This window comes from Rattus norvegicus, chromosome 15 (genome assembly GCF_036323735.1).
Source record: "Rattus norvegicus strain BN/NHsdMcwi chromosome 15, GRCr8, whole genome shotgun sequence".
NCBI lineage: Eukaryota > Metazoa > Chordata > Mammalia > Rodentia > Muridae > Rattus > Rattus norvegicus.
In genome coordinates, this window is record NC_086033.1 from 44,995,117 (window position 1) to 45,139,295 (window position 144,179).

General features: G+C 43.5%; 1 protein-coding gene across 7 annotated transcripts; it reads left to right on the forward strand.

Annotated features, from left to right (window-relative positions):
- The first annotated feature begins 10,531 nt into the window (after positions 1–10,531).
- On the forward strand, positions 10,532–116,300 carry Adra1a (adrenoceptor alpha 1A). Of its 7 annotated transcripts, XM_039093213.2 has the most exons (5): positions 10,533–11,014; positions 12,354–13,843; positions 102,183–102,421; positions 102,515–102,568; positions 106,403–116,300. In XM_039093213.2, the coding sequence occupies exons 2-5, from the start codon at positions 12,961–12,963 to the stop codon at positions 106,415–106,417; spliced, it is 1,191 nt and encodes a 396-aa protein (XP_038949141.1). In that variant the 5' UTR covers positions 10,533–11,014; positions 12,354–12,960; the 3' UTR covers positions 106,418–116,300. The 7 variants fall into 7 exon arrangements, with proteins under 7 accessions (XP_006252171.1, XP_063130252.1, XP_038949141.1 ...); XM_006252109.5 differs by having other exon boundaries at positions 10,532–11,014; positions 102,183–102,568; XM_063274182.1 differs by having other exon boundaries at positions 10,532–11,014; positions 102,515–116,300.
- The last annotated feature ends 27,879 nt before the right edge of the window (positions 116,301–144,179 follow it).

Below are 144,179 nucleotides of genomic sequence, written 5' to 3' on the forward strand. Positions count from 1 at the left end.
TGCACAATAAAACTTAAGACATAATTACATTGAAATGCTTTTCAAAATATATGTCGTCTCTTCTATAAAGACAGGTTCTACAGATAGACTACACCTGTCATCCTAAGGATTTTGGGGAAGATCTAGTATGGTCTCAGTCTTACAGATAGCACAGAGGTCACCTGGGCTAGGAACCATTTCCAGTTCTGTTTCTAAGAGTCTTAGGGATCCAGATATGGCCTCTGTCATACAGATTGGAGAGTTCACCAGACTATTAATCACATCCATTCCTAGCCTTCTGGGTACAAAATAGATCATTTCCTCCTTTGAAAAGGCAGCCTTCTGTATTTAACATTCCTGCTTTTCCCAGTGCTTCTCTGTGAACACAAGGATCTTATGTCCTCTGCAACATCAGTTAATATCTGATGGTACCTGTCTGAGGTGCTTTTAGCTAGTTATGAGGTCTCTAATTCAACACTCTGTTGGAGACTGAAGGGTTGAGTGTCATTTTAGGTCGACCAGTTGGAGCTTGCTTAGTGACAGCAGGTACTAGATAAGTGATTGTAGAATTTAGTGCCCTTTCATGGACCAGACTTTGATAGCAGGGAAACTCTTTAATCAGAAAGACACAAGAGCAGTAGGCGTCACAATCCAGCTATATTTGAGGCCTGAAATATGATCACATCAGTGTTAAACTTCCCTTCCATGTTACTATAACATATTAGTGTCATTACACATGTGTCTCTGAAGTCCTCAGGCATCTTTCTCATCATCACATTCTTAACATTTGGCACAGAGCTTTTCAAAACAGGTATTAAATAAAAGTCTGCTGACTTTTTAAGGGTAAAAAGACACCCTTAACACACTTTATCGCACATTAAATAGATAATAGAAACAATAAACTATCGGATGGAAGGAAATCTGTTCACATCCTGTCTCTCTTAAATCGTCTCTCACCACAGAGAATGGAGTTCCCTTTGTGCTCACTATTGAGAACTCTTCTTTGTTTCCTGATACAGAGTATTGTACCGGGTACTCGAGAACTCTGCTAGGGAAGTGTAACATGCGATATCTCCATGACTATTCTCTCTCACACGCAGAACCAAAGGACTCATGGGGATAAACACGCAGCCAGCCTGAGCCTCCCAAAGAAGCCCGGGGGGAGCTAGACCCCCAACAAATGATACTTGCCTACTGGGGTTCAGAAATCTCAATCCATAACTGCATGACATGTTGGTTTCTAGAGATTTTCAATGATCTATATCTCCCTGTGTATACCGCCTTCAGCGCTGCATTGGAAACACGCCAGGCAGTCCTCCCCTGATGATGTCAACCTGGAAGAACATTTGCAGGCAAACAGGTGTCCCACCCCTGCTGTGCCTGGTGCCTACAGCACCCCACAGAAAAGGATTCTGTGAAATTAAGCTATAAAAGAACTAAAACATAATTATTTCAGGCTTCATGGCTTTCAAACATTGCAGTTGAAAATGTTTGTTGGGAGACTGTTGCCTGCTGTTTTTTAAAATACATTTTAAAATACATAAAATATTCCTAGTTGGAGAACCATAAAACATCAGACTATACAGGACTCCAGGATAACATTTCACAGCCTTCTAGTGATCACTGTTGTACTAATAACAGTAGCCAGGGAGGGAACCAGCCTAGACAGCCACCAGAGAACACATGGTAGTGATCTACGATCAATGGATTTTAAATTGCTGGGAAGAAGTATGAAACCGTGGTATTTGCAGGGAAATAGATGGAAGTAGACTCATTATATTAAGTGAAATAAGGCAGACAAAATGACAAATAGCATGTTCTTTCTCATTGTGGGACATAGAGTTTAAATTATATATGTATGATGCATGTGTGTGTGTATCTGCGTGTGTGTATGTGTGTGTGTATATGTGTGTATGTGTGTGTATGTGTGTGTATATGTGTATATGTATGATGCATATGTGTGTGTATGTGTGTGTGTGTGTGTGCGCGCGAGCGCTCCCGTGGGCACACACACACGTGTTTGTTTATATTCATGGGTAGAGGTCATGGCACAAGAAAGGGGATCCTGAGACGGATTAAGATCTTTGAACTAGAGGCAGAGGGGCTAATAGAATAATACAGCATAAGTGAATGCAAAGGGAAGGTTAAAGGGGGAGACCAAAGCTGGGCGCCATGCAGAGAGCATGGGTGAGTGCAGTGGGGGATGGGAACACATTCCAATAGAGTATTATGTCACACATCTATGAAAATACTAAGATGAAACTTGTCATTTTACATATAGAAAATCTACTGGGCTGGCAAGAAGGCTCAGTGGATAAAGGTGCTTGGCAACAAACCTGACTACCAGAGCCTGATCCCTGGATCACATGGTAGAAGGAAAGAACTACCCTCAAACAAATTGTCTCCTGACTCTACACATGTACAGTGCATGCTCACATGTACAGTGTATACACACACACACACACACACACACACACACACACCATTAACAAACAAATACATGTAAACATTTTTTAAAAAATTAATAAAATAAGTTAGAGGGTCGTATTTCACCCATGATAGCTTCCTAGCTCTTGGGAAATGTCAAACCTGCTGCTGGAAGATGGTATTATTCTTTTCTGTTGAAGGTGCATGAAACACAGCATGCAGTTCATTGTGCTTGGGCTCTTCTGTCCTGAGAAGAACTGTCTGTCCCTGAATCTCTGTGTGACTCAGTCCTCCGCTCCTTTGCCTTTTCGGAGCACTAGTTAACTTGTCTTAATCATTTGAAGATGTGTTTTATCTCACTTGTTTGAGTGTTTTGCCTGCAGGCATGCGTGTGTACCACCTGCACACAGTGCCTGAGGGGTGAGGAGAAGGCACCGCATCCTTCGAAACTGGGTTTACAAGTGGTCGGAAGTTGCTATGTGGGTGCTCAGAACAGAAGTCTGGCCCCTGCACAAGCATCCAGTGCTCCTAACCACTGAGCTATCTGTCCAGTTCCCAATTACCCTGCTTTTTTAAAAACAAAATTTAGAAACTTCAATATTTTTAAAAATACAAATATAATATCACACACCAAATTTAACCAGTCCCCATGTCTATATACTCAGTGAACTTCTACACAGTTAGGATTGTCTTAAAACTCTGATCCATTGCCTTAGAAAAGGAATGTGAAAATTCTTTACAAACTCTAAACTGTACTTAAACACTTGTTGTGGGGACTGTGAATGTCATTGAACTCCACAAAGATATTAATTCTCACAGGGCATCGTGGATTACTTTGTGTGGATAAGGTTCCAGTGATAGAGTGTGGGAAAACCCTAAAGAAATATTACTTTGGAACATAAATTTTTAGCAAGCTATGAGCTTTTCTTAGAAACTCTTGTTTTGTTTACATGGGAAACTACTTTTGGGGGAGAAAGTTGTGGTTTCTTGACTTTCCACATTCAATGGATTAAAAACCACAGAAAAAGAAATCATTTTTGTAAAATATATTTTGAGAAGTCAATAATAAATGCCAAAGATTTTGTCCTTCAGACATTAAAATGACTGGAATCATTTCTTAGACAAAAAAAAGATTTTATCTGATAATTAGCAAATATACCTCCGTAGAGAAACAGTACATGCAGATGAATAATTGTTGTAACCACAATGCTTGCCTGTCTAATACATTTAGGGATTAAACAGCATTGAGTGCCACTGAACTGTAGCCACTCCCTACAACCTTCCGAGGGTGTACTGATGACAAAGTAAGACCATTTATAAAATATGTATTAGAAGTCATATCTAATTCTACACTTTGTCTTTTTATCTGTAATGTGCTTTATCATTATTTATACGTACCATTCAACATTTATAGCTTTAGGGGGAACAAAATTTGACATTTCGAAACCTGACACTTCCAGGTCCTTCCCTCCCTGGATCCTCTGTATATCACAAAGACGAAACAACTCTCCAGGCTCTTCTATGGTCCCCAGACATCTCCTCATTAACCGTGGAAAACCACATGTGCATCGCATGCTTGCGTGAGTGCTCACACACACCGCAGTCTGACAACCAGAGCTGCAGTACCAACCCGCCAGGAAGGACGTGCCCGCTGGTTCAGTAGTGAGCCTTAAGGGAAGGGGAATAGAGTGGAATAGGTGAAGGAGGAAGGGACCGTCAGGGCACATCACACACATTCACATGGGACGCTGAAGGAGTGAATGACAAAGGCCAGTGAAATTAATGAAGGGAAACTAAACACGGATCCGTAAAGCTCAAAAAGGACCACTGCACAACCACACGTGCACCCCAGCCGAGCAGAGAAAGTTCCATGAGAAATTCAGGAAGACTGTGATGGACGTTCAACAGGCTTTCTCAAGACAACAGTGTCCAGTAAGCAGGGAATACACATATCCTCAAAATAATCCTGTTTGTTAACTATTTCAAATATTTCCCTCTCTCAATTAAAATTGTAATTCAACACTGCCTGTTTCTTCCTTCTACTAAAACAAACCATTGGATATTAGTATGGCTCGAGTCACTGATTTTTTTAAAACAAGTTTTTTTTCCCTTTTTTATGTTTATTTATTGTGTGTGTGCAGTGTGTGCCACAACCTCCGAAGTGTGTGGAGGTGAGAGGGCGATCTGCAGTAGTTGGTTTTCTTCTGCTGCTTTGTGTTCTGGGGGTCAAACTCTAGTCATTGTTTCCTTTGCTGCTGAACCATTTCACAAGTTCTGGTTTTGATGCCATGGTTAAAAAAAAAGTAGAGTTTCCTAATCCTGATTTTCCAAAATCTCAAGTGTGGCCACTAGTTCTTTCACAGGTCACCCTTCCCCTGTGAAACCTCTTCTGCTCCCTGCTGGCATCTAGACCCACACTGGAGTACTAGGCTGCCTTAACTCACTGTCACATAGAATCAAGGTCCACAGTCCCTCTGGACATTCTAGAATCTCATATACAGACCTGATTATCCACCCATCTTGCCGTACTCACTGCTAGCTGCAGAGATTTTGGAGACAGAACTGAGAAACAAATTTTATGGGAGAAAAGATTGTACTCGAACCTTGAAGTTGGCTTTAAAAGATGAACACATTATTTTAATTTAAACTTTGTGTGTTTTGTGTGGTGGTTTCTAGAAAACTGACAAATGTCACCGCCAAACACGTTAGTCTAAAATACTGTTTCTTACTTCATTAGAAATTGATGATTTTTTCATAGTTTAGAAACAGATTGGTCACTGAACATAGCAAGTAGACACTGAGGGTTATGTGTTTTCAAGAGTTCATTTTATTTGTTTTTCTCAGCTGATTATGTAGCCCTCCACCTTAGTTACTTTTCTATCACTGTGGTAAGATAGGATCCAGGTAACTACAGAAGCAAGAGTACATTTGAGGCATACAGTTCCAGGAGGCTTCCTAGTTATTGTAGGTTTAAAAAAATGGACTTTTAAGTGTATCTTTTCCCTTTTTCTTCCCTCTTAAGCATATTAAAGTCCTCTCCGTTAGGGTCATTGATTGCTCCCATGGGATGCAGCAATGATAATGTGCTTTAGAACTTTTCCCCCCACAGTAGAATTTGCTGTCTTGACTTTTGCTGATATGGAAGAACAAGACTGCCTTATCAATTTATGTCTCGTGACCTCTAGAAGGTAAATGTGATGCATCATTGGCCATTAATATAGCAAGACTGGATAGAAGTCTGGTTATTGATCCAGAGTACAAGCTTAGCCTTCAATAAAAAGAGTAAAATCCTCCCCTGTTTCAAGTCTTCAAGTGATATCATACTTTTTACTGAACTGAAGCTAGAAGAAATAAAGGAGCCTCTCTGTCCTGATGCTGTACAGAGTCTTCATATCAGAAAGACTTCCAAAAACATTTTAGGAATTATGTGTGTTCTTATGTAAATGTGAATGCATGTTTTGTGTGAATATGTGTTTGTGGAAGTCAGAGGTCAATGAACATCACATGCCCCTCAGTCTACCTTGTTTGTTGAGGAGTCTTTCACTGGCCTGGAGCTCACTGATTTCTACCAGGAAGGCTGGCCATCTATCTATAGGGAACCTCCTCTCTCTACCTCTCCAATATTGGGATTACTAGTGTGTTGCCACCATGCCTTGTTTCTTCATGTAGGTTCTGGGATTTGAACTCAGATCTTCATGCTTGCATGGCAAGCACTTTACAGACTAAACTATCTCTCCTGTCCCTCAGAGAGTCTTTAAAACGAGTTTTAATTCTCATCTGGTTCACATGACATAATTTCAGTCCTAAAATAAATCCTAAACATGGAAGGGAAATTCAATGAGTCAAGAGGGTGAGGGTAAATTCTTCCATGAGGTCACCCTTCCTCATCACAGAGGGAAAGTCTTATAAACTCCTGGAATGTTGCACGAAACACAGGCAGATGCAGTTCTTTGGTAAACTAGGCATACATTTGACAGGAAAAGGAAGCAAGGGTGGTTGGTGGAGTGTCAGACATGCTGTCTTAGCAGGCTTGAGATACTATTTGATCAAGTGACCAAGAACACTTGGTTGATATGGTTCAAGTCAGATTAGGTCATGGGACAGCAAATAAGGAAAATCTCTCCCTACAAACAAGTTTATAATGTGTTTCTTTAAATGTCTGTGAGTAGAAGAAATAAGAAATCTCAAAAGTGCTCATTTTAGGTTTTAATTTTGCTCTTCCAAAAAGCAGACAAGAGGGCATGATTAGGCATAGAAGTAACTTGTTGAGGAAATATTTGTGACAGGAAAAGGGAGGTGGGGAAGTCACAGAGATCCTAATCCAAACCATGAAATAAAGGGGGAAGGAAGCAAGAGTGGTTGGTAGAGTGTCAGACACGCTGTGTTAGCAGGCTTGACATACTATTTGATCAAGGGACCAAGAACACTTGGTTGATGTGGCTCAAGTCATATATGCTGTACGAGAGCAAAGCTGCCAGAGTAGCTAAGGGGTAAGATGAGTAGCATGTCCCTACTGTGCTACACGGTAAGCTGAGGGGGGCAGGTGAGCTCACACTGTTTACAGGAGGCTGTTTTCCCAGGGTGCTGAGGTTTGGGGGCAGTTGACCTCAGGAAGCCTCCTCCCACAGTATCTTACACTGTGCGGTTTTCACAGGTTGTCAGAGGATTGGAACTCAATGCTCGTTTGGAGAATTGTGATTTATTACTTCATCCACAGCCTTCTGAGCAATGTTTTTCATTTTCCTCCTGTTTTAACTTCCTAAGCCGTAAGAGAATTAATGGACAACACAGGTTGCAGTGGTGGTTGTTAACGTCAAGCCGTCTACTCTTCCACTTCAAATCGTAAATCCCAGAAAACAGTCCTAATTTCATTGTGCATTGTTCTAAGAAGCTGATTGACAGATTACCTGCTCCAAATCTTGCACTGTTTCTTTCTCACTAATCTTTAACTCAACCCTACCAGCCAAAGAGACCAGGTATGTATGTGCTGATTGACTGATCCTTCTCCAATCAGACTGCTTCTTCCTGTGTTACACACACACACACACACACACACACACACACACACACACCTTGTGACTGTTCTGTTCAGTTGCTTTTCCCCTTCCAATCTATCAACCTGAATCTGGCTTAGCCTGCAATCCTTCAGTCAAGTGTGTTACCAACAAGCTTTGCAGACTCTCCCCATCTCCTGCATGTCTTGACCCCCACCACAGCCGGTGACACAGTACTTCAGAATGAAGCAAGAGGAACCTCTCTTTGAGTTTCTGAGTTTTAGGGAATTCAGCTCTGATTCTTTAGCCACAGACTTCTCCTTGATATAAGGGTCCACGGGACTAAACCTCATGCCTGATTGGAGCCTGCACCCTGAATTTCACCTGTCTCCATCCTCTCTGGACAGACTCATAGGTTTGTACTTGTCACGGCCAACATGTGGCTCTCAGGAGGCCTGGCTTAATGGGCTCAAATCCATTTGCCTGGCCCCTGTAGACTCAGGGAGAGGAGGAGAAGAACAGCAGGTGTCGGTCCTTGGTCAGCTTCTCCAGCTGTGCAACGTTGGAGCCTTCTGATGTCATCATTTTCCCAAGTAAAATTTCAAATTCAGCATCTATGGCTTATGCTAGATTATAGGTATATTTCTACTAAAAGTAAACCAAAAAATGTGCAGGGGATAAAAGGAACTCCCAAGTAATTGATCCATAAGATGAATGGTAAACAATTAACCAGAACCATGAACAACACTCTTCAGAGAGTTGATTTCATGCAACCTCACTAAAACAGCCTTGGTGGGTTTCACTATTCCCTTTAAAACTTAGAAAGTCAAGACCCAAAGCCTCACAGGAGGTGGGACTTTCTCCTCAGGTCTCCATGGCCAAAGTCTCTTTGATGCACCTTCCAGGAGTCTGAGTCATTGTTGTCACCATGCTTTAAAGGGTGACTAGAGTGACTAAAGAAAGTGTGTACTATGTGCACAATTCAGCCATGAGGAACAAAATGACATCATTTGCAAGAAATATATGGAACTGCCAATTATGGTGCTAAATAAAATAGGCTGGACTCAGGAAGTCAGACATTGCATGTGGGCAACTCGATCTGTACATATATGTGCATAACATTCCTAAATATTACACATGACGTGAATGTAGAATGTAAAACTACTTGAGGAAAATATAGGGAACTAGGGGGAGAGGGTGATGGGGGTGAATATGGACAAAGCACATGACATATTTGAGCTAACATGTCATTTTTATAAGCTATCATTTTGAATAATAACTATAAGCTGATAAGATAATTAAGAGTACATAGAAGGTGGCTAGCTTCCCACTCATCAACCAGTTAGCAACCGGAAGCTTTGTGCTGAGTCAAGCTGCAAAGATTGAAATTCTAAAGCTGAGGAGGTTTGGAAGCCGACGTGGTTAAAGTGAGTGGTTTGCGCAATAACTAGTTAGTGGGTGGTTTAGGTATCATCCCATGTGTTGGGCTTACAGATTTAGGGATTCCAGAAACTTTAGTTCATTTTTCCCTCCACAGCCTGTTTTCACGCAGACAAAACCACTTACCTCATCTACTGTGGAACAGATATTAAGAAGGAATGTTCATGAGGTAGGGTAATCTAAAACTGAACATCGGCTCTCCCTCTAGGGGGCGAGATTCCCAAAGAACAAACAACTCCTCCACATTCATTTGACCAGGGACAGAAGTCCTTCCGGTTCTAGAGCAGCCTCCTCCAAACGGGGAGGGATCTCAGAGAGCACGTGATTTAGTCTCTGGGGTTAAAAGAGCTAAATTTCTTGTCTGTGTGTCCACTGGGCTTCCTCTATACTCCAAGTTTGTCAAGAAGCAAACCATTTGTGTATATTCTCCTTAAATGTTACTAAAGTCCAAACAAATCCAATGTGGCAGGTATGGGTAGCACATCTCTAGACTCAGGGGTACTGAGATTTTATACATAAAGGAGAAATAAATCTAAGTACTAGGTCTTCAGTATCATAAGATCCCTGGTCATACTGTGTGTCATACTGCTGTTGAAAAGTTATCTCTAAACATCATTTTTTGGAGAATGACTAATGTTAACACATGTTTGTTCAGAAGAAGTAGCAGAAATATAGGGTTCCAGTGATCCAAGCCCTTATTTCATACATGCACGCAAGAGAAGACGGTACCTACTACACGCAGCTGTAGCCCCACGCTCCTAAGGTTACCTCTGTCTTACCAGATTTACGGGATCCTAGCAAGCATTTGTAAAAACCATGCTCTGTCTGAGTCAACAACAATGAATGACATAGGCAATGGGAACCATACCGGGAAAATTCTTGTTTATTCCTAGTTCTCTGAAATTCTTTTGACTTCACGTAGTCCTAAGTTAAGCAGAGCATGGAATTTGTCCAGAAGAGATAAATAATAAAATCGGTTGTGTGAGCGCTCCACTAAAAAAAAAAAAAAAAAAAAAAAAAAAAGAAGAAGAAGAAGAAGAAGAGAAAAGAAAAGAAAACGGAAGAGGGGAAACTCTCCTCCAAGGTTATATTTGGTTATATTTTCTTTTGAGAACCTGAAACAAATGCACTTAGAGACACTAGTTGTGCGAGAGACTGCCTTGAGAGAATATAATTTTTAAAACTATGTAACCAAGTGAAAGAAGGCGGGTCATATTTGAAAAGACTTTATTTTCCTTGAACTATTGCGATCAAATCTAAGGAATAGTCTCTGGGTTTATGAACTTTTTAGACACCTGCAAATACTGTCAAGCACCACCACATTTGCCACCGCCAGCCTCACACTTACTGTCTAAAACGAACCCGGGCCGGGACTTGGACTAAACTTTTCAAAGTAACCTTAGGAGAATTTCGGTGAGCACATTATCTATTCAGTAAAAAACTTGGAAAGGGAGTCTGGTTTTGGTTTTTGTTTATTTGTTTGTTTGTTTGTTTCTTTCTTTCTTTTCTTTTGTTTTTTTTTTTTATGTAAAAATCAGCCTATTGATAGGTGGAGACCCAGAAAAGGGAAGGAGAGGGAGGGGGATAAGGATCTAGAGTGGAAGGGGGGGATAGAAGAGAGGAAGTGGTAAATGGGAAGAGAAGACACGGAGGAGAGGGGGAGGTGGAAAGGGGACAGAGAAACGGAGAGGAAGAGAGAAGAATCCACTTTCTAAGTAAGAAAGAGAAGGACAATAACCCCGAGTTTTACGAGATTTGTGCGGGTTGCTGCAGAGGAATACGGTAACAGCTGGAGATTACGGTACTCGCTAGGCTACCGCCTGCCTTGTACTACGTCAACCCGAGCCGCAAAGTTCCAAGCCGCTCTTTTCTGGTGTCCAGAAACTGAATATCAAACTGGTGATCGTGGAGTTATTGGCTCGCTGTATTTGTCATTTCTTTTCTCTATTTTCAGTCTTTATTTTTAAAAGATCCGGGAGAAACAGAAGCGAGCCCGGAGTTTGAGGTGCTCGGTAGTGGTGTGTGGGGTGAGTCAGCGGGTGCTAAGGACTGGGTCTTGGTCTTTGGAGACTGCCCCCCCCCCACGCCCCATTCTCCTGCAGAGAAGCAGCCGGCGCTGCAAGGACTGAAGGTCCGCTTCTCCTGGCGCCAGGGCCTCCGCAGCCGCGCAGCAGGTGAGTAGCGCAGCGGTGCGGGGTGCGGAGCGCCGGCATCCCGCAGGGCCGGGTTGTGGGGTAGACTGGTGTGCCCCAGGACCTCCACTTAGCCCTGCATCTCCGCTTTGGGACCGGGTTTGATACCAGCACCCCAAACCACCAGATTTCCCTGATTTGCCATGGGGAGTTTCCTTCTAGTTAACAAGTGTCATTTTAACCCATATAAGACCCCAGATGGGAGGAAGCGGTCTCCGCAGTGGTGGCATAATTCGGTTATCACCTGTGAGGGCTTGAACTTGTGATTTTCACAGCAGCCTGCTCCTGAGATCCCTGCCTTAGGGCCCAACCCCAAAAGACAAAGTATGCAGGTCCCCAACCCCCAACCCTCCTCTCATGTCTTCTGGTCTGGTCCTTTTGCAGAAATCGGGTTATTTAGGTAGATCATGACCCTAGCCCAGAAAATCCCAGGCATCCCCGACTGCTGGCACGCGGGCTTGATTTTTTAAGTCCCTTAGGAAATCTGCAGTGACTGCTACTTGCAGAGCCTGGTCCGAGGAGTAATGTACTCCCACCCAGGTCCCCAGAAAGCCCGGGTGTGGCTTGATACTGGAATCCCTAGAGCGGGCGCCCCTTGGAAATCCTGCCTGAATCCACCCGGGGCCCTGTTTAGCCCTGGAGATTGGCTTTGCTGGGAACCTGCTCTTTCTCGAGCGTGGCTTGGCTGGTTGGCAGACCCGCGCGCTCTGCTCCCACCAGCGCAAATTCCGCGGGAGTGAGCGTGCGCGTGGCCCTGCGGTTCAGTACCCTCTGAGGTTCGCACTCCCAGGCCGCCCTCTCCAGGTGACTATGGTGCAACCTGTTCAAAGGGCGACACGGAGGATCCTCCAGATTCCACCGGCTTGCCTCTGTGAAACAACCTCAGCTGCACTCCAGCATGTGGAACTGTGAAGGTGGTGCAGGAAGGGGGCGTTTCAGGGTTTTATTTTCTTCAACCTATTTCTCGAATTTCAGTTTCCAGCTACTGCAGCTTGGGGTTTTGTTGTCATTATTTGAGGTGGGGAGATTGTTTTGATTTTTTTTTTATTGCTTTTGATTTGGATTTTGAACTTGGTCAGCCAAGACAAGGTGAAACATTTGAAGGCAGCTTCCCAGAGGGGAGGACTGCAGAGGGGGACAGAGCACGCAGTCCTCTCCTTTGTCCCGTTTTGCCTACGTCAGGGCAGCCCAAAGCCACTCAGGGACTGCAGAGCGGCGGGCTCCCAGCAGGAGTCTGGTTACTGGGCGAGCTCCCCAGGGCCTGGCTGTCCAGGGAGCCTGGCTCATGGTTTGCCGTTTTCTTTGTGCTTTTTATTTTCAGCTGGATTCAGATAAACGAAGCTCCAGGGCCACTACGGTCTCCTCAAATATTTCAGACCCATGTCACTTAGCCAGAACTCCTAGACGCTGGAGCTAGCGACATCCCATAGATGGGCGGACAAGTGGCGAGTAACTGCGGGTCGTCTGCAGCACCCATATGCCCAGCGTCCCTGCCTTGAGCTTCGAAGGCCGAGCCACACTTAGCTACCATTTCAGCAAAGACTGGTCATAGACTTGTGAATTTCTAATTGTGTGGATGCACAGAATGGATCAGACTGCACAGAAAAGCAGATTTTTGTAATTTCAGGTTGCTTCCGCAGCCTGTCCTTTTAAACCTTGGGAAGGTGTCCCCAGAAACCCAGAGCGCCCCTGGCCATGTCACCTTTAATGCACTGTACCTTAACGTGGCCCTCTGAGGGTTTCCAAGGCTGCCCAGGGTGGTTTGCAACAGGTGTGTTCTCTCCCTACCGGAGCCCAACCCAGCTGTCAGGAGTCCCCCGAGCTGAGATTTTTTGACTTGGCTTCCTCACACCCGGTTTCGCACAGGCCCCACCCCCACTCCTGGAGGGTGGCCATCCAAAGCCTGACCTTGCCCCCTCCCTGAGACCATGGTGCTTCTCTCTGAAAATGCTTCGGAAGGCTCCAACTGCACCCACCCACCAGCTCCGGTGAACATTTCTAAGGCCATTCTGCTTGGGGTGATCTTGGGGGGCCTCATCATTTTCGGAGTCCTGGGGAACATTTTAGTGATCCTCTCAGTGGCCTGTCATCGGCATCTGCACTCCGTGACTCACTACTACATTGTCAACCTGGCTGTGGCAGACCTCCTCCTCACCTCCACTGTGCTGCCCTTCTCTGCCATCTTTGAGATCCTGGGCTACTGGGCCTTTGGCAGGGTGTTCTGCAATATCTGGGCGGCCGTGGACGTCTTATGCTGCACAGCGTCCATCATGGGCCTCTGCATCATCTCCATCGACCGATACATTGGTGTGAGCTACCCGCTGCGCTATCCCACCATTGTCACCCAGAGGAGGGGCGTCAGGGCTCTGCTCTGCGTCTGGGTGCTTTCTTTGGTCATCTCCATCGGACCCCTGTTCGGCTGGAGGCAGCCGGCTCCAGAGGATGAGACCATCTGCCAGATCAATGAGGAGCCGGGCTACGTGCTGTTCTCAGCGCTGGGCTCTTTCTACGTGCCACTGGCCATCATTCTGGTTATGTACTGTCGAGTCTACGTAGTAGCCAAGAGAGAAAGCCGGGGCCTCAAGTCCGGCCTCAAGACGGACAAGTCAGACTCAGAGCAAGTGACGCTCCGCATCCACCGTAAAAATGTCCCTGCAGAAGGCGGCGGAGTCAGCAGTGCCAAGAATAAGACTCACTTCTCAGTGAGGCTGCTCAAGTTTTCTCGAGAGAAGAAAGCTGCCAAGACGCTGGGCATCGTGGTGGGTTGCTTCGTCCTCTGCTGGCTGCCGTTCTTCCTAGTGATGCCCATTGGTGAGTGTTCTCAGCCCCTTGTTTACAGATACTGGGTGGGGAGTCTCAGTGGGAGACCCACCCGCTATGGAGGAAGAGGGATCTGCATTTCAAAGGCACAGGAAGGACTTCCTGCTGGGAACTCGAGTTTCTTCTCCTCTTTTATCCCCCTAGTCTTCTTTGCATTGGGTCCTAGGGCACTTTGTCAGATTCAGTAAAGAAGGTGACTGACTGGCTGCTAGAGATTTGTTGGCTTTTAAGGAGAATGTCAACTTTTCTTAATGTTAACTTAAATCAATTCAGTCTCTTTAGAGTCCCCCAAGCAGACTACTGGATACTGCTCCTGTTCTGTTATGGGTGGGGACAAAAGTCCTCTTGGCTTGAAACTACACACTATGCTTGTTCTGGGCAAACCGGACTGTATGGCTGGGTCAGATGTGTTAGTCTCTGCGTAGGCTCTGGCTGTGCTCATTTTGTTCTCAAATTCAGTATGGAAGAGAATATGGCAAGCCACTCACAACAGAAACATTTTTTTCATGTCCAAACTAATTAAAACTCCATAAAGAATTCCCCATTAAAAACCCCATCGAGCGAATACTCTTTTATTTGAGCAATGAGTTTGAAAACAGACACCACTCTTATCCAAAACCATCCTGGAAGTTGCAGGTGACAGCTTGAAAACAGTACAACAATGTGGCGAATCCAACCTTTGCAGATGCAAAATTAGCCATTGTCAAAATTAATTAGCTCATTGTAAGTGTCAACAAGTCAATCCGCTGGGACAGTCTGCTCTCTCCAAAAGGCCTTCCTGCAATTCCAAAGCACTTCTTCGCTATTTTTAGTTTGTAAACGAAAATACAGACTCACATGCTGGTTACCACCAAACACAAAACAAACTCAAAATCATAGCAAATGTGCCCTCTAAAGGGCCCTTGAACCCTGTATCAATTACGGTACCATACTCTGCAACTCCGTGTCAGAATAACAGGACTAGTTTTTGAGTACCAATGGTGCCCCAGATGTTAACCAGTCTTTTCAATACCTGTTATCTTGCCACCACACATGCAATAAAGACACTTCTCAACACTATATCCTCCACACACATGTAGCTGTTTAAAAGTGCATTAAAATTAAATTATACCCAATTTCCATCTCTCAATTCCACTAGCTACTTTGCAAGTACTCAATGACCAGCTGTGGCCAGTACCTACATTTTGAGACAGTAGAGGCACAGACATTTTCTACAGTTGCAGGATTTCTGTGGAACAGGACTACTGAAGAGGCTGACCCTACAATGGCCTTCCTGTGCCTGCCTGTCCCTGTTCCTAACTCTTCCTGGCAGGATGTTGGAGCTTTGAGGTTACTGGACCAACACTCTTTGCTCTAGCCATTCTGCCTACTTTTCTTCCCACGCTCCTTCTCTTTCTGCTTCTAGGAGTGTACACTATTCTAGTTGCCCCTACTCACTCCACAAATGCTAGGTGAACCCTTGTTTCAGCCACTAAAGGTGGCTTTGTTCATGAAAATAGACACGTGCACATATGCCCTAAAAATGTGAAAGACCAATAAGCACTGAGAAGTACTGTGGAGTGCAGGGGATATTTGAGCAGAGCCCTGACTGAACTAACCTTGCAAAATCCCGAGGGAAGAACAGGTTGGCAGAGGGAACAGTGGCTGCAAATATGGGAGAGCCTCACATGCTTTTAAGCAAGGGTAAGAAGCAAGGACAAAAAAAAAAAAAAAGGGTAGATAAGGTAACATCATTGGTGTCTTTAGTTGTTGTTGAAGTAAACTTTGGATACTTGTGATTGGAAGCTGTTGGAGGGGTTTTAGCAGCTGAGTGACTCACCTTGTATTTTGTAATGATTATTGTGATAGCCAGATAGAGAGTGGCCTATTGCAAGCAAACAAGGAGACCAGTTAGGAGGCTGAAGGTCTGGAGCTCTGGTATACTGTGCAAGTGACCACACTCTGCACTTCCCTCAAAGGCAGAGCTGGGCACAGGGTTAAGAAATCAAGTGTAATTTTAAGTCCAGAACTGAGTCAATGGTGATGTATTTGACCGGGACTGAAAAGAATGGAGAATGAGAAGGGAGGGGAGGGGCTGGGGAAGGAGGGACATCGGAGCATTGCTCCCACTATGCTGAGAATGCCCCTTGGACATCTGAGTGTCTGCCAGGTGGGCAGAAGATATGTGAACTGGGAGCTTCGAGGGGACACGGGCTAAGGGTAAAACCTTGGACACACCAATGTATACAGCAAGAGAGAAGCAGGCAACACAGGGAAGGCAGAGTGTATGTAACCCAAGAGGTGGGAGGAAAATTAAGAAAAATAAAGAGACAATTGTGTCACACACAGCTCTGGAAGACAACTTGGTGTCCTTAATGGTGGACAGCAGTCAGGTGAGGCTGATGGCTTCTGTAGAGTAGTGGGAACAGAAGCCCTGCTGTGCATCCTCCAGGGAGAATAGAAGATCAAGTGGGATGAGGGAAGACAGACAACTCTTAGGAAGTGTTTGCTAGAGGCACTAGGAAATGGTATTGCTTGAGAAAGCCAGGGGCAATTCTCAGAAGGGAAGACGGACCTTGATGTTTATATTCTGATGGGAAAGATCAGATAGAGAGGGACGCAAATGGCATAGGCAAGATTAGAGAGAAGTGCCCAAAAGTGAGAAATGGCAAAGCAGTCAAGGGATGTGAGCACCACAGGAAGAAGGAGAAGGAGAACATTAGAGAGCTCTCAGAGCACTTCAATATCCCCAGTGAACTAAGCAGAGAGAAGGAACAAGGAGCCTGTCATTGAATAGCAAGGAAAAAGACACGAGCTCTCTTAGGAATGAGAGTCTGTATATTATGAAAATTTAGTCAAGACACACCAGTGGCCCAAAGGCCTGTTTGGAATCTATGGTCATGAATCTGAAACCAAGCAGGAAAGAAGTCTACACCATGCTCTCCCAGAGCTAGTGACTGAGGGATATAGGGTGTGACTGAGGGTGGATAGGCATATTTGAGAGGGATGAACGCCAATGAAGTCAGATTGGGACCCACACAGAGCAGATGCTGGAAAAAGTCAGAGATGATGGATACCTGGACTTTAGGGTTGTGCTGGTGACTGGGGCTCTAAAGGAGATGGAGTGTGGTTACCTAGATCCTGGTGTCCCGGAGAGTAGGTGGATGTTTGAAACTTGAGTCTTCTCCTAAGCACTGCACTCTCGAGGAGTTGATAATACTGAAGTAAAGATGTTATGACAGAGGGACTTCTGGCTTTAAAAATAAATTGAAAGTAAGTAAGAAGGTAGGTAGATAGATAGATAGATAGATAGATAGATAGATAGATAGATAGATAGACAGACAGACAGACACAGAAGAAAATTGAAAACCTATACTTCACAGTGTGTCAAGAAGCTGCTTACTGGACCAGAAGACCCCTAAACTCACCAATGTGTGATTGGCAATTTCCTCTTCACACCAAATGAATATGGTGGTGTTTCTCCCAGGAGTTATGGATAGGTGATAAGTCCCAGCCACCAAAGCAGAAAGAATGGAAAGACGCATTCAGCACACACTAGCTTTCCAGGCCTGGAAAGTTAATTAAAAAGACATGGGCCTGAAAGACAGATGCAGCATCAGTCCCCCGTGCTGAGGAATATAGCAGTTTCATTCATCTGGAAGTCACTGTAGAAGCTTCTAGAAGTAGCACTGCTGATGGAGCAGGTTAAGAGAGCAGGACCTTGACTGGGCCATCAGGGAGATGTAACTTGTTTTCATTGGCAGCCTTAAGTGCCTTTTACACACAAGATGTGAACAGAAAAGTAAGTAGGCCATTATGTTATCAATCCCCAAGAGAAGAGGTATCAATCCACACTTGGTGGCCCAAGATTGTAAAGATTAGAAATAAAGCAGAGTCCAGAAGGAGGCAGATATGCCGAGCTGGGATGTGAAACACCCACATGCAGGCTATCTAAGGGAAGTCAAATGAGTAAGTTCTATCTCATCACCAAAAGTTCCTGAACACCGAGGTTCAATGGCTCATACCTGTAGTCTCAGCACTTGACTGGTGGTGTGAGGGAGATCAAGAGTTCAAGATCACCTTCTGCTATATGACACTCAAACTACAATGAGCTCGAGAGTGGCCTGGGCTTTAAGAGACACTTGCCTTTCAAAAATCCCCAACTGGAGACCAGGAGCAGGTTAGTGACTGATTTATTGATGATTGATTGATTGATTGATTGTATTCTGCCTTTGTTATAACACATTCCTTCCCTCCAAGCTCCTTTCCACTGAGCCTGGGGTATATGCTGGATTGACCAGTGTGTCTGTGGGTGAGAATCTAACAGGACTGCTTTCTAACCTAAGCCTTGCTTGTCCTGTTTCCTTTTTGCAAGCCAAATGTTTGGTTGAAGCTCAGAAGCCATTCAGCTAAGGGAGGTGACTCTGGTGGCTGCTATCAGACATTCTGACTTGGCAGTAACAGCTTGTAAAAAGTGAGTGTTGATGCCAGAGAGACTAGGAAAGTGTTAGTCCTCTGCTGAGCAAAGGAAGGGTGGAGACTGACCCCCAGGGAAGGCCAGCAACTGCATGATGTCATCATCTTTGGAATTTGACTCCTTGTCTGTCTCCTACTACTTCCTGGGGCCTAAGATTTAGACCTCAGCTCGACTTTTTCATAAAACAAGGGACACCATACAGACTGGGTTTCCCTGTAGTGCCTAGCTCAGAGCAAATGACAAAGATTACTGATCTTATTAAAATTCATACAACTCATTGTGGATGTGTGGACATATGGCTGTTGCCATGGGTGTGTGGCTGTTGCCATGGATGGGGGATGTCCCTGGAGGTGTAAGGGGGAGAGAGCATTAGAAAACAGGAAGTGAAGGGGACATTTATCAAACATATGATTACATGTCTGAAATCTGCATATAGTACGCTGTTTCAATACAATGCCTGGCATTGCTGTTGGACCTCCACCACTGCTTCAGCATCAAAGGATCCAATGAATTGGGTTGGAGTTTGACTTATAAAGGCAGAGAACATTTGAGAATTAGCTTCCTGGAAGACAGGAGACATGGCAAGGAGGGAGAGTGTGTTCTAAACTGGGATGCCCGTGTGAAGGAAGAGCTGGTGAGATGCTTACTACATGGAAGCAGAAGGAAAGCATTTGTTTACTCCATAAAGTTTCACAGGCTGCCTATTATGTTTTAGGTAGCTAGAGACCCACCGACAATCACAAGGAATCCCTGAAAGTTAGAACAATTAGAGACACGCGGAACTTCAGACAGTGATAAGTGAGAACACAGCCAATTGAAAGCACCAACTCGTAGAATAGCTTTTAAATGTCACATAATGGCTGGTTCCTCAGTGGGTGCCCAGATAACAGGTGTCAATCATTGCTTTCCTGTAGGTAACATGGGACCAGGCCCATGGGTACTATAGAAAAGAATGAGGTCTTGCCAGCCAAAAGCACTGGCAAAAGACTGCATCCATCTTTTTTTTAAAAAAAATTTATTGGATATTTTATGTATTTACGTTTCAAATGTTATCCCCTTTCTCCTCTCCCCCCTCCTCCTGCTTCTATGAAGATGCTTTCACTCCCACCCATTCCCACCTCAACACCTTGGCATTCCCCTACACTGGGCCATTAAGCCTTCACAGGACCAAGGGCTTTTCCTCCCATTGAAGCCAGACAAGGCCATCCTCTGCTACATATGTGGCTGGAGACGTGGGTCTCTCCATGTGTACTCTTTGGTTGGTGGTTTAGCCCCTGGGAACTCTGAGGGATCTGGTTGGTTGGTATTGTTGTTCTTCCAATGGAGTTGCAAACCCCTTTAGCTCTTTCAGTCCTTCCCCTGACTCCTTCTTTGGGGTTCCCGTTCTCCGTCTGATGATTAGCTGCAAACATCCTCATCTGTATCAGTAAGGGTCTGGCAGAGCCTCTCTGGAGACATCCATATCAGGCTGCAATCCATCTGAACTGTGTCTGTAGACATAAGTCAGAGCTCAGCCTGACTGGTGGTCAGGACTGGCTGGCCTTCATGGTAGCCTCCAGTGCTATAAATCAATTTTCTTATAGTGAGACCATATGTCTCCCATCAAAGAGCATTAGCTACCAGACATCTGTGCAACAAACTGCATCCACCTCTGGCCCAACATCAGTGCTCTCTCTTTCAGGATCACAGCAAGTCAGGAGACTGGCCTAAGCCCAAAGGAAGAGAAGCAGACCAGTCTCTTGATACAGGAGTAAGGAATACATATAGGGATGGGGATGGAGGGTTATAATGATAGTGCCAAGTACTGGCTCCAAGTGTGTGAAGCAGCCTCTCCCTTCTATCTGTCAGCTACATTGAGAATTTGCCATGAGCTGGGCTTAGCACAACACCTAAAGTCCTTTATTTTCCTTCCTGCTAGTTTCCAATGTCCAGAGTGAGACCCACACAAACAACTCTGAATTGTATATGATGCTAGAAAGTGGCTCTGGGTGGTACCTTAAAATCCATACAGTGGACTAGGGTAGTCCTAGCCACCAAGGGCTGCAATTCTCTCCCAGAATGACCTAACCTTTGAGCCAAGATCTATATAACTGGCTGATCACTAGTGGTTCAAAGTGAGTGGAAGAGCTGGGTATATGGCAACATTGGTGGAATGTTTAGCTGGCATTCCTGAGCCCTAGGTTGCATCCCCAGCACTGAATAAACCAGACATGGAGGCACACACCTAGAGTCCCAACACTCTGAGGTAGAGGCAAGAGGTTCAGCAGGTTCAAGATCATTGCCCACTATAAAGTTAGTTCAAGGGCCAGTCTTGTCTAAAAGGGGGACAGGAGGAAACAGAATGTGCAAAGAACCTGGCAGGGCCAACCAGATGTCCACAGGGTCTTTTCAGATGGTCACTGTGGTCAGAGTTAATCCATGTATGAAGCTGCAAAGAGTAGTGCCAGATCAGGCAAGGTTTGAGAGTCATTTCTACAAGTTGTTTTTAAACCGATGACAGCCAGGGCACAGAAATGACAAGTTCATATGTCAACATCTCAAAGATGAACGTAAGATTGTGGCTAGACCAGTTGGGAGAGCTTTGCCTTGGACGGGCTAAGCTATCTGTCTCCTGCCAGATACGGTCTGTATCACATGTTCCTTCCGGGGCTCTGCATGCCTCTGGGGTTCCTCCTTGGTCAGCACCTCCTGAGCTCTGATTTACAAGAAAATGTGCCTCATCGTCACAAACAGTATAGCCACGGTTGGCTTTAAATGAACTTCACCTCCCTCCAGAAGACAAATTTGTTTTGAAGATATACTTGTCATATTCAAAGGAATACACAGTGGGCTGGGAAGCTATTGGCCGTGACCCCTGCAGTGCTGTGAACAATAGCTGAGTCTTTCAAAGCCTGTGTAGTCTGGCAAGTTCCAGGCTGGCTGTGTAGGCACCACCTACGGAACACACTGCTGTGGCCTTACCTCAGCACTTTGAGGTGAGGAAGAGAATATCTTCTGAAACATTTTCTTCGTCTAATGAGTTTCTTCTCTTCCCACCCTACTATTTAGCTTGCCAGTCTGACACATACATAGTGGCCTTTCACTTTTAATAGCAGATTTCTCTGCTATTCGAACATTTCTTTCCACATTTGTAGTAGTCATTAATATTTTTCCCTCTGACAAAATTGCTTGTCTGTGCTTTGAGGGCACTTTTCTCCTTCATTGTCCTCAGTAATCACTCATAAATACTGGCTTGTCTGCCTTCTGCAGAACTCAGATGGGTTGAGAAAACGCAGCTGCTTTATATTCCAAAGAAACATTTGATCTTTCAGATTTCCACAGCAACACACACACACACACACACACACACACACACACACACACAGCCACTCCCACACTTAATAGTATCCCAAATTAGCTCCCTCAGATCCGATCATTTCGTATCATCCTACCTACCCTGTATCCTTCATATGACTTGGTGCCTTGGTTTACTTTGATGCCCTTCCACACCAGGTTATTTCTGAACAACAGAAACTTACACCCCGTGGTTCTGAAGCTGGTAGGTGTAAGAAAAAGGCCCCAGCAGGCTCAGGGGTGAGACTCTGTGTTCTGGTTCTTACATTGTTCTAGTTGTCAAGGTGGAAGAATGGAGTTTCGGGAATCTTTTCTTCATCCCAACCAAAACCCTTACCTTCTAATACCATTCTGTTGAGGGCTAAGATGTCAACATACACACTTTGGAGGACATGAGTCCTCAGAGCGGAGGACATGAGTCCTCAGAGCAGAGGACTTGACCTTCTAGAACTTTGTTCAAACATACTGACTATGCCAGCTCTTGTAGAACTCCAGGGTTATCCAGGGCAGGAAATAAGAGAGTGAGTTGGTCAGCTTTCCATACTATAATAGAATGTCTGAGGCAATGAATTTATAAAGAAAAAAGGTTGATTCTCATGCATGGCTCAGCAGATTGTGGTCTAAAGTCTGGTAACCTCATTGCTTTGGACCTCAGATAAAGACAGTGTGCCATGATGGGGAGTGTGGCAGAACAAGTACTTAACTCCAGGAGCCGGAAAATCAGCCAAGAGATGAGAGAACAAAAATTCCCTAACCCCTTTGGAGCTCACCCTCCATGACTTCAGGACCTTCTGTAAATCCCCACTTCCTGAAGGTCCCCAGCATGCCAGTCTAGGCAGCAAGGTTTTATGGAACCTGCTACAGGATGTTTCTGTAGATACACTATGGTCTTAAATTTGTCTTATTAGTTTGTGTATTTTTAGTGTTCAACAAGGTGAGGTGGGTTAGCCCAGTGGTTGGCCCTCAGATATCTAGTCTCTAACTCTCACACCTGATGAACCTGGGACTGCTCTTCCACAGACCGCTGCTCCCCCAATGACCCTGCCACACCCTATCCTCATTATGACTATAGACCCTAAAGGTCTGACTGTGATCCCACTGGCCCATAGCTAGGGTCCACTTGCCCTATTGCCACTGGGCAGGGGGTCACTCAGTATCAAGAGTCCCCTTGCCCACCTTTGGTAAATTCCTGAGCCAATTTTGCTGCACAGTTTTTATTCTGGGCTCAGTGCAAAGAGAGCTGTGGGCTTCTTGCACACTTGTGCTGCCCAAGACGTGCTCTCTATCCCTGATTGGCTCCCCAGTTCTCTCGTCTTCAGATAATTTTAATGGTTCCCCAATCTGTGCTGAGGAGAAGCTCAGAACAAGTGACTACCTGCCATTTTCTACCATATCTTCACAGTCCTTTAGAGTAGAAAGAGACAAGGCCTCTTCCTCTGGCAAATAAATGGGACCCTCGGTGAATGTTGTCACCACTTCCCAGGGTGGCCCCCAGATTCTGTAAAATAACCATAGCTAGTAGGCTGCTGAGAGACAAAAATGGGCTTTAAAAGAAGAATGGAAATGTTTCTATAATCCTTATACTTGGGGATCATTTTCATTTGCATTTTTCTGGGACTTGTTTGTTTTCAGTCATGTAAACATAGAAAATAGTTATGCCATCAAATGTTTTAATCCATTTCTTCATGGAATGTGTCCTCTGGGGATACTCGAAGGAGCTTACCCAGCAGGACTCGGGTAGCTTATTTTCTTTCAAAGCATCATGCATTGTCTATCTGGAAGGTTTTGTTCGCATTTTGGTAAATGACACATAAGTGTATTAATTTTAAAATGGTTTTAGATCTGTCTCCACAGATTTATTGAGTAATCCATCAGACGCTATCGTACTTTGAAAATGTCATTTGTCATAGTAAAAGGGATCTTGAATCTGTTTTATTTCCATCCCATTCATGCTTTAGTGCTGATGCTGCATTAATCGAATAACTGTGCCCTTCTAATACTGTGGTTTCCTTTAATCCTTCGGTTTCCCTACAAACTATAAAGGACGTTGATCAGTTTAAGACCTTCTGGCTTATGACTCCTGAGTGAATACTCTTTCAAAATTATACCGTGCACTTTTAGATACCCAGTCTTCCTGGGAAGCTTGTGTGCTTCTGGACCCATCTCGGAACTGTTGCTGCTGCTCTAATTCAATTACAGGTCTCCCAAAAAGGGACCATTCAGGCCCCAGTTTAAAATGCATTTCAATTCATTTCTGTTTTGGAATGAAGTTCCATCAAAACTGGATCTATCAAACATGGGTTTTTTAAAAATCTTTTATACCATGTCCTAGCTGACATCCTTGGCTTAGGTTCTGTGTGAGTAGGAAGCTGCCCCTCTAAATATTTACTTCTGCTTTGTATTTCTGCATCCACATGGAGTTGAGCTGTCATCTTGACCCCTTTTGGGTACCAGCAAATTGTAACATATTGAATTTTTTTTGGACCATCAGTAACAGTTGAACTAGTGTAAGAATTATGTGTGCCCTGAAGCTTTGAAAAATTTGCCCCATAAAACACTTGGGCTCCGTTCCTTTTATGGATGTAAGCCTCTGAGACTCGTTTCTATTCCTTCCATGGATACTCATCTATTCTGATTGTCAGGTTTGATAATTTGTATTTTATTTTCCCCTCTCCCCTCTCCTTGCAGGTGAGTATTTGGGATTTGTGCATCGCATTGTATAGTTTCTCCTCTCCTGGGTGTCTTCCTCATCTTCCTCTTTAGATATCGCAAACCTCCTTCCCACGTCACTGCGACAACTGGAAGAGTTCTTTATTTTCTGACCTCATTTGCTTGGGGGCTTTTGCTGTTGTTTTGGTTTTCTGTTTTTCCTTTCAACAAACTCTGGTTCTGAGTTTATTATTTTCATTTGTTCTCCAATTAATTAATTTAGTCTCTAGGATCTTCTCTCTTTCATTTTCTGCTTACAGTTTTGTTTTTCAATATCAGCTTGACCACAGTGTTTGTGTATTTTGGTTCTCTCTTGTTGAAGATTGGAAACAATCAAAGCTATTCATCTTCCTCTAAGCAAATTCTCACTTCTTCTCCTAATGCTTTACTCTCTAGTTTTTTCATCTGCTTGGTCTGTATTTCTAATTTTGACTTTTCTTTCTCTCTTTCTCTCTTTCTTTCTTTCTTTCTTTCTCTCTCTCTCTCTCTCTCTCTCTCCCTTCCTTCCTTCCTTCCTTCCTTTCTTTCTTTCTTTCTTTCTTTCTTTCTTTCTTTCTTTCTTTCTTCTGTTCTGTGTAGACATCAAAGGAGTCCTTGTGGTTCTGGTTAATTTGAAAATAACTGGTATTTTATTGCCCAGTTCTTTAAAATTAATTCCAATTTACTCCATTCTAGTCAAAACAATGTAAACTCAGTAATTTTTAGCTATGGAAATCATCGAAGCTTTTAGAATTAATCAATGATACACAGGCTGGATATATTTCACGGTTAATAGATTTCTCTCATTTTTACCCTCATCCATTATCTAGTTTGTCAAGTGTTCTGAGGTCTGGTGAACTCCCACTGCTCCCGTGTTGCTTGTGAGTACTTTTATGCAGCAGGTGGAGAGCTGTCCTTGTGAGCCTGGGGCTATCATAGAGCAGCACAGATGTGGCCTACATGGCATCATTTCCTCCTCACAGCTCTGAGGCTGATGACTCCGGGCTCAGGGGAAGGTGTGATCAGTTTCCAGACTCACAGTCACCTTCCCTGGGTCCTCACATGGCAAAAGGAAACTTAGACCTCCTTCTCCTCATAAGGACACCAGTACTCCTCACGAGTCTCCACCCTCATGACCTCTCTGAAATCTAACTACTTCCCACCTGCCCGAATTCCTCCACACTGAAGACTGGAGCTTCAACATACCAGTAGGGAATATGTGTCATTCTGTGCCACTGTATGTGGACGCCACTTACAGAATTAATTCAATTCTTGGACTTCAGGATAGAAGCTACAACACTGAAGGAAACTGAGGCCCACCTGGGAATCAGTGAGTTCTTGCTGGCCCTGTGTGGCTGCCTTCCAAGAGACGACAGTATGAAGGGCCTCATTCCCCAGCCCAAGTTCTCACCCACAGGGTACCACCCATCTTCTGGACTCTGCCTGTTTGTCCAAGGGAAGAGGGGGTTGCATTCTACTTTCCAAACCAAGTTTCAGAATTTTGTGCAAACTAGATCCAAGATACACACTGGATGTAAGTAGTGCCTTGCTGGTGACAGCCAACTAGAAACCCTGAGTCCCGAGCACTAAGCAACACCCACACCCACTCCCTTTCTGCTGGCAGCTCTGCAAGGAGATCAGAACACAGGTCGCTCTTCACCAGGAGTGTCAATTCCAGACGCTTGGTAGAAGGCCCTGAGAGGACTGTGGCAAGGAGTGCAGCCTGCCTTTTCCAGAGGGAAGGAGGCGAAGCTGACCTGGGCTCATGGGTTGTTGTTATTCTGGAATGCCCGCAGTGCAGTAGCCTTTGCCCAAAAAGGGTTTGAGAAGGGAACAGTTTGCACGATCACTTTTTTTTAAATGTGCTGTTCACATTTAGTTTATTGCCAGACATCTAGTTGCAAGTTAGAAACCTGCTGTTCACAAACTGACCATGTGCATCCATCCCTTATTGTGAGAAATGTTTTAGCAGTAGCCCCGCAGTCTACATTGGTGATAGGGGACCTTAGAAACAACTGAGCCATATTCCAGGCATCCCAGGCTGGCTTCAACCTCCTTGTGTAGTAAAGGATAACCTTGAGCTTTTGATCCTCCTATTTCCATCTACGAAATGCTAGGATGATGGGCGTGTGCCACCAGACCTACTGGGCTTCCCACATCTTAAATAATGATTGTTTTAGTCCTCAGACTCCTGAAGGTTCTCAAGAAGTCTCTCCATCATGTGTGTGTATGTGTGTGTGTGTGTTTAATTGTGACCATTTGACCATTCACATGACATATGATTTGCTGTTTTAACAACTTGAAAGTGTCAGTTCAGCAGCTCCTGGCAGTGCACTGATAGTGCTATGCAGCCACCACACTAATTAGCTCTTCTCCATCTCCTCCATATGAAACTGTATCCATTAGCAGTGATTCCTCTCTTGCCCCTGGCAGACATCCATCCTCCTTCATCTGTATGATTGCCCTACCTTAGTCCTGTGTCCATACGGAACCACGCAACATGTGGCCTTCCACATGTCCTCCCATAGCCTGCTCTTGCGAACGTCACTCGAGTTGTGACCTTGTCGTTCATGACAGGCTAATATTCCATCGTGTGGATATACACTATTTGACTGAGCTACCCATCCACTGCTGGGCGGTTACCTTTGAGCTAGTTTTGAATATTTGCCAAGATGAATATTCATGGACCAGTCTTTGAATGTCTGCCGCAGTCCATTTGGATCCATAATCAGAAGTGGAACTGCTGAATCATCTGAGACTTCTATGTTTAGTTTGCAGAGGGTCTGCCAAGCTGTTTCCCACAGCAGCTGCCCCAGTTTCTGCAGCCACCCGATGTTCGATGCACAAGGCCCCACTCTTTCCAAGGCAGCCACCACTTCTTTTCTTGCCTGTGAGGGTTACAGCCGTGGAACGTGTAGCAGTACTCAGATGTTTGGCATTTCCTCATGACTCATGATGGCCTGAGGCTTCCTCTGTGCTTGTGGTCACCTTTGTTTATCTGCTCTGGAGTAATGTCTACCTGCTTGAATCACTTGCCCACTGTGACCTGAGTTGTTTGACACTCATGGCTGAGTTTTCAGAGTTATTTGTCCCAATACCAGCTCTTTATCAGTTTCGTGAATTCACAGATGTTTTTACTTTTTAAGTTGCCCCTTTCTTCTTCATCCCTTGGCCTTCTTGTTATGATTCCTCCTCCTTCTTCTTCTTCTTCTTATTGTAGTTTCTATGTATAACCTCTCTCAGCCTCAAATTCGCCATTGTTCCTCCTCAACAGACCTACAGCTAAAATTTCAGGCACATTATCACAAGGCGCCATTTTCTTCATAAAGTCCTTTGATGCACATCTCTCTTTAATTTTTTTTTTTTTTTGAGACAGGGTTTCTCTGTGTAGCCCTGACTGTCCTGGCATTTACTCTATAGACCAGGCTGGCCTCAAACTCAGGGACTTGCCTGCCTTTGCCTCCTGAGTGCTGGGATTAAAGGCGTGCACTACCACCCTGTCTTTACTTTTATACAGTGCAACTTATCTGTCTTTTCTTTTGTTGTCTATGTTGGCTTGCCATATTTCCGAACCATGGCCTGATCCAAGATTAGGAAGATCTATCCTATCTTCACATCTAAGGATTTCATGGCCTCAGTTCTTACAGTTAGTCTGTTGATAGGTTGTAAATTAATTTTTGTATTTGGGTTGAAATAAGGTTCCACATCATTCTTCAGTATGGAGAAATCAGTTGTTTCAGCACCGACCATTATTGAAGCGACTGCTCTCTCACCCACTGAATGGCTGTGGCACAATGAACACAATGTTAATATGCACAGACAGAGGCCTAAAGGTGACTTCAGCTGTATTCTCCATTGCTCTCCACAGTATGGGCATATTCTCATAACTCACAGCTCAACGCTCTGCTTAGGCTGGCTGCCCACCAGCCTCAGGGCTGCATCTGCCTCTGCCTGGCGAGTGCTGTTTACTGACTTGAGACACTACTCTCAGCTTTCTTCCTGTAGCTGTTAACGTCAGTGCCCGAGATCGGAACTAAGGTCTTCCCACTTGTTTGTCAGGCACTGAACTGTCTCAGCTGTCTCCTGGGCTCCTACCCTATTATGCATATTCCATAAGTGTGCTATCTCCACACTAAAAACGCACTGTATTGACTATTGTAGCTCTGTAATACATTTTAAAAATTGCTATCCACCATTTTTTTCCACCTCTGGATGCTAAAAAGACAATTTCAAGATAATTACTTCTCATAGTAAATTGTGTAATGTAGTATGGAAACATATTTTCATCGGAATGTCCAATTTCAAAACCTACCAAGACAGAAGGTTCAACATTAATAAGTTGTAGTGCTGATAAATTATTTTTAAATGTTCCAAGAGATGAAAATGCTAACTTTCCTGGTATGTTTAGTCAGTGTCTATACATGTAAGTTATTGAGAGGCATCTCATATATAAATATAATTAAAATAATAATGGGGGCTATAGCTTGACCTGATGAGAAATCTCTTGGCCCAGAATCCAGTCTGAACTCACAAGCCTATTTGTATATTTTAAACTCATACAATATGTTTCACAGTGTGTTCATATTTTATTCAAGCACATATACACTAGAAATATTACACAATATACAGCATAGAACTCCTTACTGTTATAAAAATCTATTTTCCAAAATACATTTAACTCCCAAGATTTGGGGAAAGGAATTATAGGTAGCTACTTTACAGTGCTCTGATTTCCAGTCTCCAATTAGAAAAACAGCAAGATAATTAATAGATTTGTTTCATGCAACTAACACTGATGGCGCCACCGCGCTGTGCTGGCATCTTGCTCCTCCTGGATCCACTGGGATTCCAGACAATTCTCCTCCGTCTGCGTCTCTTATAGTTCCCAAATGTGGGCCAGGGGTAGTAGCACAGAACTTTAATCCCAGCACTCAGGAGGCAGAGGCAGATGGACCTCTGTAGATCTGAGGCCAGCCTGGTCTACAGAGTTAGTTCTAGCACAGCCAAAGCTACACAGACAAACCCTCACTTGACCAAACAAAATAAAACAAAACAACAAATTTGTACTTGAATCAGTTTCTTTGATTGCGCTTTACCCTTCTGAATTATCCCTTCAGAACAAAATGTCCAGGCCATCCCTGGGTTGTGCCACGATCTGCTTCAGGCATGACCAGTCCAATATTGTAGCTCATTTTACTCACTCTATAATTTACCAGTAAGACTTTAAGACAGTATTTTCACCATGATTTCTGCTCCTATAAAAGAGCCTCATAGAGGATAAATAACTCACTAGATATTACCAAGCTATTCCATGACACAAGCTTTCTCGGTGTTTCTCTATCCTGTTCACTTTCTTTGACAAATGAAGCGTTAACTGTGACTTGGGGAGAAAACCGATAATCCTACATTTTCTGCTCCACCTTTGTCATGAATAGCTTGTATCTCTCCCTGTGTGAGGGGAAGAAGAGAAATGAGTTGAAGCTGGAGAAAGCCATGAGGAGCAGAGAAGTGGGGGAGCAGAGAGCAAATAATTAACTCTGGGGTCTAATGTCCACTGAGTTTTCCAAGGTTTTCATGTTCAGTGCTAACCCTGCACTGACTGATTAATCACAAAGCATTTATGAAGGACTGGGCATTTACTGTGCCCTTAGTCCTGAGCTGAGCCTCATGAGGCACTTGGAACAAGATCCACTGCCCACTTTGAGAGACAGGGTTATGCAAACCAAGCAGCAGTCATCAGGACGAAGTCATGTTTGTTAGGAATGGGCTAGAAGTTCAGAGATAAGATGTAGCTGGGAGGGAGAGCTTAGGTAGTCACAGACTACTTCATGGAAACAAGCAGTTTTCAATGGGGTCATGAACAACAGGATTGGAAAAGTCCGAAATAGCAAGGCAGGAGCAAGAAATGCATGATCATGGCCTGGTGAGCTAATACTGTGCTGGCCAATACTGACTGTGCCATCTTGACACTGTAGAAGAACATCCGTGTGCATTTGTGAGGGAGTTTCTAGAGTTGGATAACCTAGTCCAGAAGACCCACACTAAGTGTGTGTGTGTGTGTGTGTGTGTGTGTGTGTGTGTGTGTGTGTGTACATGTGTATGTAGGAGAGGTTTGATGATATCCCACCTGATACTGTGGTGTAGAAATGAGGAAACCATGAGTATAAGACACTGGGTATTTCTCAAGAAGGCTGAGAGATGAACTTTAGGACATGGAGGAAACTGGAAGGAATAAACAGAAGAACAAATGTAAATTCTCTGAGGTTGGAGGCAACTGGAACATTTAAGATAGCATAAAACTCTGACAAGACAAAAAGAGACAAGAGTCAAACGCAGCAGCAGAGCTGGAAGGAGAGAAAACCACAGAAGTGTTGTCAGTAAGCCGAGGTCATTTGTATCTCCATTTACAGTGGGAAAAGTCCTCATGGGCAGGAAGACCCCAGTTCTCAGGCTGTGTAGCATTCAGAACCTGAAAAGAGTTTCTCAATTGGGAAAAATGTCTCCGTAAGATTGGCCTATAGGCAATTGGGCATTGTCTCGATTAATGATTGACGTAGGAGGGCCTAGCTCACTGCGGGCAGCATCACCCCTGGAAGGGTCCTCAATTGTACAGAACAGCAAGTAGAATAAGCAATGAGGAACAAGCTGGTAGAGAAGTCCCCCATGGCCTCTGCCTCTGTCCCTGCCTCCGTGCTCCTGACCTCACTCACCTCAATGTCGGACTGGGACAAGATGAAACAAACCCTTTCTTTCCTTCAGGTTGCTTTTGGTCATGGTGTTTTTCTCACAACAATAGAAACCAACTGAGGCAGCAAGTTAAGGGATTTACTTTGGCTCACAGTTTGAAGCCACAATTCATCATAGTAGGGAAGCCATGGTGGCCAGAAGCCACAGTGGCAGGAACACGAGGCAGCTGGTGACATTGTAACTGTTGTCAGGAAGCAGAAAGAGGTGAATGTTTATATTTGCTTTCTCTTTTTCATTCAATCCAGGACCCCATCCCTTGGGATAGTGTCAAAACACACACACACACACACACACACACACACACACACACACACACTTAATGTGGGTCTTCTGGCCTAGATTATCCAACTCTAGAAACTTCCTCACAAATGCACACGGATGTTCTTCTCCTACAGTGTCAAGATGACACTATCAGTATTGGCCAGCACAGTAGCCACAGAAATGATGGCCTTCACATTTGGATGGGTGAGAAAGGGCAGGAGGAGAGGGTAGAGTCTGAGACCTCAGGTGAAAGGAGCCACAGGTTGACCGGAACACAAAAACATCTCAGCACATCTGATCACCTTTGGTCCCTTGTCTTCCCCTGGATTCTTCCTTTTGATTGGCTTGCTCTTAAACCTTAATTAGTTACAGCCTGATTCAAGACGCTTTATGTATAGTCACTAATGTACTCCACGAAGACATTTAGAGCAATAGGCATTTTGATTCCTATTTCAAAATAGAAAGTGTGGTCGAGTGTGATAAGAGTGTGATGAAGTAACTCACTCAGGGTCAGGCAACAGGCATGTGGCAGAGCAAGAACTGGTCTGGATCTCCCTGGTGCCAAATCTCATGCCCTAAATGTCCTCTATGCCCTCCAGACCAGCGTGCTAGAAAGGCCAGTCTACTTCTGCTGTGGTGGGTGAGTGGCTGGTTCACAGCTGTGCCCATGCCCACATAAGGATTCATTTGCTCTCTTCAGCCATAATTCTCCCTTGTTACTAAGAGGTGGAAAATGGGCATGGGAAATCACACAAATAACACCTCCCGGTGTCAACCCAGCTTCCATGGGGACAAAAGTGCTTTAGCAACTCTTTCAAAGTAACCAAGGAAAAGCTTGACCTTCGAGCAGTTTCTCCATTTAGAGTTAAATTTGTCTTCGAACAAATATAGTTTGAGCAAATCAAGACCTCCTGTTTCAGCTATGTAACTGAGAAGGTGATATTTCTAATCTGATTTAAGATTTTTCTTTTGCCAAACTCCTCGGGGCAAGAGAGAGAGAGAGAGGGAGAGGGAGAGGGAGAGGGAGAGGGAGAGAGAGAGAGAGAGAGAGAGAGAGAGAGAATGCCAACCATCAGAATAAAAAAGAAATAACCCAAAAAGTGCATTGTTATAAACCATAACCGTGCTCGTTGTAAATAGCACTTAAACTTTTCAAACCTTTCTGGGGTTTTCATGGTAACTGCCTTTATTCCAGCTGATTTGAATCACGATGTTGTGTAGAAGCCATTGGCAAGAACTGGATGTGTGTTGAAGGTCAGGTGTCAAATGGATCTTCTGGGGCAAATACCAGAAAGAAAAATCCTGTGCACAATACCATCCCAGTCACCACCTACCCACACTCTGCAACTGTGTGGGGAGCAGTGCTTCTCAGTGATACCCAGAATCACTGTCCTCTCAAAGTCAGCCCAATGCCTGCATCCCACTGTGAGCATCTCTACACTCCAACTGTGCCCCTAGGAAGGGAATTATAGCCACGAGCTCTTAGTTTACTAATGTTGACTCTTCTCTCTGAGTGTTCTTGGGTAAGAGTGTTTCGTAAGGGTCAGGAAGGAGATTTGACAGCACGAGTCAAACACAAACTTGAGAAGCTACATATTGCCCTTCTGTGATTCACCCCGGCTTGCAGATGTAAGTGAGGTCCAAGGTCTGTGGGCAGCTCCATACAAAGGTGTCTCATGCAGAGAACAAATGGTATGGGGTAGAACCAAGGGCCTGTTCTCTCTCTTGACCTTGATTAACTTAGCTTGCCTGACTCTCCAGTCCCAGTGGAGTCATGACCAGTTTGTGTGTTTTCTCCCCAACCCTATACCCTTCTTTCCATCCCCAGGCCCTCCCTGCTTCTGACTTCTAGTCTCTGGGAAAGACTGAGAAAAAAAAAAAGCATGCACCTCTCACCAAATCAGTCCCATCTCTTAAAAGGAACTCAAGTGCACCTTTTATAGGAAGTCATCCCAGACTGGACTGAGGTCTTAGAATATCTTTAAGAAACAAGTTGAAACCTTAGTAAATGCCAGATTCTAAAAGATTCTGCCCTCACAGTTGGCCTGAGAATAAGCTCAGCATGGGGCTCATGGTCATACAGGTAGAGTCAAAGGTCAGAGGTCACTGTAGACTCACAACCTATCACTTTATGGGGCAATTAGCAGTGTGTGTGTGTGTGTGTGTGTGTGTGTGTGTGTGTGTGTGTGTGTTCGTGTGGATGGGCATGCTTGTAGAGATAAGAAGTCAATGTTGTGTGTCTTACTTAATTGCACCCTACCTTATGTTTTGAGTCAGTTTGAGCTCACTGACTCAGCTAGACTAGCTGGCCAACAAGCCCCAGAGATCCTCTTGTCTTTGCCTACTAGCACATAGATTACTCATGGCATCATATCCAGTTTTTCTATGAGGATATTGGGACTATGGACTCGGGTCTTGTTGCTTGTGTGGTATCCACTTTGTCAACTGAGCCAGCTTCTTGACCCATATGTTTATTTTGTGTGCATCGGGGAGGTATGGGTGTGGCTGTGTGGGCCTAAAGAAGCCAGAAGTCAGTCTCAGGAGTTGTTCCTCTGGTACTCTTCACCTTGTGTGTGTTTTTTTTTTTTTTACAAAGTTCCCTTGGTCTAGTCTAGGTGACTAGAATAATTTTTTTTTATTAACTTGAGTATTTCTTATATACATTTTGAGTGTTATTCCCTTTCCCGGTTTCCGGGCAAAAATCCCCCTCCCCCTCCCCCTCCCCTTCCTTATGGGTATTCCCCTCCCAACCTTCCCCCCATTGCCGCCCTCCCCCCAACAGTCTAGTTCACTGGGGGTTCAGTCTTAGCAGGACCCAGGGCTTCCCCTTCCACTTCACCTTGTGTTTTGAGACAGGCTCTTCCTCTAGCCTGAAGCTCACCAAGCAGGGTAAACTGGCTGGCCATTGAGTTCTCAGGATCTGTTTGGTCTTGCCTCCTCAGTGCTTATATTATGAGTGCTTTCCCATACATTTGGCTTTTTTAAAAGCATAGATTCTGAGGCTCAAAAGCAGGTCCATGTACTTCTATGTCAAGTACTTTAATGAGTGAGCCATCTGCCCAGCCCTATAATACACACTTTAGCTCCCCATATCCATATGCAACTGAGCTTGACCTGTCCTTCAATGGCAGGTCCTAAGTGTGAAAACCTTGTCCTTATTAGTTTGACTTCAATATCTAACTTCCCCAGAATGGAGCTAAGAACACAGTTAGGATCATAATGCTTTGAGGGCATAGTTGGGGACACATAGGCTACTTCGGTCAGAAAGGAGATGGCCCTGTGCAGAGTGGAAACGTGTGTCCAGAGGAGGGCTGGGTAGTTCCCTGAGGCCCAGGGCTACAGAGAAGCTCCTTGGGATAGTATTTTAACTGCCATTATTTTTGTTTGTTTGCTTTGTAGTTACATAATCCATGGCAGTCACGAATTCAAACATTTAAATTGCCTGAACTCTCGCCTGCTCTATACCCTTAGCTAAGACCCTTCCTTGTCTCCAGGTCTTGATATACCATCAACAGAACCACTGGGATGGCTTAGGCCATCAGCACTTAAGCCCCAGAGGATATTCTTGGGCCTACCCTGGATCTGCCTTACTCATATTTGAATTCTCAAGACTCACTAGGCATCAGAAGTAGGTGCTGAATAAATGTTTATTGAATTAAATTAAAGACAATCAAAGTCTTTTTGTATTTCATCAGCGAGTACCCAGCCAGCTGTGGTTTATTTAATGTGAGCAGCTTGTATTTTCAGCCTGTCACCTAGACTCCAACAGTAGTGAGTTGATCTTTAAGTAGGTCCATGTTGGTGACTTAGGCTGTAGATTCAGACAAGTCCTGGATTTGGGCCATGTGTTGTTGACTATGTGAATACACAGTGGAAAAACAATTTGGTTTTCCAAGGTGCTTAAATATAAACTTAAGAATGTATCCTAGCAGCTTTTTGATGCCTACGAGGGAAAAAAATATGGGGTGAAACATCTGTTTGATTAACTGCTTGTCCCGATTTGTACTTAATTACTTGGCTTAACTTTACACAGCTTGGAGAAGCAAGAGTCTTGTGATTGGGTGTAGACAGCCAACTGGAACAACTTAAGCCAAGGGGGGGGGGGGGATCTGAATTGTTCTGATTGTGTGTTCTGCTTACAACAAGTTGATGAATTCTATTTCCTTGCCTTCTGAGGTACTTCTTTAAAGAGTAAAGTAACACATAAAGGCAGATGTCAAAGTCAGTAAAGGTCACTTTAGTGGGTCTCCTTTAAAGGGAGGTGACTCAGTTGGCAAAATGTCTGCCTTACATCTCCGAGGGCTTCGGTTAGCTATGTTAAAAATCCCATCGCTGAGGAAGTAGAGACAGAACTATCCTTGAAGCTTCCTGAACAGACAGATTAGGCTTCTTGGCAAGTTCCAGGCCAGTGAAAGAACTACCCCCGCCCCCCTGACCGTGGAAACAGACAGTACTGAGGAATAACACCTAAGGTTGTTTTCTGGTCTGTACGTGTGCATGTGCATACGTGCTCGTGTGCACACACGCATGCACACACAGGGAGAGAGAGACAGAGACAGAGAGACAAAGACAGACAGAGAGGGAGGGAAGGAGAGAGAGAGAGAGAGAGAGAGAGAGAGAGAGAGAGAGAGAGAGAGAGTTCTATGCACAGCAAGGGAGGAACTAATTGTGACCATTCTGGATCACACATCTAGTCACAGAACCCTCTGCAAACAAGCTAGCTCACCAATGCAGGCATCTGAATAGCCCCTGCAAAGTAGTCTCCTTCATCCAAGCTGGTGTTGCTGGGTGGTACCACATCTCCAGGAAGCAGGAGACACTCTCCTCCAATGCATATTAGAGCCTTCAATGGTAAACTTCTTGTTTCTCCTTTTATCTCTTTGTGGGTGAATTATTTTTAAAAAACATAAAATCTATCCTCCTAAAGTTGTTTTCATCCTACATGGAACAGAAACCATAGGAGAAAAAAATGACTTGGCAATCTCTTTCGATGGGGTTAAAAGCCTATAAGCAGAGAAAGATGAAGTCGACGAGTATTAGTTTTATTGCAATTCACATGGTCAGCTGTTTCACAATGCCTCCGTGTTGGTCAAATCTGTTTTCTCATTTTGTACTAATAATACTTCTTGGGCCCAGCAGGTACAGGATCATGAGTTAGGAAATGGTTGGGCTTGGATTTTAACGTGGATCTCCAGAGTCTAGTGTCAGAGCCTTTCCAACTGTGTGGCTCGCACCCTCTGCTCTGAGCCTCTGTGCTCTCCTCTGCCCTTTGGAGCCTCATTTAACTGTGCACAGCCTACTGTAACTTCAACAATAACCTTGGCTCACCACCCACCCAAACACTACTGCTGACTCCTGGTACAGAACACAGGAGGAGCACTCCTTTTGAACAACCATTGAAGTTTTGCTTGAAAGTTCTGAGACCTGTTTGCAGTTTGCAACTTGACATAGGAGGCTGACTTTCACAGGCACTCATGCATATAATAAACCTGCCAAAGTTTCTTTGGTTACAGTTTCTCTCTCTCTCTCTCTCTCTCTCTCTCTCTCTCTCCTCTCTCTCTCTCTCTCTCTCCTCTCTCTCTCTCTCTGTTTCTCTCTCTCCTCCTCTTCCTCCTCTTCCTCCTCCTCCTCCCTCTCTCTGTTTCTCTCTCTCCTCCTCTTCCTCCTCTTCCTCCTCCTCCTCCTCCTCCTCCTCTCTCTCTCTCTCTCTCTCTCTCTCTCTCTCTCTCTCTCTCTCTCTCTCTCTGTCTCTCTCTCTCTTTACTGAAAAAGAGTCTTACCATAGCCCAGGATATCCTCAAATTTGTTCCTCCTGTCTCAGCCTCCCAGTCTCTAGGATTATAGATATGCACCACGATACCCAGCCACCTCTGTGCTCTTGGCATTAAATAAGTCTCTAGTGACTTAGCAACAACGCAGTACATTCCTTGATTCTGAAACACCCATGCTTTCTGACTGACAGCTCTTTTGCCGCTTGCTCTTACATAGTGATGTGGCGTGGGAGCCTCAGCATTGGCCCCAAGAAAGGAGCGCTGGAACACTGGCATTTGTGACCATGTGTCCAGAATAGCAGCCAGTTTTGCTTACTGAGCTGTAGATTAGAGGCCCTAGTCCATTGCCCACATACTTGACTCTATTAAGGAATATGAAGAACACAGGATCACCAAGGAGAACACAACCAAACACATTTCAGCTTTGACACTACCCTCTCAGACTACACCATGGAGTGTCTAAGGACCCACAAAATCGGGTACTTAGCAAGGGGTTTCTATCAAGTTCCTTCCAGAGCTCAGAGTTGAACTATTGGAGAAGTGATTTGCCTACCATAAACAGTGAGTCACTATGGAGGTATAAGACAGTGTTGCATAGACCGTGGGAGATAAAGGTTCATCCTCTCCAAAGGAAGCCAGGCTTCTTCTGATGAGCTACATGACAGTCAACAAGGCCCACCTAAGAAAGCGCAGGGTTGGAGACATTGATAGCAATGGGAGACTAACTTCCTGTCTGTTGCTGAACATAATAAAACCAGCAGCTGCTTTTCTTGTTTCTCTTCTTTACTTCATTTTTACAATGATTTCTCTTACATTTACAATGAGCACCTGACAGATTTGAAAATGCCGACTCTCCACACAAAGGATGAGACCATCACCATCATGTGAAGCCTCAGAAGTCTAGTAGACACATTAAGCATTAAAACTGGGATCTACGCCTTTCACCTATATAGCAGAAAGCCCACAGGAAGTGGAAGACATCCAGTGTTCCAGCTGAATGGTCACTCCTCTGCCAGATGTTTGTTGTCATGGAGACCCAGCCACAGGATGTGCACTGAGTGCACATCCAGATTTTCTCAGTGCAGTCAATAGAGACAGGTCCAAATTGTAGGCCTGCACTGGTTTATCTAATACAATGCCCAGGAGCTTTCCTGGGCTGGTAGACTGGGATAGAGGAAGGCCCTGGGCAAAATAATATCCATGAGAACCCACAGTTGCCTGAGAAGCGAGAACTGATTTCTGTGTCCAGCTATGTTGGCTAGTAATTGAAAGAAAGCCCCATCTGCATTTTATCACTAAGGTTTATAAATAGACACAACTTCATTCTCATTTGAGAGAGAGAGAGAGAGAGAGAGAGAGAGTGAGAGAGAGAGAGAGAGAGAGAGAGTGTGTGTGTGTGTGTGTGTGTGTGTGTGTGTGTGTGTGTGTATGTGTGTGTGTGTGTGTGCATGTGGGCGTGCACACCATAGGGCATATTTGGAGGACAGGGGACAGGTTGTGGATCTTGTTGTCTCCTCTCACCTTTCTGAGTGCTCTGGGATCAAATACTTGTGAGGCTTCACTTCCTGCACTTTTACCTACTGAATCCTCTTTCCTGACTGTGTGCAGCTTTAAGATACCTTTTAAATCTAACCAGCCAACATTCATTCCCTGCTCTGCCTCATTTTTTTTCATTCATATCAATTCTTCCAGGTGAAATTAAGAATGTTTTTAGCCAATGCTAATAAACTATGATTTGGAGTTCTGTTCACTAATATACTCAAACAGATAAAACTGATATATTCAGTACTTTGAAGAAAGTAACAGTTTCTTAGAAGCCAGCCCATTTGCATAGTTTTCCTTGTTATTCTTCTGCACCTCTTTGTATCCCTGGGTTTTCATGCTTTTACTACTAAAGTGAATGGAATTTTGTCCTCTACTGTGTCAAATGCTGGTTGTGTCATTACTGAATAAAGCCATAGGTTTTGGGGCATTTATTGCTTAACCAGATATGTCCCTGCTTTCTTATTATACTGCTAAGCACTTCTAGCTAATCCTTGTTCATTATCCGAGTATATAAACACTATCCTTATTTACTGGTGTCTCTCCTTTCCAGTTCTCATAGCTGGACTTTTTCTTGGCCGTCTGCATTGGCTGTTATTTCTACAACAGTCTGGGCTTTGTTTCTTTCCCTATTGCTGTAATAAAATGCAGGTTAAGGGAGAAAGGACTTATTCTGGCTCATGGCTCAAGGTCCACTCCAGGTAAGGAAGTTAAAGAATCAGGAGCTTGAAGCTTGCTGGTCACGTTCTATCCACAGCCAGGAGACTTGAGAACAATGAATGTTTGTTAGTATTCAGCTTGCTTTCTCTATGTTATGCTTTCCAGGATCCTCTACTTAGGGAATGATGCTGCCCACAGTGGGCAGGTCATCCCACTTATTAAGGCAATCAAAAATAATCTCTGACAGATACTCCCTGAAGCTTATCTCCTGGGTGATTCTAAACTCTATCCAGGTGATACTATCACAAGCACCATAGCAATACTATAGAATAGTATAGAGAAAACACTTAAATATTTCTGTTTAAATAAAAATAGAAGCAAAATAGTATAAATGAAAATGCCCAGTTGGAATACTGTAATCTTCTGGACTGTTCTTTCCATATCAAAAGCATCAGGTTACTTTGAGGTTGTGTGAGAGCCTTCACTTACTAATAAAAAGCAGAATGTCACACTGAGAAGTGATGTTGGGAGGAACTAACAGGCTGAATACATCGTTTCTACTTGCTTTGAGGATACAGTTGGGGGAGAAAGTGTCTAGTGATGAGGCCCTTCCATTTTTATAGCATCTTAATTAGTCTCAAGAGGAGAGCCTGAGTCACACTGGGATGCCTGTTTGGGGCAGAGGCAGAGCCAAGTACCTTCATTTCTCAGCACTCTGAGTCACTCTCCGCCTAAGGCAGACAGTGGGGTGTCCGCCTGGAGTCTTTGCTTTGTATTTTATTCTTGGTGCCAAGTATGAATCCATATTCAAGGTACTCTAGACAAGTCAAAGGGAGATAAAATTTATCCCTTGGTTCTATTTTCATCTCATTCAAAAATAGCAAGCAGAGAGCTCTCAGGAGTTGGTATGCACTCAGACAGGAGGCAGCGCACCTGCTGCCACTGGGACAAGGTCAGAGGGAACCATTGGTTCTGAGACAGCACCTGATCAGCAGGAACTTGTGTCTCCCATTGAAAAGGAGTCCTGCCAGCCTTAGAGTTATTGGTATTGATGCATTGTATAATTCAAGAACCAAAGAAGCTTACTTTTTCTAGTATAATTGTGCACACATGCTCGTCACTTCACAGACACACACAACCTGTACCCATGCCCTGAGTGCTGTAATGAGCCATCTGCCTACCCACATCCACTCCAGAGTGTGTGGATGATTGGCAGCAGGTAGCTGCATGTCTGCCCTGGTGGCTTTCCTCTGCAAATGGGAGATACTTCCTTCCTCAGTGTAAAAATCCCAATGGCTAATCCACATCCTTATTAGATACCTATATTCAGAGGGATGCTGTCTTTGCTACAGTTACTATTGCTGTGATGAAACACTGTGACCAAAAGCAACTTGGAAAGTTCCATATATAGTTCATTATCAAAAGCAGTAAGGGCAGGAATTCAAGCAGGACAGGAATCTGGAGGGAAGCAGTGGCTGGTGCAGAGACCATAGAGGAGTGAGTGCTCCTTACTCATCATCAGTTGTTCAACCTTTCTTTCTTTTTTTAATCTTTATTAACTTGAGTATTTCTTATTTACATCTCGATTGTTATTCTCCTTCCCAGTTTCCAGGCCAACATCCCCCTAACCCCTCCCCCTCCCCTTCTATATGGGCTTCTGCTCCCCATCCTCCCCTCATTACCACCCTCCCCCAAACAATCACGTTCACTAGGGGTTCAGTCTTGGCAGGACCAAGGGCTTCCCCTTCCACTGGTGCTCTTACTAGGCTATTCATTGCTACTTATGAGGTTAGAATCCAGGGTCAGTGCATGTATAGTCTTTGGGTAGTGGCTTAGTCCCTGGAAGCTCTGGTTGGTTGGCATTGTTGTTCATATGGGGTCTTGAGCCCCTTCAAGCTCTTTCAGTCCTTTCTAAGATTCCTTCAACGGGGGTTCCGTTCTCAGTTCAGTGGTTTGCTGCTGGCATTCGCCTCTGTATTTGCTGTATTCTGGCTGTGTCTCTCAGGAGAGATCTACATCCGGTTCCTATTGGCCTGCACTTCTTTGCTTCATCCATCTAATCTAGTCGGGTGGCTGTATATGAATGGGTCACATGTGGGGCAGGCTATGAATGGGTGTTCCTTCTGCCTCTGTTCTAAACTTTGCCTCCCTATTCCCTCCCAAGGGTATTCTTGTTCCCCTTTTAAAGAAGGAGTGAAGCATTCGCATTTTGGTCATCCTTCTTGAGTTTCATGTGTTCTGTGCATCTAAGGTAATTCAAGCATTGGGGCTAATAGCCACTTATCGATGAGTGCATACCATGTGTGTTTTTCTGTGATTGGGTTACCTCACTCAGGAGGATATTTTCCAGTTCCATCCATTTGCCTATGAATTTCATAAAGTCATTGTTTTTGATAGCTGAGTAATATTCCATTGTGTAGATGTACCACATTTTCTGTATCCATTCCTCTGTTGAAGGGTATCTGGGTTCTTTCCAGCTTCTGGCTATTATAAATAAGGCTGCTATGAACATAGTGGAGCATGTGTCTTTGTTATATTTTGGGGCATCTTTTGGGTATATGCCCAAGAGAGGTATAGCTGGGTCCTCAGGTAGTTCAATGTCCAATTTTCTGAGGAACCTCCAGACTGATTTCTAGGATGGTTGTACCAAGTCTGCAATCCCACCAACAATGGAGGAGTGTCCCTCTAACTTCTTGAGTTCTTTGTATATTTTGGATATAAGCCCCCTATCAGTTGTAGGATTGGTAAAGATCTTTTCCCAATCTGTTGGTTGCTGTTTTGTCCTAACAACAGTGTCCTTTGCCTTACAGAAGCTTTGCAGTTTTATGAGATCCCATTTGTCGATTCTTGACCTTAGAGCAGAAGCCATTGGTGTTTTGTTCAGGAAATTTTCTCTAGTGCCCATGTGTTCCAGATGCTTCCCCACTTTTTCTTCTATTAGTTTGAGTGTATCTGGTTTGATGTGGAGGTCCTTGATCCACTTGGACTTAAGCTTTGTACAGGGTGATAAGCATGGATCGATCTGCATTCTTCTACATGCTGACCTCCAGTTGAACCAGCACCATTTGCTGAAAATGCTATCTTTTTTCCATTGGATGGTTTTGGCTCCTTTGTCAAAAATCAAGTGACCATAGGTGTGTGGGTTCATTTCTGGGTCTTCAATTCTAGTCCACTGGTCTATCTGTCTGTCTCTCTACCAAAGCCTTTGCTTCCTCTGTACTCACTGTGTATCCTGCTCGAGACCCCACTAACAGTGCCTCTTTGGACAAAGGCATTTTGACTACTGTAAGATAGTCGTCTTTCTCAATGAAGGGATGCATGCTTCCAGTTGTAAAGATGTCTCCGGCTCCCTTTCCCAGGAGGCTGGAGCATGTGTCTCTAGCCATGAAGGAGAACAGCCTGATGTTTCTTGGCCCTGTAAGCATCCATGTGCAAATCAAAAGACAAGACAGAGCACTTGGTTTACTGTTGTATCACTCTCACTGCTCCTGTATGGATGGCAGGAGGAATTTGGCAGGAGAAAGGGAAGCAGGTCGTCTCAAAAAAAGGACTTGAGATCTTCATGGCTTCTTCATCTAAGCAGATGAGAGACCAGCAGGGCATCCTCCCCTCCTCAACCTGCAAACCAGAGACAAAGGTGAGCTAGCCTAGAGTATGGAACTATCCAAGGCAGAGTGTACATGGGCTGATACTACTGCTGAGAGCCCCAGACAGGAGTGGAGAGCATTGGAGGACAGAAACTGAAGATGGAGAAAGAATGGCAGAAATCAGAATGCAGCAAGACCCAAAGGATTCTCAGGTCCCTGTGTATATGACACTATGTTCTCCTCATCTGGGGGGTGGGGAGCAAAGGACAGGAAAAGGACTTTGATGTCTCTCTTCTCAAGATGACTGTTCTTAAGTTTAAGAAAACCCACTTGACTATTTTGGTATGATGCACCTCCTCCAATGTCTAAGACACCAAGTGTCACCTGGAATTTCCATGAACCTCTCAATGGGGTGTGTGTGTGTGTGTGTGTGTGTGTGTGTGTGTGTCTGTGTCTGTGTCTGTGTCTGTGTCTGTGTCTGTGTCTGTGTGTCTGTGTGCATGTAATGTGTACACACAGAGGCCAGAGGAAGATGTCAAGTGTCTTGCTCTTACACTCTGTTTTAACCCCTTAAGACGAGGTCTCTCACTAAAGCTAGAGCTGAGCTGGAAGCCAACAGGTCCGAGTGCTCAACCTTTGACACCTCATACCCCAGTGCTGGAGTTACAAATGTTCGGGATCACAGCTGGGCTTTTACATGAGTTCAAGCTCAAGTCCTCATGTTCAGCCTCACGGTAAGTGCCCTTACCCAAGCAGGATAACCTGAGCCCCAGCTAGACCTTTCATAAACTGGTCATCCTCAGTGAAGAGGCGCTTTTAGGGGCTGGCTCCCAGGCAGGCTCAGAAGGGCTCGGCGCCAGCTTATCTGCTTAAGCCCTGGGTACAACATCACCACTGTGTTCCTGCCTTGGCATTGTTGGCATCTCCTCTGCCCTCATCAGTTTGTGAAATGAATCTGCCCCTATAGGCTGATTTGTAGAAGAATCATTATCCACAATAAGCATTTCATAACTCCCTCGATTTTTACCAGTTGTTTTAGATCCTCCTCCCTAGCTCCGTTGGGCATGCTGTTATCTTAATCTTCATCAGGTCCATGTGAGGTTGACAGATCTGCAGGGTCTGTTTGTGTGGCTGCCAAGGAAATGTGATTAGGCTATAACTCCACAATATGAGGCTCCTGAATGTCCCTCTTCCTCACCTTCTGAACCCTAGGTTCATCTCCAAGTATATTTCTTTAAGCACAAGAAACTATGAAATTGTCTGTGTATAAGGCTGAACAAAGGCACCTCATACGAATAACATCTTGTGCTTTCAACAAGTCATTCAATCTTGTATAAATCTTGATAAACAACAGAAAGTAAGAGAGAGACCCACACCCACAAACATTAATCCCCTCTCAGACCCTGCTGTGGCAATGCAAGCCTGCTCTGGTAGGTCCCAAAGGAGTTTCCACAACATTCAAGGGTAGAGCTGGCTCTGTGATTTTGAATGGTTCTTCTAGGGTCATCTAAATAGGAAGATCATCTGAGTGTTGGCAGCAGAAATGACTGTGTAAGGTATAGCTCATTTCTTAATGTACTTGTGTGTGTGGTACATGTGCCTCTGTGTGTGTGCTCACTAGCGCGTGTGTGCCTGTGTGTTTGAGTGTGTGTGTGTGTATCTGTGTGTGTGTCTGTGTCTGTCTGTCTGTAAGTAGGGAGCATATGGCCCACATTGAATGTCTTTCTGTATCAGTCTCAACCATGTTTGTGGGGTTATTTTGTTGTTGTTGTTGTTGTTTTGTTTTTTAACATGGTCTCTCACTGAATCCAGAGCTTACTGATTTAGAGAGGCGGGCTGACTGGCCAGGGAATCCCAGTGATGTTTCTGTCACTGGCTTCTCCCCTACGCCCAACCCCGCTCATGCCCAGCACTGTAGTTACACGTAGACCACCATGTCCAGCTATTACATGAGTTCTGGGGGTCCAAGCTCAGGTTCCTGGGCTTGTGCAGCAATGGCTTGGCCCATGGCACATTTTCCCCCAGCACTGCTATACTGTTTAAGGATTACACGGGTCTCCATTACCTTGCGTTTTAGAAAGACTGTCAGTGAGCTGGGAGAACTTCTCTGTGATAGATGATGGAGCACATACCTGAATTTACCTTACCTTGTGGCCATATTTTCATCAACCCCCTCCCCACACCATCTTGTGTGGCGCAGGGTTTATCCAGATTCTGGTGTGGCTAAGACAGGTAGGCTGCCTATGCTGTATTAGTCATTGTGGATATTGGCCCACTTCCAACTCAGGTGACAGACTGAAGTCACTACTGTTACTAGTATGTCTGAGATCCCAGAAATCACAATTTAGTGTGGCTCTGAAGTTACTGAGATGTAACATTGATATATGATATATATATATATATATATATATATATATATATATATATATATATATATATATATATATATCAGATACAGGATACCAGTCAAGCACAGCCTTGAGCATGTAGCCCTCAAGGTAGGCACTCCATTGTTCCCACTGTAAAGGAAGAAACACAGAAATCTTAAGACAGTGTGAGTGAACTGGCATCTGAGAAAGGCAGAATTTGAGCCAGGTCCTGGCCTTTTACCCAGAATGCCCTGTGTTTGACTATGACATGGCCCTGACAAGACCATAGGCGTTGCTTTTTTATGTTGCTTTCATTGTTCAGATTCACTAGGTACCCTCTCAGGAAACACGGGGTTTTGAAAGAACTGGGACACCAAGCCATGGCTTCATAGGAAAAGGTTCTTCAGGGTGGGAAGGCCTCTGAAACCAAGTAGACTCTGTCATGCTATAGAAATGCCAGTGTTGCTGAAAAAAGAAAGGGAGTAAGGAAGGAAGGAAGGAAAGAAGGAAGGAAGGAAGGAAGGAAGGAAGGAAGAAAGGGAGGGAGGGAGGGAGGAAGGAAGGAAGGAAGAAAGAAAGAAAGAAAGGAAGGAAGGAAAGAAAGAAGAAAAAAGACATTGAGTCATGTCTCATTTTCTCAATTCTCTTATACCAAGCCTACCTCTGCACATCCCTACTTGTCTCCAGCCTATTTTCATACCCATACCAAATTCCCCAGGTGTCCCAAGCTTACATCCCCACCTCCCCTCCCTGACCTTTTCCCTGCCTATGTCCTCAAATCGCCCATCAGTGCCCAGCTTGTTCTGGAAATGAGCAGCACCTATGGGTTAAAGCGTTACTGCCTAAGAAAGGACATGGGCATGACCTCGTCCAGGAAGAGATGAGAAAAAGGAAAGAGAGCTAGCATACCTGGGCTTAGCAACAGATCTGGCCCCCAGGGATGACTTGGAAGTCACAGATAAGTAGGAAGAGTTTGTTTAGATACCAATCAATATTCCTTAATATGAGAGAAGGAAGGAAGGAAGGAAGGAAGGAAGGAAGGAAGGAAGGAAGGAAGGAAGGAATGAGTGTTTGGGACACATGGGACAGGTTTTTGATCCTTGTGTGATTGTTCCTTGTGTGAAGTGCTATGTTAGTTTCACACAGTTTCACAGATAAGAAGGTGAGGTGTCTCAGTGCTATGGTCTGAATATTTGAACCCCCAAATCACTATGAAGAAACCTTGTCACCGCCGTGGTGGCAGCAAGCGCTGAGAACTTGAGGAGGTCATGAGGTCATGAGGACATAGCCCTGATGGTTAAGATCACTGCCCCCACCTATGGAGACACAGCTACAAGGATCAAGAAACTGAATCTCATTAGACACTGAATCTGCCAGCACCTTGATTGTGGATTTCCCAGCCTCTAGGACCATGAATCTCTATTGCTTATAAGCCATGTAATAGAAGCTATTCTGCTATAAATGCCTGAATGAACCAAGACAGAAATGATATGGGCCCTAAACACCCACTTGCTGGTGAGTGACAGAGCTGATATCTCAATTTGTGTCTGTCTTATTCCAAAACACTCCTACAAAACCTCCTCTCTCTATCCAAAACTCTCAGCCACAGTGAGTCCCAGAATCTGTAGCTTGCTGTCTGTTGTGCTATGACAGTTCTTAGAAAGTCTAAGTACTCCATAAGTACAAATCGTTGATGTGCTGAATCACAGGGGTACCGATGGTCACAGTTAAAGTCACCATGATTGTGTTCTTGTACTCCATTTTATAGATGGAGATGCTGAGTCACAAATTCATTCAATCATGCATGACTCAGTCATTCATACGAACAGCACCCTGGCTCTAGACCAAGCACAGCAGTGTTCTAGAAGTCAAGAAAGAGACCTACTGCTTGCTGGGGGGGCGGGGGGACGGCAGTGGCAGGTAGTGTCCATGAAGGCAGCAGCGAAGCGAGGTTGCATGCACTAATGCTAAGGAGACGGAGCTGGGTGAGTGAGACCAGGAGACAACTGGTACAAATTAGATGAGCATATGCTACATACCACAACTCACTCTCACTCTCTCTCTCTCTCTCTCTCTCTCTCTCTCTCTCTCTCTCTCTCCCTCCCTCCCTCCCACCCCCCTCTTTCTCCCTCCTGTGTGTGTATTCATGTGCACACAGGAGATGATATAAGGTATCCTTCTGTCCTTCTCTATCACTCTCTGCCCTCTTCACTTAAACACTTGAGACAGTGTCTCTCACTGAACATGGAGCTGAGCTGGCAGCCAGGAAGCTCTGGCAATCCTCCTGTCTCCATCCCTCAGTGTTGGCATTACAGATTCAGGTTCACCTGGGCAGCAAATGCTCTTCCCCACTAAGCTATCTTCCAACTCTATACCACAACATTTGAAGACCTCATAGAAATGTTCTATTTCTTTAAAATCAGAATAAAAATAAGCCTTATGTCAAATAAATCATACTGATGCACAATAAAGTCATCTTTGTACCAGTAAGGGTTATAAAATATAATTGTTAGTATTCTACATGACCATAGGGTCCCATGAAGGCAAAAGTAGCAGGAGCTAGAGCAGTCTCAAAGTCACATGCCATCCTCTGTGGTCTCCTCCATGCTGATGAGTCAAAGCCAATTAGGGAGTGATCCAACTACAGGTAGGAGAAGTCTGAGTCCCTCCTACGAATCTGTCAATCACAAACATAGATTCAAGAGATTATCTGTGACCTTCACCAATAGCTTTAGCATTCCATATGCCATTTTTCCTTGACAAAATGAGTGTTAGAGTTACTAGTTCTGAGGAAAGCCACGGCAAGAAATCTGATCCACTCCGAGCCATGCCAGGCAGAAAGTGGTAGCTCAGTTGGAGCCAAGCCCATGGTCACTGTCTCTACAAGGAGAATGAGGTCAACTTGTGGGGGTGGTGACTTTAATCACAAGGAGAGGAAGGCAGCGCTCACAGAGAAGATGTGCTTTTGGCATGGCCAGAGCCTAGCACTGTCTCTGGAACACTGGAGGAATTCAAGAAATGGCATTTGCTCCCTCATGCAAATACACCGAGCACACTCAGAAGCCAGCTTTCTGCTGCAGTGACCACTGCATAGGCAGCCCACAATGCCTGCACTATGCTTGCACAGCCTTCGCAGAACACCGAAGGGTGTAGAAGAGATGGTGCCTGACATTGCTTGCTAATTCCACAGGACCTAGAATCAACTAGGAAACTAATCTCTGGGACACGTCTTCTGGATTAGGTTAAGTGAGATGGGAAGAGCCATCCTGGCTGTGGGCAACACCAGCCCATGGACCGGGGTCCCAGGCTGTATAAGAAGGAGAAGGGGGAGCCTTCATCTGTCTCCCTGTTTCTGCAAATACAATGTGACTAGCTGCCTGAGCTCCTCCAGCCACACCTTCCCCACCAGAATGAATGGTATGAACTGTGAGCCAATAAACCCTTCCTTCCTTAAGATGACCTTGTTAACTATTTGATTATAGCAAAAAGACAAGTAGCTACCATATACTTAATACTTAATAATAATTCTTTGGTTTCCGGGCAAACATCCCCCTCCCCCCTCCCCTTCCTTATGGGTGTTCCCCTCCCAACCCTTCCCCCATTGCCGCCCTCCCCCCCACAGTCTAGTTCACTGGGGGTTCAGTCTTAGCAGGACCCAGGGCTTCCCCTTCCACTGGTGCTCTTACTAGGATATTCATTGCTACCTATGGGGTCAGAGTCCAGGGTCAGTCCATGTATAGTCTTTAGGTAGTGGCTTAGTCCCTGGAAGCTCTGGTTGCCTGGCATTGTTGTACATATGGGGTCTCGAGCCCCTTCAAGCTCTTCCAGTTCTTTCTCTGATTCCTTCAACGGGGGTCCTATTCTCAGTTCAGTGGTTTGCTGCTGGCATTCGCCTATGTATTTGCTGTATTCTGGCTGTGTCTCTCAGGAGCGATCTACATCCGGCTCCTGTCGGTCTGCACTTCTTTGCTTCATCCATCTTGTCTAATTGGGTGGCTGTATATGTATGGGCCACATGTGGGGCAGGCTCTGAATGGGTGTTCCTTCAGTCTCTGTTTTAATCTTTGCCTCTCCCTTCCCTGCCAAGGGTATTCTTTTTCCTCATTTAAAGAAGGAGTGAAGCATTCACATTTTGATCATCCGTCTTGAGTTTCGTTTGTTCTAGGGATCTAGGGTAATTCAAGCATTTGGGCTAATAGCCACTTATCGATGAGTGCATACCATGTGTGTTTTTCTGTGATTGGGTTACCTCACTCAGGATGATATTTTCCAGTTCCAACCATTTGCCTACGAATTTCATAAACTCTTTGTTTTTGATAGCTGAGTAATATTCCATTGTGTAGATGTACCACATTTTCTGTATCCATTCCTCTGTTGAAGGGCATCTGGGTTCTTTCCAGTTTCTGGCTATTATAAATAAGGCTGCGGTGAACATAGTGGAGCATGTGTCTCTTTTATATGTTGAGGCATCTTTTGGGTATATGCCCAAGAGAGGTATAGCTGGATCCTCAGGCAGTTCAATGTCTAATTTTCTGAGGAACCTCCAGACTGATTTCCAGAATGGTTTTACCAGTCTGCAATCCCACCAACAATGGAGGAGTGTTCCTCTTTCTCCACATCCTCGCCAGCATCTGCTGTCACCTGAGTTTTTGATCTTAGCCATTCTCACTGGTGTGAGGTGAAATTTCAGGGTTGTTTTGATTTGCATTTCCCTTATGACTAAAGATGTTGAACATTTCTTTAGGTGTTTCTCAGCCATTCGGCATTCCTCAGCTGTGAATTCTTTGTTTAGTTGTGAACCCCATTTTTTAATAGGGTTATTTGTTTCCCTGCAGTCTAACTTCTTGAGTTCTTTGTATATTTTGGATATAAGGCCTCTATCTGTTGTAGGATTGGTAAAGATCTTTTCCCAATCTGTTGGTTGCCGTTTTGTCCTAACCACAGTGTCCTTTGCCTTACAGAAGCTTTGCAGTTTTATGAGATCCCATTTGTCGATTCTTGATCTTAGAGCGTAAGCCATTGGTGTTTTGTTCAGGAAATTTTTTCCAGTGCCCATGTGTTCCAGATGCTTCCCTAGTTTTTCTTCTATTAGTTTGAGTGTGTCTGGTTTGATGTGGAGGTCCTTGATCCACTTGGACTTAAGCTTTGTACAGGGTGATAAGCATGGATCGATCTGCATTCTTCTACATGCTGACCTCCAGTTGAACCAGCACCATTTGCTGAAAATGCTATCTTTTTTCCATTGGATGGTTTTGGCTCCTTTGTCAAAAATCAAGTGACCATAGGTGTGTGGGTTCATTTCTGGGTCTTCAATTCTAGTCCATTGGTCTATCTGTCTGTCTCTGTACCAATACCATGCAGTTTTTATCACTATTGCTCTGTAATACTGCTTGAGTTCAGGGATAGTGATTCCCCCTGAAGTCCTTTTATTGTTGAGGATAGCTTTAGCTATCCTGGGTTTTTTGTTATTCCAGATGAATTTGCAAATTGTTCTGTCTAACTCTTTGAAGAATTGGATTGGTATTTGATGGGGATTGCATTGAATCTGTAGATTGCTTTTGGTAAAATGGCCATTTTTACTATATTAATCCTGCCAATCCATGAGCATGGGAGATCTTTCCATCTTCTGAGGTCTTCTTCAATTTCTTTCCTCAGTGTCTTGAAGTTCTTATTGTACAGATCTTTTACTTGCTTGGCTAAAGTCACACCGAGGTACTTTATATTATTTGGGTCTATTATGAAGGGTGTCATTTCCCTAATTTCTTTCTCGGCTTGTTTCTCTTTTGTATAGAGGAAGGCAACTGATTTATTTGAGTTAATTTTATACCCAGCCACTTTGCTGAAGTTGTTTATCAGCTTTAGTAGTTCTCTGGTGGAACTTTTGGGATCACTTAAATATACTATCATATCATCTGCAAATAGTGATATTTTTTTAAATCAGTTCTTAAGAGAACCTCCTGACACAGCTGAGCTCCAGCATCTGATCAGAAACGGAGCCGCCTTCTGCTCTTTCTGCCCATGATTAAGAAGTAAGCGTGCTCATGGATCAGAGAGCATCGCTGACTTTTCTTTCAGGAATAAAGATGGGCTCATTTAACATAATTTCTACCTGTTCTCCTGTGATTAGTGTTTAAGTGACTGTCTCTGGGTATTAGTCACTCCAAGGAAATGAAAAGATGCCACGGTAATTGGCCATGTGGTTTTCTTTGCTTCCCTGGGGATTTCACTGGGCTCAGAAATCATTTTTTAACACAGGTCCTGTCTGCACTCTTTATTTAGCTAATTAGAGGGCTTAAGGGAGCAGTTGGCATGGGAGGGGGTGTGGGAGGCGAGAGGAGAGACAGCATGCTATAATGTCAGAAGAATTGCTTGAAAAAGACTGAGTTCTCGTCCAAACTAATAAGCTTCCTCTCCTATTACGTTCTTCCCTGGGACGGCTGCATTTCCTACTCATCTCCCCTAACCACTCATCTCCCCTAACCCACACCTTGGGACGCTGGCATTATGTCCTCCTTTGCACTGGTGAGCAAACCAAGTTCAGAGAGGCTGCCTTAAGCATGGTTTCCTTGCTGGGAAGCAACAAGAGAGGGGCCAGAGTTCTAGTTGGCCCTGACTCCTTGTTGGACCCATCCATCCTTGTTTAACCTATGAGATGCACCTGGGTTTGGGAACCTGCCACTCTGCCTCCCCACCCTTGCTTGCTTTGTTTGTGGTCCTGCTGATGCTGGCTCTGCTGGGCGTCTGAGTGCTTTTCTTTCTGAGGAAGATATTAAGCATCTTCTCTCACTTTCCCCTTCCTTGCTCTCTCCCTCCTTTGTGCTATTCTTCTCTTTCTTCTTGCATTTAAACTAGAGCTGGTGTGGCAGGTACAGAGGGTGGAGAAGGGAGGGACTGGAGAGAGAGATAGAGAGAGAGAGAGAGAGAGAGAGAGAGAGAGAGAGAGAGAGAGAGAGAATTCTGTCCATTACAGTGTTTTCTGGAGCTGAGCAATACTTGCTTCTAAATGAGAGCAATATGAGAACAAGAGATGAAATTTCTGTTTCTGTGTCTTCACCATCTTGATGATGATGATGATGATGGTGGTGGTGGTGGTGGTGGTGGTGGTGGTGGTGGTAGTGATAACGATGATGAAGACGACAATGACGATGATAATGATGATTCATTCACTGGACACATTATCACACCTCTAGTTCCTTGTCACCTCTCCAGCTAGAATTATCATCTGCAGGAGGTATTATCCCGCTTAGATTTCCTTTGTCCACTTGACGCAAGTCACCTAGAAAGAAGCAACTTCAGTTGAGAAAGTGCCTCTATCAGACTGGCCCATAAGCAAGTCTGAGATGTGTTCTCTTGATTAATGATGTGGGAGGGTAAAGACCACTGTGGGCAGTGCCACCCCTGGACAGGTGGTCCTGAGTTATATAAGAGTCTACCTAGGCCCTGGGTTCGATCCCCGGCTCCGAAAAAAAAAAGGAAAAAAAAAAGAGTCTACCTAAGCAAGCCAAGGAGAAGAGACCAGTAAGCAGCACCACCCCACGGCTTCTGATTTAGTTCCTGCCTATTGGTTCCTGCCTTGGGTTCCTGCCCCAACTTCCCTTCACAGTGGACTATAAACTGTGCAATAAAAAAATCATTTTCTCTATAAGTCAATTTTGGTTACAGTGTTTATCATATCAATAAAAACCAAACAACAGCAGGGGGGTTATAGTCCCCAGACTCTTAGACCCTCTAACCCCAAATGTCTATTAAACAGAAAGCAAGAATGCATCTCCTGGTGCTTCATTGGTGGCCTTGTGTGTGGGAACTTTGCCAGTCCATTTCATCCCATTTTTAAGAGTGTAGAAAGTATTTATTCCCTCTTCATGGAAACCACACCTCTTTTAGAGGACTTGTGAACTCACCAACATAAAACTGTAACTTCCCTTGGCTCCTTTAGAGGTTCTAGAGACAGGGCTCATCGTGGGAATCATACCCAAATATATTCTTACTGGTTACCTGCTGATTGCCTTCAGGCCCCCATCACTGATGCTACCATGGAAGGCAAAACCCAGCAGTTGACAAATGTAGGAGGCAGGTGCTACAGTATGATCCCGTGACTGTGTATTACAGGCAAAGTCACACTTTGAAAAGAGACCAGCCATATTGTTTGCCTCCCCTACCCTTCCCTCTTTTGTTTACTTCTGGCTTTTCTACCCACATCTGTAACAAAGATTCTCAGTTTACAGCTATGGGTAAGGTCATCCTCTATCCAAAACCTTGAGTTATTATATGGACTGCAGACTCACTTTAATTTGTAGGTGTCGATCCTTCCAAAGTCCTTTACATCCTTGTTTCTGCTTTGCATCAGCTCCATAGAGATTATGGGAATCTTATTCTATAGCAATGTACGTCTGTCTGCCCAATAGAAGAGCCACTAGCCAGATATGGCTAGTTAACTTAAAATGACTCCAAAGCTAAGTAATTGAAAAGCTTCATTTCCTCACACACCAGGCGTATGTCAAACTCCCAGTAACAGCCTAAAATAGTAAGAACATATGTGCAATCGTGTTAGCCCTCAAGACTTAGTGACATGGCCCAGGAAGCAAGTACAGCTTTGTACATGAAGATTCTGAGGTTTGGGGTAAAGAACATATGAAGAGCACTTGGGCTACTCAGGCTCCTGCATCCCCTTTCTGAACAATCAAACCACACTGTCCCCGGGATGGAGAATAGCCAGGAGGATGCTTACTGAATACTCTGCAAATACTGCTTCTGAGAGGTGTGCACACAGTCTTTTTACCTGATCCTCTCACTGAAAGCACAGCAGAAAACCCTAAGGCACTGTTTATGCGGTAAATGTGAGAAGACTCTGAAAGTTGGACAGAAGGTAGACAGACTGGCTACCGACCTAGAGACGGGAGAAGCGATCTGGTGACACAACCCTCAGATTTCCTTTTTTTTCTCTTGTACATCAGTCACTTCCTTGGAGCTAAAGAAACCAGCGATGCAGAAACTCGGGCTCAGTAAAAAATATTGTGAGCCAAGGCTGCTTTCTTCAGCCAGTCATCTTTGATAGGAGCAGACGGAGTATGACAGAATAATTTCTCTGCTTAAAAGAAACAGCAAAGGAAAAAATGTAGCCCCATTCTGACCCGTGTCATCAAAGGCTGGGTATGGAGCCGAGACTTCCGGCTGTGCCAGGTTGGGTGAGGTACCTGACCCTGGTCTACAGAGTGAGATTTTCATCTCCATCAATTGGCAACTGTATGCATCATGATTGTAATGGAGACATCTGAGAAAATCAAACCCCATTTCTACCAGGGGATCCTCTCCACTCCCAGTCAGGGAAAGTGAGTTGCTGCTGATGTGTACAGGGTTTTTAGATTAAAGTGTTGTGTTTGCGTCTTATAGGACATATACAGAGTTATATCCTTACTATGTTTTCTTATGGCTACTATTTAAGGTTTTTTTTTTCATGTTTCAGTGTGTATGGGGGCAGGGTTACCCGCACATGTGGGCACAGGTGCCCCAGGAGACCAGAGGCATCCAGTCCCTGGGAACTCAGATTATGAGCGATTATGAGCTGTCCAACATAGATGCTAGGAAGTGAACTCAGGGGTTCTCTATAAGAGCAGTACAAGCTCCTAACCACTAGGCTATCTCTCTCTCTCTCTCTCTCTCTCTCTCTCTCTCTCTCTCTCTCTCTCTAACACAATGCTTATTCTTTAAACAACATGATATAACCACTCCTATTTTTTAAGATTTGTTTTATTTTATGTGTATGAGTGTTTGCCTGCCTGTATGTATGTGCACCACATGAGTGTCTAGTGCCTCAGAGGCCAGAGAGGCCCTGACCCAGGAGAGGCAGGTGGTTGTGGGCTGTCACCTGAGTGCTGGCAACTGAACCCAGGTCCTCTGCAAAAGCAGCAAGTGCTCTTAACTGCTAAACTACTCTCTCCAGCTCTGGAATAACAACATTTACATCATGTATTAGAAATCCTCTAGAAATGTTGTGAAAGAAATTTCACAGCACAGGTTATATACAAATGCTGTACCTTTTTGTACAAGGAGTTTCAGCATTCCCAGGCTTTAGTATCCTCCTAACCAATGGATTTGAGTCCGAAACCAATCCACCACAGATACCATAAGACTGTCTCAAAACAGCACCAACAATATCAACAAGAGCAACCTATAGAGCAGGTGGCTGGAGAAATGGCTTGCTGAGAGCACTGACCTGGCTGCTCTTACAGATTCGGTTCCCAGCACCCCCATGGAAGCTCATGGCCAACCCTGACTCCACCTCCAGGCCTTCACATTGGACCATCATGCTTTAGCTGTCAGGCCATCACTCCAGCCCCTTACCAAATTCCTTGAATAAATATTTTTTTCTTTTGCTAAATTTGGAGAGACTTCTGCCATTGTTTCTCTGGGTTGTTTTTGTGTTGGTTTTATTTCTCTTCTCACTGCAGGCCTCTAGTGACACAGTGCCAGACCTTTATTGGTCTGTGTATTGGTCCCTGAAGCTAAGTTCTGCTCCTAAAAAGAAAGTGATTGTGTCCTCCGCCTCAGTTGGATCATTGATATTGGTCTGTCTTCCAGTTCACGAGTCTTTCTCATCTCCTCTATATCTCTTCTCAGTTTATCGCTTCCGTTGCTTGTTCCAGTCCCGGGGGCTCCTGCGCCCTCTTCTGACATCTGTGGGTATTGCACACACATGGTGCACATACTCATACACACATGGGCCAAACATTCATGCACACACACTAAAACTAAATAATTTAAAAAGAGAGAGTAGGAAAAGAAGAGCAAACTAGAACTAACTTAAAAAAGAAATGAGAGCAGAAATCATTGCAACTGAAAACAGAAAAAAAATCATTGACAGAAAGGACTGGTTTTTTGGAAAGATTGATAGAACTGACATTCAACAAGTCTGAGAAAGAAACTAAGAACTAAGACATATTGTTCAAATATCGGAAGTGAGGCGAGAAACTCCCTCAAGCCCTGCAAATATCAAAAGGAACAGCACTAACACCAGTCTGAGGTTGGAGATGAAGTGAGCAGATGACTGGAAGTAGCATGACTCCCTCAAATAGATAGCCTGAGCAGACCTGCAGTTAACCATAGACGAGCTTAGATTCAAGCTTAAAATTGAGTTTTAAAACGACCAGAAAAGAAATGGCCAGCATCAGATGGCTTCACTAAAGAATTCAATGAAAAGGAAGAGTTAAGAGCAATCTAATTTTTCCAGGAATTAGACAGTAAAATCCATTACAATTTTTCATGACACTTATATTGCTCTAATATGAAATCCAGAGACCATTTAAAAAAAAACCATGAATAACACTTTAACAGTTTCTTGTGAATACAAGGTAAAAGTCATTAACAAAATAGAAAGTAGAAGCATGCTAGGGGTGGTAGTGTGTGCCTGTCATCACAGCACTGGAGGATGGGGGAGTAACAGGAAGGCCATGAGTTCAAAGCAATCCTCAGCAACATACTAAGTTCAAACCCAGCTTCAGCTACATGAGACCTGATCTCAAAACAACATAAAAGATGTCACAAGCCCATAATGACTCTTGCCATCCTCAACTAAAGACCTGTGTCCAATACCCAGCACCCACATAGTAAAAGGAAGGAGAGACCCACTCCTCCAAGTTGTCCTCTGACTTTCACATGTGTGCTGTGGCATGCTTAGCCACACACACACTCATTCTCCCCTCTCTCTCTCTCTCTCTCTCTCTCTCTCTCTCTCTCTCTCTCTCACACACACACACATGCATGCCTTTTCTCTCTCACAGACACATGCACTTGCACCATCTCTCTTACACACACACACACACACACACACACACACACACACACGTATGCACCCATGCGAGAGAGAGAGAGAGAGAGAGAGAGAGAGAGAGAGAGAGAGAGAGAATAAGTAATTCGTAAAACAGACAACAGGATTAAGTCAACTGTGTGTCAACAGAACGTGACTTGGAGATGGGCTCAGTCGGTGCACAGCCTCACTGTGAGCCTGAGACTGCCCGAGCTCATCATTTCTGCATCAGCCTTCCCAGCACTGGTGATGACAAATTCACCACCACATCCAGATTCACCTTAAACCTGTTTACTTCACACAGCCCCTAACCTACGGAGGCTGGAGCCATTTTAAAAATGTGTCTTGAGCTTGCATGCTGGAGGAAAGTTCATTTACATTATCTTCATAATATGACAATATTCTGAATCTGTCTTTAAAAACTTTTATAATTTGTTATGTTTTTCTTTCCTGTTGTTAATTAGTGTCCTTTAATTTCAATTTGAAGAGCTCCCTCAACATGTCTTGTAAGGCATGTATGGTGTGAAAAACTCAGTTTCTGTTTGCCTGAAAATGTTTTTTCCCGTCAATTCTGAAGGATTACTTAGTGAGGAACAGTGTTCTTGTTTGACAGGGGATTTCCTTCCTCCTTCCCTCCTTCCTTCCTTCTTCCTTCTTTCCTTTCCCTCTCTCTCTCCCTTTCCTCCTCTCCCCTCCCTTCCCCTCCTCCTTCTCCCCCTCTTCTTCACTTCGGCCTACCTTATCATTCTTCTCTCAATGTTTCTACCAAGTGAGCTCCTAGAAGGCCATCTGCCTTCTACATAATGAACAGCTTTCAGATTTCTTTATTGTCTTTGGCTTTTGACCACTTGATTATATCTGCTTCTGTCATCAGTTTTGCTTTATCTTTTGGGGCACTCTGAAGTTCTCAGTGAACCTATTTCTTTTCTCTAGGGCCAGTGCTCTGCTGTGCTTCAGTTCAGGTGCCTTCTTTATGAGCCCTGTCAGGTTAGAGGACTACTCACATGGCTGCCAATTGTATGGGAAAGAGCCTCTGAGTGTTGAGGGTGTGCGTGGACTACTTGAAGAGGATGGTGCAATTTGAGGTTTGTAGCAAAGCCTCACTGTGACCCTCACAGGACACGCAGTAGAAAGTGAGGTAAACTGCACTCCAGTTGCTGTGAGTCCCTGCCTTTTCCTCTCCCCTTTCTGCCACTACACTATGTGGTCAACTGTGTAGATCCCCTCTGTGTTTTAGGTAACGTGAGAAACAGGTCTCTTGCCTAGAGTCCTATAGGGTTAGGGGAATCTGTGCCAACCTCTGTGGGGTGAAGTTTCTCTCTTGGCTCCATATTCCCCTTAAGGAAACCTACGTGAAACGAAACCTTGCGATGTGTGTATCCACGGATTGTCTTTCTGCAGGGGAAACAGAGTCCTGGAACCACCTTACCAGGCTTCTGAGTGCTCACAAAACAATTCTGTGGGTGTTGTTAAAATGGGTAATTCTGTGAGGATGAGATGAGACAACCGTCTATTCCAAAGCCCACTTACTGATTCCATTTGAGAGCTTTTAAAACAACTTAAGGAAACACAGAAGGAAATAATGACTAATGAAATCTCCCTTCTAACCTTCCTCACTTCAGTAATGATTTACTCCCATTTCCTAAGACAGTTACAGAAAACTAGGTGAGAGGATGCATGTTGAAAGGCTACTAGTGCTCACCATGTCAAAAAGGATTCATAATAGGAATTTCATATAGCAAATTCCCACTGGGCATTATGTGGATGTGTAGTTTATATCCAATAAAACGTATTGCACTCTAGAAGTTCAGTAGGTATTTGATAAATGCATATAATCATGCAGCTGCTGCCACAATCAAGAAACAGAAATTATGTCACCCACAAAACTTCCTTCACACTTCTTTTTACACAGCCACAGAGAACTTGTGTTCTTTCCCTCACCATGCCTCCTTCCCTTCCTCCCTCTATCTATTGACCCCCCACCTCACTGTCTACCCACCTCCGTCCCTTCCCACACTCTCCCTCCGTTTCTCCATCCATCCTTCCCTTCCCCTCTCTCCACATCTACACCCCCATCCCACCCCACCTCAGCAGTCACTGACTTTTCTGTCTTTGCGATGCTATCTTTCAAAGAATGCCACAGGAATTCAGTCATGGAGGCATCCAAGTTCCACAGTTTGCTTCTCTTGCTTAGTTTAACATCCGCATTCAAAATCCATCAGTGTTGTGTGGAGGATTCTTCACAGTCAATCTGAGGCATATTCCACTGTACAGATAGGTCACAGTTCTTCATTCCTGCCTGGGTGGGGGCATTTGTGATAATCTTCTCTTTGTCTTTTCCTGTTCTTGCTGCTGTTCTTTGAATGAACATGAGTTCTCATTTCATTTGAGTAAATACCTACAAATTAATTGCTTGGTTGTTATGATTGTTGTAGATTTAATGTCATAAAACACTGTCAAACTGCTTTGCAAAGTGACTGTGCCATCTTGTTCTATTATAAACTGTTCAGATAGAGTTGTCTGGAGGTTTTTGGTGGGAGGGATGTGTTAGCCAGACACTTCACACTGTAATGTCTGATGTACATCACAGGAAGGAAGGGGACTTGTGTTTTCTCATGGTCTCAGAGATGTCAGTCTTTGGTCCTTAGTGGGGTCTTGGTGAGGCAACACATCATGGCGGCACAGGTGGCAAAGGCTGTTCATTCCACAGTCAGAGAGCAGAGAGATGCCCCGACAGAAGACTAGGATAAGTCTCTGTCCAAGGACACAGCCATAGTGACCCACTTCCTCCAGCTATGCCCATATAAATGAAGTTTCCAGAGCCTCCCAAATTAGCAGCATCCAGCTGTAGACCAAGCCTTCAACAACTTATACTCATGTTTGAACCATGGCAAGAAGGAAGACTAGCTGTTTTGTTGATTTTAGCCGTTCTACTACGTGTCCAACGGCATTTCATTGCTTTGATCTCCATTTTCCAGATAGCAACTGATGGAGCCAGCTATTCATTTGCTATGGCCACTTATTGGTAAATTCACAGTTCAAAATCCTTTACTGCTGTTTTTATTGAATCATTTCCTTACTGGCAAATTTGAAGTGTTTTGTATATTCTGAATACAAGTCATTTATTAGACATATGATTTGAAAGTATGTATGTGCATGTGTAGTTGTACATGTGTGTGCTGATGTGTATACACATGTGTACACTAGCCTGTGGGGGAGCAATGTTGCTGTCAGGAACCATCCTTGATTGCTTTGGCATGTTACTCATGGAGGCAGGGTCTCTCAATCAAACCCAGAGCTCAATTGACTTCTCTGTAACAGGAGAATTTTTAAACATCTAGACTGTTCTTTCTCCAAAGCTGGAAGCCTAAACTATGATCCTGATGTGTCTTAGAAGACTTCCTCTTCCTTGTCTTCGCCCATGTGATTCAATCCAGTATATCTTGGTGAGGATTTTATAATGGAATTTTTTGTCATTTTGGCCCATGTGTCTAAGTGATTTTGAGCAATGAGAAAGGGGAGGATGAGCCATTCTGCAACATCCAATGATTGGACTGCACACAGTCAGGAATGCCGCTGCCCATTCGGGACGTTCAGATGTTAAAACTCTTCTTAAAATCTGAAGAATGAAGCTCTCCGTCATTCTGCTCTCATCTAATCACACCCATTACAAGAATTGTAATAAAAATAAATTAAGAATCACTCAACACCCTCTTCTTCTTAGGATAAGCCTGTTTCAAATTCTATGTGAAGTGGCCTAACAAGTACAGGGCATGGTGATACATGCCTTTAATCCCAGCACTCAAGAGGCAGAGGCAGGAGGGTTTCTGAGTTCAAGGCCAGCCTGGTCTACAGGTTGAGTTCCAGGACAGCCAGGGCTACACAGAGAAACCTTGTCTCAAAAAAAAAAGTAAAGAGAGAGAGAGAGAGAGAGAGAGAGAGAGAGAGAGAGAGAGAGGAAAGCAAAAGAAAAGAAAAGAAAAAGTAAAGAAAGGTAATACAATAAATTCATAACATGCCTGTGTTAGCCAAACAAAACACATCTGTGGTACCCGAGGATCACCACATCAGCCTTTTAAGACAGAGCCACTTAGCATCTTTCTCTGTTCCCAAATGAGATGCTCCTAGTTGCACCATAACCCTACAGAACTGAGGTTGCGACCCACGTGTAAGGGAGAAGTGCAGCACTTGTTTGCAGGTCCTGGTTATGTCACTCCAGGTCCATCTACTTCCCACTTTCATCTTTTTCCCCTTTACAGTCGAACAAAACCTCACTGTGTCTGTGGACCACATTCTCACCATCTGTCCATCAGTCCCGGGGCATCTAGGCTGCTCCCGTATCCTAGCTATTGTCAATGAAGCAGCCATGAGCACACACACACAAGTGTCTCTATGGTAGGATAAAGAGTCCTTTGGGGGTGTGCCTAGGGATGACATAGCTAGATTGTATGTCTAGCTCTATTTCTAACTTCTTAAGGAACTTGCATGTTGATTTCCAAGCACTGGCTAAAGTCACCAATGGCTGAGAAGAAGTTCAGGAGTGGGCTCTGAGTGGATGGTACGTAGTAACCATAAATGAGGGAAGACTAGTGTCAGGAATAATGTGTCTTTACATAGCCAGAGGGTAAGCTCACCTAAGCAGGATCCAGCCTTCGTCGTGATTGTTTCTCTCCTAGGAGCTCATAAAATGATCATAGAAACAGCCAGCTTGTCAATCAACTCAGTGTCTGCCGAGGAAAACGTTCCTTTAAATCCGTGATTGGGTGCTAACTAGCCCTAAAGACTGGCTGAACACATTGATGAGAAAGGATGAAACATTAAAATGCCAAACAAAGCAAATCTTGAGTTTTCCTTGGGGGTGGCAGATTAGGGGGTTTTCAATGAATTGCTCGATGACACTTGAAATCAGAGCAATTCTTTTTGTCACTAGAATAGGACACATGCTTGTTATAAATCAATGCCGAACCTGCCAATCAAGGAACAACGCTATGAGGGCATATGTGATATGGAGGTGGGCATGCCAGGGCAGGAGGATGGACATCAAAAGGTGACTTCTGATATCCTCCAGAGCCATTAGGAAGCTAATACCGTGACCCTTTAACAGTGCCTCACATTATGGTGACCCCGCCCCATAATGTTATTTTTATTTCTATGTTATAAATGTTTTTTGCTACTGTTGTGAGTTATAATATAACTATCTCTGGTCTTGGGCAACCATTGTGAAAGGCTTGTTTGACCCCATACACACAAAGGGGTCAGGACCCACATGTTGAGAACCACTGCTCTAGAATCTCCGTGCCATTTTATGAATGGCTGGTTGTTTTTCTACGAACAAAGCCATAGGATTATAAACTGATACATTCTGGAACACCATCACTGTATCACGATGTATTGGTATGTTAAGATTTTCCTTATTTTTTTTTACATCCTCCTTATTTATTGGGAGAAAAGGCATGCCATGGTATACAAGTGGAGGAGAGAGGACAGCCGGTGGGAGCTGGTTCTCTCTCTCCACACTTCAAGTCCCAAAGAACAACATGGGTCATGAGGCTCGGCAGCAGCTGCCTTTACCCTTTGTGCACCTCGATGCCCCAAAGTGTTCTTTCTTATTTGAGTGTTTCGGAACATTATGGAGTAACTTGTTGCCTTTAATTGAGCTTCTCGAAAGCACTCTCCACTATTTCATCCTTTTGCCCATGGCCGGAAGACTCCAGCAGATGACTCCATTCAGGAAACACGTGCAGCCTTTCTCCCTAGTGAGGCAGAGCAGCTGCTTCAGCCTTGTTTCCTGTCACCAAGTCTTCAGATGGAGCAAGGAAAACAAAACTCCTACGAACTTGATTGACTCGGTGGGAATTCAGACAGCAGCATGAAGCTAGTCCGAAGTGAAAGTCTGGATTAGTAGAACTCGCATGGCGGTCCCTTAGCAAAATTGCTTTAGTGGCGACCACAATTGGTATTATGGATATGACCTCTGAACATATTCAAGTACTAGTAGTTGGCTGTCTGAAAAGACTTGCACGAGCCCGAGGAACTCTGTTCAGGGAAAGGCAGAAAGTAAGAGGACAGCCAGCTTTTGTCAGAGGATCCTTCTCAGAACTCCACAGCTGTGACAGGTCAGGAGGTCGGTACTGAGGATGGAACAGTGGTCTAAGGAGTGTCCATTAACCATCTACAGCACACAGATTGAAGCCATAAGCCATGTCTAGGACTAACACTTTGCTATTGCCCTGTGGGTAGGTGGCATTAGTTTGCATGCATTGAGACTAAATCAGTAGCCATAATCCATTCTCCTTCACTCTCTCCCTCCCTTTCTCCCCTTTCCCCCTCTTCCTTCTTTCCCTATCCCTTTCTCATGTTCTCCCTCCCTCCCTCTTTCCCCATTCCTCCCTTCAACAGTAGAAAACTTTCCACTTACAGCACATTTCTCAGTATAAAAATAAAAGTTACTATATTTTCTTTTAATTGACTGCACATCCCCTATATGCATGGCAGAAATTATAAACTGATACTATATTGACTGTTCCGTGGCCTGCCCATTCCCCAGTAAAGTTGTAAAGCACTTTCATATTTCAGCCTCCAAAGGCAAAGTGACAAGCTTGTTGAGAAGCAGCACGGTGCTTCCCTGTCTGAGTCCAGGCTCATGGAGCTGAGATGACAGGGCTCTGGTTCTAACTCATCTGCTGAGGAAGAGGCTTTCCTGTGGGCTTTGGTGAGTTTAGGATGGCTAGGCATTACTTTCAGAGATGTGGGGCCTTAGAATCTGATAGGTTTTAGATCAGAATCGAGAAGAAAAAGTGTTCTAAGCAGAGAAAATTACATAGTCTAAGCCATGAAAGCTAGACGTTAACTTTTGGTAGTAGTTCAAATGGTTAAAATTCAGTCTGGGTGTGGCAGACAGTGAGAGTAGGACGTACCCATTAAAGTTGCACCGGAGAGGCAAGCTCTGCAAATGTATACTGGGCAGGTGCATACATTGTTCTATATTGTGGCAGATTCTAAGGGGACAATGATGAGTGGGGCAGGTCCCTGACTGTCAGATTCTAGGGGGACAATAATGAATGGGGCAGGTTCCTGACTGTCAGATTCTAGGGGGACAATGATAAATGGAGCAGATCCCTGTCTTCAGAGCTCATCATTCTCAAGAAGAGCCCATGGACTCTCATCATAAACAGCAGTTCAGCTATCTTCATTACCAGTAAGAACTACATCCCCAGTGAGGGAGATGATGGCCCACTAAGAGAGTGGGAACTTACTTCCAAAACCTTTTTACACAATTGTAGTAGAAACATAGGGGAAGGGTTTTGTGTTTGTGTTTGTTTTTGTTTTTGTTTTTAAAAATCAGTTGTTACTCATTATTGTTTTTAGGCTGATATATAATTTTTTTTATTCCTTTACTTTAAGAGATTTCTCAGGATTGGGGATTTAGCTCAGTGGTAGAGCGCTTGCCTAGCAAGCACAAGGCCCTGGGTTCGGTCCTCAGCTCCGGGGAAAAAAAAAGAAAAAAGAAAAGAAAATGCTAAAAGACTCTACCATGTCAAAAACATTCATATATTATGGGGGTTGGGGATTTAGCTCAGTGGTAGAGCGCTTGCCTAGCAGGCTCAAGGCCCTGGGTTCAGTCCCCAGCTCCGAAAAAGAAAAGAAAAAAAAAGAAAAATAAATACATAAAGAGATTTCTCATGTTGGGTTCTGAGGGCACTCTCTGGCTTTTTGTAGGCACTATGCATTAATTGTACAAAATGCCCTGTTTGCTTGTGACATTTTTATACACCATATGGCATACCTTGGTCACCCACCTTTCTCACCCTGTCCCCTCATCTCTGCTAGCACCTTTTCTACTTTCCCATTGATTTCTGTCTTGAGTTCCACACAGAGAGAAAACATGTAATATATGTAATATCTGTCTTCTTGTATTTGTCTTAGCTCAGATGACCCGATGACCTGCAGTTCCAGCCATCATCCTGAAAAGAACACTCTTTTGTAACTGAATATGCATATCTATCTCATTTTCCTATGCTAACAACATGTATTTATGCATTTTCTCTACCGGTTCATCTATTGACAGGGACCTAGCCTGGTTCTGGATCTTGATACAGTGATGCCTGAAAAATGTGGCAGGCAGATACCTGTGTTGTGCTGGGCTGATTAGAATCCTTAAGACAGAAACTCAAGAACAAGGTACCTTGACCATACAGTACTGCTGTCCTCAGTCCTTTGAAGAACTTTTTCTATACTGATTTCCACCGTGGCTGGACATTTACATTCCTACCATTGATATAGATGGATTAATTTTCCCTAACCTCAGCCCCTCTGCCCCCAACCCCACCCTACCCCCAGCCCCACCACCCCCAGCATATGTGGTTTTGTGGTTTCTGGGTGACAGCTGTTTTGACTAAGTTGAGATGAAACCTCGATGTGGCTTTGATATGCATTTCAATCATGGCTAAGAATGCTGTGTGCTTGTTTGTTTGGCACCTACTGGTCATTTGCAAGACTTCTTTTGAGATTTGTCAGCACCATTTATCTCAATCTCTTGGTGGTCAGTGTTTTTAATTCTCTGATGTTCTAGGTATTAGTCTTGTTGAACATACATCTGGCAAAGATATTTCTCTGATTCTGTAAACTTATCTCTTCTCTTCCTTTGCTGTAAAGTTTTCTAATTTCACACAGTCGAATTTGCCAGGTTTGGATGTAGTTTCTGTGCTAATGGAGTCTTTCTTCAGAAAACCATGCCTATGCCCCTGTCTTGAAGTTTCCAGTAGTTTAAGCCCTTTGCTAAGCCCTTTGGTCCATTGCGAGTTGATTTCTACACACGATGGGCTTTAGCTTCTAAAGCAGATGCACTGTTTCCTTGAACCACCTGTCATAGGCTGGCTTTTCTCCTGGGGATGTGTTTGGCACCTTGCCGAGAATCAAGGGCCTGTTTGTGATGCTTTACTTCTGAAATCTCATTCCCCCGCCCCCTCCTGTGTACAGCTGTCTTCAAGGACTAAGTTTTGAGTACTAAGCTGTTCTCTGAATGGTTCTCTAGTGTTAGCTCTATGTCCTGTGGTGATGGTTTGAGTTAGTTGTTTGCTCTGCTTACAGTTGTTTGACTATTAAGGAATGTTAAGATTACTTGTCTAGGTCCGTGAGAAATGTAACTGTTTTGATGGGGCCTGCACTGAGTCTATGGATTGTCCTGAGTGACAGTCTCATTTTGACAGTATTGATCCACTGATCCAGGGACATGAGGTATCCTTTCATTGTGTCCTTTCTTCAGTGATTTATAATCTTTGGTGCAGAAGTTTGTGTCATGTTGGTTAAGTTATGACTAATTCTTTTTCTTTGCGAGATGCTTGCAGTTGCCATTGTCTTCCTGATTTCTCAGCAATTTCATTGTTAGATGAATATCTAGGTAGAGCCAAGAATGAAAGTATACCCTGCAATCCCAGCACTCAGACAAGAGGCAGGGGGATTGTTACAAGTCTGTAAGCCAGCCAGATCTCCATAGGGGACCATAGAGTTCCAAGGGATACACAGTGAGACCAAGTAGTATTGGTAAACAAGAATGAAAGAACCTATGCAAGAAACAAAACTGAGTTTACTGCTCTGTTTGATGTAGACAAGCAAAGTTTCTCAGTCCAGTGAGAAGAGCCAGTGTGGATCCTGGTGTGGCCTTTTCGCTGGGAGGAGACAATAGCAGAGAAACATGAAAGGAACAACCAACATGTGTTTGGAGGTAGCTGAGAGAGATGTTTGTGAGATCCCAACCCTGTGATATCAGATGGTCATCCAGAAGCAGGCTGAGGGACAAGCATGAGCCAAGAGAGCTTCACCATTGCCATAGATGTGACCCATGGAGTCCTGAGAAAAGCCAAGTCACCACAGAAAGAAAAGAAGACAAATATGCAAAGGCCCTCAATGACAAATTCTCCACGGCTAGTTGCTATGTCCACAGTGTAGTTTACATGAAAAATAAGAAACCTAGGTATGCAACAGTAGGAATGGGTTGAATACACACACATACACACACACACACACACACACACACACACACAGACATACACATACACACAGATACACACACAGACACCCACACACACAGACACATACATACACACATACACACACACATACTTACACACACAGACACACACACATATACAGACACACATACATACACACACATATACACACATACACACACATATACATACATACACACACAAAAAACACACACACACACAACTGCCTATAAGGTTAAAAAAGATACAGGGTCAGAGATGAGAGAGCCAAGTCTTAAAAATTTAGAAGTACTTAGTATGCTACCTTCTTGATAAAAAAAAAGTCAAAGTAGAAATATATAAATACATTCCTTATGTTTCCATAAAATTAAACAATAGAAAAATAAACAAAAAAAACTAATAAAAGTTATCACCTACAGGGCTGGAGGGAAACAGGAGAGACAGGGTCAAGGCTAAAACAGCCCAATGTGTATTGTATATGTTGTTCTCATTTTAGCCAAGGAATTGTTTAAGTAAAAGCAATGCTAAATGCATAGCCATGCGTCTGCTGTGAAGGACTTGAGAAGCGTGTGTTTCCAGGGAGGAACAGGCATGGTGAGAAACAGGTGCATGCTCTTTGCTGTAGGATACAGAGCTGGAAAAGGAAGAGGTGGGCTCAGAATTCACAGTTTAGGGACAGAGGTGGGTTTCCTCTCTCCCTTTGCTATGTCCATATCTTCCTTGGTCCCCTACAGTCTTTACTTGTCCTAACCCGAACCTTCTGAGCTATTTCTACTGTGGGCCATGCTACTGCCCTACCAAAGTGAGCCTCCTTCCTGCCTCCATCTTTCCTACAGGACTCTTCATTCACCCGGGCTCCTGCCTGCCCAAGACACCAGAGAAACCCCAGGACTGAACAAGTCCCAGTCATTATTTCTCTTTGTAAGGCTCACAACACTATTTGACTCACTAGGCAGGTCTTCCTGAAAAGACAGGCCTCCAAAAGCCAGTCACGCTCGTCTGCAATCCCCGCTGCTCAGGAGCTCAGGAAGAGCCACAGTTTAAGGCCTAGCTAGGTAACTTGAAGGAGGAAGAGTGCTGCTTGGCTCTCTCTTGGTGTGAATTCTGCCTCACAAAGGAGTCTTGATGATCCAAAGGCTTCTGGATTTTTCAGAAGCTCATTCAGTTAACACACAGTGTGTGTGTGTGTGTGTGTGTGTGTGTGTGTGTGTGTGTGTGTGTGTGTGTAGGTATACATATGTGTAGCTGTGTATGGAAGCCAGAGAACCTCAGCTGCCATCCCTCAGGTGCTGTACACCTTGTATTTTGGAATAGGATTGCACTTTGACCTAGAACTCACCAATAAGGTTATGGGGTAGCTGGCAAGCCCCATGAATCTGCCCGTCTCCACCTCTCTCATGCCAGGATTAAAACTTCATGCCAACATATATGAGTCCGTATGTATGAGTTCTGGGGATCGAGCTCAGGTGCTCAGATTCTGCATGCACTTGGTACACACACATGGGAAGGCAGACACTCATATGCAGAAAATAAAGTGAATAACAGCGTCCTGTGGTCCATTTCATGACCAGGCTCTGCCCTCTCCCCCAGATCCTTCATTTCTCTCCTGTCTGTAGATGACACCCACCTGCACCCTCTCTGATAAGCTGCGGTAATGGCCTCTCCCACTTCTCTCCTACATTGGATTTAGAAAGTCAGTTGTTATTCTTGAAGAGTCAAAGCCAGTTCTTCTCTCCCAAGGTTTTCTATCTACCATGTCTGCCCAGGCCTCAGCTCTTGTTCCATTCTCCCAAACCTCATCCCTGTTTCATCCCCAGGGTTGGGTGCCACCTCTTGTAATGCATGAACTTGGATGCAATGAAGCGAAGTCTGAGAAAGCAATCCACAGTGTTGGAGGTTCTGCACTAAACTGTAGGCTGTGTTGTTTTCAGGCATCGAGGCCCGACAACTTTCGCCTAGTGTGTGCCAACCATAATTTACCACCTGAACAGGACCCTGAACACTGGAGAGTTTTCATTTCTGTCAGGCTCTGGCATTGTACTTGCAGTCTGTTAAAACTTAAGCAGAAGTCACAGAAGGCGTGACTTTTGCTCTTTCTCCCACCTAGAGGCACCATGAACTGGATAAAGGGTTGTCTATGCTCTTGTTGTTCATTATCCTACAGAACAGAGGGCCACCTTAAAGGTGAAATCTTAGCAACTGAGGCAGGAAGGTTGTAGAGAAAGTCTCATTCAACGTGGGAGGCTAAATGAATTTTGATCAAGTTGGAAGTAGGGAGTGGTAACTCCCCATTGCTGGAGGGAGGAGAGGGCAGAGAAGGGGATAAAGGGGACCATGGAGGGGATTCTCTTTCTTTCTTCAAATGAGGAAAACAAGAGATGGACTTAGCACTTTGTTGTATGAACAGAACATAGAAGAGAAGGCTGGAATCCAGAGTATATACCCACTCCTGCCTACATGGTTTGGGGTAGGTAATTTAGCCTCACATGCCTGTTTCTACTCTGAAACTCTAAGATATTAGTATCCTTCTTCAGAAAAGTTAAATGAGACGATGTAGGAAAAGCATTTGAGAAGTTCTGAGCACAGAGTGACCCCACAGTCACTACTAGGTCCTGTTTCACTTTGAGTCATGGTCTTCCTCTGTTATAACAATGCAATGGTCCAGTACATAGCTGATTTGCTTTAAAGGGATATAGGCTATACCTTATAGATTCATTAATCACAATAATTTATTATCCAGCTGTGATACCATAGACAGAGAAGAAATAAAGCACCATTAATGTTCTGTTGTGATAAAATATCCTGACAAAAAGCAACTTAGGAGAGAGTTTGTTTCAGCTCACAATTCTGACTTATAGTCCATCATTGAAAGGCAGGTAAGACAAGAACTTCAAACAATTGCTCACAGCACATCCACAATCAAGAGAAGGAAGAAATTAATGCATTCTTGTTAACTTGCTTGCCTGATGTGCTCACCTTGACTTATGCATTCTTATTTAGTTCAGGACTTCTACCTAGGGAATGGTGTCGCTCACAGTGGGCTAGATCTTCCTTCCTGCATCAACTAACTTAATTAAGACAATCCTCCAAGACATAACCAGAGGCTAACCTGATGTAGACAGAATCTCATTGAGATTCTCTTCCTAGGTGATTCTAGGATATGTCAAGTTGACTAAGCCAACCATGACCACTAGTGATGATGCTAAGGTGACAGGAATATATTGAGACTGCCTATGGAAAACTAGGAGGAGAGAATAAGGGACCAAGCTGGCTCAGACATGCCTGAGCTCTTGTAGGATTTGATTTGTAACCTGCAATGCTCATTGGAATCACCAATGACATTAGAAAAAAGTCCAGCTTTGTCTCAGGTGGTAGAATCAGAATCTGTGGAACCTAAGTGTGTGTGTGTGTGTGTGTGTGTGTGTGTGTGTGTGTGTGTTTAAAGTCAATTTTAACACAAAACCATGGCTGTGTTTGCTGATGAGCTATGAAATTCCAATTTTGTGGCTTCTCTAAGCTGTTAATATCAAACAATAAGAATAAATTAAATTTCTATCAAACTTTATTGTTGTAATTATTTTCACAACTCATTTCATTTGGACCCTACCACACCCATCCTCTGTTCTGCCGAGTAGACACATAAAGTGATCTGTGTCATTCTGGACCTAACACCTAAATTTTCATGTAAAGGTTTCTACTTTATATGGTCACTTGTTCATTAAACAGGGATATGTGTCTAGATGATTCCAAACAAAACCAGATGCCCAGGCAATAGAGTGATGTGGATTTCAGTCTAGAGGCAGATGCCATAGTGCATCCATAATCACATCAGCCTTCCATTTCTAGTGCGGGATATGAGAGGAGCTGTACAGTAAGTGCCTCTTGTCATTCACTTATCGCAGTGATACTGAGACACATCCATGTGAGGCATGAAGTTTGTCCTTTCTTTATTCTGGAAATGTTTATATGTGTATAGAGAACAATTTTTAATGAGTATGTGTGTGCACACATGCATGCACATAGACCCATGCATCTGTGTGTGTGTGTGTGTGGTGTGTGTGTGTGTTTCCTATTTGGTGCTTTTACAAAAATGTTTGAATATGCACATACAAGCCTTTATGTAGCTACATATTTTCATCTCCCTTAAGTGTCAAGGAGAGAAACAGCTGGATCAGGTGAGAGGCATGTGGATGTGTTTGACTTTTTAAGAAATCACATTTTTATTCTCTTGCAAAGTGATGACAGTGTGTATTAGTATCACTGGATTATAATTTCCATGTCCCTGATGACTAAGATTGCCACTATTGTGTGGAACTGAAGGAGTCTCCTGAGGCTTGTGTGCTAAAGGCACCCAGTTCAGGGTGCTATAGGAATCTGGCAGAAATTAAGAGTTGGGGCCTTATAAGAGGTTTTAGGTCATAGGGAGTTCATGTCCTTGAAGGGAATTGTGGGACATTGTCCTCTTCCTCTTTCCCGTTGTCTAGCATTCACTGTGAGGTAAACAGGTCTCCTCCTGCACATTGTCCCTCGGTGCTTTGTTACTATGAAGCTGGAGCCATGAGGTGAGTTTATTGTATACTGTTATTATCTACTTTTCTGTTGATGTGATAAAATACCATGGCCAAGGCAGCTTAAGGAAGAAAGAGTTTGTTTGGCTTACAGTTCTGGTAGAGTGAGAGTCCATGACATGGAAACATGGCAGCAAGAGCAGAGAGCTGAGAGATCGCATCTTGAATTATAAGCATGAAGCAGAGACAGCCAACTAGAAGGAGCTGGATTCTTGCAACTTTCAAAGCCAACTTCCCATGAAATACTTCCTCTAGCAAGGCCACACCTCCTAAACCTTCCCAAACAGCACTGCCAACAGGACTGAGTTGGTGGTACACCTAAGCCTATGGGAGAACATTTTTATTCAAACTATTTCACATACCAAAACTTCCAAAACCATGAGCCAAAATACACCTATTTTCTTTTTTAAGTTGATGGCATAGTGTCTCAGATATTCTGTTATAGTAACTGAAAGCTGACTACCAAATGCTAAATATATTTTCGAGCATTTATATGTCAGTTGTTTATCTTCCCGTTCAGAGTGTCTAATCACATTGCTTTTCTATTCTTCGAATTGGCACTTTTATTACTTAGTAGTCACCTCCAAGTATTCATTTTAAACACAGGTGCCTGTAGGTGTTCATAGTACCTGCCTTCTCTCCCATGTTTTATTTTTCTGTTCATTTTTAATGGCCTTTTATCAAGCTGATTTATCTACTTCTGTATTTATCAGTTTCTATGTTCTATGAAAAATTCTCCTAATCTAAAACCACAAATATATGTTCCTATCTTCTCATAAATATATGTGTAGTCAGGGGACTGGAGAGGTAGCCCAGCAGTTATGAGCACTTGGTGCTCTTGCGAAGGACCCAACTTAGTAGTTCACAACCATCTATAATTCAGGTCCAGAAAATCTAATACCTTCTCTGGCTCTGGGACACCAGACATGTACATGCTATACATACACGCATCCCGACAAAAGCTCATATACATACAATAAAAATAAATCTTTACAAAGAAAAAGCTGTATAGCCTAATCCTTTACATTCCTAAATCCATATTAGGTTGATGTTTCTTGTACAATGTAAAGAACAAATATATGATCATCTTTTTGTTGTGATGGTCAGTTTCTTTTTCCCTCTCATTGAAATCACTCTTCTTCTCCCCCTATTGAATTGCTTTTATACCTTTGTTGAAAACCCAGTTTGGCTGCATCTGTGCAGTCTGCCTCTTGAATCTGTTCTTGTCCATCTATCCATTTCTCTATCCTCTCACTAACACAGTACAGCTTTGATCGCTACATCTCCTTCATAAGTCAAGAAGTTGCTCTAACTTCGACATTGTTTTCCCTTTTGCATTAGCAATGCTAGATCATTTGCAGTTCCATATAAATCAATCAATTGATGACATTTTATATTCTTCGGACAGTTTTGAAGTCTTACCTATTTCAAAGAATGTGCTCATCTACATTATTGAATTATTAGAAAAATCATCCAAAATATTCACTTACTGTCTATGCCTTAAAGAGTGATTCAAGAGGTTATGCACATGTGGACACTTTAAAAGTGAAACAGAGCAGAGTGGAAAGTTTATCCCATAACCTAGACTTAGCTGAGATCCCAAAAATGTATCCCTTAGGAACTCAGGAAAACCTCAAGTTGAGTCTCAACAAATTCCTTGGTTCTCTTGTAGTTCTTGCCTCTTGCTTGTACAGCCCAATGTTTAGCCCAGTTCAGGACTGCCTGTCTGAAGACTGCACAGGCCACTCCCCAGACCTTGCCTTTCATTTCATCCACCTCTCCATCCCTGAGCAACAATCTCTGCCTCTTCCACCCAAGGTATGCTTTCTGTGCAAGCACCTTCCTGTGTGACAAATGCAAAATGCTGATAGAGAGAAAGGAAGAGAGAGCACAAGCTTTGAGTTGCTCTCAAGTTATGTGTTTTCACCTCTAGAGCCTGAAACTCTAAAAGCAGAAAACAGCAAGTCTATGCAGAACCCAATTCTACCGCTACTTTTTATACCAGAAAGGTGTGTCACAACCCGTTACTGTACCATGTGCCCAGCACAAACTTTGAGCAACTGCCTATGTCATGAAGACAACTCTTAGAAACTTCTAAGTAACTTGGAACTCCATTATTGAAATTTGTACATGGAAAGAAACATGCACTGTTCAAGAAACAGTTCAGAAGCAATAGTCACGATGTCTTTTGGAAAGCTTTCTCTGGATGGGCACAGAAAGGGGCTCAGCACATTGGCATGTGCTGATACATATGAGATAGGCAGCTCAAAGTTCCTCTGAGGGCATAGACAGAAGGTGCAGTTTTAACATGGGTTGATGTTTTAGAAAGTTGCTTCAAACTTGTTTTTCCTCATATGAAGAATGTGACATACATAATCCCCCAAAATATCCACTTTATAAACTTTAATATATCTAACAAATTGTATTTTCTCTGGATATCATCGCAGCTCCATTTTTTCATTAGGTTCCAGAGACTAGCAAGTCTGCTTTCACTGCACAGACATTAAATGGCATGTCAAGATAACAGAATTGTTATCTATGCCTGGGGAAATAATTTGGAAGAGAAAAATGCCCTAAGAATAAAAAGTAAATGAGAGTGAGCAGGAGGCAGGCAAGAGCCACACATGCTCTTGACTTCCGTGAGCAAAGAGAAGCACACATGCGAATCTGCTGACCGTGTTGTCAGCGAATCTGCTGAGTGCGTTCTCGGCGAATCTGCTGACTGTGCTCTCAGCCCCTTTCACACTGTGTTCTTTTCACCTGGATGAAGAAAACTGCTTTTTCTGAATGGGAGAAGTTCAATCATTCTCCCAAAATGACCCCAGGACATGGCTCAGTAGGTAAAAGTACTTGCCACTAAACCTAATGACCTGAGTTTGATCCCTGGGACCCATGGGTTAGAAGCCAGATAGAGCCAGTTTCCTCTAGCTGTTTTTTGAACTCCGCACTCTTGAGTTCTCTCTCTCTCTCTCTCTCTCTCTCTCTCTCTCTCTCTCTCTCTCTCTCTCTCTCCATAAATATAAATCATTTAAATAAAGCTTTCTCACTCAGCTGGCTGGACACTGGGGACATTGTTCCACTGTTCAGATGGATGTCGGGGTTCAGTGAAGGAGGGCAGACAGGAGAGCATAGTGGGGGTGAATATGGCAAAGTACATAACAAACAAGCATGAAAAAGTCATGATAAACTCACTGTTTTTTATACTGACTGGAAAATTTTTATTTTAATAAGTTATTTAAGGCACATCTGTCAGCTGATGCAAACAGCAGCAATCTGATTTTGGATCAAAAGGCAAACTTGATAACTTGAAGACATCTTTATCTCTCCTGCTTCAGCACCCAGACCCCAGACCCCAGACCCAGGGAGTGCTTAAGGATCACCAATAAACTTATTTATTTCTGTTTTGACTTCTTTTCTTTTGAAATTCCCCTGAAATTCTTCTCAACAAATGGGTTTTCAGATCTGTTGTCCATTAAAATCCCCCTATCCCCATGCCCCATTTCTAGGATCATCACACAAGACCTCAAGGTGGTTTCATCCATGTAGATTAGATCTCCAATGTGTACCATATTTGTAATTAGAACTGAGAAAACATTTAGTTACAAATCTTTTAAAATAAGGAAAACAAACTCAACAGCAGCAATAACAACACTAATGCTAAGCCTATATGTGATCAGATAAAGAGTACGTTTTAGTGAAATGAAACTGTTTTCCAAATTAAAACAAAAAAAACCAGAAAAGAGAAGAAGAACTGGGGTTGAAGAAGTAGCTCAGAGGTTAAGAGCACCTACTGCTGCTCTTCCAGAGGACACAGTTTAGCTGCCAGCACACACATATGAATGCTCACAACGTCCAGGTGCACACATATCACACACACACACACACACACACACACTCACACACACACACACTCACACACACACAAATCTTTTTAATTTGTTAAATTAAAAAAGTATTAGTAATGGTTATCAGACATTCTAGTTGTATTCTGTCTTCATTACATAGCTGGAAGAGTCTCTAAGAAGTGGCACTGCTGGTGGGCTGTTTGAGGTGTAGATAATGCAGGATTTATGCTGACCCTTTACCTGTTTATCTGATCCCCCAGTAATCAGATGATTATTTAACTGCCTTCAAAGACAATAGTAAGAGTTTCTTTTCTCCCAGGATCATTAGGAACTTGAGGAACTAAGCACATTGATAATTCTTATTACATTTTCATGCTCTGTAACTCCCATTGACTCTTGCACTGTCTCACCTTTGGCCAATGGTGATGGACTGTACGGGGGAATTTTAAGACCTCAGGTTTCCTACACAGACCTGCAGTTTCTCCAAAAGTGTGTTGGGTCTTCTCAGAAAGTGAAGCACCATCTTATGATATGTTCATTGCAACTGCACTGAGAATGGTTTCTGGGTATTTTTAGAAGCCAAACTTCTAAAGGAAATGAGATTCATTTCTTTTTTTTTTTTTTTTTTTTTTTTTGGTTCTTTTTTTCGGAGCTGGGAACCGAACCCAGGGCCTTGCGCTTCCTAGGTAAGCGCTCTACCACTGAGCTAAATCCCCAGCCCCGAGATTCATTTCTTAAAAGCATAAAGTACATCATGGGAGTGCGGACAGCAGGCTGTCTCAGGAGATAAAAGCACTTGTATGCTCATCTGGTGACCTGAGTTCAATCCCAGATCCTACAACCTGTCAGAAGAGACACGGCATACAAGAGTTGCCCTCTGACATGCCTCCCAACATGCATGTGCACACACACACACAAATACAATATTATTAAATTTAAACACACCAGGTTTCCATACAGCAAATCAGTGTATAGTTCAGAAAGAATGGTCTTTATTTGTGTCCCCATTTTTCTTCTCTCACTGAACTGACTTAATCTTTTAGGTTATTATCAACTGGTTGCAACTTAAAAGATGTCTTCTGTTTACAATGATGGAAACAGAAGAATTCCCCTTACAATAAGAGATAATTTCTGTTAAATTGTTAACCGTGACCTCTGGGCCACTTCTGTACTAGCCCACCACCCCATTATTCATGACTCATGAGTTGGGAAGGATTTTTGGATTTTTAAATGTGTAGGGAAAAGAATCAACAGAATGTATTTCATGGCAGTTTGTCTAAAGTTCAAAGTTAGTGTCTACAGATAAAGTTTTATTGGAGCACAGCCACACACATTCTTTGCATCCCTACAACTTCTTTCCACATGCAATGGCAGAGCTGAACAGTCAGAGGTCTGGGGCTTGCAAAATTGGAACTAGTCACTGCCTGGTTCTTCACGTAAACACGTTTTCTAGATTCTACCACACTCAGTCATATTGTGTTTCAGTTTTTAAAAAAGACAAATACATTTAATGAATTAAATTTTATTATATAATTAAGTATGATATACTATTGTATAACCTTGTTGCCATTCTACAAGGATTTAGGGTATTTTTCTTTTGGTGGTTAAGGATAATTGATATTTCTCATTTCCTTTGCTTTGACTTGGGAATCTTTCTTACTTTGGGCATCAGAATCCTGCTCTCTTTAAAAATGATCACTCTTGGGTTGGGGATTTAGCTCAGTGGTAGAGCACTTGCCTAGCAAGCGCAAGGCCCTCGGTTCCGTCCCCAGCTCCGAAAAAGAAAAAAAAATGATCACTCTAAATTCACTATAGCAAAGAATTGGGATCAGCCTAGTTGTCCATCAGCTGGTGAATGGACAATGAAACTTTGTGTGTATATACATAACTTTGTATATGTACATGTATATATATATAGTATAGATATACATATAGAAGCATATAAGATTCATATATATGAATGCTGTTCAACTTTAAAGAAATATGTAATCACAAAATTTACAAGGAAATAAGTGGACTTAGAATGTATAACATTAAGTGATATTACATAATCTCAGAGAGAAAAATATCCTGCATATATACATATATATATATATGCCTCATATGCAGAATCTAGCTAATGACGCACACCTAGTACAGAATAGCAAGTTTAAAAGACATGAGGAAAGGCTGAATATTAGGAGATGAGGAAAGGCTGAGTGCAAGCAATGAGCAGGAACTGTGGAAAAGGACATTGAGTTCATTGGTTTCTAGTTCTAATCCCTAAGTGCATAAAGAAGCATTCAACAGCCAGAGTGTAAAGCCCAACATGGCTGTTCCAGCTCTACAGAGGCTCAGTGGGTGGTGGAGTCTGCGAGTCTTGTTAATTTCCACCTGAACTGGTTTTTGTTGTTGTTTTGTTTTGTTTTTGCAATATTTTTATTAACAAAGTTTTTTTCATTTTGAAAATTAAAAAAGTAAGCATGGAAGCTTTGAACACGCTTAAGATCTTTAGAAATATTTACACGGCATCAGTACAAATAAATAGTGTGGGCCCAGCACATGCTGGGGTAAATTCTGGTCATTTCTGTTATTCAAATGTTCTCCTTCGCCTTGAATAAAACAGTACAACTATCTACAAAACTCTCCCAGATCTTAAGATTAGCTACAGTTTTCTCCCGAAGTTGCCGTTAACCCTCTAAGCATTTAGAAGTACATTTTTTTCTCACTGTTGGTAGGCACCTGGGCTCTCCCTCTTGTGCTCAGCCAGGCTCCTCAGGGAACTATCCAATCTGGGGTCACGACACTGAATCCAACTAAATTTGCCAATTCAGCAAAATTTTCTGCTTTCTAATTGCAGATTTTTTTTTAACTATCCATATTTTAAGTTTTTGGTCTCTTCAAGGCTACTTAGTCTAATGGTCAGTTTGGCTCTCTGTGGTGTCCTCCCTGGCTACACCCAGACCATCTAACATTCTGTGGGATCCAATTGTGGCTTCTTGCACAGGGCCATCATTGTTAATGTCTGTAAGTTGCCTGTCTGTCTTTCCAGTTTTATTTTTAAATGCTTCACTGACAGGTAGTTTTAATTTGTTTGTGCAAATGTGTATGTATGGTGTATGTATATGTGTGTGTGTGCATGTGAGTGTGTGTGCATATGTGTGCATGTGCGTGTTGGTGTGCACAGGCCACCATATGCCTGTGAAAGTGAAAGCACAACCTTCATGGGTCAGTTTCCACACTATGGGTCCTGAGCTTGACTCAGGTTGTCAGGCTTGGTGGCAAGGCCCCTTTACCGCTGAGCCATCTTGCATGGCCCATATCATTACAACTGTTATTTTCAGCTGTAAAACTATTAGTAGCTATTTTGTTTTGTGTATATTTTAGACAGTAACTTTTAAGTAGAGATTTCACTTTTTCTAGTAATTTTTTGTTATACATACATTAATTGCTGTCGCTTAGCACGTAAGATTTAGCAGCTGTAGCCCCTCTTTAGTAAGTGAACCATTTCTCAATTTGGAAAACCCATTTGTTGATGGGAAGACGTAGGAGCCTTGTGCCGAGTGCTCGCTGCTTGTCCCTCGCTGGGATGGCAACTATTCTTCATTCCTGGCCCAAGTAGCTCTCTCAAAGGGAAACTTCAGAAAGAGGGGTTCAAACACTTAGAAAAATGTATACCATATGATTCATAAATTCTTTTCTTAGAATGTATCTTGAGAAAATATTCAAAAACTGCCCTTCCAAATCCAGCCACAAAAACAAAAACCAAAAACAACAACAACAACAAAAGACATTTACTTCTTGGTTGTTTATAATGTACAGACTTTGGAAAGAAGCAAGCATATTGACAAGAGTAAATAAATTTCAGTTCACTCACATGAGAAACACTATAATGTCATGAAAAATTGTTTCCTGAAACAAAAAATAAAATAGAATGTTGGTGGTTTCTAAATGAAGAAAGTCTTGTCACAAAAACATGCACTAGAAATACTATCCCAGTCTTTATGACATTCTTGTTACCAGAATGAAAGTTGAGACATCACGGTACTCCAGGGATGAGTATGGGGAGGAAGGAATGGTGTAGTGTCTTGAGAAGACAGATAGGCTGTCACCTTAAAGCTCCAACCCAAGATCTCAGAGGCACAGGAGGAAAATAGGAAGCAGGCAGTACCATGCCATTCAGGGGCTTCCTCATTAAGGGAGAGGCTCAGTTGTTCCTCTAGTTCTTTTTTAAAAACTCTATACTTTTTTTGCAAATTAAAACTTATGTCAGTTAACAGACCCAAAGGCCACACTTTTTCAAAAGTCTTCAAATGTCCTGGGTAAAAGTAAATAAAGGATTAACTGTGATCATCTTAACACCCTGTGGTGGGACTTCTCTTTAACATTTCAAATTCTTAGCAAAGGGGATGGAGAAGCAGCCAAGGTGTGGAAAGACCAAAGGAAGGAAAAGTGAAGGACAGCTCTGGGGCGGACCCATTCCATCTGTGTTTCTAGACTATAGCATCTTGGTTGACTTTTAGTTGGCAGTATACATGTCTACACATACACACTCACACATGTGAGTGTGTGAGAATGCAGACACTGCAGGAGACACACCAATGGTTAATTAATTTAGCAGCCTGTACAGATTTGGCATTTGCAACTCAAACACAACTATTTTTAAGCACAGCTACAATAACCATTTTCAGATGGTTTTGGTGCCTGGATACAGAGAACCTCATTCTCAAAGGAAAGCCACTGTACATTACTATATGAGGAGTTTCTAGGCGTGTCTTAATCATTGATTCTTGTTTTGCTTTTGCTGTCTAAGTCAAGACCTGATTTTTGCTTGGATTCATCCACAGGCATCCATAGCACTTAGGAAGGAGAGAGTGTAGGCTGCATACACACAGGCCCTCAGCAAGTGTGCTGTTGAGTCTATACAGCAGGACCAAAGCCAGGAAGCATAGCCCTAAACTCTGTTCATTCTTACTGATTATTTGTTCTTTGGGAAATTACAGAATACCTCTGTCTTTTTTTTCCTCACCTGTAAAATACGGATAAACTGTATGCAGCTTCTAGGGTTGAGATGAAAAAGGTTATTACACAGAGCATGGACCCAGCACAAATGTGTTAAAATACCCAATGAATCACACTGTTTTAGTTGCTGTCAGCCAACCTCATCACAACCCAAAATGATGAAGAACCCATACAAGTGTTAGAAAACTTTATAAACTTAAAATAAATTATTTCTAACTCTTAAAAGCCTTTTCATCTAAGAAGGAAGAAAAAAGAAGAGGAAGAGGAGAAATATGCTGGGTGACACAAAAGAACATCTGTGATCCTAGCATTGAGGAGGCTGAAGCTGAAAGATTGCAAGCTCGTGTCCAGTCTGAGCTACATAGTGTGACCCTCAGAAAGAGATAGATGAAAATGGGTACACAGATGACAGGTTGATAGAGCTAAAGAGATGATAGACAGACAATAGGTTGATAGAGATAAGTAGATAATAAGCATATGGGTAGGCAAACATAAAAATGATATATTAAGAAAGAAAGCTAAGTAGATGATATACTAGTGGATGGATGGATAGATAGATGATAGATAAATAGATAGATAGATTGATTGATTATAGATAAATAGATAGGTGATATAGACAGACAGATAGATAAAACATAGATGATAAATAGATGATGATATAGGGATAGGTGGATGATAGATGATCGATGACCAATAGATGATAAATAGGTAGATGATAGATGTAGATGGATAAGCAACATATACTTCCTTGTACAATATCATCTTGAACTTCATCTAATGCTTTATTTAAAATGATAGAACATACTTTCTGACTCACTCCTGCTTCTTTTTAAGTACATTTTACTAATAAGATTTTAGAAGAGGTTTTCTACAGAACCTAGTGTACACAGTTGACCCAATGTCCAAACATGTCTGTCCTGAACACATAATTATTCACATTCAATGGTTATTATTCACTCTTAATGATCAGAGTTGTATAAAATTCTGCTTTCTGAAAAAAAAGTACAAATGTGTGTATGATTAATTCTTTTGTCCTCTCAGATAACTGTCTTACTTCTGAGCTCACAGGGCTATAACACCATGTACCCACTACACCATAAAGTCAGAAAAGCAGAGGCAGACTGCAGAGATTACATAATCTAGAAAGTAAAATACAGTTTAAACCACAATTTGGATTTGCATCTTAGCACAACCAGATATTTCAGTTATGAATTAAATTCCCTATTCTTCCATTTTCTCATCTGTAAAATGGATTTGCTGGTATGTTTACCTAGGGTTGTCAGTAGAATTAAATGGAATAAGATTTACAAAATATTTTACATGTTGTCTCATATTAAAAGTCCCAGGAAAGGGCTGGGAAGATGCCTCAGTCAGTAAGGTAACTTCTGTGAAAGCAGGAGGATTTGAGTTCAAATCTCAGCATCTTGATGAAAATTGGGTATAATTACACACATCTGTAATCTCAGCATAGAAGCAAAGATTGGTAGATCATTGACTGCCCTAGGAGAGGTCCTGTTTAGTGTAAGACCCTAGTTCCAAAAATAAAATAGAATAGTAGAGAAAGATAAGCAACGCCTACCTCTGACTTACACATGTATGTACACAGAGACACATAGGTACATGCAAACACACATTCACCTCAACTCATGTTTTATTCATGAGTAAACAGTAAGCATCTATACTGTGCCAAGTACAATTTATTTTGTAATCAACCATAGAAAGATAAAGACATTCAAGAAATCATCATACACATCATCAGAGAAGAACAAGTGTAGTAAATGCTGTGATGGAAAAGCCAAGGCTGATTTTACGACTGTTAAAAGATAACTCCTCCTAGACTGGAGTCTGGAGCATAAAATGGGTACAGGCAGACCAGAGAGCCTTTCCCAAAGGAAGTGGAATTTAAGCTGAGACCAAAGCAGTGAATGGGAGCCTCCATCATGAAGATGATGGAGATACAGAGAATACCCCATGGAAGAAAAACAGCAGGTCCTGACAGAAGGTCCTAAGAGAAGAATTCTGTGAATCAGAATGTCCTGAGAAAAGTCAGAGCAGTGTGGGAAGGAACAGGAAGCAACACAAGATCAAACGTTCTAAGAGACCATACTAAGGATTCTAGATTCCATCTCAGAGTCCAGGAACATGGTTATGACACATAAGCAAAAGATCACCAAATTGAAATTTCAGACAGTGATGAGAACATGCAGAAGTCCTATGAGAAGGCTATTGCAGGTGACAAGTTTTTGTGACTCGGCTTGAACAGCAGAGTTGGATGGCAGGAAGGACTCGGAAAATGTTAGGCAGATCATCCACTGGGAATGACCAGGAGAAGATGTCAAAAGTGATTTCTGTTGCAGCTTTTCATCCAGTGTAACAAACACCTGAGGTAAACGATCCCAACAGAGGAAGAACTTGCATCATGGTTTTACAGGTGTTAGTCCATGATGCCAGGAAGTGACAAATAGAGTGCTTACTCACAGCATCAAAAAGGGAGGGCTAACTAGCCTTCTCCTCTTTCTTCTCTTACTCCACCCAGACTCCCATCCTGTACCTGTACCACCCACATTCAGAGCTGGTCTTTCCTTTTTGACTCATCTGTAGAAACATCCTCGCAGGCAAGATGAAAATGTGATGACCCCGTCTTGGTGCCTCTAAACCTAATCAAGTAGAATACCAAAATCAGCCACCACTATGTCCTACTTTCTGTGACCAAAGAGCAGTTGCTATCTATCACTTATAAGGTGGGGAGCCCTAGAAGACAAGCAGAACCACATGAGCTTCTTTGGACTTAACTACCATACAAGTTCCTAGGAGAATTTAAGTGGAAATGTATTTGAAGTTGTGAGTTCAAACACTAAGGACCAAACCACACATTTAATAGCTGGATGCCAGCTACAGATACTCATCTCAAAAGTGTCCATTTTTCTCAAGTAGGTTTCTGAAAGATCTCAAATACTTCAACACAATTCCTACAGTAGCAAATGGAAGGCAAATTAACAGGAAGGATTATGAGCCAGGAATCTGAAAATCAGAGTGCTTTGCCTTATTCCTGGATGGTCACATCCTTACCTATTTGTAGCCCAGTCAACTTGGCTCTTCATGCCCTACAGGTTTATAGACAGTGGATAATGATTTGATAATGAATAACCTCAATATCATTCAGAGCAAATAGTAATTTGTGATGATTTGTAAATTCCTTAAAAATTCTTCCACTGGACAATTTCTTGGTTACAATATTAAAAAAAAAAGCAAGACATTGAAATCGTCAAATTTAGAGCCAGGTGTGGTACTGCATGCATTTAATCCCAGCACTCAGGAGGCAGAAAGAAACAGGAGGATCTTTGAGTTTGAGGTCAGTCTGGTTTACAAAGTGAAGTTCCAAGACAGCCAGAGCTACACAAAGAAACCCTGTCTCAAAAATACCAAAACAGAAGAGACTACACTCTGCCCACATTTCTGACTCCAGAGGAAAACACATCTGGGACCCTGGTGCACCAGGGGCGGGGGGGGGGGGGGTGGAGGCACAGGCCCTCCTGGTTGCCGCCCTCATGGACAGTTCAAGAGCAACCCCTCCAGGAGTAACTTCAGCCACGGGACCACAGGTAAGACCAACTTTTCTACTTCAAGTGACCTGCCTGGTGGACTCAGGACACAGGACCACAAGAACAGCTGAAGACCAGTAGACAGGAAAGACTACACACCCAAAAGCAGAACACTCTGTTCCCATAACTGACTGAAAGAAAACAGGAAAACAGGTCTACAGCACTCCTGACACACAGGCCTATAGGATGGTCTAGCCACTGTCAGAAATAGCAGAACAAGGTAACACCAGAGATAATTTGATGGCGAGAGGCAGGCACATGAACCCAGGCAACAGAAACCAAGACTACATGGCATCATTGGAGCCCAATTCTCCCGCCAAAGCAAACACTGAATATCCAAACACACCAGAAAAGCAAGATCTAGATTTAAAATCACATTTGATCATGATGATGGAGGACTTCAAGAAAGACATAAAGAACTCCCTTAGAGAAATGGAGGAAAATATAAATAAACAAATAAAAGCCTATAGAGAGGAATCACAAAAATCCCTGAAAGAATTCCAGGAAAACACAATCAAACAGGTGAAAGAATTAAAAATGGAATTAGAAGCAATAAAGAAAGTACAAGGGAAAACAACCCTGGATATAGAAAATCAAAGAAAGAGACAAGGAGCCGTAGATACAAGCATCACCAACAGAATACAAGAGATAGAAGAGAGAATCTCAGGAGCAGAAGATTCCATAGAAATCATCTACACAACTGTCAAAGATAATGTACAATGGAAAAAGCTACTGGTCCAAAACATACAGGAAATCCAGGACTCAATGAGAAGATCAAACCTAAGGATAATAGGTATAGAAGAGAGTGAAGACTCCCAGCTCAAAGGACCAGTAAATATCTTCAAAAAAATCATAGAAGAAAACTTCCCTAACCTAAAGAAAGAGATGCCCATAAACATACAAGAAGCCTACAGAACTCCAAATAGATTGGACCAGAAAAGAAACTCCTCCCATCACATAATAGTCAAAACACCAAATGCACAAAACAAAGAAAGAATATTAAAAGCAGTAAGGGAAAAAGGTCAAGAAACATATACAGGCAGACCTATCAGAATCACACTCTGATTCTGACAGACTTCTCGCCAGAGACTATGAAAGCCAGAAGATCCTGGACAGATGTCATACAGACCCTAAGAGAACACAAATGCCAACCCAGGTTACTGTATCCAGCAAAACTCTCAATTAACATAGATGGAGAAACCAAGATATTCCATGACAAAACCAAATTTACACAATATCTTTCTACAAATCCAGCCCTACAAAGGATAATAAATGGTAAAGCCCAACATAAGGAGGCAAGCTACACCCTAGAAAAAGCAAGAAACTAATCATCTTGGCAACAGAACAAAGAGAAGCACACAAACATAATCTCACATCCAAATATGAATATAACAGGAAGAAACAATCACTATTCCTTAATATCTTTCAACATCAATGGACTCAACTCCCCAATAAAAAGACATAGATTAACAAACTGGATATGCAATGAGGACCCTGAATTCTGCTGCCTACAGTAAACACACCTCAGAGACAACGACAGACACTACCTCACAGTAAAAGGCTGGAAAACAACTTTCCAAGCAAATGGTCTGAAGAAGTGAGCTGGAGTAGCCATTCTAATATAGAATAAAATCGATTTTCAACTAAAAGTCATCAAAAAAGATAAGGAAAGACACTTCATATTCATCAAAGGAAAAATCCACCAAGATGAACTCTCAATCCTAAATATCTATGCTCCAAATAATAGGGAACCTACATACATAAGATAAACCTTACTAAAGCTCAAAGCACACATTGCACACACAATAATACTAGGAGATTTCAACACCCAACTCTCATCAATGGACAGATCATGGAAACAGAAATTAAACAGAGACATAGACAGACTAAGAGAAGTCATGAACCAAATGGACTTAACAGATATTTATAGAACATTCTATCCTAAAACAAAAGGATATACCTTCTTCTCACCACCTCATGGTACCTTCTCCAAAATTGACCATATAATTGGTCATAAAACAGGCCTCAATAGATACAGAAAGATAGAAATAATCCCATGCGTTCTATCAGACCACTACGGGCTAAAGCTGGTCTTCAACAACAATAAGGGAAGAATGCCCACATATACATGGAAGTTGAACAATGATAACCTGGTCAAGGAAGAAATTAAAGACTTCTTAGAATTTAATGAAAATGAAGGTACTACATACCCAAACTTATGGGACACAATGAAAGCTGTGCTAAGAGGAAAACTCATTGCTCTGAGTGCCTGCAGAAAGAAACAGGAAAGAGCGTATACCAGCAGCTTGACAGCACACCTAAAAGCTCTAGAACAAAAAGAAGCAAATACACCCAGGAGGAGTAGAAGGCAGGAAATAATCAAACTCAAAGCTGAAATCAACCAAGTAAAAACAAAAAGGACCATACAAAGAATCAACAGAACCAACAGTTGGTTCTTTGAGAAAATCAACAAGATAGATAAACCCTTAGCCAGACTAATGAGAGGACACAGAGAGTGTGTCCAAATTAACAAAATCAGAAATGAAAAGGGAGACATAACTACAGATTCAGAGGAAATTCAAAAAATCAAAATACAAAAGCCTATATTCAACAAAACTTGAAAATCTCCAGGAAATGGACAATTTCCTAGACAGATACCAGGTACCGAAAAATCAGGAACAGATAAACCATTTAAACAAACCCATAACTGCTAAAGAAATAGAAGAAGTCATTAAAGGTCTCCCAACCAAAAGGAGCCCAGGTCCAGATGGGTTCAGGGCAGAATTCTATCAGACCTTCATAGAAGACCTCATACCAATACTATCCAAACTATTCCACAAAATTGAAACGGATGGAGTGCTATCAAATTCCTTCTTTGAAGCCACAATTACTCTTATACCTAAACCACACAAAGACCCAACAAAGAAAGAGAACTTCAGACCAATTTCCCTTACGAATATCGACGCTAAAATACTCAATAAAATTCTGGCAAACCGAATCCAAGGGCACATCAAAACAATCATCCACCATGATCAAATAGGCTTCATCCCAGGCATGCAGGGATGGTTTAATATACAGAAAATCATCAACATAATCCATTATATAAACAAACTGAAAGAACAAAACCACATAATCATTTCATTAGATGCTGAGAAAGCATTTGAAAAAATTCAACACCCCTTCATGATAAAAGTCCTGGAAAGAATAGGAATTCAAGGCCCATACCTAAACATAGTAAAAGCCATATACAGCAAACCAATAGCTAACATTAAATTAACTGGAGAGAAACTTGAAGCAATCCCACTAAAATCAGGGACTAGACAAGGCTGCCCACTCTCTCCCTACTTATTCAATATACTTCTTGAAGTTCTAGCCAGAGCAATCAGACAACAAATGGAGATCAAATGGATACAGATTGGAAAAGAAGAAGTCAAAATATCACTATTTGCAGATGATATGATAGTATATTTAAGTCATTCCAAAAGTTCCACCAGAGAACTACTAAAGCTGATAAACACCTTCAGCAAAGTGACTGGGTATAAAATTAACTCAAATAAATCAGTATCCTTCCTCTACACAAAAGAGAAACAAGCTGAGAAAGAAATTGGGGAAATGACACCCTTCATAATAGTCCCAAATAATATAAAATACCTCGGTGTGACTTTAACCAAGCAATTGAAAGATCTGTACGATAAGAACTTCAAGCCTCTGAAGAAAGAAATTGAAGAAGATCTCAGAAGATGGAAAGATAAGGGTTGGAGATTTGGCTCAGTGGTAGAGCACTTGCCTAGGAAGCACAAGGTCCTGGGTTCGATCCCCAGCCCCGAGGGAAAAAAAAAAGAAAAAAAAAAGAAGATTGAAAGATCTCCCATGCTCATGGATTGGCAGGATTAATATGGTAAAAATGGCCATTTTATCAAAAGTGATCTACAGATTCAATGCAATCCCCATCAAAATACCAATCCAATTCTTCAAAGAGTTAGACAGAACAATTTGCAAATTCATCTGGAATAACAAAAAAAACAGGATAGCTAAAACTATCCTCAACAATAAATGGACTTCAGGGGGAATCACTATCCCTGAACTCAAGCAGTTATTACAGAGCAATAGTGATAAAAACTGCGTGGTATTGGTACAGAGACAGACAGATAGACCAGTGGACTAGAATTGAAGACCCAGAAATGAACCCACACACCTATGGTCACTTGATTTTTGACAAAGGAGCCAAAACCATCCAATGGAAAAAAGATAGCATTTTCAGCAAATGGTGCTGGTTCAACTGGAGGTCAGCATGTAGAAGAATGCAGATCGATCCATGCTTATCACCCTGTACAAAGCTTAAGTCCAAGTGGATCAAGGACCTTCACATCAAACCAGATACACTCAAACTAATAGAAGAAAAAGTGGGGAAGCATCTCGAACACATGGGCACTAGAGAAAATTTCCTGAACAAAACACCAATGGTTTATGCTCTAAGATCAAGAATGAACAAATGGGATCTCATAAAACTGCAAAGCTTCTATAAGGCAAAGGACACTGTTGTTAGGACAAAACAACAACCAACAGATTGGGAAAAGATCTTTACCAATCCTACAACTGATAGAGGGCTTATATCCAAAATATACAAAGAACTCAAGAAGTTAGACTGCAGGGAGACAAATAACCCTATTAAAAATGGGGTTCAGAGCTAAACAAAGAATTCACAGCTGAGAAACACCTAAAGAAATGTTCAACATCTTTAGTCATAAGGGAAATGCAAATCAAAACAACCCTGAGATTTCATCTCACACCAGTGAGAATGGCTAAGATCAAAAACTCAGGTGACAGCAAATGCTGGCGAGGATGTGGAGAAAGAAGAACACTCCTCCATTGTTGGTGGGATTGCAGACTGGTACAACCATCCTGGAAATCAGTCTGGAGGTTCCTCAGAAAATTGGACATTGAACTACCTGAGGACCCAGCTATACCTCTCTTGGGCATATACCCAAAAGATGCCCCAACATATAACAAAGACACATGCTCCACTATGTTCATAGCAGCTTTATTTATAATAGCCAGAAGCTGGAAAGAACCCAGATGCCCTTCAACAGAGGAATGGATACAGAAAATGTGGTACATCTACACAATGGAATATTACTCAGCTATCAAATACAATGACTTTATGAAATTCATAGGCAAATGGATGGAACTGGAAAATATCCTCCTGAGTGAGGTAACCCAATCACAGAAAAACACACATGGTATGCACTCATTGATAAGTGGCTATTAGCCCCAATGCTTGAATTACCTTAGATGCACAGAACACATGAAACTCAAGAAGGATGACCAATATGTGAATGCTTCACTCCTTCTTTAAAAGGGGAACAAGAATACCCTTGGGAGGGAATAGGGAGGCAAAGTTTAGAACAGAGGCAGAAGGAACACCCATTCAGAGCCTGCCCCACACGTGGCCCATACACATACAGTCACCAAACTAGATAAGATGGACGAAGCAAAGAAGTGCAGGCCAACAGGAACAGGATGTAGATCTCTCCTGAGAGACACAGCCAGAATACGGCAAATACATAGGCAAAGGCCAGCAGCAAACCACTGAACTGAGAACGGAACCCCCGTTGAAGGAATCAGAGAAAGAACTGGAAGAGCTTGAAGGGGCTCAAGACCCCATATGAACAACAATGCCAACCAACCAGAGCTTCCAGGGACTAAGCGACTACCCAAACACTAAACATGGACTGACCCTGGACTCCAACTGTATACGTAGCAATGAATAGCCTAGTAAGAGGACCAGTGGAAGGGGAAGCCCTTGGTCCTGCCAAGACTGAACCCCCAGTGAACGTGATTGTTGGGGGGAGGGCAGTAATGGGGGAAGGATGGGGAGAGGAACACCATAGAGAAGGGGAGAGGGAGGGGTTACGGGGATGTTGGCCAGGAAACCGGGAAGGGGAATAACAATCGAAATGTAAATAAGAAATATTCAAGTTAATAAAGATGAAAAAAATAAAATAAACAGTCTCTCTGAGAAAGAAAAAAAAAACCAAAACAACCAATTTGCTCTCCCTCAGCGCCATTTGTGTCTCAAGAAGTTCTAAAACCTTGGGGTTAAGAGGCTTCATAATCGGGCTGGGGATTTAGCTCAGTGGTAGAGCGCTTACCTAGGAAGCGCAAGGCCCTGGGTTCGGTCCCCAGCTCCAAAAAAAAGAACCAAAAAAAAAAAAAAAGAGGCTTCATAATCAGTTCTGGTTTACTAACTTATTTTCTTACTTCTTTGAGAGTTTCATGAAACCTGTTTTGACGATATTTAACACCCTCTCCTACGTCTTCTCAGAAATACCCCTTTTCAGTCCTTCACAATCCATTCATGCTGCCAAAATATTCTTGGATATGTGGTCTTCCATTGTAGAACAATCAACTTACCAAGGTTCTCATGACTCATTAATTATTATTTTAATATTTGTATTTTTCTTTGACCATCTCATGCATTTATACAATGTAGTTTTACAACATCCATCTGCCATTATTTCCCTCCAGGCTCCAGTTCTCCCAAGTGCCCCCCACCCTGGCCAAATTCTTACCCCCAGTAAGATGCTCTACAATGAGTAAGATTCTGGTCACGTTATTTCAAGCAATTCCCTGATGGGAATAGATATCAGGTGAGATGTCAGGCAGGAATCACACAACATTGGAGAACAACCTTTCCTGAAAAACATGACTGCCCTTAATAACAGAAAAATGACACCTCCAACACAGGATTGGATCTTTCTCCTTAAATAATTACTTATATTTATTTATGTGTGTGTGTGCATGTGTGCCTACTTGTCTGTGTATGTGCCATACACATGCAGGTGCACATGAAGGCCAAAAATGGTACTGGATCCCTTGGAACTGGAGTAGGGCTGTTTGTGAGCTGCTGGATGTGGGTGAAGGGAGACGAAAACCCAGGTTTCCCAGAGCAGCAAATGCTTTTAACCACTGAGCAATCTCTCCAGCTCTGAGATTAGACCTTTCAAAGAGCCTTGAATGGTTTGGGTGCTATTTTGGATTTGTCCTTACCACTCTCCCCCATGAATCTTCCCTTCTGCCTTCTTCTGGCTTCTCTTCTATCTTCCCCTTTCCTGTTTTCTGGGTTTTACCAAACTTTCTGAGCCATTGTTAAACTTCCACCGGAGTCGCTGGACATTCTGAGTGATTGCTATCCATTGGCCTTAAGAAAATGTCTAGTGCATGTGTTGCCTCTTAGAAAACACATTTTAGTCCATAATTAAACATATCAACATCTGTATATACCATTTATTCTACCTTTAAATGAATCACAATGAATAAAAGGCACCATCGCTCTGTGACTGAACAAGCGCACTTATGTTCAAATCCAGATTGAATTTCCTATTCTCCTTTGATATTTGTGAGAGAGTTTGGTGGACACTGGAGTAAAAGAAACCTGCAACTAACTTGTTATCAAACAAAGTGGCTGTTCGGTCTCCTCGAATTTGCACTTCTCTGGGGAGAAGTCACTGAGCTTAATAAAGAGAGAGATAATCAGGATTGATTTTTCTCTCTTTCTCTAAATTTCTCTGGACATAGTGTGAAAAATAAGTTGAAAGATGTATAAGTCAAGATTCTTTAGAGTAACAGAGCTAATAGAATGGATATATGTATCATATATATATGTATATATATATGTATACACTACACACATACAAACACACACACACACACACACACACACACACACACACACACACAGCTGCCTATGAATAGAAAATCCAAGAATCTAGTAGTTGTTTATTCAGTCCACAAGGCTGAATGTCTCAGCTAGTCTTCAGTATATACTAGAATCCCAGAAGTAGTAGGCTCTAGCCCCAGTGAAAGAATAGACTTGCTAACAAAAAGATAGCAAGCAGGAATAGAGAAAAAGCTTCCTTCATCCATGTTATCATGGAAGGCATGGCCCAGATAAGAGGTTGGTTTTCCAAGATCAAAAGATCTGGATTAAAGGTGTGTCTTCCCACCTCAGCAATCCAAATTAGAAGTGGATCTTCCCACTTCACATTAAGTGAAAATCCCTCACAGGTGTGCCCCTCCATTTTGGGCTTTTAGTTAATTCCAGACATAGCCAAGTTGACAACCAAGAACAGCTACTGCAGAAGGGGTAAGACCAACAACAGGAAACCAGTTAGAGGGCTGACACAGGGTCATAAGCAAAGGAGATGGTGGCCAGAGTAGAGATGGACAGTGACAGGAGATTGAAAGTTCTGTGGTCAGGACACGTGAGCTGTCATGAAGGAGTTGAGAGAGTGAGTGGTTGTAGTGGCCGTCAGGGTTCTAGCTTGAGTAACTGAGGGAAAAGGCTGCCATTGACTGCATGTAGAGCAAGAAGGAGCCATGGGGTCCATGGGAGACAGTGAGTTGGATTTGTTAAGGGTGAAACAGTTTGTGAGAATCAGGAGAAAGTTCTGATAATATGCATGCCCTGGAGACAGGAGCTTGGGATTCAGACAGAGTCTAGAGAATGGGATGTGAGAGAGTCATGGGTCAAAGAAAGTCAAGGAATCTAAATCAATGAGCTGCTCTAAATGTAGTCTCCTCCCTGAAAGAATCACACAGTTCACAGGAGAGACTGCGGGATACTTGGTTAAGTTTGTATAGTTAAAAGGAAAAATGTCTCCTTCAAGCAAAGATGAACTCCTTAAATATTTCATTTATGATAGACAATTCTCATTTATGATGCCCATTATTAAGATAGTACATATATTATTGCTGCTTTAAATTTCATTGCTCCAATCCCTTATAGTATTTTTAAACTGGCTGGCATCATTGTATGTAGAAGCTATATTATAGATTCCAAGAGATGTCCTGTATTTTTTAAACAAACTATTAAAACTCTTGGCTATATCCACTCTGACAGTTAAAATACCCATATCGGGTAGAAGTCAGGAACTATGGTTCTCTCTAGGACTGGAAAGATGTGTGGAGCCACAGACAACCCATCCCTGGCTCCTCCTGGGCCACTGTGGGCAGGAGGGTGAGGTTGGCATGCAGGAGCCATGAATGAAAAACAGTTATTCTGATTCTTACATACTGCTGGAGGGTGGCCCCTGAATCAGTGGACATGCCTATTGGTAACCTGGTAGCCATCAAAAAGTACATGGTACATAGTTTCCATGTAAGGAAATTGTCCAGAAAGCATTAAACAGCATCAAGAACCAAAACCCTTTTGTGAGCTCTCCTGTTCACTTTTCACTACCCCAACATCAGCCAGCTCACCCATGACCTTGCTGGCAAAAAACAGGACTTAGACTTCATTCGGCCTTTCTGTTCAATGCAAAGGAACACAGTCCTGAAAAAAATCCCACACTTCCTCCTAGGCAGACCGATTTTGGTTATTTATGTCACTGCTTCAGATTGATGATGTTTGGCTCCAGACTCGGGTCCACAAATATGGGTGGGGATGATAGCTATCACAGCTGAAGTACAGGCTTTAGCTCTTCCTTCAGGACCCTGTAAAATGTTTTTATAAGTACTGGAAGTAATAATTTTATGAAGTGCCTGCAACTTAACCATATAAAATTGCTTAGAGAATGCTCTCATTTTCATGTAAACATGAGCATCTTGAGGATCAGGAAGATACAGTTTGGAATATGAGTTAAGATTCTTCTCTCTCTCTCTCTCTCTCTCTCTCTCTCTCTCTCTCTCTCTCTCTCTCCCTCCTCTCTCAGTGTATTTATAATTGTGAGTGAATGAGGCCAGAAATTTATTCAAAATACCATCTTCTTCCATCAACAAAGACCCCATAAACATTCACTCAGCACTGTTTCCATCACCAAAACAGATACAAAGGCTCACAAGTAGCATGCACTAGAGTCATAAAGATAAAGGACACCATTCCACACGTGCTAAAAACTGTTGCTAGTGTTGGGGATACAGCAGCAGAGCCAAAACTGAAATGGTCTGTCCTCTTGGGGACTAAATAAATAAATAGATGAATAAGTAAATAAATGTAAACAAATAGACAGATGGACAGACAAGTGGGCAGGCAGGCAGGTGGGCAGGCGAGCAGATGGATAGATAGATAGATAGATAGATAGATAGATAGATAGATAGATAGATAGATAGATAGATGAAAATGGAAGTGGATGCTAGAGAAGAAACTAATAAGTAGTGTGAAATGGTGGAAAGTGTAAGAAAGCAGGTTAGATTTCAGGTCTCGAGGGGTGAAATTTTGAGAACAAAAGGAAATTTGAATAGATTTATCTTTAAGTATCTGTAAGAGGCAGGTCACTGAGAAGAGAAGAATGGAGTGAAGAACCATAGCCACGTTTCAGAGACTGTCTTAGTGGATCACTGAAGAGACAGTAAAGGTCTCCTGGGCCAAGGAAAAAGCCTGCATGTTGGAAACTCATAACACATGTGCACAGGCATTGACTGGGCATGTGTATAGACTCTGAGCTCCACAGGCAGGACCTATGTGCCTGCCTCTGACCACCTCCTCTCCAGTTCTCACCACACTGCCTGACTCTGAGAAGTATTTGTTGAACGATTAAATGATGGAAGGGAAGATTGTATAGAAACTAGTGCAGGGTCTTGATGAAGGGTCTCAAGTTATTATGATGAGCTCAAGTTAATATGATGAGCTCGGACGCAGTCTTAAGAGTAACAAAAAGCTCCTGTGTGACCCATGTCATCAGAGAGATGCTTCTCGTTTTGAAGGAGAGAATTGGTGCTCAAGGCATTGTTGGCTAGGGAGACAGGACTTTTGAAGAGCTCTGGTTTAGGCAACTTGGAGGTATTTGGGGGAAAGTGTTCTGTATCTGGAGGACTTTCCTGAGACAAGCAGAGAAGGCCGTGAAGTATACTTCATCTTTCATTTGTTGTTTCTTGCCTTTCCTAATCTGAGAGAAATGGTATCTCTGTCTCTGGGAGAATAGCTAGCCATTCCATTCCCCACTGAACAGGGCCTCAGGAGACCCAAGTTTGCACATTATTTTCACTCATCATGTCCTTCCATGGATCCACCCTTTCTTACCTGTCTACCATTTCTTAAAAAGACCCAACATGCTGATTCTCTGAAAGAAGGAGCCACTTGTCTGCACTTAAGCATACAACGAGAACTACATAGTTTCCAGTTATAGTTAAACAGGGGAAGGGATAGGAGAGATCCTTCCAGAAAGGTCCTCAAGTCACATCTTCTGCTCTTACTCCAAAATTGGGCACTGTCATGAGACACAGGCTGAATGAGATGCATCAGGCAAAGACTTACCTCGTTCTCACTAGCTTCCCAGGCTTAGCCATGTTCCCCATCAGCACAGATCACTGTAAGATACGAATAGAAACTGATGGCCTCTCCCCAAGAAGATGTAAATGGTATATACAAAGGCTTGAATTGAAATTCACAGGGAGTCTGTTTATGGGTCTTGACTTGTGAACTTGAGTTCTTGTATACGCTAATCCAGGCAGCATTCTTAGTAAATCCTAGCCACCATACCATGTGAATAGTCTGAAGAATTCTAGTAATTGAGAACTGTCAAATTGTGACCTGGATGAACCCCATGAGGTGCTCAGTCAAGTCACTATGACACAGCCAAACTAGGAACCCAACACAGGCCATCTGGTAGACCCCAGGAAACCAAGAAGCTTGAATCTGTTCTTATGCTGTCATTCCTATGGCATTTCTCTGGGGTGATAGGATGAGGCAATTTTCTCCCTGGTATTAAGGGGACAGCTGGTTTGGCCTGAATGTTACTTGGCACTAGGGCTCCTTGGCAGGGCAAAGTGGCCAATTGTTTCTCTTCTATGTTCATTGGATATGTATCATGCCTACTACTGAGACCACTGTTGAACAATAATCAACAGTTAAAGGTAATTTTCTCCCATGGTCACATACATCAGATTCTCCTTTAGATTCAGATGATGATGGTGACTTTTTTTTAATCTAGAGTCATTTAAACACTAATTTTTCAAGATATGATAAGAATATTCTGAAAAGCTTCCTGAACAGTACATTCTAACTTTTTAAATAATGTAGGCATTAATTAGACCAGTTCACTCTTCCTTCTTATATGTGCCATACCGTGGAAACTGCTTTCACTACCACTAACACTGCCCGGGCTGTCCTTGGATTGCTAAATGGCATATAAGGACTGGGGGTGGGCAAAAATAACATGAAATAGGATCTAGAGTCACGCAATTAGGGAAACCACTGCCCTGCTCAGTTTAACTGTCTTGATCTCTTCAGGTCAGAGGGAGGCTGCTGGTCTCTAGAGACCTACCAATCCTTGAAGCCTAGAAATTTTGTGGATGCACTTACCTGGAACTCACCACAACCTAGGGTCTGTTAAAGTTGTCATCAGGACCTCAAGCTTTCAGATAGCTAATGTAAGGCACACATACTGGGAGGCTAAAAACTTTCTGATTCCATACTTTCAATATTCCATCCCCCTGATTCAGGATGGAACCATTTGATAAAAAAAAAAAGGGAACCCTTTAAATATCAGTGTTGAGTTAAAACTGAAGCATTCCATTTCTGCTCTCACTGATTTGGGGAGTAAGCAGAAGGGCTGTGGAATCAAATTCATGTAAGGGAATCAACACTTGTTGATCTTCCCGAGAGCACTGAAGGAAAGCAGCACTGTTGCCTCATAGCTGAAACACATCTGTAATAGCCAAGCCTTTTAGTATCTCCTTATCAACATACCAATGGAGCCCCAGGCCAAAAATGAGAAGCTGGGTGTTCCCAATGGTTAGGGCTTTAAGTGAAAGGCCAGGATGCTTCATCTTAATTTGCCAGTGTCAGTTTCTCCTTGGAATCTAGAAACTTCTACAATGAAAGTGAGGGTTCTGACTCTCCAAAGGTGAGAAGATTGTTTATGTTGGCCTTCGGCCATGAGCACCTGCTCCACCTGCCTCTAGCCAGCTGGTTTTAAAGTGGTCACAGGGTTTAGGTTGGAAAAGAGTCCAAAACCTGCAGCAACTAATAGTAGATGGAAAATCAATTGTTCCAGACCAAGGTAAAAGCACTCATATCAGACCCTGACAAACAAGTTCGGTCCCTGAATCCCACCTTTAGCCAGATGGGTGCAGTAATACTCATCTATAATCCTGGCATTCCTACAGTGAGATGGGAGGCAGATACAAGATCCAAAATCAACGGGCTAGCTGGCTTAGGATACAGAGAACAGGGCAGAACAAACAACAGATCGTCGTCGTCGTCGTCGTCGTCGTCGTCGTCGTCGTCGTCGTCGTCGTCGTCGTCGTCGTCCTGCCTCAACAAGGCAGAAGGAAAGAATCTACCATGGAAAGAATTTCCTCTGACCTTCACAAACATGTTGTGGCATAGTCAGACAAATGCACACATAAAACATACACACACACACACACACACACACACACACACACACACCCTACTTCGAGAATGAATGGATAAACGAACAAACAAATAAATCAATAAATATTTTTTAAAGAAGAAGCTTCAAAGTATTGAAAATTTTCCAAAGCCCAAGAATTAAAATAGGCAAAGTCACATGCTAAAGGTGACCTGACCTACAAGGCAAGATGTTCCAGGAACTAAGCTGATTGCTGTTGGATCCCTGGAGGCAAAGTCAGGACAGAGGTCACTGGGGGATGAAACACAGCTATGGTGACAAAAGAAGCAGGCACTTCTCACATAAGGTTTCAGAAAACTTACTCTTCCTGGGAAGCAGGACAAGAAATGTTGAGGTGTTTGACAGCAAATGGTACAGAATGGGGGAGAGGCATGAGAAAAATGCCAGTACAGAAAACAACCAAAGACCAGAAAGAAAGTGCACAGAAAAGGAAGAAAGCGCGAGAAGTGAGGGGTACAGTGGTTAGAAAAGAAAAATGCATCCCACAAGGTAGCCACAAGCACAGGGAAAGCAAGGACACTTAGTCATTCAGTCAACTACAGTCATCCTCAACCAGGTCAGCCACTCAATGGGAATAGTGGCTGGCCTTCCAAGTCATTATTCTAGATTCTAGAACTCTGGGAGTAAACAAAGCAAGTTCCTGATGAAGTGGAGTTTACACCCCACTGTCTGGGTCAGATTACTATAGTTTGTATTCATTATTTTTCTGTCACTGTGACAGAATACCAGACAGAAACAATTTAAAGAAGGAAGCATTTATTTTAGATCATGGTTTTAGGGGATACAGTCTGTCATGGTCAGTAAATCAGGATGGCAGGAGTGTGAGGCCCCTAGATACATTGCATCCACTGCCAGGAAGCAGAGAAGAATGGATATTGGCACTCTATTCCCTTTATCCTTTTTATCCTGCTCAAGACCCCAATCCATGAAATGGTGCCACCCACATTATAAATCTCTCACAGACATGACCAGAGATTTCTCTTCTCATCCTTAGCATGACTGGTTCCACCCTGGTGCTCCTGAGAGATGGGAGACAAGGAATAACCTCCTTCATCCAGGCTCACATTTTCAAAAAGCATCACCAGTAACCTGGGAGAGAGGAATCTAAGAATAACACTGAGTTGAAAGGATACCTTTGGGGAGTCCAAATAAGACTGAATCTGTGTGGTAAGGTTTGGGCCAGAAAGGAGACAGTGGACTGAGGAACTTTAACGCGACCTAGCCTACTCCCCACTCCAAGCACTCTTCCTAGGACAGAGATATGAAGTGAAGAAAGAGAGCTGAGGACGTGTCTAATATTCAAAGGAGAGCATAACCCCTTGCCATCTTTCTTCGCCTACTAGGAAGTCACTGGTCAAGTCTATTCTGCATCCTCCCCTAAGCACAGCCTCTTAGCAGCTTTCCAGAGAGAATCACATGTGTCCTTTCTAAAGTGAAAACCATGCTCTATGCAAGGGAGGAGATCCAGCCACCTCCCTCTAGGGAAATGATCAGATGGGAGTGGGCAAGTACGTACAAGGCTGAGACACATCCGGGTACTGTCACACACTTACTGAAATAAACCAAATGGGGCTGTTTATGGAAAGGTCTTTGACCTGGATGTGCCCCCTACTCACTGTTTGAATATTCAGAGATGTTCTTGGGTTAAAAAGAAAATCTCCCTGAAGAATTGAGGCTAGAGACTATCTTGTATCCAAATCTTAATATGTTTCTTTTTTTAAACTAACTCCTTTTCTTACCCTATACCTCAGCTACAGAAAATACAAATGGGATGTTCTGAATGGTGAGTGTCAAAACAGAAGCCCTACATGTCTGGACACAGCTTGGGAACCACAGGAAGAGAGCACATGAAATTAGCCAGGGGTCAGCTAGATGCAAGATTAAGGAAGCAGGGCTTGGGGAAGAGTGAGGGGCTCTGAAATTGAGGAATAGAAGAGAAGGGTGAGATTTATGAATGCCAACCTGGACTCTAAGCAGAAACAGGATCCTTGAAGGAACCTCTCAAATCACTTTAATACCTTCATGTTCAAAGAGCCTATGGGGTGTGTTGTTGCTGTTGTTAGCTGAAAATTCTTCAAATAAGGAAAATACCTCCCCCTATCTAGCTGGTTTGTTTGTAATGAACTCTCCAGATGAGGTGGATTTTGCCATTTGCAGTTCATCTCTGTTTGCCATTGGACATTAAGCCCAGGAAAAGGCAAAGATTTGTAAAAATTAGTTGTCTTAATCACATTGCTGTCACCATGAGAAATATTGGACAGTATATATGCATTGGAATGCAAAGTAAATTGTCCCCAAGAATTGACCATGTTTCCACAAAGCCAGTAATCATGTTAACATAGACCACTTTACCTGCTCTCGGATGAAGTTTGAAAAGCTTGAGTCTAACTGAGCCTTTCCCTAACCACTCATCTCACTTATCATGTATACCATTCTCCTTCCAAGAAATGTGCTAGTCTAGGAGATCCCGAGATTCCATGAAGTTAGACTTGAAATGTCAAGTCCCAGCCCTGCCACAGACTACCTGAGTGACCTTGGTTGAGTTACTCAACCTTATTAAGTGACAGGGTGTTTGGGATTTTTGTTTGTTTTGGTTTGGTTTTTTTGCTACAATAGAAATATTCATATTAAGCCTGTAACTAGTTATGTGATCACGTGCTTATGTGAAGGTACATATATGTGTTTAGATGCATATGCATGTGTATATGCTTGCATGTGTGTGTGTATGAGTGTGAAGATCAAAGGACAACTCCAGATCGTATTCCTGAGGCACTATCCATTTTGTGTAGGAATGGGAAACAAGTTCTCTCACTGGCCTAGAACATACTAAGTAGGCAAGGTTGGTTGACCAGAAAGCTTCAAGAATCTACCTCTCAGTGCTGGGATGAGCACTGACACATGCCATCCATCACATCTGTGTTGTTTTATGTGAGTTCTGGCAACCAAAGTCAGGTCTTCAGGCTTGCAAGGCAAGCGTTTTACTGATTGAGCCGTTTCCCCAGCCCAGAAGTCATATAACTCTCACTCTTATTGATAGTTAAATTATATGCAAAAAGTTAATCACACTGCCTAACTCAAGACATAATTGGTAACTCAAACCTTTGTTTTAATGATTAGACAGCACTAAAAACTTTGAACCGAAAGTATAAAACTTCTTCAGCTACATGGTTTTCCATAGTAAACACTTGTCAACTCATGTGTGTATGTGTGTGTTTGTTTTTGTGTGTATGTGCATGAGTGCTCACATGTCTGTGTGTGTGTATGTGTGATTTCTTTGAGACTCATTGAACTTGACAAGAATTGTGCTTCCGTGATAAATGTTCTCACCAACTATACCCCATTCTGTGTGTTTTGACTTCCACGGCATGTAAGTTTTACCTCTGGTTGAACTCAGAATACTGTTGGCTGGAGTCATCTATAAGAGCATCCAGTACGCGTGTTAAGAATCCCGACTCTATGAGTTTTCAGCTTAAAAGGAAGAGAAAGAAAGAAAATAAAGATCATACTCTTCCCAGCATGGATAGAGAAGGTGGCCCATGAAATCCCACCCTTAGCTTCGGACATTTCAGCAACTGATGGCTGCTGGAAGAGACAAGAGTATTGGTCATCTTCAGGAACACAGCCCCTGACAGACTGCCCCTGCTCCAGTGCACATTCACGTGCTCCGTGAGGTATAGGAGGAGCACATGGAGATGAGAGGGGAAAGTGGAGAGCATAGGGGAGGAGCTGGAGGGAAGGAAGTGTGAGCAGATTTTATCCAAACACACTACATGCATAGTGGGACCTTCTCCAGCAATAAAGTAAGATAATAGTACTAAAGACTAAAGGCTGAAAGGAAGGAAAACAATGTGAGGCCTTGAGGAAAACATTCATTCCACCTTCCTCTTTGTTTGAAAAGAAAATCTGAAGCCCACAGGTGTAATAAAACGTCCCCCAAGCCACTCACCTGAATGGACAAAGAACTATTACAGGAAGCAGGTGGGGAAAGGAGACCAGCTCAGGCATGAAATGTGGAACAGGGTGGGAGGACTGTGAAACTATCCTTCAAACCTGACTGAAAGGAATGAAGAGGAACATTTTGGGGGTTCATAATTTATACAGTGCATTTTGGGGGTACATGATTCATACAATGCCTTTTCAAGGAAGTAATAAGTGTTAGGAACGGGAGCTGGGCATTCTAGACCCTATGCTCACAAAGGATAGGATAGGGTAATCACAGCTTTCTCCCCTCATTCAGAGTCTATCTATGTAGTCCTGGCTAGCCAGTCTTGGGATTCCTTCCACAGACCAGGCTGACCTCAAAGTCTGCCTTCAGAGTGCTAGGATTAAAGGCATGCACTACCACACTTGGCTAGCGTCATCACATTTTAATGTGATGTGGGTTTGGGTGTACCCCCACTTTATTTTATCACTCAGGCAAAGCTGAGTGTTTAGACTCTACCAAAATGTGATGCCACAGTCTATAAAGCTCTGAGGAAGCTTACAGATGATTCCCTACAACTGAGAGAGGGAGCTGCTACAACCCTATCTGTGTGAAATGGTCTTTGAAAACCTAGCAAAGGAGTACCAGCCAGTATGAGACATTCACTTGCATCTGGAAGCTTTTGAAACTTTTTATAAATATAAAAAAATATGTGTGTTGTTTGTGGTTCTAACCGATCGGCCTCTGGACTTGCCAAACATATGTGTAACTCTTTGCGTTCTCTTTCAGGGTCTTTCTTCCCGGATTTCAAGCCTTCGGAAACCGTTTTTAAAATAGTATTTTGGCTCGGGTATCTAAATAGTTGCATCAACCCTATCATATACCCATGCTCCAGCCAGGAGTTCAAGAAAGCCTTTCAGAATGTCCTGCGAATCCAGTGTCTTCGCAGAAGGCAGTCTTCCAAGCATGCCCTGGGCTATACCCTGCACCCGCCCAGCCAGGCTCTAGAGGGACAGCACAGAGACATGGTGCGTATCCCGGTGGGCTCGGGAGAGACTTTCTATAAGATCTCCAAGACAGATGGAGTCTGTGAATGGAAGTTTTTCTCTTCCATGCCCCAGGGATCGGCCAGGATTACAGTGCCAAAGGACCAATCTGCCTGTACCACAGCCCGGGTGAGAAGTAAAAGCTTTTTGCAGGTCTGCTGCTGTGTGGGGTCCTCGGCCCCGCGCCCTGAAGAAAATCACCAAGTTCCAACCATTAAGATCCACACCATCTCCCTCGGTGAAAACGGGGAGGAAGTCTAGAGGATGGGAAAGGTCACAGGAAAAGGGAGAACACTAGGTACTGCTGATTTTCCCACTCGGAAGGCCAGGACCATTCAACAGGGGAAAGGGGAGAAGGAGGATGCCAGTTTATCAGGCGAGTGGGTAGAGCACAAGGGAAGAGGCAGGACGTAGGGTAACTGACCGCTTCTAAGTGATGAGAGGCCCATTTCCCTCAGTCGTTCTCTGATCCTGCTTTCCACTACTGACCCTTTCAACAAGAAATACCATGGGAAAGAAAATTTCATACACAATCCAAAAGACTATAAATACAGGATGATGATTTCATTGTGAATATTTTGAGCACACACTCTAAGTTTGGAGCTATTTCTTGATGGAAGGGAGGGGATTTTATTTTCAGGCTGAACCTACTGGCGACTACATTTGACATTTATGGAGAGGGGACCTAACAGAAAGGGGTGTAAGGTAATGGCCAGCATGCTTTTACAGCAAGTTTAGAAACACCCCATATTCTCAGCTTGGGTGAACCTGGAAGTGTGGGTGGTGGTGGTGGTGGTGGTGGTGGTGGTGGTGGTGGTGGTGGTGGTGGTGATGGTGGCCGTGCTTCTCAGTGGTTGCTCTCTGATTGGTTCCTTATCCCCATTTGAAACTGGGGTGCATTTTCCACTCTTGGATCTGAGGAGTGAGGCCAGGACTAATCAAGGACAGCACACTTTTACCAAGACAATAAGGCATGCCTGAGGCAGCAGTTCTAAGACCTGGTGGTGAAGGAAGGCTCCTTCTTTTATCTCCATAAAGAGCAAGAGGCTGGAATGGGATGGACACTGACATTCAGGCTAATGCCCTGCTTAATCTTTGATGTGATAAGCAATTCGCCTTTTTCAGAACTTCATAATGGGATGGCAGAATGCTGGCTTCCTTTCCTCCCACTCCCTTCACTACAGTGTATTGAATGGAGTTCACTTGTGGCATGTAGAATGAGACTTAGGGTCCAGATGCACCACCGCCTGAGCTTCCAAACATATTGAGGCCTATCCTCAAACACTTAAACTCATTGCCAAACAACTGCCCAAATAGATTTCTACGTTTTGCAAAACCTGTGAAGATGTGCTTTTTTTTTAAAACCAAATCCTTGCATTCTTTGTGTTCCAGATTATTACAAGTGGTGCCTATTAATCACATGTAATAACTAAAATATGCCTACCATTCTACCATAAGAATTGTAAGATAAGGTTTATGGCTGTGGCAGCAACTCTAACAAGAATCACAACTACCAATGTTTTCTTATAATTTCTTGCCCCACTCACCTGATTTCTTCTAAGAGCTTCAGAGCAGGTTGAAGCTACCATGAAACCTTCACAATGAGGCTCCTGACCTTTACACCTTTCCTTTCCTCCTTATATCAAACGAACTCTTTTCTACCAGCCTTTCTAAGGGCAGGTCTTTACCCACGTTGCAGTGGAGGAACTGTTAGCATGTGGCTCTGGGTGTTGTGGTTGCTTGTCTTGGAACTTTGACTATGACCTGCTTCCTCTACCTTTTCCTGGATTCTGTCTTCCTATTGGCTGGCTAGGTCATTACTCAGCCTTGTGTTCTGAACTTGGCTTCTGCTACTGAGAAGTTGGCTAGGATTCTACCAACTCTTGGGCTCTCTGCATAGCTCTTAACAACTCTAACAGATGTGGGTGTGTTGATATCTGGAGAGAACTCCAGAATGCAAACCTGTCTCGTCTTCTCTATAGGCTTCATTGTTCAGAATATCATCCTTCTAAATCTAAATTCTAAAGCCCACTCTTGACCATGTCACCCCCTCATAGAAGGGCCTCCTTACGGGAAGAGGAATCTTAGCTTTTTTCAGCAGAGTACCATTCCGTGTTACCAGTCATCTTTAAATCCCTTGATAATAAAATGTAAATGTTAACAGTGAGAAAGCTTAGGCACACTAAAAAGCCACCCACCATTGGTGCCATTTCTAATCAGAGAAAAGGAAAAAACAACTAGAAAATGAGTTGTCAGATACAGCCTTGACAAGCATACACTTGTAAAGGTATCCATAAACAATCGCCTGCACACTGCCGGCATCCCTCCATCCGAGGAGGCGAGTACCTAACAGCTTGTTCACTCCACAGCAGGATACACTGGATAGAAGCGCACCAACTTTATAAGAAATTGATAATGCCACCGTAGTGTCAAACACAGGGTAAACAACTTAGAAGTGGACTTGCATTTTCATCATCCACCAGAAATGTCTGTACTGTTGAGTGTGCCAAAAACCGAAGTGGTTGCGGCCAAACAAATGATTGTCATATTTATATTCACGTGTTTACTGCTTCTATTTGGAGTTTGAGGAATTTACCCAGAGTAACCCCAGTTAAAATGTCCTCTTCTGTGTGTTCTATAAAACCATTGCTTTCGGGTTGTCTCTATGTCACAAAATCAATCCGACACTGCAGTAGGGAATTTGAGTCCCATCTTAGATTCAAACCCTGTATATGAAGAAGGACCTTGGATCTCTTTGGTCAAAAAAATCTCTCCAGAGCATCAGAGATGTCACTCAGTTGCTAGAGTGCTTGCCTCCTGGACACTTGACCAGCAGGACCTAAAACCTGAGTAGTGGCTCATGACTATAAACTCAGCTTTCAGGAAGTGCAAATAGGGGGATCAAGAGTTCAAGGTCATCCTTGAATACTTAGTAAGTTTGAGCCAGCCTAGACTACTCAAGACACACACAAACACACACACACACACACAGAGAGAGAGAGAGAGAGAGAGAGAGAGAGAGAGAGAGAGAGAGAGAGGACAGAGGGGGTGGGGAGGGAGGAAGAGAGAGAGAGGACAGAGGGGGGTGGGGAGGGAGGAAGAGAGAGAGAGAGAGAGAGAGAGAGAGAGAGAGAGAGAGAAGGCTATATCCGCTGTGAGAAAAGCACTTTTCTTTTCATAGCCTCATCTATGAATGCTTCTGCATGAAATCACTCTTCGTTTAACAAACTTTGCAGAGCACCAAGGCTTCTGAGCCTCCTCCTGATTGCTAGTCATGGTTTATATGAACACCTAGGAAGAATGCCTCTTCAAAAACACACACAAACAAGTGTAACATTCATTCTCAATCACCTGCATTCCAACTTTTATTTTACAACTTAGCAAGAACAGAAGAGCTAGAGGCATTCCACTAGGAACTGCAGGGCATGGACTGGGCTCATAATTTTCATATATGCCAATCAGAGTGGAAGGCTCAGAATGCTGCTCTCCAGGTAGCCAGAGACTGTGGTTAATTTTGACGACAGGCCATTGGTAAGCAGCTGTGCATCTTAGTTTGCTTCCTTTTCTATATGAACCACCATGAAGACCTCCTAGACCAGCAGGTTTTGGGGTAAAAGCCTGGGGAGCAAAACTATTTTAGGAACCATTTTCTTGAGCAGGTAATTGTTCATGTGTTAATCACCACTCCGTAATCACCGCTAACAAACATTCCTAATTGCTTCTGGGGAGAGCTCTGTCCCCATCCTCTTGCCAAAATATGAGGCTGCCTCTTCGATGAATTCCCTGCTGACTTAATTAGGGAAGAGATTGGCTCATCTGCAAAGGGAAAGCGAACAGGTGGATGTTCAAGCAAGCAGATGAAAGGCAAGTGAAAACCAGGGAGACAAGACAAGACAGAGGTAGCAGATCCGCAGGCCTCAGATATACTCACTATCACTGTGGTCTCTTTTTTTACACTACCAGGGCTTTTATCCATGAAGCCACCTGTGCGACAGAGCCCAGTTGGAACACTTCACCTGCTCTGGGCTGACAAACTAATGCTGAGGAGCTGTGCTGAGGCCACATCTTCCAAAAGCCATGGCAACAGTGGCCTCCCGCCCTCCAAGGTCCCCGCAAGATGAAGGAGTGGACATGACTGTTGGGGGCCTGGGTTGGGAAGCAAGCTAGGATTTCAGCAGACAATGCCCGCCCCAGGGAAAGGTGCCATTGGTAGGATCTCCTTCATGTTTCCCAGACCTATGGCATAAGGGTGAGCTGAGAAAGAGGCTTACCTGCTCTCTGCAGAGAATGTCATGGTTCAAAACACCACTGCTGAACTTACAAAGGCCTTAGGAATGGCAGGGAGCACTGAAGGGAAGATTGACCATAGCTGTGGCTCAAAGCAGAGAGGTTTAGTTATGCTTTTCCTTGACTGATAAGCAAGGAACTGCCCTGAAACTGGAGGTTTGGATTTGGGAGTTCTTGCCATACTGTCCCTGTAGCTCACGCAGAGCCATCTCACTTAAGGCTGGAGGTGATGATTTGTTAAGTCGTGAAAATACAGATTTAGGTGAAAAAAATCCTAGCACAACTTAGCACTGCATTTAGAGAAAAGAATATGATGAGCATCCTGGTCTACAAAACAGGGTGAGTAAAATGAGTGTCTGTGGAAGTCATGGGGAATGAAGGCTGAAATCCCAATATGAATTTAAGTTTATGTGTATCGCCACATACTTACCCAGGTCATTCCAGTGTGGGAGAAGGAAAAGAAAGGAAGGTTTTGTTGTTTTTTTTAATCTACTTTTGGTGTGTGAAGAAATAGAAGTTATGAGTCAAGGACGTCTTTGAATGCTCTCATATTCAATCTGTATTAGTGATGCTTCCGTGTCCCCCAGAGTTCGCTGTGTATTTTGACTCACTGACTTTCCTAGTGAGCTTCTTCAGTTCCAACTTGTAACCCCAGCTCAGTCTGGACCTTCTGCCCTCTTGTCCTGGCCAACAATTGGGAAGAGCCTGTAGTTCATGGCCACCCATTCTTGCTTTCCTGGCTAACAGACAGGCATGAATCACTTTGTTCTTTCTCCATAGATAAGCTGCTACCAAACCAGGGAAATTGTCAGGACAATCATTGCTTTTCTCAATAGGGTGACATGTAATAACAAGCCAACTGTCACTGTCACTGTGAGGTCCTTAAGAACACAAAGGCCTCAAAGGGAACCTGTGGGCCATTGGGCATACTCTGACCAGCAGCCCCAGATGGCCACTCTTCATTGTACCACCCTGGTGTGAAACCAAAGAGAGGTGATGATAGTCCCCAGTGTATGAGGTGGCAAGGTGGTGGTTTCATCTATTCGGAAGTGAAAAATGTGCTTTTCCAAGAGACATTGTTACAAAATGGGGTGGGGGTTGTTCCTAGAGAAACCAAAAGTAAATAAATAAACACCTGTTTTATGTATACTAGGAGTTGGCCAACTGTTTCCATAAATGGCTAGATGGTAAACATTTTAGGTATGGTGAACTATATGATCTCTGTTTTGGATCTTTTCGAGGGAAAATCCTTTAAAAATATAGACCATCATTAACTCAAAAGACAGCAAGGAGTGTCCCAGGTTTATCCCATGGGCCACAACTTTTCTTCCCTGATTCACACCACCACCAGTTGGTTATAGAGCCAATACTTGTGAACTCCAGCTGTAGGTGGTGAGCATGCTTTTATCAGGAGGTCACTAACCTAACATACCCACTGGAATAAATCAACATTCCCAACCTGTGTGAGTGGTTACATTACGCAGCAAGTTCAGAACTTCATGATTGCCCATCAGGTGGGAGTAGCAGAGAAAAGCACCTGCCAGTTCCACATTGAATCCTACCACAAAGGCAGGTCAGCAGAAAGTGCCATGAGGGAGGAGTCTTCAAGGTTAGGAGGTAACTTCCCCCATGACATATATACAAAACTAACCCTAACCCCAACATCAATGCCAACCTTAAACATGAAACCTAACACCGATCCCAACCCTGACCCTAACTTTAATACAAAACGTAACCCTGACCATGACATTGACCCTGACACTGAACTTGACCAAAAGCCCAGCCACAACCACAAACCTAACCCTAATCCTACCCTAAGCTTAACCCTAAACCTACCCCTATCCCTATCCCTAACCCTAAACCTACCCCTGTCCCTAACCCTAACCCTAACCCTAACCCTAAGCTTAACCCTAACCCTACCCCTGTCCCTAACCCTAACCCTAAGCTTAACCCTAAACCTACCCCTATCCCTAACCCTAGCCCTAACCTTAACCCTAAACCTACCCCTGTCCCTACCCCTAACCCCGACCCTACCCTGACCCTGAGCTGCTGCTTGGAAAGATTTCTGAAGGACATCTGAGAGAACTCTCATGCTCTGGACATCTTTCCCAAGCTCTCGAAGTCAGCTTTGATTCTCCCTCGTCATCTTGTGTCTCTGGCTTTTGTCTTTTTTTTCCTTATAAACCTTCCCTCTCAAGAGTTCCTTAAAGCCTGTCGAGGCCTTGATACATGAGACTCAGTTTCCCCTTTACCTTGAGCGATGACTAATCCATCAGGAAGCATATCCCAGGCTAATGATCCACAGGGATGCTGTTTTCTCCAAGGCTCTGTTCCTTGCTCCTCCCAACACATAGTCCATGTGCATCTGGGACTTGGGATTGTCCTTTTCATGGACCCTGCCCTTGAACTTGAAGGAAAATTTCCACTCTGGAGAGTCTTCCCACACATGTGTTCCAGTCTTTACCGGGAGTTTCAGCCTTTATATCCCTGTGTTCATTTATCAGGTGCATTTCCACCCAATTCTGCAGGCTCGCTCGGCTTCCAGAGCATTTACTGTTTTCCTTACCGTACTGGATGCTAGAAGTACAAAATCAAGGCATTGGGTTGTTTCTTCTTCACTGCGTCTTGACCTCCCCCTGAATTTTCATGTGGTCTTTTCTCTGTGTGTACACAAGTCCCTGTAAGAATATCTACTTCTTACAAGGACACTGGTCATATTGCATTAAGATCTGTCCCCCATGACCTCACTGCACCTTAATTATCTTTCGAAAGACTATTTCCAAATACAGTCACATTGTGAGGTGAAAAAAAAAGTTCAAATTGAAGTGGGAATTTAGGAGGCATTCAGTTCAACTCATGAGATCCCACATATTCTCTCTTTTGTTCTCATGCCAAAAGATTTTTAAAAAAATATTCATAATCCTTTACCAGGATAGGAAGTTCAAATTCAGCCCTTTCTGTTTATCCTCTACCCTGGCAAGTTTTTATGCCAATTGTCTGCAAAAATGTATTTAGCAACTAATTATGCACTTGCTTGTATTCTTAAAACTCTTAATACTTAGAGTATTTTGAGAGGTACCTCATAAACATTGATCTTATGTGGGTTCTGACAGGACAGGGACAGTCACTCAGTACTGTCACTCAGTACACCACAATACCCCTGAGAGAGGAAAGCCTTCCACCCCCAGCCAGGCAAGGAGGTAGAGGAGAAGAAATGGCTGGGAGAACAAATCAACAAGAACTTGGAAGGGCCAGGGCAATGGTTGGAGACCTGGAGGTTTCTAGAGATTTCATAACTTTATGCACCAGCTGTGGGGAATCCCAAGCTGGCACATGGTCCTGGGTGAGGTGGGCATTTGATCTCCATGAGAAACATCAGCACCCAAGAAAGCAGAACCCCAGCATGCAATGGGGCAGTCCCTTGACCACACAGTTGGAGTGAGGCAGAAAGTGGGAAGAAAGATGAATGGCAGCCTCAGTCCTGAGAACTGGGTCAGTAGGGCCCCATGGGAACAATGTGATCACCCCAGGTCCCATCTATCAAAATAACCAGAACAAAGGTCACGATGGCCACTCCTGCTGAAAGAAATTTCACTTAAGACCTCTGAGGATCCCTTCTCTTCACTACTTCCCAAACCTCCCAGAACCCTAGTGATGTGCTTTGCCCTTCTTCAGGGCCATTGAGCACCTCACCCTGTCTACATCACCTCGTGAAATTCTACTTCTGCTTCATCATCTACCCCAGCCCTTATGGTAGACAGATTTACTGTCCCCACAGTCTCACTGTGACAAGCATAGAACAATGTCTTCTCCTCTGTCCTGATTCCTGTCAAGAAGTGGAGATCATCCATCCTCATTAGGAAGCCTCTGCTCCTCCACAGCATGGCGTCCTCCTCTCTGCTTTCCTTACACTGAGCTGTGCTTTGGTTTCCTGCCCTCATCCCACCCCAAGCCTCTCAGGCAGGAAATATCTCTGGTCTCACTCTCTCTGTCACAGTGCGGTGCCATGACATGTTTAACATTAGTCCAATCTAGAAGTGAAGAAAGGAGAATGTATTGTGGAATCAAAACCTACAGAAGTATTTAGAGGCAGAAGTCAACCCAAAATAAGTCTGAATGTGTGGGTCTCTGTCTTGATGTGTCCCTAAAGATGTCTGGTGTGTTGTTATTGTTGTTGTTGTTGCTGTTGTTGTTGTTTTCTCCTCTCTGATCAAAATCTGAGTATAGGATTATGACTTCTCAGCATGCAGTGTCTCCCCTTCCTGGTCCCTGTGTCATAACAGAAGTGACAGTGGTTGTAAGAAGCAGAGGCATGGGGTACATTAACAAACAGCAAGATGCCTGTGAGCCGCAACTTTCTACTACAGAAGAGGTGCTCAAATATCAGCTGATAACATAGGAAGGCTGTTAAAAAGGATGGCCTGCAAATACTTAGTAACCATTCATTGTCAGTTTTCTGCAAACTTGTTTTTGGTTTGTTTGTTTGTTTGTTTGTTTTAAAAATGAAATCCGTATTAATTTAATTAAAAGGTAAAGCCCTTGCTTGCTCTCACCTCCATTCTAGCAGCCAGCCTGACTCCTGCCTTCCTAGGTTGAGTATTGCACCCAACCTTCATCCCTAACTTCAAGTGAGAGCAGGCAGTCTGCTAGAGCCACCCTGTCTCAGCTACAAAAGCCCAAATCAAAACGCATGCTTTCCTCATTAGATGTAAAGAAAAAGAAATTGCATTCTCTAGACCCAAGAAGTTACAAACAGCGTCCTTTCAGCTATATCCATAGTTACTTAACCCAAGATAGCAGATACCAACATCATCTCACTCCTTCCTTCCTGTGACTCTGATGCATGGTGCAGAAACGAGGCAGAAGTCATAAAAAGTAGATTGTTAGGTTCATGGGGGTAAGCCAACTGATAAAGTGTTTGCCTTGCAAGCATTGTGAAATCCCCAGAAGCCATGAAAGAAAATAGGTAGGAAAAACTGACAGAAAGGAAGGAAGAAATAAAGGAAAGAAAGGGACCATAGCTCATAGCATGGGGAGCAGACATGTGGATCCTGGAGCTGGCTGCCTTGCCAGCCTAGTCAATTCACTGAGTTCCAGGTAAATGTGAGAGAGTGTGCCTAAAAGACAAGATGGTCAGCTCTTGAGGGACATTTTCTGAGGTTTGTTTCTTGCCTACACACATATGCACACATAGCTATATTTTTAGAACACATGCTCCAGGCTAAACCCTTTAACACACTTTGAAATGATGACATACCAAGGGACGAGATTTTCTAGTCATATTATAAACGAAAGATTTTCACAGAAAGCTGGCACAAAGATTTGTGCGAATGGAGAGAGGGGAAGGTCTTCAGGGAGCTTGAGAAATAGAAGCCTGAGACTTGACCCACCCATTGCTCTGAAACGCTCTTGTGTGAACCTGACCCAGACTCAGCATGCTGAACCTTGACCCAGTTCCACCCAGACCCCAGCCCAGGAGGAAAGCCAAAATAATGCCATGATTGGGTATAAAGAAAGCTGTAGACAGGGCCATCAGTCCTGGGCTTTAGTGTGTCTCCTGTCTCGAGGTGACTCTGAGCAAGCTCCTTGACCTCTCAGGCCCCATACCTTCACCTGTGAAATGTAGGTGTGAGATGTGAACTCAGGAAGATGCCTCATGAGATGATAAAACCAACCAATCATGGTAGGCCTCTGCACACACCAGGGCACGCCCTGTTTGTGTATTCCCCTCCCAGCTGTTCCCTACATGGGACGAGTGTTATTAAGGACCTGCAAGGCCTGACCACTCCACGTACAATTGAGAGATTAAGCCTTCCCTTTACCCTTCATCCCTCCTCAGGCTTCCTGCGGGATCACCAGCAGCCATGGATAACTTCTGTATTATTAGAAAGGAAGGCAGAAAGAAGCTGTACCATGCCTGGTGCTACATTCTGAAACTCAGACTTGGGCTCAGTTATCTGTACCCTTTCCCCACTGTGCTATTTTCTGTGGATTAGAGATGCCTTTACCTGGACATTGCACTTTAATATTTTTTAAGTCAAACTCCCTAACCTACTTTGAAGATGCCCACCTGGCCAGGGACCGTCTAGGCAGAGTGGTGCTTGTGCTTTCCTCACCTACCAGCTGGGTACAGGACGAGTTTTACATTACGGAAGTGGCCCTGTGAAAGTCTTTACATGCATGGTGCACGTGTGTCTGTAAAACTGATGCCACAAGAAAGAAAACACGTTCTGAGTGCAGAACAAGGCACAAGGGATTGAACACAGAGCTTCAGTTTAAATTTGTCCAAGCAATGCCTGGCAACTATCAGAAGTAAATGTTTACAAGATGAACAGCCATTCCCAATTACTAGCAGGATCAGTTGGAGTTGGCATGGAATTGAGTGCCTGTCATGTGAGCTGTAGGTCACATGTTCTCCTCAGATATGACCATGGGCCCTTCAAAGAACCTCTGGGAACCTCTGGACAGGTGACTTAATGGGAAGGTCCACACTACTCATGGCTGAGCATGACTGGCACATTTGAGAGGCTGACTCTGGCTATCTCTTTGCCAACAGTCTCTCATGACTCCAGATCTCAAATTTGCTCTAAGCAGAAGGGAAAAGTCAGTTTCTGAGCTGAGGTTCTTGGCCCAACTGTGCTTCAGATAAACACAGCCCAGGGCTATTTCAGTTCTGGATTTTAGGGAGCAGCTGTGAGGTTAGAGAAAAAGCCAAGGGAAGAGCCTTGACCCAAGTGAATGTTTCTCTGAGTGCTTGGAGAGAGAAAGCACTCAAGGGTCAGGAGGACATCATGGGGCTGTCCCATTGATGGCAGACATGTATCTCAATTCTAAGAACCCTCTTCTCCAAGTTCTGACTCTAAAAATGAGTGTTTGGGATTCAGGGTAAAAATTACTACTTTGTAAAAAGAGAGAGTTGTGTTGCATTGATACCTGGTTGTCTAAAAGCAGATTATGGGAGCCAGCAAGATGGCTGAATATTTGCCACCAAGCCAGAAGATTTGAATTCAGTCCCTGGGATCCACACGGAGGTAGGGGGAGAACCAATTCCTTCAGTTGTTCTCTGACCTCCACACATGTGCTGTACCACACATGCAAAATAAATAAGTAAATGTAAAACAAAGAAAACTCATTTTAAAAAAATCATAATATGGTTCCCTAAAGGTCCACCTACCCTGCTTTTTATTGAAACATATGCCTATTACAGAAAGTGATATACCTATCTGTGACTGATATCCAATCTCCCCAAATTATCCTCTGTCCTTCTGAGATCACCTCAAGAGATGCTGAGTCCTGCCCAACATGTGGACATGTCCCTTGTCCAAGCATCACCTCACAGGGACACAAATCTCAGTCATGTCATAGCCTTCAACACTGGGACAAAAGCAGTTCAATATCATAAAGTGAGCATGGATAACTTCCCCCAGTGGATTCATACAAGTTACAAACCAAAGGCTGAGGGTGGCCGGGCATGAATATGGTCTAAAGTTGATCCCCAGCACCATATACACACAAAAATAGCTAAACACTGAAGTCCCTTTAGTGTTCCTCAAACCCTAGCATATCCATAGAAATAGAGGGAAGCCAGCACACAAAACAAATCCCCACCTTCTTCCTGAGGAAGCTCCCACTGCATCCAGCTGTGGGCACCATCACTGATCTAGGATGTAGTACGGGCTTTCTAGGACCCAAGGAATGAAGAACAACAGTGACAGAGATAGTCTTCACCTTCAGGGCATCCATGCTCCATGGGGGGGAGGAACAAATTTGTGAGTGGAATAGTTCTGGAGGATCCTGTGATCCTTCAAAACTAACCACAAAATTAGGTTTCTCAAAAATATTATCCCTTCTGGATCCTGAAAGAAAAAGACAGTGAGTAATAAAGGAAGTTGCTCCCCAAAAGGAAGGAGTACACCAATGCTAGTCCATCCCAAGTATGGGCTGGGTTGCCCCCCCTTTGGTGTGCCAGGCAATTAACTATGGCAGCCCCTTGACTCAGCAAACCTCACTCCCCAAGTCCTGCAAGCAAACCACTCCTATTTTCCTCTCTCTCTCTCTCTCTCTCTCTCTCTCTCTCTCTCTCTCTCTCTCTCTCTCTCTCTCTCTGACAATGGAAAACTCACTGGACAAACCAGGACACAGCAAATGGTGGTCCAGTGGGACCACCATGTCTGATAATCAGAAAGCATTGGTTATCATTGGTTATCTAGTAGCCTGCATTTGTTCTCAAAGCTTTCTACAATGTTATAGTGAGATGACTATATAGAAAAATATCTAATTTCTTTTTCATTGCACATTTTCTCAAACATGAGGTATTTAATCCAAAAGAATAGCCAAAGGCTTGAGAAGGCTTAGTAAGGAAATTGTACAGAAGGCACTTCTGTGCTATTAAAAGTCGAGAAACTGTTATAGCAAGGAAACATTGTGCAATATGTTCAGAAATAAGGAGGGGTTTTTTTATCTTGCAAAAAATACAGCAGTGAACTGCATGCATCACTAAAATGTCCCACTGGTTGCCTACCATGCCAGAGAGGAAGGGGCAGTAGCTGGTTCTGCCAGGACAAGTGTTCTGCCAATGGTGTTTGGTGATTATTACAAACTAAACACAGCCCAGGAAGTGGAGGAAAGAGCAATAAATCGAAGGACTTGGACTACACTTTTACAGTCTGCCGGCGCTCACCAACTTAATTTACTCAGACTAGGGAAAAGTGTGTCTCAGTAAACAAACTGAAGCTGCTGCTATTCCGACATGAACCCTGACATTTGCTGGCCTGATGCAGCTTTTCTACCTGTCTCTTCCTCAGAGCTGCTGCATACACACACACAAGACTTCCATGCTGCCAGAGACGCAGATGCGGGCTGCCTGGCTGGTTTCAGCTGCCATTATTCTCCTATAACCTTGGCGATTGGGATATGTAACATCCCCAGGAGGTACAGTTCCTAACTGCCCAGCGGTTGAGAGCTATGCCCACCAGTTCTAGGTTTGGTCTTTGGTCAGTGGAGTTGATGATTATGTTTCCTTCAATTAGTGTAAATCATGCTGAGCGTCTGGTATGTGCTCTATGCTCTATAAGGGAAAATTCCCTCCCATGTGAAAATAATGTATCCATGTGTGTGCATTGTTGTACTTGAATTGTGTGCACTGTTGTGTATTAATGCATATAGGCCACACTCAGACATCTACAATGGCTTCGAAGCTTTTGATTCCATTTAAATGGACTCCATGCCCTTGGCATGTGCTATGTAAGTGTTTATGAACTTTTTCCAGGCCCATTTATTTATGATGTGACATGGTAGACAATCGTGTTGGCTTTGTGTTCTTGTTTTTCAAGAAAATCAATGTACATACTACTAAGCAAGTGAATAAATTATTAAAATATAGATGTATGGCTCATGCCCACTGTTAAAAATAAATTTATCTTATTTGTTTCATAATATGTTTGCCACGATGATGAAAATTTATATGGTCCTTATACATATCGATGCCGTGTATTTAAGCTTTGTTCAATATTGATGAGTGTTCCCTAATAAAGTATTTTAAACCTCTTTCTCTAAATACACAAGGCCCTCACTATTCAGTTGTGCTGTGCTTTAATATGGCTGGTGATAAGTGGCGTGGGTAGCTGAGGCTAGGAAAGCTGTGTTTGGACAACATATGGGAGAATGGACGTGCAGTGTGTGTGCTGGCTGCAATCAAGGCACAGACCATATGACCTGCTCATCAGGCTTAGAGGGAGGCAGCAAGGAAAGGTAATAAAAGTCAGATCTGGAGGTATTAAATGTATTCGAGGCAAATTGAGGGGCCAGTAGTCAGAAAAAATATGTGCGCAACCCAATCTGAGGAGAATCTCCTAGCGATTCCAATAAGAGATCATTGTCTGACCATGATGTCAGAACCTCGGAATCCTAGGGTTACACTTGAGCCCCATTCCCTCTAAAGGATCAGTTGCCATGACCAAATGAGCATGGCCCAGTGATGCAGAGATGGTTCAACATGCACAAACCAATACATGTAATACATCAGAGTAAAATATGCAAGGGCAGAAACCAGACGACCATCAGACAACAGATGCAGAAAGGTCTTTGAAGAAGTCTAAAATCCCTTCATGATAAAAACCTCAAAGAACCAGAAATGAAACAGAAAAAAAGCAGTGAATGGAAGGGGTTTACCTGGATATGACAAAGGCTTTTTATGTCAGACCTACAGTCAACAGTATAGTAGGTGGGGAAAACTACTAAGTTAGAAACAAGAGCAGGGTTTCCATCCTCTCTAGTCTCATTCTGTAGAGTATCTGAAGTCTTATTAGAGAAATAGCATAAAAAAACAAATAAAAGGACCGCAAATAGGAAAGAAAGAATCCAAACGCTACTATAGGCAGATGATACAATCCCACATATAAGAGACCAAAAGATCCCACCAGAAAACTCTTAGATATGATAAACACTGCCAGTAAAATATCAGGGCACAAATTCAGCATACTGAAACCAGCAGCTTTCCTATATGATAACCTCAAAACATTCTTCTTGTAATACTATCCAAAAAAAAGTTACATATCACATATGCAACACACATATCCTTAAAACACACACACACACACACACACACACACACACACACACACACGAGAAACATGCAACGTTGAGAAGAAACAAAGCCAGACCCGGACTGTCACAGTTGTACCTTCAGAACCATGTTTACAGAAGTAGCATGGTGCTGGGACAAAAGCAGACACATAAATCTGCAAAACAGAGGATCCAGCACTAATCCCACCCAAGTGTAGCCACCTTGCTCTTTACAAAGATGCCAAAACATACATTTAGTGAAAGACAGTCTTTCCCACCAGTAGTCCTGAGAAACATGTCTACATGTAGAAAAACAAACTAGTTCCTTCTCCATCATCCTGCACAGCATAGATTCCAAGCATATCTAAGACCTAGACCTCTCAAGCTATTAGAAACATCCCACAAATACATGTAGGAAAGAACTGCCTATGCTCAACAAGCAGGATTGCATGAAGTTAAAGACTTTCCAGCAGGGGGAAAGGTAATAAGTGAAGAGACAAACTACCAAGCGGGAGAAAACATTTATTAACAGCACTACAAACACAGCATTGACATCTAGTATTTAAAGACCTCAAAAAGCTGAATACCAAGAAAAATGAAGTTATCAATGCATGAGCTAAGGAACAGACCTGAAAAGATGAAATATAACAAGATATATAACCAAGAACCTTACTGCAGTGTGTGCTGGACAGATGATTCAGCAGTTAAGAGCACTGTCTGGGCTTCTGAAGGACCCGGCTTCAGTTTCCAGCACCTACACAGCAGCCCACAACTGTCCGTAGCTCCAGTTCCAAGGGATTCAAAGTCCTCCTTTAGCTTCTGTGGATACTGCATACATGAGGCGCACAGACATACATGCAGGCAAAACACCTGTGCTTATAAAAAATAAATCTCGTTTTAAAAAAAAAACAAGGGGGCTGGGGATTTAGCTCAGTGGTAGAGCGCTTACCTAGGAAGCGCAAGGCCCTGGGTTCGGTCCCCAGCTCCGAAAAAAAAAAAAATGGAAAATGTTCAACATCCTTAGCGAGTATGGAAACTCAAAGCTACACTGAGGTTCCATCCCTGGTCAGAACAGCTGCCAAGAAGACAACTATAACAGCAAGTACCAGTCCAGACGTGGGGAAAGAGGAAACCTTTTATACTGCTGGTGGCACAGCAAGCTAGCCAAACAACATGGAGATTCTTCGAAAAGCAAAAAGGCAGAACTACCATTTGGCTCTGCTATACCACTTCTGAGGAGGAAGGATGTTCAGTCATCATATCACAGAAATACTTGAGCCTCCATGCTCACTGCAGTACTAAGTCGGGAGTCAGCCAAGGTGTCCATCAACAATGGATAAAGGAAACTATATATATATATATAATGAAGTGTTATTCAACCATGAATAAAAGAATTAAGCTATTTGCCAGGGAATGGGTTTAACTTCAGATCATCACATCAGGCAAAATAAGCCACGTTCAGGAAAACAAATAATTCGTGCTTTCTCTCAGTTTTAAATCCTAGGTTTTATAGAGATACATAAACCCACTTACGAGAAAACAGAAGGAGCCTAGGGGTGGGGAAAAAGAGAATGTCAGGGCGGGGAGAAAAGGGAAGAAGGGAAGAGAAGACATGTGGGGTCAAAGCACATATTGTACTTGAAAGGATTCTTTATGAAGCCTACCACCACATATGCTCGCCAATAAAAAATTCTGAAGAAGAGCAAATCCTTTTTATCACACTCAATTCTTAAGGAATACTTCCGCAGGATATATGTCTGAGGTATTATACAGCACAGGTCCTATACCCCCACCCACACTGAATTTGTTAGTCTCTAAGGTTGAGTGATAATTCTATCCCTTTCCATTTCTGATGTTAGCCAACATATTGAATGACTCTGTGAACCAGTGTTCCCAGACAGAGAGCAAATTCCAAGTCACTCTGCTGGCCAATTATCTCTCCTGTTTGTAAATGTAAATTGCTTCAAACAGAACTCACAAAGAATCACTGTTGTGTAGATGGGGGTGGGGGGATGCATTCTCTGTGCATCCAGGCTTACTATTCTACTCTGATCCCGACAGACACTTATTTAAAACAAAATTCATGCACATGGAAAGCTAATCAATTAATTGAATTATCATGTTGGAGTTGAGATGTGCACTGGGGTCTGAACTGCACCCTTCTGCAAGGATCAAACGTGGACAGATGCCAATCAGTGACTTTCAGTTTTTACTCATTCTCTAGGAGAGCTGTCTCCCACATCCTGGGTGTCACTACAGAACCACTTGCATCTGACCTGCATGAATCTGAAATTTCCAGGGTTACAGAATGTTCAGATCCTTCCAAAATCCCTGTGCGGAAATCTAATTTCTAGTGTGAATGTGTTTGAGGATGAATGAAGCATTTGGAAGGTAACTGAGTCATGAGGGGAGAGCTCTCTTTCCTGGGATTCGTGGCCTAAGGAAAACCAAAGATAGAAGATGGTGGAAGGCATTGAAACGTGGGTAAACACCATCAAAGCATGGTGTGCACTGTGGAAATGCCCCAGGGACATGGCATTGATTAACTTACCCAACATTGTTTTGATGGTCAACTTGATGAGATTTAGGACCGTCATAAACACAAACCTCTGGGCTTACCTATATCAGTATCGATTGGGTTAATTGAGATGGGATGAGTTACACTGAATGTGATGGTACCATTCCATGGGCCATCTTTCTCTACTTCCTGACTCTGATTGCAATGTGACCAGCTGTCCCCTGCCCCTGTCATGACATCCTCACCTTTGTAGACTGTACCCTTGAGCTGTGAGACAGAATAAGTCTTCCCTTCCTTAAGTTTTGTGCATGAGGGATTTTGTCCCATCCACATATAAAGTAACTAATGCACTTAGAATGTCTGAATAATTATAATAAATAATGTGTAGCCCCCCCCAATAAAAACAATGACTTCAGAAAACTGCCTCACCTCTTCTGTCTTACGGAATTACATCCAGAAGACCACCTACTAACCAGAGAGCAGGTCCCTAACACTGTGCTTCTGGGTAGCTCAGTTCCCACAATTTTCTGTTGAGGGGAAGCCACCAGTTTATACATTTTAAAATTTAACAACCCAGACTTAAACAAAAGAACACCCCAATGTCCTCATCCATCCAGTCCATAAGCAAGTCAAGGAGAAGCAAGTCTTAGTCATGCCTACTCTACAAGCATGGCTCTGACCATCGAGTAGCTAAGAGGGAATGCTAAAGGAAGGGTGGATGGGCTGGAGAGATGGCTCAGCCGTTAAAGGCTAGGCTCACAACCAAAAATAAAGGAAGGGTGGCATTCATATACTAAGACTGTGTGGTTTGAAGACAAGCCAGACTGTACCTTCCCCCTTGGTACAGGGGCACGGGAAATTTGAAAGGGCCAAGAGTGAGAGGAAAGTTAAGGATCTAAGGTCCTTCCCTTCTGTGCATGAAGGTGTAGATACACGGAGAGAAAAAACATCTCCCCCCCCCCATGTAAAAGCTGTCTGAGGATTTAAATGGAGAAGGCCCCATTCCATCAGCCTTCTGCCCTGTTCTCAGGAGGCAGCCATCGTTCTTATTAACTGACTCATCCAGCACACTTTGACTGAGCATCCCCTATATACCTGACTGATGTCATCAAAGCATCCATAAGAACAGTGTAGTGGGGGAAAGATATAGGTTGTGGCGTTTCCATGCTAGGCATCTTCAGAAATCGTCTGTGCACATTCAAATCCATAGCTCTTTTTGATCGCCTTATAAAAGCAGAGTGAGTCAGATCTCCTGATTGGTTGCCCCCAATGTGTTTTATAGGCCAGAGGCTGAATACATGGAGGTTTCTGGTTATCTTAGATGTTGTGTTTCTGTCTTCACAAACACACTGAGTTAAAGCCAAGTCCAGTCTCCTGCCCGTCGGGAAAACAACGGTTTAATATTGAGAGTCCTACGAAACGACTCTCGGAGCTTATTTTAGAGTTTCTAGCATTTTGAAGGGCCATAAACTTGTTTCAACAGTGTTGCCACTGCCCAAAATATTTCTGGAACTCTTCTGAGGTTGCCTTTGGAGCCAATTCATTTGTGGCGCTGCCCCCTGAAAGTTGGTTATTTACTTATGACCGCTTATAATACTAGCTTTGACCACAAACTTTTTTTTTCTCAAATGAGAAGTGTGAGCCTTCTGTTTGAGGGGAGGCTTCCAGGGCCTCTGTTGTTGGAGTCCACAAGTGGCCATTGCCAATGCATTGGCCAGATGACTCTGTCATCCTGTTAGCCAGATGCAAGTCACAGAGGTCAAATCACTATAAAAAGCTGTTCTGAATAAATTCACTGGGAAAAATTGGGTCAATGCTTTACACAGATTTTTTCCCCTTCATCTTGCTTTTTTCTTAGCTTTTTCCCTTTTTTATGTGTGTGTGTGTGTGTGTGTGTGTGTGTGTGTGTGTGTGTGTGTGTGTGTAAAACATAAGTTAGCTTAAAGTGTCACTCTTCAGATACCATTCCTCCTTGTATTTTTGAGACAGTGTCTCTCGTTGCCCTGGAACCCGCCAATTATACTAGGCATATTAGGGAGAGAGCCCCACCCCAAGAATCTGCAGGCTCTGCCTCCCCAGCACTGGGATTACAAGCTGAGCCATTTCTCTAGCCCCAGATAAAATCTTACTCTGGTACACACTATCCAAAGCAAAGAAAAATGGAGGAGACAATGCCTGCTGTGAGAAAGAGAGCTAACCCCAGCTACTCAGTTACTCAGTTACACACACACACACACACACACACACACACACACACACACACACACACACACACATATCCTATCTCTGTTTCCTTCCTAAGAGCCACTGTAACAGGGCTGAAACTGAGCAGAATTCAGTCCTTTGGAGTGGCAGCCATCTTGCTCTCCTGTAGGCTTGTTGCCCATGGCTGTCAATCACAGAGAATTTCCCAAATGAGGAAAAGAGTGCCTGACTACTGGTGTTGGAGCCTGGCCACTTTAGGATTTAGTTTTATAGAAGTCTACTACAGATAAAAGGAGAAACAAAGACCAAAGTTGGTTACCAAACATGGCCTGCATCAACAAGAATTCTTCCTCGGAGACTGTTAGGAAGACTTGAAGAAAGCAGAGGGACTGACTGCTCACAGCCCCAGGACGTGAGGGGTTAATAGCAGATGACAGAGAAGGTGACAGGCACTCAGGATTCCTTTTGTTCTCCTCTTCCTCAGCAAAGAAATTATTGTATTTTGAAATTAGCCCTGGGGCTGGAGTGATGGGCTGGACTGGTTGCTCGGTGGTTAAGAGCACATAGTATTCTTGCATAAGGGGGTTCAGTCCCTAACACACATCCGTGGCTCACAACCACCGTAACTTGGGCTGACACCTTCTTCCAGCTTCCTCAAGTACCTGCACATATGTGCACTACAAATACATACATACAATTAACAAAAAAAATCTTCTAAAACTAGCCAAGTAACACATATGTACTGAGCAAGTGATCCTAGAAAGTACATAGTGACATGAACAAAGTGACATGGAGAGACAGCCCGGAATGGGTTGTGAAAGACCAAGATTCATCATCCACCCTCCCGTGGCAATGGCTGAAGGAACGGCAAGGGGAGTTAGGTGGCCACCATTTGCAGTCTCGGAGTAGGTGTTGCTTGCAATGCTTTCAATGTTAGTTCATGGGATTCTCTCAACACAGATATGAAGTGGGTTCTGTTATTTTCCCTTTTTAAAGAAGAGAAACTGCAGTTCAGCCAGGGCTGTGAGTTTAGAAAATTGACACACCAACACATGGCCAGTCTGGGATCAGAATGCAGTCATTTTGATTTCAGGGAGTGTGTGTGGCGGGGGGAAAGGGAGGGCGTCTCGCACGGGCGCACACGTATGCACGCATGCACTAGCCCATGTGAACATATATGGAAAACCAGAGATTAAACCCCATGTGTCCTCTTCAACCATTTCATTATGTTATTTTTTGAGACGGGGTCTTTCTTTGAACCTAGAACTCTGTTTTGGCTAGACTGACTGGCCAGCATGGCACCAGGATAGATGGTCCTGTCCCCATCTCCCTGGAGTTAGACAAGCACACACTCTCTTACTCAGTTTTTACTTGGATTCATCTGTACTTAGTGTTACCTCAATAAAGACTCAAGTTGAAGGATGTGACTTACATCTGTGGGCAAATGAGCTTTGTGAGGGTCTTCCCTACAAACACTACAGTTCTAGGGGACAGGAAGTGGGAGAGGCTAGGAGGTCTGCTAACCAGTTGAGAGACCCGAGAGCTATTCAGGGAAGGGCTGCTCCAGAGGAGGAGGGCTGAAGTCTGCCAGATTATTGTTTTTCCAGTTTCACCAATCAGATCCAAGTATTCCTACATGAGAGAGATGGAAGGAAAAGAGAAAGTGTAGGAAGAGTCACACCCTCTAACATGGATACCCAGGAGGCAAGGACAGGTCAAAGCAGCAGAAAGCCAGTAGAAATCCAACATTGTACACAGGACCAATGATAGCACAAGGGATGGGGGGACTGAATTGCCACAGTCTAGAGCCAAGTGACAGCTACAATGGAGGCAGTGGCCAAAGAAAGGGCAAGGGCTGGCAGATTTGGCATTTTTACACAAGTGTTGGGAATCAAACTCAGTGCCCCATGCTTGTAAGGAACTGAGTCATTTCTCCAGCCAGCTCAATCCCCAGCCAAACAAACTGGGAAGTGGCTGTAACCACTTTTATGCACCAGGCCTCTTGACCCTTGACCTACACTGTCTGTGTGAGCCAGCCTTCTGTAACTGTGACAAAAGACCCGAGGTAATCAACGAGAAGAGAGAAAGGTTTATTTGGGCTCAAGTGCCTTGGCATTTGTCTGGGTTTCTTTGGGCTTGTCATGGAGCAAGCATCACAGTGGAAGCTCTTGAGACACTGCTCACTGTGTGGGATCCAGAAGTCAAAGAGAAACCAGGGACTGAGCTCCTTCTATCCAATTCAAAAGCTGGTCCCCAACGGCCTCATTTCCTCCAACTCTCTTCCAACTAGGCCCATTTCTATTATTATTATTATTATCATTATTATTATTATCATCATCATCATCGTAATCATCATCATCATCATTACATTTTTTATTTATTGACTTTGTGTACATCTATTGGAGAGGATCATATAAGCCATGGCACATGGGTGGAGGACAGAAGAAAATTCATGGGAGTCTCTGCTTTTTGAGTCTCAGGGCTCAAACTCTGGTCATTAGGCTTGGAGACAACTGTCTCCAAACTAAGCCATCTCTCTCCAACCTCCTCTACTCTTCCAGTCAGGGTCATGGCCTGAGGCCTAGCTTTATCATATATGCCTTGGGAGAATATTTCAGAACCAAACTAACCTCTATCTAATCTCTTCTCAGGCATCTTTTAAAATCTATGTCATGTTCCCCTTACAGATAAGGGGACTGAGGTGCATTCCCAGCAAGCACCATCACTTCCCAGAGCCGTACCTCTCCTCTTCCTGTCACATAGCCTAACTTTTTCGCAAAAGAAGAAAAGAGACTTGCTGAGGTGAGAATGATGAAGCACCACACCATCTAGAATTCTCCATTGCACAGAACCAAGTTCTTAGTAATATGTTCAGTGTTATTTCCCTCTGAAGTGCTGCCGTTCCCCATACTTGACAATATTCAAAATTGGGGTGCATGGTTTTAGGAAAGACAGGATGTTTAGAACTGGGACATCCCTGGACACATGGCTGCCATCACTGTGCGAGCCCCTGGTTCCCAAGCAAGCAACATCAGCAAAATGCTCTCCTACACCCAGCTATATTAAGACGCTTCCAAACTAATGTTGTGGTGCCAGGAGTGAGCTGATTCCATCTGACTTTCTCACTATCGCAGGAGAAAGCCAAGGAGACACTCAGACCCGGGTCCAGGTTTTGCAGCTACCCCCAGACTTACAGCCAGATGACTCTTTGGGGACTCAGCATTGAACCCCACTTAGTAAATATTGTCTCCAGGAAGAAAAAAACCCTCTCTTCCCAGAACTCAGCTCAGTAACACTCTTTAATTACCACAAAGTGAGCACCAGAGTTAATACCTCTGCTGCCACTGCAGGCTGCTGGCTGGAGACCTATTTAATCCTCCCTTGTGCCCCACAGGAAGGGTGCCAGGGATCCTGTCAAGCTGTAATAAATATTTAATATGAGAAGAGAGAGACTGTTCTTACCAGGCTCCGTATTCTGTGGACATGTGGAGGTGTGGGAAAGACTTCCATCTGTCCTTAGCACACAGGTCCTCATGTCGTCACGGTGTACCTACAGCTATGAGGCAGAGGACAGGACGCTAGGACAGAGCAAGGCAAACAAGAGCTTCGTGTCTCCTGGGCAAAGCTCCTGGGCATGCCTCTGTACTGAACCGGTCTGAGAAATACTCAGTTCTTGAGGAAAGAAAAATTACCCTGCTGGACAAGCCATGCTTTATTGTCGGCTTGGGATTAAGCTTGCTGGGGATGTGACTCAGTTCCTTACAAGCATGAGGAACTGAGGTTGATTCCCAACACTCACATAAAAATGCCAGCGGTGGCATTACATGCCTGTAATCCCAGCACTGGGGAGGCAGAGAAAGGAGGATTCCCGGTGTTCATTAGCTGACCTGTCTAGCCAATTCAGTGCATTCAGGACCAGTGAGAGACCCTGCCTCAAAGGAGGTTTGCAGCATTTATGAGGATGACACATAAATGTCCTCTGGCCTGCACACACACACACACACACACACACACACACACACACACACACACACACATGCATCCACACATTTAATGATGGTGGTGGTGGTGGTAGTGGTGGTGGTGGTAGTGGTGGTGGTAGTGGTGGTGGTGGTGGTGGTGGTGGTGGTGGTGGTGGTGGTGGTGATGGTGGTGGTGGTGGTGGAGGTGGTGGTAGTGGTGGTGGTGGTGGTGGTGGTGGTGGTGGTGATTTAATATTTTGAAGGAGACAGTTACCTGAACATTAACTTCATGGCTCTTTGCTTTTAACAGTGGGTATAATATAACCAGCCAACCTCAAGCTCTTGCCACCATTACTTCTCCACCATTATGGTCTGTATCTTTGAACCGTGAGCCAAAATAAACCCCTTCTCCATTAAGTTGCTTAAGTCAAGAAATTTATATCACAGAATCAGACAAGTGAGTGATACAGAAGATACAAGAAAAGTGACTAATGCTCAACTCAGGCTGGACGTGTGTGCCCGATTAGAACAAGTCACTCTCCACAACTCTTCCTTTTATTTTCAACCCGGAGCTCAGTTTAGTATATGTTATATGTCCCTGTTTCTTTCTATGGTAAACATCTGATTATTCCAGCAAATACGACCAACAACACCCTTGCCCCGCCCCCTTCTATAAAACCACACGGAATAAAGGTGTTCGATCTGCGGGACTTTTGCAAATGCCTTTTCCGTTCCCCCACAGCGATCCTTAAATTAAATCTATCTCGATGTCGCCATAAATACCAAGTGAAGACACTTCATTCATTTCCCATTTCTGATTATATTCAGTTGACTCATCCATCTACATGCAACAGATAAACGAATTCAGTGCATTCCAGATATAAAATAACTCCTTGTCACATGAAATTTCATGAGTTCGTTTAGTGGGGGAGGGGAAGCAGATGGCTCTTTGTGTGTGTGTGTGCGTGTGTGTGTGTGTGTGTGTGTAAGGACATTCCCAGTGTGCACATGGAGAGGCTAGAGGTAGACATTGGGTGTCTTCCTCTTCCTGTTTTTCATTTTATTTTTCAAGACAGAGTCCCTCGGTGATCTTGGAGCTCCCCATCTGAGCTAGAGTGGGTGACTAGCAAGCCTCCAGGCTCTGCCTATCTCAATCCCCTGTGGGAGCCGTATTGGATTTGGGCCTGGTTGCTTTGTCACTGTGTGGCCTTAGTCTCAGATTGTAGGATCAAAAGCCCCTCCCTGTAATTTATGGCACAAGAAGTTTACATTCACAGAATGTTGTCAGCCTGAACAAGACCCTTCTGGGTCTCCAACAAGGTTTGACCCCTGCTGAGCCCTGCCCTTGCATGTGGAAGCCTTTTGTCCCCAACTGGGAACAGTCTGGCCAGGTACTTCTCACCTGAGTCAGAATTAGGCTGGCCTTCCTGGTTATTTCCCTAAGTTATTCAGGCCACATAGTCGGTCCTTTGTTACCCAGGTCTCAGCCAGGGTTCCCCACTGTGCTTGACAGTTACCTGCTAAGTGGTGTTCTTTAGATATATAGTTTGGTCAATAAAGAAATCAGAAGCTCTCTTCCTCTTCTGGCTTGACACGAATAACCTGTGTGTGTGCTTCTTTCATCCCGCAGGCTTTCGCCCGATTCTCGGTACCGTGTCGGTGCTGGCGCCAACAATCCCCTAGTTCTGGGATTGTGGGTGTGCATCACCATGCTGGTGTTTACAGAAAGGCTGAGCATCTGAACTCAGGTCTGCTTGCTTACACAGCAGGCGCTCTATCCACCAAGCCATCTCTGCTGTGGCCCCAGATTTTTTATCTTAAGCTCACCTTTCCAACAGTGCAAGGCTCTCATCTCACAGGGAAAATGAGGTCTACAAAACTAGGCTCCAAACAGCCTAATACAATTCATACTTTGTGGTGGTTTGGATGAGATGTTGCACACCCCACCCACCCATCCTGATTCTCAGACATTTGAACACTTGGTCTCCAATTGGTGGCTTTTCTGGTGAGGCTTAGAAGTTAGGAATTGTGGCCTTCTAGAAGAACTGTATAACTGGGGACAGGCTTTGGTGGTTCAAAACCCATGTGTCATTCCCAGGTCTGTCTCTGACTCTCTCCGTCTCTCTGACTCTCTGTCTCTGTCTCTCTGTGTGTCTCTGTGTCTCTCTGTCTTTGTCTTCTTCTCTGTCTCTGTCTCTCTCTGTATGTCCCTGTGTGTGTCTCTGTCTCCCTCTCTCCGTGTCCCTATCTCCCTCCCTGTCCCTCTCTGTCTCTGTGTCTCTCTGTGTATCTGTCTCTGTCTTTCTGTGTCTTTCTGACTCTCTCTGGGTGTCTCTCTGTGTGTCTCTCTCTGTGTCTCTGTGTCTCTGTGTCTCTGTCTCTCTCTGTGTCTCTCTGTCTCTCTGTCTCTCTCTGTCTCTCTCTGTCTCTCTCTCTCTCTGTCTCTCTCTCTCTCTCTCTCTCTCTCTCTCTCTCTCTCTCTCTCTCTCTCTCTCCTTGCTACATATTGTTTGAGATTGAGAACTCTGCTATCCCTGCACCATACCTGTAGGCTACCAAGCTGCCCACATCCCCCATGGTCAGCAGAGTAAGGATCCACAGGAGGCAAGAGAGTACTTTGGCTCAATGTGCCTACACAGCCAGTGTTGGTTCAAACTTTCAGAATCTGGTTCTGAATATTTGTATTTTAGGCATACTTAAGCACAGCACAATTTGGTGAAAACTTTCCTGGGGATAACTCAATTCCTTGTGCACAGTAAAGCACACATAAATCTCCTTGAGGAACAATGTAAGCTAAGTAAAGATCAGGCTGTTTTTTTTTGTTTTTTTTTCCTTTGGTTCTTTTTTTTTTTCCGGAGCTGGGGTCCGAACCCAGGGCCTTGCGCTTCCTAGGCAAGCGCTCTACCACTGAGCTAAATCCCCAACCCCTAAGATCAGGCTGTTAACCACATCTTCTCCCAGCCTTCTGGGAGATTTCAGGCTATGTATCTCCTCACTCGAACTCTGTGTTAACTCCTGTGTGCTTAACACTTCAGGTTCTCAGAGCTTACCGTGAACACAAGGACCTTTCCTACTATAGTGCTGATGGCCTCTTATCCTTCTAGTACCGTAAGCCCAAAATAAACCTTCCTCTTTGTATAAGTTGCCTTGGTCATGGTATTTTACCATAGCAATAGAAAACTAATTCATGGTCTCAATGTCTCCAAATTCCTTGATGTGCCAAGGGTCTTCCATACAGAGGACATGCCAGGTGCCTGGGTCTGAAGCCTGCATTCTCCAGAGCCAGGCTATTATACACTAAGACTGTACCTCTAAAATAAGACCCCACTAGCTCTAGCTGCCCATAGGCCATGCTTCTCCAAACTTCTGTGCTCCTCTAGCCTGAGTTTTGCCAAGGCAATTTTAGGAATAAAGAAAAGACAGACATGCATACAGAAAAGCTGGGGTAAGGTGGGCTGAACACACCTTGATGAAGTGGTACCAACAGTGTAACAGCATTCATTAAAGGGGCAAGGGGTGGGGTTGGGGATTTAGCTCAGTGGTAGAGCGCTTGCCTAGGAAGCACAAGGCCCTGAGTTCGGTCCCCAGCTCAGAGAAAAAAAAGAACCAAAAAAAAAAAAAAAAAAAAGAACCAAAAAAGGGGGGGGAGGGGCTGTGGTTGGTCCTGCTAGGAGGACTAAGAGGTATCTGTAGGTAAGCAGTCTCAGGATGTACACATCCTAAAGAGGAAGAGGTATCCTAAGGAGGTGCACATCCTGAGAAGGAAGCTGCGGTTGTTTGCTTTCATGCACCCCGGCCAAACACTTGTAAACACTCACACTTGGACCAGCGGGAGGCTTTGCCTTTCCAAGGCTAACCTGAAGGAAAAGTGACTATTTCCTGTGTATCTGAAACCTTAGTCTTTGTCATGGCCAGTCCATGTAAAGCAACACACACTCATTCCACACTTCACTCTCTCCCTACGGGGATCTACAAGCTAGAGAAACAAATGAATCTCTCATAAAGAGACACTGGAAAAAGTCACAAATACTTATGACTTGTAGTGATGTAAACTGTAGTCCCCTTAGTTTGTGGGTCATTTTAATAGTGATTCCATCTCTTCTAAATAACAAAAGACTTAAGACACCAATTTCAATCTTTGCCTTCCTCTTGACCCCCGTGTCACTGGTACTTCACAGCCACCTCCAGAATATACTTTAATAACACAAACTCCATGTGTCAATCCTAAGAATCGTTCTCCAGAGCTGGCAAGATAGCTCAGTGTGTAATGGTGATTTTTGGAGCAGCAGATAATCTGAGTTCTATTGCAGAGTCACAGTGAATAGATAGAACCCACTCCTGACATTTGTCCACTTCCTCCATATGCATAGTGGAAGCAGGGAGCTTTCTATTTCCTTATCAGAGCAATACCCACACATTAGGTAAATACCTGAGAATGTCAATTACAGAAAATGAAGGCTGTTTGAGTTTGCGGCTTCAGTCCACAGTCGGCTGGATCTGTTGCTCAGCCTGAGGTGAGACTGAACATCATGATGGTAGGAGTATGTGGCAGAGACTGCTTGCTCCATAGCAACCAAGACGCAGAAAGAAATAGCAAGGAAGAGTTAGGACCAAGATTCACCCTTTTAACACACACACACACACACACACACACACACACACACACACACACACACTCAGACATACTTACACACTCACACAAACTTTTTACATCTGACCAAATACCAATAACCTGTTCAAATTTTTTTAGCCATCCAAAGGTTAAAACACAAGTTATGTGAGCACCCTATAATCCAGTCATCTTGCAAAGCCCTCACAGGCACAACCCAGAATGTGCTTTACAAATCTCCTAAGGCATCTCTCAATCCAATCAAGTTGACATTCAAGATAAACCCTCAGGCCACTTAAAACCTATTCTTCTGGAGTGCCATCTGTCAGCTGGGTTAAGGATCAGGATTAGAAGGGAATAAAGAGACAGTGATAAATGCTACCGGTCTCTTTATCTGAGCCACATCTGCTGGGGCCCTTGAATTTGCATTCTCTTCCATTTGGAGCCAACTCTACCTGCTTCTCTGGGGAGAGCACATAGAGATAAGCCATTTGACACTGGCCAGGCCCTCAGATTGATGGCTCACCTCTAATGGCACCTGATGGTCCTTTAAAAATTAAAGGTATTCTACCTCAGGTACCTTTAAAAATTAAAATTAATTCTACCTCAGGTACCTAGTCTCTCCTGATGGGAATTTGCCAAACACTAAAGCATTCAGTGACTGGTGGGGTTGTTGGGGACTAGGGAAACTCTAGAGCACCCAACACAGATTCCTGGCTCTGTCTTTTTATATCCAACAGTGTGGGTGTCAACTGTGCTTCAGGAGAAGGGGACTTGCCAACATCTAGAAGCCTCATGCTCTAGTTTGTCCACAGATGTTTCTAGGAGGGTCTCTAAGGCATTCAATCAAAAAGGACAAAACTGAGAAAGTGACAAATTATCCTGACAAACAAGAACTGGGCTAAAATGTTCCCTGCTTCTCTATGGAGTCAGTTGCATTCCTCTCTGCTTAAAACTGACAGCACCATGTTCTCTGCACACAATCCCCTCCTCACCAGCCCTCAGCTGGACTCCTCTGCCCTCTCCAACAACTGCCTCTGCTTCTTCAACTGTGCCTCCTGCCTCCCTACTGGGAAAGTTTCTCCATCTCTCTAACCTCTTTCTTCTCTTCCTTAGGCTTCTCCCCTCCCAGATGCCAAGGCTCCGTCAGATCTTCTGTGTATGTACTCTAATAGCAGCCCCCACTTTCTTGCAGTGCTTATGAGATTATTAAGTAAAAGTGTGATTTATAAATATGTATCTGTGTCTGGGAGGTACTGACTCCATGATGTACCATCTTGGATATACCAAAACCCAGATGTGTTCAAGTCCCTTCTCTACAAGAGCATAGCATGTGTGTGTTAGCTCTACACATCTTCTTGTACACATCAAATCAGCTCTGCATTACTTAAAGCACAGAGTACAATGCTATGTAAACAGATCACTGTTACATTCCATTGCAGTGACTTTCAACTGCCAATGACATAAGCCGATTGTAGCCGAATTGAGAGTCAGAAAGCAGGTTTATTTGGGGGAGCTCTCCGGCAGGTTCACTGGTTCCAATAAACAGAGTTAGGGAAATAGCCAAGCAAACAGGGAGATGGGGGAGGGGAAAGGGGAGCATGCGTGCGCGCGCACACACACACACACACACACACACACACAGAGAGAGAGAGAGAGAGAGAGAGAGAGAGAGAAACAGAGACAGAGATAGAGAGACAGAGAGACAAAGAGAGCAAAATGCCTGAATTGTATAAGGAACAGCCTCTGGGGGAGAGGAAGCCCAGCCCCTAGATTGAAAAGTCCAGGGTAGGGAGCAGCTTATGCCAGCCATATCTTGTAACAGGTAGGGGATGAGGAATGCTGGGAGAACCTGGAGGTCAGGTCTGCCATTATATTAAATAGGCACTGCAGGTCTGAAACCTAACACTTTCTAAAGCTGCAACCATTTATTACAGTTCTTTGTGTTGTGGTGACCCCCAACCATTAAACTACTCCATTGCTACTTCATAACTGCAATTTCACTACTGTTATGAATCATAATGTAAAAATATCTGATATGTAATATATCTAATATCTAGCCCCTGTGAAAGGGTCATTCAACCCTTGAAGGAATAGCAACCCACATGCGAGAACTGCTCTATTGTATAAAGCTTGGTGACAAGAGAAAGCCTATACATTTATAGAACTGATAAATGTTTCCCCATTTTTTACTATGTGTGTGTATATGCACGGGGTGTTCATGTTGGGAGGAAGATTGCTAACCCATGTAGGTGCCTGTAGAGACCAGAAGTACATGCCAAGTGCTTTTCCCCTGTCACTCTCTGCCTTATTTGTGAGGCAAGGTCCCCCACTGAACCTGGAGTTCACCATGTTGGCTGGATTAGCCTGTCATCAAGCTCCTGGGATTTGCCTGCCCCTGCCCTATCTGCACTGAGGTTACAGGTACGTCCTATAGCATCAGAATTTTACATAGCTACTGGGGTTCTGAACTCAGGTCCTTCTTCTTGTGCAAAGAGTGTTTTGCCTTCCAAATTGTCTCCCCAGACCTCCAAATATGCCTGATCCACAGTTGGTCAGACCATGTATATAGGACTCGTGGATTTTGAGGGCTGGCTGAATTTAGTTAGTATGTCTCAATAAACTATGAGCTCCACTTGGTCGTGTTTGTTAGAATCTCTTTGTCTTCTCATCTAATACAAAGCCTAGTGCACAGAAAGAGATCAAAACTATCCATCGATTGTGTAAATAGTTGAGTGGGCTCTAATGCTAAAGAAGAGCTCACAATCTCCTTCCCATCCTGTGTTTTTCTAGTCTTCTTTCAAATGTCAGTCTCACTCTTCCTGGGTGACTCAACAATTCTCTTCAGCTATCCCTGGCCAGGGCTCACACAAACAAGCATTGAGCACAGTCTGACAAGCCTCCTTGCTTCAGTTCCTCATTGTCATTCAGGTACCACATTTTCTGTGCCTCTCCCCATAAATCAAGCTTTCCCTCGCTTCTCAGAGCAATCAGCCTCAACCTTTGCAATGTTATTTTTCCTAGAAACTCTTTGCTCTTAAAAGAAAAATGAAAGTTATTAAACACTCCCTGTACTGACCCATCTATTCCTTGCAGAAACTAATGTGTTAGAGAAAATCCTTATTGACATACTCTGGATCTTGGTCTCAGTTATGACCACACTGCGTGGGCTTGTGTGCAATCAAAACTCACCCAAACTAAAGGTAGCATTTCTGACATTAAACACCACAATGTTGATGACGCTGTTATCCATGGTGGGAAAAGAGGATTATGAGGTATCAAGATTTAGCTAAGGATTTAGATTCAAACTTGGGTTCCTATTCTAAAAATCCCTTTGCCAACTGTGAGATCACACCCAGTTTCTTAACTTCCCAAAGCTTAGGTGTTTCTTTTGTACTATGGCTACATGGGTGACAATATACCTCACAAGGTCACTGTGTGTAAAATAAGTGATGTTTGTGAATGCTTAAAATCCCTAGACCTCCAAAACTTAGTTGTTATAGTTATTATCAACACTAGCCTAGGTCACTTTAAATTGTAGGGTCAGATTCCCTATCTCACTCCACAAAGTATCCTTCCCAGCTTATCAGGAGCCAAGCCAGTTCTTTAAGAATGATTAAGAGGTTAGGCCACACCAGAAATAAAGAGGGAATAAAATACCCAGTGTATAGGGCAAGTCCTTGGGGACTCATCTGAGAAGGATGAATATAACCTCACTAATTTATTTTTTTAACATTTAAACTTTTCCACTGGGATTCAGAGTCCATGATGCTTAAAAATTCCAACCTATTGAAAAAAATTTTTTCAACCAGTAATGTTCATTATAGTTCATTTTTGTTGCTGTATCCATTTACCAGAGACTGAATAGTTTATAAAGAATAAAAGTTTAGTCAGCTCGGGGTTCAACAGATTGGGAGATGCAAGGTCAAGAGCCTGCCCATAGTGGTGGCATTTTTGCTGGTGGATTAGGAGATGAGGTGCGGAGAGGGATAAAATCAAGTAATAAAATCAAACCAGTTTCTGTAACATGCACTATATCCAGACAATGCACTAATCATTAATACATTAGACCGTGAAGGAATTAACTTATTAATAAGGGTTCTGTCTCATGACCTAATTACCTTTAAAGGTCTCATTTCTTTTCTTAAATAATATTGTATTTATTCTTAGAGAATTTCACCTAGGTACCTAGTATATAAAAGTATATAGTATACTTGGACCATGGTCTCCCCCCATTCCCTATCCCACTCCCTCTGAACCCCTTCTTTGTTCAACACATGCTCCCCTTCCCAGTTTTCATGTCTGTTTAATGACTCACTGAGTTTAATTAGGATTTGTTGCAAGTGTGTGGGTAGGGTATTCTTCCCTTGTGCGTGGGCATCCCCATCCATGCTGCAATATTGATGGTCTGGGTCTTGGACAGGTAACCACAGCTACTGTGAGTTGTAGTGGTCATGCCATGGCTCAAAGGCAGTGTTTCACAGCACCCCTTCTAGCCCCCCTCTCCTGCAACTTGAGCATGGAAGAGGGGGTGATACATATATCCCACTGAAGGCTAAGTTTCTCTTCTGAATGTCTCACAATGGGAATTAAACTTCAGCATAAGCTTTGATGGGTAGTGAAACACTAACAAGCATTCATATCTTGTAGATGGAGCTCTTGCTTGATAAAGGAGAACTCCAGAATCCAATGAGGTAATGGTGGGGAAAGAAATAACTTGGGCGTCAAAACTGCCCACAAGGAGCCAGCTGCCCCATCTCTAGACTCCTGACCCTACATGCCCCAATATTCTAGCTTCCTGAGACTTCAGTGAGAAAATACCACAAACGTGACAGCATAAAGCAATGGATATACATGCTGTCACGATTTTAAAGTCCTGATATCTGAGATCAAGGTGTGACCAGAATGGCACTTATGAACTCCAGCCTGAATACCACCTGTGCAAGATTGAGCTGTCAGCTTCTCATGGTGGATGAGAGAGAGTCCCCGAGGGGAAGTCCCTTCTGGGACCCCTGCTATATTCTGCCCAGTGCCAGCAATCTTGCATTCCTTGGCTTGTAACTGCACCATGGCAGTGTTGCTTCTGTCTCTGTACAGTTCAACTCTCTGATTCTGTTTGTGTCTTAATTTACTTACAAGGACACATGTTATTACACTCGGAGCCCCTTCTAATTTAGGGTAAGTGCCATAAGATCTTAACAACCACAAAGTCTCTTCTTCTAAATGTAGTCATATTCTCAAGAGCTGAGTGGATGCATCTCTAAAGGAGAAATACCCATGAGTCCGTTCTCCTCGGTGTTTGATTCATTTGTGTCATCCCTGGGATAAAATGCCTGAGAAAAGCAACTTGAGGCAGGAGGACCTACTTTAGGCACAGCTTCAACCCACCACATTGTAGGGACATTGGATGCCTGGTGGCAGGAACATGAGACTCCTTGCATCTCAGTGGATCAGGAAAGTGGGGACAGGCTGTACCCTGAAAGCCCCACCTCCAATGACCTTCCTTTGCCTGTGAGGTCCCATAACCTCCCCCAAGCAACACTACCCATTGGGATCCGCTGAACAATGATCCCATGAGTGACACTGTACAGGCAAACCCTAAAGCACACACATTTAATTCTCCCCGAGTGTTTGAAAAGCAGCTCTCTAGTACCAACGTACAGCCTCCAAGAATCCTAGCAGGCACCTTAGCCTTTTCTTGGTGCCCCCACAGCAAGCTGACCTCAGCCACATGTTAATCTTTTTTTTTCTTTTTTTTTTCTTTTTCTTTTTTTTCGGAGCTGGGGACTGAACCCAGGGCCTTGCACTTGCTAGGCAAGAGCTCTACCACTGAGCTAAATCCCCAACCCCCACATGTTAATCTTTAAACCTTCCTTCTCTTTTCTTCTACATTGAGTCCCCTACTGGAATGTTCGACAGCCTGCCATGCAGCGAGGCCAGCTCCTCTCCCATGTCCTCCCTTACAACATTTTCTCTGCAGTTTCTTCACCTTTTGCGATATCAATTAAGCCCAGCTTCTCCAAAGATGCTTCCTTGATAATATTTGGCTGAGGAATAAACACCTTGTACGTTTTACCTGAGAGGCACTTTTCCTATCTATTATCTATTCCAAGACACCAGCCCCAGCCTATGGCATGGTGACACAGGAATTTGGGTTGGGTCTTCCCACCTCAACCCAATCTAAAACCTTTCACTCGGACATGTTCAGAGGTTGGTTTCTGCAGCCAATTCTGAATCTCATCAAGGTTACTTCACAGGAGGCCCTGACTGAAAACTAACACAAATACATACGTTAAAGTCCCTGTAGAATGCAGTGCAGGAATTTTCCAGAGTTGGCAAGTTAGCTTACAAAGATGCATAGCTTCATCCTGCTTTCAGTTGAGAAAAGTAGCTCGTCATTGTGTAGGATGTACAAAATGCCCCAGCATCCTTTGCTTCTGCTCTAACTTCATTACTATGGCCGTGATTAAAAAAACAAAAACAAAAACAAAAACAAAAACAAAAACAAAAACAAAAACAAAAACCACTGACCAAAAGCATGGGAGGGGAGAAAAGAGTTTGCTTAGCTCAGCATTCCAGGTGACAGTCCCCACTGAGAGACATCGGGACAGGACACTTGAGGCAGGGGTTGAATTGAAGCAGGATTGAAGGCAGCCCCACTTGCTGTAACCACACATTATTTACATCCAAGGAGCTCACTTCACAGCTGAGAAAAACAGCAGGAACCATAGAGGATGCTGCCCTCTGGCTGGCTTGCTGACTCTCTAGCACTCAGCTACCTTTCTCAGGTACTGCAGGACCACCTGCCTGGGGACCACTGCGCATGGCAGGCTAGACTCTCCTACATCAACTAACAATCGGTAGAGTCTCTCATAAACATGGATGCCCACAGGCCAATCCGACATGGACAATTTCTCAACTGAGGCTTTCCTCTCAGGTGATTTGAGGCTGTGTGGAGTTAACAGGCATACTAATGAGGACAGTCTCTAACTCAGGATTCTTCTGTCCTCTGCCAAATCCCAGGAGACACACATGCTACAAAAAATCCCAGGCTAGGTTCCATGAAATAATAACAGACCAACTACTGAGCTGACAAAGAAGGGCATAAATCAAACCCTACACTTGACCTTGGACAGCCTGAAGCTCCAAACCATGCCAGCTCTCCAAATCTGACTGTGAGGGATAAACAAGCAATGCAAACTTCTAAAGCTAAGCAGCCATCGCCCTGCTGACCCTATCACCCACTTGTCTTATAATGAAGAGTCTGGCAGGGAAGCTCACACATAGCATATACCTGCACAGGTCCACACTGCTGTCAGCTTCAAAAGAACAACAGCTCGACTGTGCAGAAACCTTGAGCACATTCTTTGGTTTGGTCTTCACTGGTGATACGGTTGCTGTATACCGGTTTAGACCATTAGTCTGGCTGTTCTCTCAAGATCACAGTAGTGATCATTTACTGGGATCCAAGGACAGTCAATATATCTTAATTGAGCTCAGTATGTGCTAGACAGAGTGAAATGCAAGTGAAAAGGTTTTCTGCTTGAGACAACAGAAGTCACACCTTGCTAACTGGAAATGTATTAAGAATGCATCAGCTAGCTCACAGAACTCTCGAGAATGTGAAGGATAGTAGTAGGGTCTACCAGATAGATCCTGGAAGGAACATCGTATCCAGCAAATGAGGGCACCATTTCTAGATATGACTACAAAAGAAACTTTTATTTGCCAGATATAATGGTTGTCTTGGAGGCTTACTGCTGAATAAGCTCATCCTTTCTAGATCTTTCTCAACTCTGGCTGGCTGGTTCAACTCAGCTGTTCTGGCCCAAATGCCTCTCCAAACTGACTGATTCAATACAGCTTCTCTCAGCGTCTTACTGAATTGTTCTGCTTAGCTTCAAACTAACTCTGGCAATTTGTTCTAAACCTCTGTCTCCTTTTTACTCCCTGGCTTCAACTGCCTCTGCTGACCTGCACTGAGCTGCATAAACTCAACTCCATTGCACTGACTCCCAGCCGACTCAACACCACTACAGGGAAGTCACTCACGAGAACTGCACCAAACTCCACCCAACTGAACAGACTCCCCGTGTGCTGTTCTTAAGTAGCCTCTCATTCTTGTCTGTCTTGTGAGAGTTGGGTGTGTCCTATCTCTGACTCATTCTGTCAGATCTTTCTCTCATTTGTCACTCTGTCTGCCCCTCAATCACTTTCAAACATGGCTGCTTCCTTCTACACATTAAAGGATGTGTACTAAGGGCATGTCTGCATTCCAGCCACATCATACTGTAATCCAGGGCATGTCTGCATTCTAGACAGCCACACGGGTCTTTGGGTGTGATCCCTTGCAAGAGCAGCCATAATGTTGGATTAAAATTCCTCTACATCTGATTTCTCTGCTACCATCACAGCAATTGAACAAACATCCCCCTGAGCTGTGTGGAGGATCACTCTGCAAATCCAGTGTTCCGGGATGACTAAGCTTGGATTATGACTCTGTTAGGCTTAAAGACAAGGAGGCTGAAGTTTTCTCTTCTTTTAGTGAGGTCTTGTCCTCTGCCAACACTCACAATAATGGAGTTTTCCCCAAAGTAAGAAGGGAATTGATTCAGTTATGGATGGTAAAATACACCGAATAGTCCCTGTAAAGGGAAATTTTTAAAACGCATGGTACGAATTTTACTCTAAAGCAATTTAGCTCAAGTACACACAACAGCCAAAAGCATTGCCAGGCTGCAGTGATGACTTAGTTGTTGAGAGCAGTTGCTCTAACTGAGAGGCTCCACCCAGCAGCTGACTGAACACCACAGCCAAATGCTGGCCAGAGCTCACGGCTCTTATGGAAGAGTTGGAGGATCAACATCTCAAAGGGACAGGAACTCCACAGCAAAACCAATAGAGTCAACTAACCTGGACCTCTGGGGACTCTCAGAGCCTGGACCACCAACCAAAGAGCATGCATGAGATGGACCTAGCACCCCACAAGCACATACGTAGCAAATATGCAGCTCCATCTTCGTGGTTTCCCCAACAACTGGAGCAGAGGGTTGTGCCTAAAGCTGTTGCTTCTCTCACTGGGCTGCCTTGCTTGGCCTCTGTGGGAGAGAATGTGCCCAGTCCTGTGGAGACTTTATGTGCTGGTGTGGGAAGATGCTGGGCAGGGGGGTACTTACGGGGGTCCTCCACCCTCTCAGTGGAGAGGGACTTAATGGGAGGAGAGATTGTATGATGAGGGAACTGGCGGGCAGTGATTGAGATATAAATTAAAGACAGACAGACAGACAGAACACCTGAGTTTTGCTCTTTGCAGCCACACTAGGCAATTCACAACTGCCTGTAACTCCAGCTGGGGGGTTCTTACGCTCTCTTCTGGCCTCTGTGGGCACTGCATGCACACATGCACAACATTAAAAAATTAAATAAATCTCTTTAAGAAGAATTTTAAACTTTTCCTCTTAAATTAGGTAAAAGTATTAAACAAATTACAAAATAGGGAGCCATTAGTCTGAGGTAGACATTGAGGAGGTCTTATCAGCCGCTAAACAAGGAACTAATCCATATCACTGTGCCTTCCAAGTTTCTTTTCCTTTATCTTCAACTAAAACTTCATAGTGTTGACTGAACATGCCCAAAGGTATTCCTGTATGTCACTTTAATGTTTCAAACATGTGCTCTATGCTTCTAAACTGAGCATGTGTGCATGAGAATGCATTCATTCCCACATGATCAAGTATGAGGACCAGAGTTCAATCTCCACCACCCACTTAGGGAGAAAAAAGCATGGCGCTGCCTGTTTGTAATTCCAGCCATGGGGACAGAGAGATTGCAGGGTCACTGGGGCTCCCTAGTCAGCCAGACAACTCAGCCAACTCCAAAGGAATAACACCTGATTTTGGCTCTGGCCTCCACATAAATGCACACACACGGCTGCACATGTGCCTGCAAGCACAAGACAGAGAAGGAGAGAGAGAGAGAGAGAGAGAGAGAGAGAGAGAGAGAGAGAGAGAGAGACAGAGACAGAGACAGAGACAGAGACAGAGACAGAGAGGCAGAGAGAGACAGAGAGACAGAGAGACAGAGAGAAGAAAAGAAAATTTGGTTTCTTAGTGAAGCAACACACTTTGACCCCAAATAAAGAGCCTTGAGATAGGAAGTCAGACCACTCTAGAGTCCTGGAAACCAAAATATTACTCACAATTTTTTAGTGGGACAGTGTCGACTCCCATCCACAAGCTAGCATCCCTGGGGCATGAGGGACACTTCTGCAGCCTCAGGTCTGGAATTAGGCTATTTTTAAGTGAGCCCAGAACTGCAGCATAACTAAATTTCCAGATGTATTCAGCAAACTAACTGGAAAGAGGCAGTTAAATTACATACTGGAGTTTCACTTTCCCATTCCTGGCCCCCGGAATCACCCGTGAAGGCGGCTCCTGCTTCCATCAGAGCTTCTCTCCAGAGCTCTGTTCACGGTCTGTGGATGGGGATGCACTTCAGGACCTCCATCCCCCAGTTACACTCATGGCTTGTAGATGCAGATGTACTCTGGAGCCCCCCATCTGTGTTTGTGACACGTGGACATGTTGTGCCCCCTTCCCAGCTTGTTCATGGCCCTGTGGATGGGGATGTGTTCTGGGACCTCTATCCCCAGAGCAGCATTCATGGCCTGTAGATGTAGACTTGCTCTGGGGCTTGCAACACAGTCACTCTCCTCCAGGTTTTGGTGTTCTTCCTGGTGGCAGGGCCAGGACAGAAGAGGGGAAAGCCCGTTAGGAAGTTGAAGAAGGGACACCTGAGAACAGGAGAGAAATCCTGCCCTAGAAGGCAGCTCATAAGGAGGACAAAGCTAAGGTTGGCACTTTCCACACAAATCTCCCCAAATCCCCCGACCCAAAGGAATGCTGTAAGGACCCTCAGAGTTTGTCCTTGGGGCTTCCTGATGTTCACCAATGGTAACCTGGCTCCTGGCACCGTACTCAGCACCAAGGCACCAAGGCAGTCCTAGCTCAACAATGACTTCCCAATATGACTTCCTTCTGCCTGCAGCCCTGTTTCTGCCTGGGGACATCTGGCAATAATCACTTCACTCATTTGCACTGAATGAATGGTGTCTTATTTCCTCCCCGTGCACAAAGCCTCAAGTATGGCCATTAGAAGTTCTCGTGTGTCATCAGATGCTCTGTTTTGCCAAGAAAGTCTTGTTCCCTGTTTTTAAGTTCTTAGAACAATCCCATTTTAGGATATCTTCTATCTGGACTGGCTTTTCAACAGCTCGCAACACATGCTTTTTTGAAAGATGACTTATCCTCGAGTTTCCACATTGGGTGCCGCTCTGGACCTCCTCTTGGAATGTCCTTTTATTGCTATCCAATGTCCCTCCTCGTTCAGTTGAGAAGGCAGTAGTCCTCATGTCTACTGAGGTAATGACCACAATGACTCCAATGGTCAACTCCAAGGAAATCTCTGGGGTGTTGGAATTCTTCTGTATCCTGTCTGTGATAGGTATCAAGAAAGTCTAATGGGAGGAGGAAAACTGGAGAGAGCAGTGGCAAGGGAGAAAGACAAATCTTGCATGGGTTCTCTTATGTAGAATCCAGATTTGTAAATATTATAAACATCCAGAAAGAGCAAAACCTACAGGGCCCAGCTATCTCAGTCAGTAGAACATGAAACTCTTAATCTCAGGGTTGTGGGTTCAAGCCCCACATTGGGCACTTTCCTTTGGGCTAGAGAGATGGCTCAGTGGTTAAGAGCACTGACTGCTCTTCCAAATCCCAGCAACCACATGGTGATTCACAACCATTTGAAATAAGATCTGATGCCCTCTTCTGGTGTATCTGAAAATTAGCTAATATATATATATATATATATATATATATATATATATATATATATATATATGTATGTATATATATGTCTGAAAACAGCTACTATATATATATATGTATATATATTTAATAAAAGAGTCCTGATGTGTGTGTGTGTGTGTGTGTGTGTGTGTGTGTGTGTGTGCGCACATGCATATGCGTGTGTAACATGGTTGATATGGTATGGAAACAATATGAGTAGAATACCATGAGATTGCATGAGAGGGGATAAAAGTAGAAGGGGGATTAATTGTGGGAGAGAAAAAGACCAGCAAGAAAAGGGAGCAGGAGAGTAACTCAGGAAGGGCAAAGACGTGTAAAAAAGAAGGAAGAGGAGGAGGGGGGCGAGAGGAGAAAAGGAAGAGGAGGGATACGTGACAATATATTTTACTTTAAATCCCTGAGCCTAAGTCATATCCAAACTAATTAATTCATAATTTCTGAGTAGACACAAGGTATCTGTATTTTTCCCAAGTTCCCTCAAGGTTTCCAGAGTGCAGTCAAGGTCAAGAGCAGGAGTGTGAGTAATGTTTGTTCTACATAAAAAGCTGTTTTGTCAGCAGCTCAGTGTCCAGTTCCCAGAAGCAACTTCTGTCAATCAGGACACACCTGCCCCAGCTTGGGCAAGGGACTGGCTTTGTGATTGTCTTCTCCAAATGACTTCCTTGGAGGCTGTGGTTTCTGAAACTGCGCCCCAGTCAGGAAGCCAGTAGTCCCAAGAGACACAGAACAGAAGGACCCTATGTTTCCAAATTCACTGTACGACCATCATCACTACAGATGATTAAAAAGCTAACACCCATTGTTTTAAAGACATGAGAGGCCTGCCTGGTCTTATGGCTCGTGCTTTTAGTCATAGCACTCAGGAGACGGAGGCAGGAGGATTGCTGTGTGTTTGGAGACATGCTAAATGTACTATTCAACAAATGGATCCTTAAAAATGGAGAGGAAAAGGTACAAATGACCAGAACAAGCAAGGGTCAGCATCAAATGTCAATCTGATTTGTCCACAGGGTGCCCAAGGGGGTCACATGAGTGGTACTCCCCCCACCAACTGAAGACCTAAACAGACAAAACACCCACTGACAGAAGCCTCTCTTTCCTGTGTGACATCGGGCTGAAACCTCAGCTCCTTCCTGTCTGCAGCCTCAAAGCAACCATCCATTAAGCTGGTCTAGAGCCTGCAGCCTCCAGCTAGAACTTGTGTAAACAGACCTGCCAAGGCAGGTCTTGAGAGCCTCAGCCTTCAGGGAGTTGGTTGCACTAATTCCATGAAGAAAATAACCACACACACCCTCTCTCTTTCTCTCTTCTCTCTTTCTGTTTCTCTGGTAAAATTCTGACTAATGAATATATCTTTCTCTTTTTTTGGAAAAAAAACTTTATGGAGTGCACATATATGTATTTAAGTGTGTGTGTATGTGTGTGAGTGTGTATATGTGTGAGTGTGTGTGTTTTATGTGTGTATGTGTATGTGTGTGCATATGTGTATATGTGTATATATAAATGTGTCTGTATGTGTGGATGTATATATGTGTGCACATGTATGTATAGTGTGTGTGTATGTGTATGTGTGTGAGTGGGCATAGGTATACCTGTGCCATGATAAGTGTGTAACAACTCACAAGAACTGGTTCAGATCATCAAGCTTGGTTTCAAGTGCCTTTGCCTGCTGAGCCATTAGCTTCTCTACGTCCTACCAGCTTCGGTAAAGTCTTGAGAAACTAAT

Bases quoted from the DNA above. Each gene is read 5' to 3' on its own strand.
- Adra1a (XM_006252107.5), top strand. From the start codon at position 12,961: ATGGTGCTTCTCTCTGAAAATGCTTCGGAAGGCTCCAACTGCACCCAC. The intron at 13,844-102,182 runs GTGAGTGTTCTC...GTTCTCTTTCAG, and splicing joins CTTCCTAGTGATGCCCATTG to GGTCTTTCTTCCCGGATTTC.